The 144,179-nt window shown below is 36.8% G+C and overlaps 3 protein-coding genes across 5 annotated transcripts; 2 read left to right on the top strand and 1 right to left on the bottom strand.

Moving 5' to 3' along the window:
• The first annotated feature begins 27,280 nt into the window (after positions 1-27,280).
• Positions 27,281-66,970, top strand: LOC116472201 (SH3 domain-containing YSC84-like protein 1). Its single transcript, XM_058442781.1, has 3 exons — positions 27,281-27,489; positions 65,877-66,556; positions 66,611-66,970. The coding sequence occupies exons 1-3, from the start codon at positions 27,281-27,283 to the stop codon at positions 66,799-66,801; spliced, it is 1,080 nt and encodes a 359-aa protein (XP_058298764.1). The 3' UTR covers positions 66,802-66,970.
• Positions 66,971-85,667: 18,697 nt separating this feature from the next.
• CAPZA3 (capping actin protein of muscle Z-line subunit alpha 3) lies at positions 85,668-86,739 on the bottom strand. The gene has a single exon (XM_032159032.2). It carries the CDS (start codon positions 86,585-86,587, stop codon positions 85,688-85,690), a length of 900 nt encoding a protein of 299 aa, XP_032014923.1. The 5' UTR covers positions 86,588-86,739; the 3' UTR covers positions 85,668-85,687.
• Positions 86,740-86,828: 89 nt separating this feature from the next.
• On the top strand, positions 86,829-140,029 carry PLCZ1 (phospholipase C zeta 1). Of its 3 annotated transcripts, XM_058442744.1 has the most exons (15): positions 86,829-86,925; positions 87,346-87,472; positions 88,540-88,647; positions 93,742-94,024; positions 101,504-101,735; positions 105,714-105,915; positions 112,317-112,461; positions 119,149-119,298; positions 122,719-122,979; positions 124,528-124,684; positions 128,248-128,364; positions 129,438-129,607; positions 134,996-135,125; positions 138,928-139,077; positions 139,885-140,029. In XM_058442744.1, the coding sequence occupies exons 5-15, from the start codon at positions 101,681-101,683 to the stop codon at positions 139,968-139,970; spliced, it is 1,623 nt and encodes a 540-aa protein (XP_058298727.1). In that variant the 5' UTR covers positions 86,829-86,925; positions 87,346-87,472; positions 88,540-88,647; positions 93,742-94,024; positions 101,504-101,680; the 3' UTR covers positions 139,971-140,029. The 3 variants fall into 3 exon arrangements, with proteins under 3 accessions (XP_058298727.1, XP_058298725.1, XP_058298726.1); XM_058442742.1 differs by lacking the exon at positions 93,742-94,024 and having other exon boundaries at positions 87,346-87,496; positions 88,526-88,647; XM_058442743.1 differs by lacking the exons at positions 93,742-94,024; positions 119,149-119,298 and having other exon boundaries at positions 87,346-87,496; positions 88,526-88,647.
• The last annotated feature ends 4,150 nt before the right edge of the window (positions 140,030-144,179 follow it).

Below are 144,179 nucleotides of genomic sequence, written 5' to 3'. Positions count from 1 at the left end.
TTATTTGTTGTCCCAAGGGGAAAAGACCCTCCCAGTTCCCTTCAGCTGTAATACATCATTTCCACACACACCCAGATTCACCTACACAAGCATGCTCTTGAAGAATAATAAAATGGCTCGTGTGCAGGCCAAATGTGCCAATGGCAATTTCTTCACAATGCCCCACACAGAGTTAAGACCTATGCATATTACCCACTGTGTTCTTTTGATTATTTTCTCCTCTGTGGTGTGAAGACATTGTTGAAAATGTCAAAAAAGCCTGCAGATACCCCTATGTGTAATGGCGATAAGAAAAAGAGGAAGCATTTATGTTTATCTATAGCACAGAAAGTTGAGCTGTTGGAGAAAATGAACAGTGGTATAAGTGGGAAATGCTTTTTTTTTTTTTTCTTTTTGAGATGGAGTCTCACTCTGTCACCCAGGCTGGAGTGCAATGGTGTGATCTTGGCTCACTGAATCCTCTGCTCCTGGGATCAAACATTCTCCTGCCTCAGCTTCCTGAGTAGCTGGGATTACAGGCACATGGCACCATGCCTGGCTAAATTTTGTACTTTTTTTTTTAGTAGAGATGGGTTTCATCATGTTGGCCAGGCTAGTCTCGAACTCCTGACCACAGGTGATCCACCTGCCTCGGCCTCCCAAAGTGCTGGGATTACAGGTGTGAGCCACTGCACCCAGCCAGGAAATGTCTTATAGAAGATTATGGTGTGGGAATGACCACTCTATATGACCTGAAGAAAAAGAACGAAAACTGTTGAAATTCTATGCTGAAAGCGATAAACAGAATTTAATGAAAAATTTTAAAAAAACACTGCATAAAGTTAAAATGAAGATCTTGATTATGTATTGAAGGAGTGGATCCATCAGCATCACAGTGAGCACATGCCACTTAATGGTATGCTCATGAAACAAGCAAAGATCTATCACAATAAGCTGAAAATTGAAGGGAACTGTGACTATTCAATAGGCTGGTTGCAAAAATTTGAGAAGACATGGCATTAAATTTTTGAAGATTTCTGATGACATTGCATCTGCTGATCATGAAGCAGTGCGGAAGTTCATTGACAAATTTACCAAGGTCATCACTGATGAAAATGTTACATCAGAATGAGTTTGTAATGCAGATGAAATGTCACTGTTTTGGTGTTATTGCCCCAGAAAGACACAGATTTCAACTGATGTGACAGTGCTTACAGTAATTAAGAATGCCAAGGACAGAATAACTGTGCTGGGATGTGCCAATGTAGAAGGCATGCATAAATGTAAACTTGCAATGATAGGCAAAAACTTGCATCCTCACTGATTTTCAGGATTGAATTGCTCACCAGTCCATGATTATGCTAACAAACAGGCATGGATAACCGGGGTATCTCTTCTGATTGTTTTTACAAACATTTTGTACCAGCAGCTCATGGTCACTGCAGGGAAGCTGGACTGGATGACAACTGTGAAGATTTTGTTATTATTTGACAAGTGTTCTGCTTATTTCCAGCTGAAATTCTCATCAAAATAATGTCTATGACAAAAAAAGGCAAAGTATGGTGGATTACTCCTGTAATTCCAGCGATTTGGGAGGCTGAGGCAGGAGGATCACTTGAGGCCAAGAGTTCGAGACCTGTTTGGGCAATGTAATGAGACCCCATCAACAATAATAGTAATAATAAAATAATATTTATGCCATGTATTTTCCACCAAATGAGGCTTCATTAATTCAGCCATGTGATCAGGCTATCCTTAGATCAATGAAGAGTAAATATAAAACACTTGAACAGCGTGTTAGCAGGAATGAACAGAGATGTGGGTTTGGAAGGTTTTCAAAAGCACTTTAGCACGAAGGATGTCATATATACTACTACCAATGCTTGGAACACATGATAAAAGACCCAGCTGTGCATGCCTGGCACAACCTCTGTCCTGCAACTACATTCAGTCATGATGATGAACAAGGTGGTGACTTTGGAGGATTTTGTATGTCAAGTGAGGAAAAACAGATGTCTGACTTCTTTACGTATGCAAAAAATATATCTTCAGAGTTTTTATCAGTAAGTGGCAGAAATGTACATTGAAGAAGTTTTAACATTAGTAATAAGGCTCCAGTTGTTTATGTATTGACTGATGGTGAAATAGCTGAAATAGTTCTGAATCAAGGTGACCATGATATGAGGAGGACATTGTTAATATTGCAGAAAAAGTATCTATAGGCAGCATGATGAAAATATGTGATGGGCTTATTGAAGGACCAGCACAGTGTGCATTAGTAACAGAACAGGAAATTGTGTCAGTTTATAGAATCCAAGGGAGGCTCCTGAGATGAAAAAATTTTGTTAATAAGGCAGATGACTCTGGGGGAAAGATTTTCTAAAAGCCATTCGGCAGAATGTCTCCTTAACCCTAGAGAACCCAGTTCCTGGTTGCTCAACTGCTTTTGATGTGTCTTCTCATCTAAAAAAATAAAACGTGGTGTACAGTAACCTTTTAATCAAAACATAGCATTGGAGGTGGAGACCGAAGGCCTGCCTGTTGTTTGCTGTTGCTGTTGTTTGACAGCTGATATAGGTATTCTGGTGATGCTGCTGGGATGCTTACTTACCCTGAAGACATTGCTTTTTCATCATACAAATGGTGTATTTACCATTATGTGTGAATAAGTGTAAGAAAATGATTGCCTATTGGTAGTGTGTAAATTCAGAGTAAGGAATGATGGTGATGCTAAACAACCACAGACTGTCCCCATGGGTGGCTGAGATGATGACGCCTTTGCTTTCTGATGGTTCAATGTACACTAACTTTGTTTCGTGCTCAAAATTATTAAAAATAGTGTGTAAAATTACCTTCATGTTTATGTGTATGTGGAGTGAATAAAATATAAATGAATTTTGTGTTTGGACTTACGTCCCATCCCCAAAATAGCTCATTATGTATATGCAAATATTTCAAAATATGGAAAATTCTGAAATCTGAAGCACAAATATTTCCAAATCTGAAAAAATCTGAAATCAGAAGCACTTTTGATCCCAACCATTTCTGATAAGGGATATTTACTGTGCATCATTATCTGCATTTTACAGGAGAGCAAACTAAAATTTAGATTTTAGGACTAGTCAAGATCACATACCTAGTAAGTAGTGGAAACCAGCTCTGTATCATTTCAAATTACGTGTTTTACCCACATTTCTTGTTGCTAAACCTTCCAGGAGTGACCAAAGAGCTCGTTTTAATCTTTCTGTTTTATGATTACTTGTAAAAGAACCCAATCTTTGTTAAATTACTTGGGTTATTTAAATTTTTTCTTAGCTTAGAAAAAAGTTCTTACATTAGTTGAAGGCATTAGTACATTTATAAATATTTTTCTAATGTTTTAGTAATTATCATAAAAAATCTGCATTTCTGGGTTCCGTGGATCTACTGGATCCGTTGCAACACAGAGTCACCGATTATCCCTTTCTAGCAAGACACCAAAGCCTTGGTGCCCTTAATCATCAGTTTCTCAGCTTAGCCACTGAATAGACTTAGAAGGATATTTAGTAGCTGCTGCTTCAAGGAACATAAGTGTTGCCCCATGTTCTATTTCATAAGCTGAATTTTTTTTTGGACCCACCTAGCTTCACACTTTAGTCTCTATATTTAGAATAGAATTTAGAAATGAGTTGGCAAGTAGCTAGTGCAATAGATACTATATGGCATATATCCCTACATGTGGTTGAGCAAAAAATTCTATTGTTTAAAGCACTGTAACAAAATCTGTGAAAATGGAGATATAGTCCAACTCCTGGATCTCCTCTGTTTATAACCCAGTAAAAAAGGGAAAGCTTTTTATTTCTCATATTCAGTCTGCTGCAGACGATTCTCATCCAGATGAAGTGAGAAGGCAATTTACTTTTTTGCTAAATTTGAAATTTTAGATTCTCCAAATGCCAAAACATTAAAAAAAATTTTTTTTTTTTTTTAGTTTTCTCAATTTGCGGTCATCTGAAATAGATCTTTCAGGAGAAATAATGATACTTTATATATATATATGTACGTGTGTGTGTGTGTGTGTGTGTGTGTGTGTGTGTGTTAGACTCATTTTGGGAAGAAAGGTTTGCTTTCCTAGACAATTGAGATTCTTTATACTAAGGGGAAATTAGTTTTCTCTCCATTTCCCTTCCTATGGTAGATACATAAGAGTGGCTTGTTAGCAAAACACCCTGTTCAGGGGCGAGGGTAGGAGATGGAGAGTGAGATTTTTCAGTTTGGTAAGTGAAATTACTCCATCCTGAACAAGATAGGATGTTTTCCTTCACAGAAGGGGGTACAGTATTTTTTTTTTATGAGCAGGTAAATAATATAGAGCTGAAAATCAGGAAAATCTTGAGCGCAATCCCTGGGTGCTTGTGGAGGAGCAGTTTTGGAGGATCTAGATTTGAGTGGTGCTGGTTATTATGGAAATTGCCAGAGATTTTAGGACCCTTTTGATGAGACTTTTTGTCTTAATTTTAAAAGATAATAATTCTATTTAATAAAAAATGTAATACCCACCACCATATATATTCATACTTAAAAGCCTTCTAGAAACCATGGGCGGTAATAATGTGCATTTCACCTTATATTTATTTTACTCTTTCCGCAAATGTTTCTGCCTGTTTGGGAGAGGGTCAGGTAGGAATGAGATGGGAGGGAATTATGTGTTTACCTTGTTTGGTGTCTCATTTTATTCTTTGCTTTTCTGCAACTTATGATGTATAGGCTGGAATTTTCAACCTTCATAAAAGAAAACGTAAGTTCGTTCATAATATGACTGGAATATGAAATAGAGAAGTGTGCTGAAATTCACCTTAATTTGGTTTATGATAACAGGCCATTTGCTGGCAAGACAGCCAGTTTTATTTGCAAGCCTTTAATGAATGGACATACAAGAGGAACAAAGAGAGATTGCTCTTCCCCGAATCTTATCATCTTTAGTCCGTGACTTCATGATGACAGTCGACGTCTAGTTGTTTCAGCTCATCTGAGTACAGTGCTTATCAGTTCCAGATCATTAATTCAATTCCCATATGGGCCAGTTGGCTTTGTTTAGTTCTGTGACCACAGGTTAACTCTGAACTGTCATCTTGCAGTGGATGCCATTGATCATGGAATACAGAACCAGAGATTGTGAGTGAAAAAGCACAAATTCATCATCATTGCCAGGATAGAACTCAAAGCACAGGCCCAGAATGGCAAATTAGTTTGAACTTTTGTGTCTACAAAAGAAAATAATGTATTTATGTTGGGATTTAAGGTCTATTTAGTACTTTTAAGTTAGCTCATTTAAACCTCAAAATAACTCATTGAGGTAGATATTTTCTCCCACTTATGAGAAAAGGAGACTCAGGTTAAATATGGCAGAAGGGAAAAATGATGTGCTTTGGGCACTTTAGTGTTTGAAATCTAGTTTTGATCATATATAACAGTGTGAGGTGGGAAAAGACACTTTGTTTTTTAAAATAGAGTGAAAAATATTTTGCCTTGCATTATAAAGGTTAAAAGAAATGATATATGCACTCAGTATTTAGACTGGCACAAAATATTTTTATTAAATGATCTGTCTGAGATCACACAATTAGGTGGCAGAACTAGGGCTTGTACGTGGGTGCTCTGACACCAGGTAGAGGGCTCTCTCCTCTACATCACAGCTGATATTGTGCAAAGTGAAGGATAGAGGTGGAAAGGTCATCATCATTTATCTCTATACAGTAGTTCCCAAGCCTGCCTATGTGTTAAACGCTCTTATGGTGGGGGTGTGCGACTCTCCTCAAATCTGTTTTTCACTTCTTCCTGGGCACATTGCAGTCCAGATACAGACTATGCTTCCCAGACAAATGATTAAGTTGTTTTCATGAGAATCAGGGTGGAAGTGGTGTGGGCAACTTCTGCCCTGCTTGCTGATATATAAAACTGCTGAGCTTGAACCTTTAATCTTTCTCTTTCGAGAGTTGTAAAGTGAATGTGACAGTGGCTCCACTTGACCAAACAAAGGACATTATGTTTATAAGTGCTTTTTGATTGTAAGTTGGTCCCTTGGATGAATAAGATGGAAGGAAATTGGGATCTTTAATGATTAGGCAGAGCCCAGCTATCCTGCCAATCTGGATCCTGGTGTTAGGACAGTTAAGTGAGAAAATAAATACATTTCTTATTGTGTGTGTGTGTGTGTACTTTTTTTTTTTTTTGAGAGGGGCTCTTTGTTTCAGGAGATTAATCTTTACCCTAAGCCAATTGAGGAGCTTTCAAAATTAAAGATTTTCAAGCCCTAACAGACTTATGAAATCACAATAATCTTTGTGAGTGAGGCTCAGGAATCTATGTTAGTAAAACATACTGATGTATAATAGACTTGAAAACCCCTGGTCCCTATAACAAAGACTTCTCTCTTGGAAGCCTTCACTCTTTATAGAATAAGAAAGGTTAGGAGAAGAGAAGAAAACCTAGACAGAAGAAAAGAGTAAATGAAAAGAGAGAAGCTGAGACAAGACTGAAGAAGTTTCCTAGTATTTCCGGTGACATTCCTATTTTTGGATCCAGTTCATTTTTAAGGCTAACTTAGCAATCCTGCTCTTGAGATACTTGTATGTCCTTAAAACCATGAAAAAAAAAATATTCTTTGAGAAGTGGTCTTGCTCTATCGTCCAGGCTGGAGTGCAGTGGCACACTATTGGCTCACTGCAACCTCTGCCTCCCAGGCTCACGTGATCCTCCCGCCTCAACCTCCAGGGTAGCTGGGACTACTGGCATGTGCCCTCACACCCAGTTAATTTTTGTAGAGATGGAGTTTTGCCATGTTGCCCAGGCTGGTCTCAAACTCCTGGACTTAAGCAATCCACCCGCCTCAAGCTCCCAAAGTGCTAGGATTACAGGGGTGAGCCACTTTGTCCAGCAATAAAATACTTGATCCTTCAGTTTTCTCTGCCTTCCAAGGAGGTGGCTACCTAGTCCCATGGGTGAAGCACGCAGGCTGGGGAGCTACACATCTCAATTGCTTCGTGTAAGAAAGGAAGCTCAGGTCTGAGTCCCAGAGCTTAACTGGAGGGACTGGAAGAGCTGGACTTGGAGAGAGAAAGAGAGACTGTATTGAGAGAGAATATTTTGAAAGACAATGGAAGTTTAGCTACACTGTAAGAAATATAAATCCTCTTTGCAGTCTTCTCACAAAAACTTCAATAACACATCTTTTTGTGTGTGGATCATACATTGAAGAGCTGGATCTATGTGATCTATGTTTGGATGTCTGTGATGTTTTGAAGTACTAAGTCCAACTTGCAGGTTGCTGTGAGGTGAGATGAGTGTTTGTCCAGAAGGATCCAACCAATATTTGTGCAATGATTTGTTTTCTGTAACTGACAACTAAAATTAAAAAAGCACCAATTAGGTTGGTTTGTAGAGGCATAGGTACAAACTTAGCCTTTTGGTATAATATACATGCTAATTTATATATACCAGTTCTATTTTTGATATCCACCTCTTCATGATTTTTAATATTGACCCTTGAATTTTTTTTTGCTGTATACCCGATACTTGAGATATCAAATAGAGTTTAGGAAGAAGAAAACAACGCCAACATTTTCAACTGGTGTAATAGTCATCTTTATCTTCCTGTTTTAGACCGCTAACTCATATTATGATGAACGGTCTCATTTCTCTTCGCAACAGCTGCATTTTATGGATGTAGTTTGTTATGTTTGTAAAAAGCCCATAGGTTACAAGTTGGCTTGTGTGCAAAGTGCTATGATTAATGATCATCTTCAAAATGACAAGTGATAAAGCACTTGAGGATGCAGTGGATGAGAGACAACCTTGTAGCCTTATTGGAGGTTTCTGCATCTTCTAGTTACTATAAAAATAGCTTTTCAAAGATGGGCTAGCCCTCACATCCTCCAAGACATTAGAATGTGGAATAGTCACATCTTCTCTTGTCAAAGAGCTGTTGCTGTAGTCAGATAAAGGTCGGAGGATGTACATGATATTTGAAAACTGCAGGAGACTCTGTACCATAATACATGATTGTTTCTAACTTTTGCATTTAGGCTATAAACTCATAAAATCCAGGATGCCATTTTATAACCACAAGACAGTATATTCAGAATTTCAGGAATATCCCAGAAGTTTTAATAAAGAAGACAATGCTGAGAGATTGATTTGTTTGTGGACCATTTTGCTGCTGTTATTTTGTTTGGCTTTGTTTTTATAACTTTTCAGAGGAGGAGAATAACTGCTTGTACTGCTACAGCTTTTCCCCTGGACACCCATATGGGACATATTTTACATGAAGTACAGTCTCTTGTTGGCAGTAACTTCCTTTCATTTCACTACGTTATTAAGGATCCTTTTCTTCAAACCATCTCTTAAAATTTACATCTGGAATAGGAAAATAGAGGATTCTATATATGTCTTTGAAAATTAATTTTATAGTAAGTCTTTTTGCCATCCTGGGAATTGAAACTTAGCTGCAGAGTCTCTTTAAGTGGGCTCTCTGGATGCAGGGCAGGCTTCAGTCGGTGAATGAGAAGACTGTATTGAAAACAAGGGGATGTTAGTGATGGCAATCAGCAAGCATTAAACAGCTCATGTTTTAAAAAATGAGCTCTGAATCAGAAGTCATAATCACTCAGTCACCTGCTAGGTTCATTTGCCCTTCAGAAATAAGGACATCTCAAAGTGTAGAACATTTTAATAGAATAGTGGCAGACAAGCTTGTTACTTAGAATTTTATTTGACAGGCTGGAGCTTGTTTTCAATATTCTTTTTCGGAATTACATGAAAAACTTTATTACGGGGTACATTGTGGAGGCATAAATTGTAGATGATATAAAAAAAATTTGTTTCTCTGGTTCCTTACAGAGATTATCTTCCTGCGGCTGTGACTTACCAGATCCCATGATAATGCAATTAAGCAGTCAGTTCATTTAAAAAGGTTACTCCAATATCAGGCTGGAAAAATAAAATACCACAAATTGATGTGCCATATGAGCATGGAATTTGGTAAAATATACTTGGTAGAGGCATTATAGTGAAAATGGTAAGGGAATTGCAACTAATGATTATTTTTTCTTTGTAAAGTCTTTATAAAGACTTTCATACAAAGTGACTTTCCAATCTTGTCTTCTTAGAGAATAACAAGATTAACGTGGTTATTAATTTTTATCTTTGTTGAAAATTTTGAACACATTTACTATTTCTGATAAGAGGAAGAGTTCACCATTCTTCTGACTTTCAATCTGTGTTCATGAATATATAAAGTTCTGCCAGTTCATCCATACACAATTTGACCTACAGTTCACGAAAGCAAAGCAGACTGAATTGGATGGGAAATGATGTCCAGTCTTCCATAATGTGTTCTTTCTCTGCTTAGGAAGAGGCAATATCAAAATGGTGTCTGAATAGTCCATTGTAGGGTACCCTGGGACGTCAAAATATCATATGCTTTTATACCTAATTTATAATTGTGATTATATAACTCTGTTAATTGTAGAAAATTTAGAAAAGATAAACAAAAATCCTAAAATTCTACCTCCATACATAAATGGTATTAACATTTCAGTCTTTTTATTTCTTCCTTCCTCTTACTCTCCTCCCCAAACTTTCCCCCACCTTCCTACATTTCCTTTCTGTCAGATTAAATTAAATTGTAAATAAAGAGGACAGTCATATATAATGCATCAGAGGTCTCATCATTTGGAAGTAGGATCTCTACCTGGCCACTATGGTCCATCCGTTTCTTTGGTGTGTGTTGGAAGTACACATACGTAGACATTTGCCCAGTATTTAGGATGTAGCCAATGAGTTACTTAGATATTTCTTCTTCTTTTTTTTTTTTTTGCTACTTCCTATATGGAGTTTTCACATAGGGCCTGATACATAACTCGTAACACTGGCATTAGAGACTGGATTAAGTTGCTGCTCTTATGAGACAGTATCTTATCTTGGCTTTAGCATAGGCTCAGCTCCTGGGAGGAAATAGCAAAAATGTTTACTTTTATTTTTTCATCTCCAGGCCAGTAAAGAGCTATACAAAGGAAAATGGACTATTTATGAATAATGTAGTAGTAAACAGTACAAGTTCTTGTGTCAGGCAGACCTGGTCATGATCAGTGACTTTAGAGAAATCTCTGAAGTTCTAAGCTTCCATGTCTCCATCTGTATCATCTATAAACTATAGATAATTACAGTGTCTAGCTTACAGGATTTTTGTGAGCATCCATCTCTCTCTCTCCCTCTCATTCCCCTCTTACATTTTATAACATATTCCTCCAAAAAAAGCTGCTATATTCATTTTGACAGAGGTTAGGGTGACTTGGGTTGAGTTCCTGGAAAAACGCTCAGGACAGCACCTGAAAGGACGAAGGGAGGCAGGAACAGGCAGAAGGAAAAGATGATCTGTGATGTAGTTGCCACAAAGGCCACAGGCAATCAATTCCTCAGGGAGCTGTGGTCTGGGATGGCCATTCAGAGTTGTTCCAAAATGAGGCAAGGGTCTGGACCTTTGTACCCCTGCACTGAGCAGCCATTGGATGTGGCCCACTCCAGGGAAGGGGGAATGAACTTGCATTAGGTGTCTCCCCTTGACTGAGGATAGTTCCCAGAGAGGGATAAAGCTTTGAGGTGTCAGTAGTCAACATTCTTGGCAGCGGTGGAAATGAGTGCCTCAGTCACAAAGGGGATATCTGAACAGTTATGTCACTACATCCTGTACTCTCCACCCCTTATGCTGCTTGGATCCACTTGCCTCTTAAAGCATATTTCTCCTGTTTAGAAATAGATTCTCCAAGATTCTGTGTGTGTGTGTGTGTGTGTGTTTTAAAGTTATTTCCAGGGAAAACTTACATGATAAAGCTTAGTTGGAAGAAACCACAACCCCCACTGCTGCTGCTGCTAACTTCAGGGCTGCAATCAGTACTCACCTTATCTCTCCTCTATTATCAGTTCTAGATGTTTTAACTCTCAGCTAGCACCTCTGCTGGTCTGGTGGCTTACTTGTGGACAGCCTAGACTCTTCTTTCTTAGAGATTTGAGTTCCTGGTCATCACGCTTTTCTTAGGATGCTTTTGTTCATTTACCATCAACATTTGGCAAGGGGAGTCCCAAGTCAAAGTTCAGAACCAAATGTCTTCCTCCTGCTGACATGAGCAGTTACTTCTTTGTGATGTTCGGGATCAATTACACCTGTTACTGTGACCCTTTCCTTGGCTCTGATTGTTTGGCATGTGGGTCTTGAAGTGACTGGTAAGAGGCATAATTTACTGTATTCCCCTGTGAAAACATTCAGCCTCTTGGAAACAGAACTTCTACACTGGCACAGTCCAAATCTGTAGGGATGAGACACACAAATTCTCTAAGTGGGTCATGGGAGTGATGTAAGTAGGGCCACTCCTACTGCCACACGTTACTTCTAGAGTTCATGTGTTTTACCTAACTGGGGACTCATGACCATGAAATAGTCATTGCTTTAGGGCATATGCTGTCTCCTCAATGATGGTGCCTCATCCTCACAGGCATCTTCAAGCTGATGTCTTACCTATGCTTTCAAAGACTGTTCCATTGCTCCTTCAGCCTGAACATTTCTGGTGGTGTGCTTTGTAATGGGGGACAATTATTCCCATGGTCATATGCTCACTGCTATACCCACTCTGCTCTAAAATGAGTCTCTTCATCCAATGCAGTGTTAAAGTGGACTCCCATGTCAGTGGATCAAATACTATTTAAGTTCTTATGGACAGGTACTGGCCAAGACCTGGTGGGCAGGAAAGACAGTCCATATTTGGAATGTGTTTTTGTCTTAGTCAAGAAGGGCTGCCACCTCTTTGAAAGTTGAAGGGGTCCAATGAAGTCAAATTGCTGCCAAGTAGTTGATTGAGTCTTTTCTAGAAATGCTGACATTCAGGGGCTTCCCCCAGGGAAGGGTCAGGGCAGCTGCATTCATCCAAGGGTAACTTTTGGAGGGCATGTAGTTTTGCTCCTGGCTACTAGAGGAATGAGTATCTCAGTCCTGAAGGTATTCTGAGTGGCACACTACAGCATCCACTACCTATAGAAAACAAAACTAATTGGCTTAAGTTAAAAAAAAAACCATAAAGGGAAGCTTATTGGAAGAATTTTGGCATAAGGCATGGAATCTAAACATGTGTTGAACATCTAGAAATTCAGGAAGCAGGCTGACTCTGGAGATTTCAGATGAATAAGTGTTGCTGTTAATTTGATTCCTCTTCAATAACTACTAATCTTGTTTTGAATTTCCCACTCTCCAATTTTGAATTCTTAGGATAGAAAAGGTGATTGACCCAGTTTAGGCCAGGCATCTTCCCTCAATCAGTCAATATAGTCATTGAGGTAGAATCATGTTTCAGAGATATGGCCTCAAATAACCCATTCTACCTAGGGAGGGTTTACCCAGATGAGGGGGATTCACTGTGAATCTAGCAGCCTGCCTAAAAGGTATTTAGTTATATTTTCCCTTTTATTTCTCATGAAGATATGAAGTTTTTACATTTTTACAACCATATTTTTTCAAAACCAAAATTTATTGCACATTCTGATAATTTTGGTATATATAGCCTAAGTTACCATTATGTATCCTATATAAAGCCAAGGTGCTCGTAGCTCAGTCCTGCATGCATTGCAGTTCAAGAAATATTTTCTGTAGCTAGGGATTTATTTCTAATTGGATTAATTTGAAGCATTTCAAATCTTTACTATTGTTAATGGAAAATATATACACTGAGGGGAAAGTAAAGTGTGTTATACAGCAGAACTCACCAAAGCTCCTTTAAAAAAAAAGCTTTTCTATTACAATTCTTGAAAATTCCAAGGGAAATTTAGTGCCGATGCTCTAAAAGTCCCCTTACATTTCTCCTTCAATATCTGTCTTATGGTAGATTGATTACATTAATGATGTCATTACATTGATCCTCTCCCTGCATCCCCACCTGTAGTAGCTTGTTATATTAATAGTCTCCGATAATCATATTTCTCTGTATGCACACCCTCCTGAACTGATCCTGGGCTTGGTTCTGTGATTTTTCTTTGACCACACAACTTGCTTTGGCTGATGGGACTTTAGCAATCATGACCACAAAGCACTTGTGCAATAGAATATGCCCTCTCTTGTCACTTTTGTAAACCAGCCATCACGAGAAATCCTGGGTTACTCTGTCGATGATACATGATCCAGCTGATAGCCAGCACCAACTGTCAGACACATGTGTCAGGACATCTTACATTATCTAATCTCAGCTACATTGTTGGTTGAGCCTCCAGAAGACTAACTCTGAATAGTAAGCAAATTAAATGGCAGTTGTGTTATGTTACTAAGTTTTGGGGTAAATTTTTAATGGAGCAGTAGATATTTAACACAGTACCCTCTGCCTTTGACTTTATATTTTCTCTTGCTAACAAGAACCAGTCTATTTTTCCCTCTCTTAATTCTGGTTTGTCCCTGGGACTTGCTTTGAACAATGAGATGTTAGCAGATATGACGCTAATGAGGCTTTGAAAGGTACATTTGTGTTTTTGCTATATCTCTTGCTTCTCTTTGTTATGAGAAAGGCTAACTTGCTGGAGAAGAGACCCAGTTCTGAATTGCTCCAGCTCCCATGGAGGCTATCCAAGATCAGCTGACTTGCAGCTGATGGCCAGATACGTGAGTGCGCCTAGCTAACGCTGGAGCTGTCATGCCAACCTCAGTCTAAATTGATAACCCACAGACGTGTAAGCTCAATAAATGCCTATTGTTTTGAGCCACGAGTTTTGGGGTAAATTGTTATGCAGCATTACTATGACAATGGAGAACTAATGCATCTCTGTTGCCTAAATGTTATGCACTCACAGCAGCTGCAAAAACACTGTCTTATCTATCCAAATGTCCCCATATGGTCTTCTCACTGCTCTAATTTTCTCCGTTCATCATCTTTTCTCAAGCCCATCTTGGTGACTCAGGTCTGAACTTGATTATTTCGTCCTGTTCCCAAAAGGCCTCTAGCATCACCTCCTACCTGATGAGCTTCGTACGTCTGAGATTTATGCGGCCTCTCAGTTTGATGATGAAACTCCAAATTTTTGAATAATTGATGGATAAAAATCACATTCATTGGGACTGACCCAATCAATTCTAATGCTGCTTGATAGCTGGCCCACTGCAGCAGTCCCTCCAACAGAAATACAAAATGGAACATTTCTTCTCATTTTAATGTTAATCAAGAATTCCATATGCAAATTCTTGCTACTTCATACCCTGCTATACGAGCTTTCTAGGGGAGGGAAACAGTCTACCAGGGACATAGAGAGTCTGGTGTTTTCGATTCCTGAAATAAATTTAAATGCTGGGTCCTGTATGTTCCCACTCACTCCTCTAGTATTATCAGTTACTAATATTTGCCATCTTTCCAGCATTTTCACTGTTGTGTGCCAGTCATGACTCAAATGACTCCCCCTGAGATGGGACCATCTGGAAATTTCTCTATTTATGGAATCAGTAGTCTGTATTCATGTAAAGGCTACTTGGACCTGTTGAAAGATGTACAGCAGCCACCGAGTCTCCAGAGAGCCAGTCAGTAAAGCAGAAATACAAACTTGAACCAGTCCAAGCATGTCTGATCTTTCTCTCTTTCTTGTGCCAAAAATAATTCTAATTTCTTTTTTTCTTTTTCTTTTTGAGACAGAGTTTCACTCTCGTTTCCCAGGCTGCAGTGCAATGGCACAATCGCAGCTCACTGCAACCTCTGCCTCCAGGGTTCAAGTGACTCTCCTGCCTCAGCCACCCAAGTAGCTGGGATTACAGGCATGCACCACCACACCCGGCTAATTTTGTATTTTTAATAGAGATGGGGTTTCTCCATTTTGATCAGGCTGGTCTCGAACTCCCAGCCTCAGGTTATCTGCCCGCCTCAGCTTCCCAAAGTGCTGGGATTATAGGCGTGAGCCACCGCACCCGGCCAATAATTCTAATTTCTAAAAAGTAGTAAGTATGGACAGGCGCAGTGGCTCATGCCTGTAATCCCAGCACTTTGGGAGGCTGAGGCGGGTGGATCATGAGGTCAGGAGATCGAGACCATCCTGGCCAACACAGTGCAACCCCATCTCTACTAAAAAAAATACAAAAAATTAGCCAGACGTGGTGGCGGGCGCCTGTAGTCCCAGCTACTTGGGAGGCTGAGGCAGGAGAATGGTGTGAACCTGGGAGGCGGAGCTTGCAGTGAGCTGAGATGGTGCCACTGCACTCCAGCCTGGGTGACAGAGCAAGACTCTGTCTCAAAAAAAAAAAAAAAAAAAAGAGTAAGTATGCATTGTGTCTGGTTTCAAAACTAATATTCAATTTTGTGAGTGAGCTTTTTATATGTTCTCATTTAGTAAATTCATGAAATGTTATGTGATTCTGGTCTCTGCCTGGATCATCCATTCTTGAACCATGCTTTCTCTCATAAACTGCAATTCCAAGCTCTGCGTGATCTCCTCAATGCCCCTCTGAATCACCCATGCTAGTCTAAGCTGCTCACCCAGCTAAATGATTATTAACGTGAAAGGGCAAATTCGTGTTTACAGGGATAGTTCTTCCTCAAATTCAGAATACAACATATTCATGTCATACATGTGTTATTTAACATACTTCTTCTGATAAATATTGTCATCCTTGAGATTAAAAAATTCACTGCATATAAGAAGTCTTTGATTCTGTAAGATATGAATAATACATTATTAAAAGCAGTCATAATCATTGCTCACTTTACAGAGTAATGTCCATTTCAATTGCCTCAATAGGGCTTAAGATGGGTTGGATCATTAACAGTATGGAAAGGGACTATAAGTTTAATGTATAAGATATACTATAGGGTACAATTGGTTTTTTAAAGGCTCTTTTTCTGATTCTTGGCAACAATTAAACTATACTTCATGGATGGTATTGAATTAACCAGAAGTAGTAGGATCATTTTATACCTATAGTTAGTACTTTTCCTATTTAAGGTGAACTGGACTACAGTATCTCTAGAAATATTTTGCTTTGCCTAAACAATGAGATGCATACTAACTGCAATGCAATACCATTTTCCTGCTGATTACCCTGTATTGTCCTAGATGCCTTTTCTCTTATGATTGGCCACCATTTGGCAGTGGCTACTTAAGCCACTTTCCTCGTAAGAGAGTTCAGTAAATAAACACTTAAATGAACCAGGGGAGTAGCTTTTACAAAGTCCTTGGTAATTCAAATAATCACCCCCTAATGTTTTATAAGAATCTTTGAGCAAAGCTTGCTGTTATAGTGTCCCATGGGGTAAGAGTACTTCCCCTAAAGATAATGTGAACACATGTTTTAAAGTCTATTACATGGTTTGAAGTAAATAGTATGTAGAGGGAAAAAATAATAAAGTTCAAATAAGCAAGCACACGGTCTTCAATAACATTGAAGGATTTCTACTGAGAATTTATATCTAAAAGATTCATGGCATGTCAGTTTAACAGGAGGAAGCACAAGCCAATGGGAAAAGTAGAAAGAATGAAATTGACATAAGCAAGAAAAAAGGAGGAGGGGTTCTCCAAACAGGGTGAGTTGAATATTAAAAAAAAAAAAAATCAATATCAAGAGGGTAGGATCTTATAAAGTACTCTTAAGTCCCTTGTCTTAATAACTTCTCCTTTCCTCTCCCAGGAGGCCTGCATCTGTTATAGTAATATTAAATGTCAAGTGTTGCGACAAACAGTGATGCCCTTTCATTGCTCTCATCACCTATTTATGCTAAGCTTATAGAAGGCTTCTCTGATTAGAAGTCATTGACAGAGAAGCTCAGCATGGTTTCTTTTGAACAGTCATAAATAGTTGAAGACTTGCAGTATGCATAAAATTAGAATTCCTAATAATTTCCCAGCAGAGAAAATATCATTTTTTTATAATTTAAAAGTATATTCGGCCATGGATTTAAATATACCATACATTCAAATCTTGAGCATCAGGTTAAAATCTCTTCCATTTAATATTCAATTTAATGTTTAAAGCCATTGGATCAGATTCTTATAAGATCAGATGTCTTCTTTGGTTCTTATCTTTGGAGATTATATTACTTTGATGTTACTGGGAAAGAACCATGGCGTCAGAACACCTCACAATTGGAAGGGCCTTAGATTTTTGCTTTGCCTAAGTTCCTGGAAGAACCACTTCTAACGCTAGATCTCCAACTCCATTGCCCACACAACACCACTACTCTGTGTCCAAGGATACTTATTTTTAATACAAATATTTTTCAGTGGAGACATAGCCTGTCATTTATTTATTATTTTCTTTTAATGAGCAGAAGGATTTGAATCCTTCTGGCTCTTCTTTTTAACAGCTGTGTCAGTTTAATCAAGTTACTAGTCTTCTTTGGGCTTCAGTTTTTTATTTGTTAAATGATATTAGATAATTTCTCAGGTCTCTCTGGACACTCAGATTATCTTTATATGCTACGCCTGTCACTACTGAACATGTTACATTTAGTATCAGAGAAAAATTTATTGGACATTTTTCTATGAGTCCATCTTTCTATGAACTGAGTCTTCATAGCTCATAGAGCTGGTTAAAATATCAAAAACCAGAAAAGGTCCATAGTGTTTGGCTATCCTGGATAAAAACTCAACTTCTATGGGTGTTCACCATTTTCTTGGGCAATTATGGAAACCTCTTATTGATATTTGCTAACTGGGAACTACCTTTTCTCTTCTGCCCAGTAGCATAGGGTTCTTTCCCCTATGTAAGTTTCACAGAGCCCCTTGCCGGTTAACATGGAGACAGCAGGAGTGGGGTGGATTTAGACTGAGCTCACTGTAGAGAGAAGTTTGTAAATCTAGTGGATTTAGAAATTGGGCTGAGGTAGTCTCCAGCCTCTGGTGGATATTAACTTCCCTTCTCATTCTCTGCCATCTATTTTTTATTTAGGATAGTCGTATTTCAGATTCTGAGACTATAGTCTTTTCCCCCCAACAACATGTGCAGGTGCGAAACACCATGATTCTTGTCTTGAGAAACACAGATCTAGATTGTGGTAATACATAGATAAATACACTGTTGTGGTTTAGCTCTATTAGACATTGTAAATATCTAGACAGAAGGACATGAGCAACATTTGGAACATTGTGCATGTGGGGATCTTGCCATAAGCCACTGAGTTCTGATATTTAGTGAGGGCAGAGGGAGGGAGAGGAAAAGTGATTCCCGAGTTAGGCGAATACCATCAAAGCATTTGAGCATGATTTGATTTCTTCACTTTTTAAAGATAAGAACAAGGTTAAGGACATTAGATAATTTATCCAAAGTCATATAATTAGTACACAACAGTAGATTGCAATATTTAAATTCATTTCCATATAATTTCCTAAGACGTTATTTTCCTATTTCTTATCCAAATGCCTTGGTGCCACATATATTTTGGGTATCAGAATTTAGAAGACAATAGAGTGTAAATATCATGTATTACATAAACAGTCCCAGCAAGTCCTGGGGTTCCCTGTAATCAAACAGATTCATATTTTGGCAGCAAGACAGTAACGTTCACCTAATGTGAGATAAATAATGCCTATAAATAGCCTTACGCGAGTGCAGGTTAGTTTTTGCAGCCAAATGATTCAGGTCATTTCAGCTTTGCTGCCAAAAGAGTTTGGAGCTTTAGAACTTTTTGAATTTCAGGATTTTAGATTTAAGAATTATGCCCTTGATCATTAGCCTGCCTGAGTCTATTGAGGGAGTTTTAAGTGGGCTCTGGACCAAAGCTAAGTTTTCTGACTGGAGAAACTGTCTCCCAGGCCTCCATGCAGCCCTATCTGGACTGGTGAGTGTCAGGACCTGCAGCTCTCCTCGCTGAGGGGCATAAGGCGCAGGGGCTTTTCCCTGAGCAGCCAGAGCTGAGGGTCTTTGGAAACACGCAGTGCTCCATGACAAGGGAGCCTCTGGCGGCCATGTTCTCACTGCACCTTTAACATGCTTTGTGTCCAGAGTTTACAGAAGGAAATTTTCAATGATATCACATTTTCTATTATATTTGGGAGGTCACTGAAAAACATCGGACTTAAATCTGTATAAATTCGCATTGCAGCCAAATTCAATGAAGCATATCTAATTTGAAAAGTGATGGATATCTATAGTTAATGAGCTAAAGCTGTGTTATGCTAAGGTTATTTGAAAATAGAGTGAGATTAGAAATGGAAGTGACAGTGTTTTTTCTTTTCCATAGGCTGGGCTTCTGGGACAGGAAAGAGCTATTATGTACCTGAAATATTTTAAAAACTGATGTACGGTATAATCACTTTCAAAAAAATACACTATTTGAAATATAACTAGTTGATAGCTTTTTTTTTGTTCTATATCTCCAGTTGTTTCTATATCTTAACATGGTAGAAACATTAATACTTTCTAAATTGTGATTGAACATGAAGTTAATGTTATGAGGATATTAAGAATTCATGCCATGACAGCAGTCTGAAATATAGAGGTACATTATGTTGTACCCAAAATAAATTTGACCTTGGTGCTTCCCATGCATTAATCACTTTCTTCTGGGCACAACAGCAGAACACTAACTGGATATGAATAATGGATGCAAAATTTTTAGACCAACTTTTAACTCTTTAGTCTTTGTATGAACACAAAATGAGGTTAAATTAAGATTCTCATTCTGTTTCAAGTGCCCAAATTTAAGATATTTATAATTTATTAGGCTTAGAGGTTTTTCATTAGTATAACTAAATAGCTGCTACAATAAATGTATGGCCGTATGGATTAAAACAGTATTCTATAGGTGCGTTGCCTTCCCTTAGCTCTATAATCAAATTCAGATTGATCAATTTAGGTGATATGAACCGATTTGTGAAACCCCAACAGAGCACAAAGGACAAAGTAGCACATAGGATAAAGCTAGGTGCTAGGTGAGAGCAAATTCATGTAAATGAGAATAATTAAAGACATATCTGATGATAGAGTTAATCTAATTATGAAGTTTTAAAATCAAATTAAGTCTTTTTCATGAACTTAATGACTGAAAAGTATATATGCTAAGAGTTAATTCTATCTTTTGGCTGGATAAAGACCAGTATCTTAGGTTCTCTAACTTAAGAACTAGAACCTGAGATACTGGTCTTTATCCATTGTATTCTCAAGCATAAGAGTATAACTTGAACTTAATTTAACTTTGATGTGCTCAAAATTACTAGATTTATTTTGTTTAATAAGCATAAACATTATCAATGATAGTTCCTAAAATACCTTAGTTTTTGTAATCATATCATATATAGCAGCTTCATCATGTGCCTCAACTTCTTTGTAGAACAAAATAATGGGAGGTGAATATAAGTATATGAATAAAAATAGAAAAGCTAAGTCAGTTTCTATGATGGAGAAAGAATACTTCTATATTTATTTTGCATTTAGAGAAATAATGTTCAATAGTCAATTCAGTTGTTATTGGACATTGCTTTTCCTACCAAAGTTTGATTATATAGAAATATTCAAAAGATGCTTACCCATAAATTATATTTTCCTTCCTGCTACCAAGATATCTATTTTCAAATTCTCCTTTAAGGCTCTTTTTGGCTGCCTCTTCATTCTTTATGAGGATTATTTCTGTTAAAATAAAATCAGCAAAAGATAAATCTTCAATCACACATGAGTGACTAAAGTTTATAGTTTGCATTAAAATTAGAGCCTAGAGCTAGTTAAGAACTGTTTTATAATTAGGAGATATTTCAGTTTTCTCAGATACATTTTCTCCTGAAGGAATGTGTGGGTCTATTCTCTCAGGATGGTCTCAGTATCATGCTGGTACCTATTATTTACATACATCTAAGTAGAAAATATTTTTAAAAATTATTGTGGGATGAGGGTGGCATGTCTCAGTGTTGTTTTCAGTTGGGGCTACTCATTATGATCATTATGTTATATATTAAATTCCACATAGTCAATAAAACATGGATATTTCCTAATTTAATTAGTCAAAAAAAATAATACAGTGCATGATATGGTTTCTAGTGAACACGCTATACTTTCTTGAAACAACACAGTAGTGGTGATTTACTATGTATTTTATTGATGTCATCAGCAGATGAAACAAAATCACAGTTCTTTCTTGTGAGATGATATACCATGCAGATGGGGAAAAGTAATCCAGCTGCAGAGGCTGACAATCAAGAGCAATTAGTAAATGGTTGTTTTAAATAAAACGTTTTAAATAAAGACTATGTCAAGTACTTTCAACATGTGCATGTGCACTGATTGCTAAGTCTTGCTTTAAAAGGGGCCTTCTTCTCTGAGACTTTAGCCACTTAGTAGCCAGTACCAAAATTGTGACCATGGATTCTTAAGTAGATCACCACTTTCCAGGGAAAAGACCTTATAAATTGAACTTATTTATATGAACTACACATGACATGAAGTCACTTTTTTTTTTCTTTGAGACAGAGTCTTACTCTGGCACCCAGGCTGGAGGACAGTGGTGGAATATTGGCTCACCGCAGTCTCCACCTCCTGGGTTCAAGCGATTCTCCTGCCTCAACCTCCCAAGTAGCTGGGATTACAGGTGTGCATCACCACGCCCAGCTAATTTTTGTATATTTTGTAGAGATGGAGTCTTACTGTGTTGCCCAGGCTGGTCCTGAACTCCTGGGCTCATGTGATCCACCTGCCTCAGCCTCCCAAAGTGCTGAAATTACAGGAGTGAGCCGCTGCTCCTGACCCAAAGTCACATTTTTATCAGCTCCTAAGACCTACTATAAAGCTGGCCATATTGCAATAAAATAAGAGCTTTTCTATATCTTATATAAACCTTGTTCAGAATGTTCATTTGGGAATATAGGTTATCTTTGTCTAGACTTGACTCCCCTGATATGGCATGACAATAAAATCCTGTAAATTTGTATTAAAAATATGAAAGGAAGAGAGAAATAGGTGACAAGACCACTTTAATTCTCTGGGTAGTTTATTCTGTCTTGCACACCATTATAATCAGAAAATTTTAATAACGTGCATTCAATATTTTGTTATATCAGTCTAAGATTGTTTCATGCATTAATTTCCACAATAAATGGGTTTTACACAACTAAGGAACAAAGCCGATCCAGTCACTAAGCTGGGGATTTCTTTTGTAGGGGTGTAATGTTAACTCTTGTAACCTTCCTTTTTCTCTGCTTCCATTGCTGACAGATCCATTTTGCAGGTATTCCTTCAGGAGTAACATTAGTTCATCTATTTTTAAGATTTTGAGAGTCTTCATAACATTCCCTACAGATCAGTAACAGAACTTGGAAGTCAGCTCCAATGAACCGATGAACTAGGAGCATTATAATACTGGAAAACAGACCACCTTATAAAAAATAAGATAACAGCTACTCCAGATGGGTCTAGTTGAGACCTGAATTCAAGAATTCATAAGGGTAAACAATTGTTAAGTATTTGCCAGAGTGGGCCATACACAGTTCTGCAGAGTGAGAGTCTTTATTTAATGTAAGTTTTACAATCAACAGTGCTTTAAGAAACCATTGTTGGCCAGGCGAGATGGCTTATGCCTATAATCTCAGCACTTTGAGAGGCCAAGGCAGGAGTATACCTTGAGGCCTAGTGTTCGAGACCAGCCTGGGCAACGTAGTGAGACCCCATCTCTACAAAAAATTAAAAAAAAATAGCCAGGTGTCACGTTGTGCACCTGTAGTCCCAGCCACTCAGGAGGCAGAGGCAGAAGGATCTCTTGAGCCCAGAAATTCGAGGCTGCAGTGAGCTATGATCTCACCACTGCACTGCAGCCTGGGCAACAGAGGAAGACCCTGTGTCTAATTAAAATTAAAAAATCATTGTCAATGGACAATTAGAGATGTGGGGTTGATGAAGTTCACAGCAGTATTTCTTGAATTATTAAACTGAGAAAAATAGGTCTCCAAGGTGGCAATAGGGGCCTGGTGTGGTGGCTCACACCTGTAATTCCAGCACTTTGGAAGGCTGAGGCAGGAGGATTGCTTGAGCTCAGGAGTTCAAGACCAGCCTGGGCAACATAGTGAGACCCTGTCCCTACTGAAAGAAAATTTAAAAACAATGTTAAATGAGATGTCTTCCATGGACTCAGTTATGACAATTATGCCATTGGTAGTTATATCCCAAAATCTGGCCTCATTCCCTACTTTAATTGCCAAACTCCCATCCTCATACTATAACACTAAGAAGATTATAGTATGATTTACATTACTTAAGATTGTAGTATTTCTGGATTATGCAGATGATGACAATAATGATTTTGCTTCCCATTATCCCTATCAATATAGCAACTAGCAGGGAGAGTGTATTTACTAGCAGGGAGAGTGTCATTTATACCCAAATGTAAATTAGAGAGATATATATATTTTTTCATTCAATACTTCTAAAACACTAACTATATGCCCCATTTTCTCACAGAAAATGTCCCCACACTCAATGATCTTACATGATAGTGGGAAAGGACATGTAAATAAATATAGAAAGAAGGTATATAATATGTCAGATGTTGATAAGTTCTATGAAGAAAGATAAACAGGATAAGGGAGATAGAAATACTTAGGCAAGCTAGGGAAGGGGTTCCTATTTTATATAAAGTGGTCAAGAAAGCTAATATGGTGAAATTTCTGTATCTTAGAAACAGCAGAGAGGCTGGGCGCGGTGGCTTACGCCTATAATCCCAGCACTTTGGGAGGCCGAGGCAGGCAGATCACGAGGTCAGGAGATCGAGACTATCCTGGCTAACATGGTGAAACCCCCGTCTCTACTAAAAATACAAAAAAAAATTAGCCGGTCGAGGCAGCGGGCGCCTGTAGTCCCAGCTGCTCCGGAGGGCTGAGGCAGGAGAATGGCGGGAACCCGGGAGGCGGAGCTTGGAGTGAGCCAAGATTGCACCACTGCACTCCAGCCTGGGCGACACAGTGAGACTCCGTCTCAAAAAAAAAAAAAAAAAAAGAAAGAAAAAGAAAATAGCAGAGACAAGAAAGAGTGACCCCTGTGGCTGTCTGGGGTAAAAGCACTTCAGGGAGCAGGAACAAGAAGGTCCAAAGTACTGAGATGGGGCCTGTTTGTAGTGCCCCATGCAAAACACCCAATGTGGTGACTGACGATGGGGAGGAGGGGAGAATCTGAATTCAGAGAGATTATAGAAAACCAGATTGTGTAGGTCACTTTAAGGATTTATGAAATTATTTTAAATGATTTGGGAAACCACTGGAGAACTGGGCAAAGGAGTGACCGGATCTAATTATTTTAAAGAGATCAGTGGGCTATTTGTAGAGATCCTAGGGGCTAACACCCTATTGAATTGCAAAATACTGAATGCTGTTCCTCTAAGATGAAGAACAAGGAAAGGATCTCCCTGCTAACTACTTCTATTCAACATTGTACTGAAAGGCTTAACCAGGGTAATACAATACGAAAAGGAAATTAAGCATTCAAGTTGGAAAGAATCAAAATTATTTATTCTTAGACGACTTGATTTTTAAAATGTAGAAATCCTAAGGAATCTGCAAAACAACTAATATAACTAGCTGAATTTAACAAAGCTGTAATTTTCCAGGTCCATATAGGTAAATAAATTATATTTCTATATACCAGCAAAACAACTGGAAAATGAGATAACAAATACAATTCGTAATAACAAAGAAACATAGAATACCCAAGGATAAATTTAATTATAGATTTCCAAAACCTATACACAGAAAACTACCAAACACTGTTGAGTGAAACTGAAGAGGACTTAAATAAGTTGGAGAGCTATATCACATTCATGGATCAGAAGACATAATATTAACATGGCAGTCACCATGAAATAACAGCCAGCCTAACAGTGAAATGAGACTTGAACTAGGAGAAACAATCTCCTACTTGGGAAGCCAGAGTGCTTGGGGAAATTTCTCTGAGATTTACAGATATATGTGTGACTAGTACTTAGTGAAAGTTTTTTTTTTTTTTTTTTTCCCCTGGAAAAAACAAAAGACTTACAATTGTTTATATGAGGTGAGGAGTTTTATAAAACCCTGTTTTTTTTTAGCAAACATGTAATATTAACCTTCATTACAAAGCCCAGTGCCTTGGAAAAGCTAATTTTGAAATTAAATCAGCATAACTTGATGTAAAAAAAAAAACTCTTCCCCACTGAAGCCAGAGTTTACAGTATCTCATATTTAAAAAGTCCATTTATTACCTTCTCTAGATTATGGCTTTATTAATTTCTGGCGTATTCCATCCAAATCTGCTGCTTGCTTCGAAGTCTGAGAGTTTCAGGCCAATATTTTATGTAACAGTCAGGTTTTATATATGGCCACTCCACACCTAGTAAATCAGGAACAGTATTAGATAATTTGTGGCATATGTAGATATTCAGAATCATTATACTTCTGTGGGAATAGAGTGATTAATGAGTACTCCTGAACCAGGAAGTTAGAAATTGCCAACACGTGGTTATGTTTTGCCTGCTCCTCATTCCTTTCCTGCCCCCTTCTTGTTTTAGATTTATATTTTCATCTTCTAGTGCCACTTTCAGATGGTCTAGATGCATACACTTGCCACGAAAGACAAAAGGGTATTTTAAAAACCGTGCTGACAGCATGACCTTGCTAGTTAATTATTACTAAAAAAGGACATCTGATTCTCTTTCCTAGAGCAAAAGTGTTTTTTTTTTTTTGTACTGATTCTTTAATTTTCAACTGGGCAATGAATAACAATCCCATATAAAAATGACTGGTTACTCTGTTACATATCTGGCTAATAGTTTATCCTGGAAGGAATACAGGAAAAAAAAAAGTGGTATTCAAAGCTAAGGATCTGAGGTTACTTTATTGAGAGTTTATTCTGCCAAGGCTGAATTCTGTTTTTATCTGCCTTCAAAGTTTTACAGGCTAAAACTATTTTGACCATGCTCTTTAGAAGAGAGCTTTTAAACTTTGCTCATTCATTTATCTTAGTTCTGGAGGAGATTGAGAATAATTTTCTGAGAAGAACCCTGACTCTGCCAGAGGGTGTTCCCTCTGCTCAGAACAAAGGCAGTTTAGGTTGGATGTTTTCATTCATATCATTTTTCTTTTTCAAGGAACAGACACCCACTCAAATGAGCTCACATGGAAATGCGGTTATAGGGGTGGTATTCATTTTCCAGAGCTGCCTTAACAAAGTACCACAAACTGAGTGGCTTAAACAACAGGAATTTTGTATCTCACGGTTCTGGAGGCTTCACGTCTGAGGTCCAGGTGTCAACAGGGTTGGTTCCTTCTGAGGGCTGTGAAGAAGTAACTGTTCCATGCCTTTCCCCTAGCTTCTGATGGTTTCTGGCAATCTTTGGTGATCCTTGGTTTGTAGATGTGGCATCTTGATCTCTGCCCTCATCTTCACTGAGTGTTCTTACTGCGTGTACCTATTCCTCAATTTTTAACTGAGAAATGACTAGAAATCCCATGTGAAAACAACTGGTTACTCTGTTACATATTTGGCAAATAGTTTATCTTGGAAGGATAACTATTCTCCAAAATTCCCCTTTTCATAAGGACAACAATATATTGGATTAGGGGCCCACCCTACTCCAGTAGGAACTCAGCTTAACTACATCTGCAATGACTCTATTTCCAAGTAAGGTCCCATTCTAAGGTCCTGGAGGTTAAGGCTTCAACATATGAATTTTTGGGGAATACAATTCAACCCATAGCAGGGGTTTTCCCAGAACTCTCGTCTCTGGTGCACAGCAGGACCTCACAGAAACTGGAAATCTGTCACTTTGTCTCAAGGGTCACGTGGTGCCTCTCTTCTTTCTGCATGTGGGTTCTGCTTTTTTTCTCTCCCAATCTGCTTCTTCTGCAAGACTTTTGGTTTTTACTCCTCCATAACTTTGGTTTGGTATGGTGCTGACCCTGGTTTCTGGCGGCACACCTCCCTAAAACTGACTGGGGTCTCTGTGGCTTTAATACTCCTCAGAGAGACATCATGATTGCTTCAGCCCAGCCTGTGGATTGCCTGAATCAGGAGTCCACCTGGGGTTCAATCAGCTGGGGCTGGAGGTGGGGGTGCAGCAGTATTGCAGATGGGGGATCTTCAACTCTGGTTGAAGTCAAACACCTTGAGAAGGTTCCAGGGGTGGGGCATGGAAAAAGAAATGATGCGGTGATTTAAAATAGCCAGAAATTCTTTGACTCTCCTTCCACTGAAAGGTGAAATTTTATATTAGTATGAGTATAATATACTAATTTGTATTAGTAGAGTATAACATTCTAATTTAAGAATAAGACAGCAAAATAGCATTAATAAGCAAGGGTTTTATTAGATGCCATGCCGCTGGGAATGGAAATAGAAAAGAAGCCAGGGAAGTCTGGGGAGTCAGCAGACAGCAGGGCGAGTCCAACTCAGTGCAGGAGAGACGGAAGGAAGTGTGGGGGCACCGCAGATTGTTGTGTATCTGAGGAAGGTTCAGCAAAGCTGTTGGGGAGTTCTTGGGCCAAAGGTGACTGGCAAAGGAGGCCTGTGTCTTCCAGGAATAGGTCTGCCTTATAATCCGCACAATTCTCAGTCACTGGTAGGGAGATGTGGACTTTGAAGCATAGTAGCTGGGCCCCTTAGTTAAATACATACCCAGCAATAGGAGGTCTGCAAACCTTTTTTTCCCTCCACTTGAATCCGAGAGGGGTCTGTGACTGCTTTGACCAATAGAATATGGCAGAAGTAACCAGGTCACAGTTTCCTAGCCAAGGCCTTAGGAAAATAGGAGCTTTCACTTCCTGTCTCTGAGATCACTCTCTGAGATCTCTGAGTCATGGTAGAAGACTTAGGATGACCCTGAGACTTCCATGCTATAGAAGCTATGTGGAGGTGTTTTGGCTGCCAGTCCTCACTAAGAAGGCCTCAGAGTTGTAAGAATGACCCACTGGGCCCCGGTCAAAGTCCTCATGTAGAGGATCATGAAATATTGTAAGTTGGTTATTTTTTTGAAGTGTCTAAGATGTAAGAATAATTTGTTACTTTGCAGTAGCTAACCAGAACATTAAGTGTCTTACCTATGTTATATGGTATCAGATAAATTCTATCAAAGGTGACAGCTTCCACATAGTTGGACCCTCCTAGAGAAGCAGAGGGTGAAAACTGGAAGCAGCTTGTTGAGGCAAGGAAGGAGAGGGGTAATGGGGAAAGAGCCTGTGGCTTTTCCCGCTCGCAGTGGACTCTTTCTGTTTTTACTGTCTCAGCTATTACTTTCATCAGCCATTACAAAAACACCTCATGAGGGGAAGAAATAATTCATGTATAAGTGGAAAAGTATTTATATTAAAATAATAAAAGAAAAAGTCAAGCATTGTTAGAAACCCATAATATTGAAAATGGTTTTAAGTACACGTTACAACCAAAAGTTGTAAAAAACAAACACAAAAAAAGAAATCTTCGCAATAATAAAATAATTATAAATAACTTGAATTTTTAGAAAAGTTAAAAATAAAAAGCAAGCTAATATTAGAAATTTAAGATGTAAAAGCGCTACAACAGAGGGATGAACAATTGTGAAGAAAAATTTGGATAAGAAAAAATTAAAATATAAAAAGTATTTTATTAAGAATTATAGAACAAATATAATTTTTAAAAGTCAAGAGATTTAAAGAAAGTAGAAATGAGTCCTATAAGCATAGAAAATTTCATTATAAAATGAGGGCAAATGAGCACAAGTCAGGATAATACAGCACCTGAGAATATGCTACTTTTTATTTATTTATTTAATTTTATTATTATTTTTTGTGTTATTATTTTTTGTATTATTATTTTTTGTCTGCAGCTTTTTAGACCCATCAAATAAAATTAAGTCTAAAAAATAGAAGAAAATAAGAAAAGTATAATTTTAAGGAAACATACCTATTCAGGCAGGTGGTGAATATTTGGTAGAACACTCCAGCTTGGAAATGGATTATTGTGGCTTCCTACCAGTGCCATCCCAGCATATGATGAGGGTCCAGAGTCCTGATACAGAGAGCACCTGGGAGTGGTTGTGCCCTCTCTCCCCACTTGTGCCCTCCACTGTGGGCCCACCTGTGAGGCCAGGGGATCTGCCAGTTACAAGACTTGGGCAATATGGATCTGAATTGAGCTCAGTGCCCAGAATAGTTTAGATACTTGGCAGAAGCCCACAGTTTGATTATGTTTTAACAAATTCACTCTATATTTTCATTTTTAATCAAACATACCATTTGTAGCCAGGATCAAAAAATACAAATATATCACCTTGAGGCATTTATAAATCTGGTACAATGTGTTCACCATTGTGATCTTTTTAGGGAAAAAGATGTGCTACAACTTCTTGCCTTTTCTTTTTATTAAGCTCCACCTACCAATTTTTCGATTTTTATTAAGTAGCCAGGGGGTAGTCGTTTAAGTCCAGCCTCTGTCACTTACTACTTATTGATCATACACAAACAACTTAACCTCTTTTATCCTCAGTTTCCTTGTCTGTAGAGTGAGAATTAGAATAGCATTTATCTCATAAGATTGGTGATTAAGTAGAAAAGGCAACTAGAGCCCTTTCCATAATAACTGCCTCATACTAAGTAATAAATGCTATCTGTTTTTTACCATTAATGTGTTATTTATAACAACCATGGATACTGACATCTACTGTTTAATATACCCAATCAGAAATATAATATATTGCTACAACTATTCATGTCTTTTCTGTTACGCTATTAAAAAAATTCAAACCCTAATGACCTAAATTAAATGAGTATTCTAGCATTTAAATATGTTGACCTATATTATCAGTGAAATTAATTCTTCTTCTCAATTAATCTAGTCAGGTATCATTTTATAAAGAGATGCAATTAAGTTTGGTGGATTCATCTTACAGTTTGGACCTCAGTGGATTGTTGTCTCTAGTGATAATTTTATTATTATTATTTTTTTGCTTCTGGCTTTCCAGATACATATTCATGCCGTCTGCAAATATGACTCATTTATATTTTCATTTTTATGTTTGTGTGCCTATTTTTCTTTTTGCTTGAATAATATTTCCAATGATGTTAACATACAAATTGCCAGGATTATTAACATATTAAGTAGAAGTACTAAAAGGGAGCATTTGTTGTCTTTTTTTTTTTTTTTAGAGAATAATTTCAATGAATCTGTATTAAATATATTAACATGCAACTTGAAATAGATATACTCTTTGAAGGTGAGTTAAGGAATTCTCAATGACTCTGGTTTTAGACTTAAAACTTGGAACAGATGTTGGATTTTTGTCAAATGTGTTCTTGGTGTTTACTGAGAAGCTTAGAAGATTTTAGCTTTTTCTCCCCTTGTTAATATGATGAGTCATGTTGATTACTTTCTTTGTGCTACATCAATTTGAAATCCTAGGGTAAATCATTGGCAGTTTTTATAATACTTGAATACATTTTATAATACTTGAATATTCAAGTATTATAAAATATATATAACTTATAAATGATTATAATTATCATTTATAATTGAGGTTGGCCTAGTAAAATTGTTGGTATTTCTCTTTTAGGTTTTGCAATCAAAACAGTTTTTGCCTCACAGAGAAATTTGGGGTACTTTTTCATTTTAAATAATTTTAGATAGTTTTATATATATAAATATTTTAGATAGTTTTATATATGTATATATATGTATTATTTAAAAAATTTTTTACAAAGCTTTGCAATGAATTTATGACAATGGAATATATATAGTTATATATATATAACTACATATAACCATATATATAACTATATATGAAGTATATATAGTTTTATATATGAAATATACTATATAATAAAAGTATATATAGTTAGATATATGAAATATATTATATAATAAAAAATATAGTATATACAGTATAGTTATATATGTAGTATATATAGTTATATATATACTTTTATATGTGTGTATATATATAGTAACTAGTTATCAATGCTACTTGGTTCTTCAGTTTGAATCAATGGTATAGTGAGAATACCAATGCACAGGATTGGATTGGAAAGTCAGCCCCACATGAATCAGAGATCTTACCTTATATTATCCAATTGAAGTTAAGGAACAGGCACTCAGTAGGTTCAGATGCAGTGAGAAGTACTTTCCATGTTGGCTATGTTCCTCTGGCTCAGGATAGGCTGTTTTGCATGTGAGGTTATGGGAGTATCTCCCACAGTGGGAGATAGTCCAAGGGAATTGAATAGCCCACGAGGCATTCTCCAAGGGATCATGCCCCATAGATCCTGGATTCTATTTACTATAGGTAATCTGTAGCCAGAGACTTCCTGTTAAAGGCAATTCAGAAATAAGTTATCCTCTTCCTAATAAATTTCTGTAGTATATTTACCCAGAGGTACAGTTGACAAGGAGGAGGTCACCTGCCTTCTGCCAGGGAGTGGCTTATGAGAACGTAGTACTCCCACCCCATGAAGAGAGTGAATGAATTGAAGGCCATCTGCTTCGACCTTTTCCTACCAGTTAATTAGTGTTTCTGGTGATCAATTTTTACTTATTTTTGTCTCCCCTTTCCCAAGCAAGCTTGTTTTTGCTCTGTGTTGTATCATTTCTTTTTTCCAACTTTATTTGGCCTTATTGTTTCTTTCCCAAGTCTTAGGGTGGTGTCAGTTACTACATATATTCAGAAAAGTACATTTGTTTTTAGATATTACTTTGGCAATACCTTACGAATTTTCATATGTTTTACTTACATTTTTACTGTTCAAATATTTTGATATCTTATTTCTTCCTTAAATAAGATTTTGAAGTGCTATTTTTAATTTTTAAATTATTAGATAACTTTCATTTTGTCTAATATTGCAATGAATGCTGTGAATGTAGCATATCAAGTTCTGCTTTTTGATATCTTCTAAGCAAATGCTTGAGTTTCAAAGTGTCATGAATTTATGGTATCTGTAAACATTTATCAAGCAGCTAAAATGAAGTATCACTGGAATGGAAGAAGTATCTCTGAATCCTCTTTCCTCTCATTTCTTAAAGATTTTGTGATCATATTTTCTTGTGCTGGCATCACTATATTATCCTCTCTACCACATTATTCTAACTAGCATACCCCAGTATCTCTCATATTAAATGGGATGGGAAAATCTGGGGACACTCAGTATGTTTCCTAATCCCCCAAACCTGTGGATCTGTTACCTTACATGGCAAAAGGGTCTTCCAAGATGTGACTTAGTTGAAGATCTTAAGATGAAGAGATTATCCTGGATTATTCTGGTGAGCCCAACACAATCACAAGGGTCCTTCTAAGAGGAAGGCAGGAGGTTCAGAGTCAGAGAAGAAACTGTGATTAAGGAAGCAGAGGCTTTGGAGTGAAGAGAGGCCACAAACCAAGGGATGCAGGTGGCTTCATATGTTGATTTTGCATCCTCCAACTTTACTGAATTTGATCAGTTCCAATAGTTTTTTTATGGAATGTTTAGCTTTTTCCAAGTATAAGATCCTATCATCTGAAAACAAGGATAATTTGACTTCTTCTTTTTCAAACTGGATGCCCTTTATTTATTTCTCTTGTCTTATTGCTCTAGCTAGGAATTCCAGTACTATGTTAAATAACAATGGTGAAAGTGGGCATCCTTGTCATGTTCCCAATATTAGAGGAAAGGATTTCAGTTTTTCCCATTTAATATGATACTAGTTATGAGACTGTGTATATGCCTTTTATTATGTTGAGGTATGTTCCTTCTATACCCAGTGTTTTGAGAGTTCTCATCATAAAGGGATGTTGAATTTTATCAAATGCTTTTTCAGCATCAACTAAAATGATCACATGGATTTTGTCTTTTATTCTATTGATATGATGTATTGCATTAATTGATTTGCACATGTTGAACCATCCTTGAATCCCTGGAATAAATTCCACTTGGTCATGATGAATGGTCTTTTAAGTGTTTTCTTGAATTTGGTTTGCTAGTATTTTGTCAAGGATTTTTGCATCAATACTCATCAGTGATATTGGCCTGTGGTTTTCTTTTTTTGATATGTCATTGTCTGGTTTTGACATCACGGTAATACTGGCCTCACAGAAGGAGTTTGAAAGTACTCACTCCTACTCATTTTTTGGGACAGTGTAAGTAGGATTGGTATAAGTTCTTCTTAAAATATTTGGTAGAATTCAGCAGTGAAGCCATTGGGTTACTTGCTTTTCTTTACTGGAAGACATTTTATTACAGCTTCGATCTCATTACTTGTTACACATCTGCTCAGGTTTTGGAATTTCTTCATGGCTCAATTTGGTAGGTTGTATGTTTCTAAGGATTTATCTATTTCTTTTAGATTTTCCGGGTGATTGGCGTATAGTTGCTCATAGTAGCACCTAATTAACCTTTGAATTCCTGCAGTATCAGTTGTGATGTCCTCCTTTTCAACTCTGATTTATTTGAGTCTTCTCTCTTTTTTCTTGGTGAGTTTGGCTAAAAAGGTTTGTCAATTTTGTTTATCTTTTCAAAAAAACAACTTTTTGTTTCACTGATCTTTTGTATTGTTTTCTTCATTTCAATTTTCTTTATTTTTGCTCTGATCTTTATTATTTCTTTCCTTCTACTAATTTTGGGTTTGGTTTGCTCTTGTTTTCTAGCTCTATATGATGCATTATTTTGTTGTTTATTTGAAGTTTTTCCTCCTTTTTTGATGTGGGTGCTTATAGCTATAAACTTCCTTCATAGTACTGCTTTTGCTTTATCCCACAGGTTTTGTTTTGTTGTGTTTCCACTATTATTTGTTTCAAGACATTTTTAAATTTTCTTCTTAATTTCTTCATGGACCCACTGGTCATTTAGGAGCATATTGATTAATTTCCATGAGTTTGTACAGTTTCCAAAATTTCTCTTCTTAATGATTTCTAGTTATATTCCATTGTGGTCAGTGAAGATACTTAGTATTAGGCTGGGCATAGTGGCTCACACCTGTAATCCAAGCACTTTGGGAAGGTGAGGAGGATGGATCACTTGAGCCCAGGAGTTTGAGACCAGCCTGGGCAACATGGAGAAACCCTGTCTCTACAAAACACACACATACACACACACACATGCACACACACACACACACACATCCCTTAAAAAAGATGCTTGATATTATTTCAATTTTTAAAAAATGTTTTAAGACTTATTTTGTGTTCTAATATATGGTTTATCCTAGATAATAATCCACGTGCTGAGGAAAAAATGTGTAGTCAGCAGCCACTGAATGAAATGTTCTGTAAGGATCTATCAGGCCCACTTGGTCTATGGTGCAGATTAAGTCTGATACTTCTTTGTTGATTTTCTCTCTGGAAGATCTGCTTAGTACTGAAAGTGATGTGCTGAAGTCTCCAGCTATTATTGTATTGGGGCCTATTTTTCTCTTTAGCTCTAATAATATTTGCTTTATACAACTGAGTGCTCCAGTGTTGGGTGCATATATATTTACAATTGTTTTATCCTTTTGCTGAATTGACTCTTTTATCATTATATAGTGACCTTTATCTCTTCTTATTGTTTTTGTCTTGAAATTTATTTGGTCTGATAGGAGTATAGCTATCCCTGTTCTTTGGTTTTCCTTGGCATGGAATATTTTTTTCCATCCCTTCATTTTCAGTTTATGTGTGTCTTTACAGGTAAAGTGTGTTTCTTGTAGGCAATAGATCATTGGGTCTTTTTTAAAAAAACATTCAGCCACTGTATGTCTTTTGATTGAAGAGTTTAGTCCGTTTACATTCAACGTTATTATTGATAAGTAAGGACTGTGAACCCAAAAGTATCTGAGACAGGTCTCAATTTATAAAGTTTGGTTTGTCAAGGTTAAAGACATGACCGTGACACAGCCTCAGGAGGTCCTGATGACATATGCCCAAGGTGGTTGTGGTACAGCTTGATTTTATACATTTTGGGAGACATGATATGTGTAATATGTACATTGATTAATTAATATGTGTAATCAATATGTATAATATGTAATATTACACATATTAATTAATTAATATGTGTAATATGTACATTGGTTCAATCTGGTAGGTGGGACAACTTGAAATGGGGGCTGCCAGGTCATAGGTAGATAAAAGACAGATGGTTGCATTCTTTTGAGTCTTTGATCAGCTTTTCACTGAATCCACAATTTATATGTGAGGGGTTGGGGTAGGAGATAGTCACTTCTGCCTTAATCTGCCTCAGAGAATCTCTATTTTTACATAAACAATTGGACAGAGGAAGAAATCAGATATGCATTTGTCTCAGGTGAGCAGAAGGATGACTATCAGTACTGTCCTTTGTCCTGAACCTGTTAAGATAAGCTATCGATTTATATTGCCAAGATAAAATTCAGCAGAACCGTTTTAGAGTGAAGATCTTGAGGTCCACAAGGAATTTTCTTGTGGGCAAATCGTGAGAAGGTATGTATACCTTTTACATTTGTAGTTTCCTTATTTGGGAATAAAATGGGAGGCATGTTTGCCTGACATAGTTCCCAGCTTAAGTTTTCCCTTTGGCTTAATGATTTTGGGGTCCCAAGATTTATTTTCCTTTTACAGGACTACTCCTGCCATTTGTTATTTGTTTTCTCATTGTTTTGTTGGTCTCGTCTTCCTTCTTTTTTTTTTTTTTCTTTTTCTTCCTGTCTTCCTTTTAGTGATGGTGATTTTCTCTGGTGTCATGATTCACTTTCTTGCTTTTTATTTTTCATGTATCCAATGTATTTTTTTGTTTGAGGTTACTATGAGACTTACAAATCTTATCTCACAACCCATTATTTTAAGCTGATAACCACTTAACATTATTTGCATAAATAAACAAGCAAGCAAAAAGAAAATTAATAAAAACTCTACACCTTAACTTGGTCTCCATGCTTTTTAACTTGTTGTTGTTTCTATTTATACCTTATTGTACTGTCTTTATCTTGAAAAGTTTTTGTAGTTATTATTTTTGATGGGTTCATCATTTTGTGTTTCTACTTAATATAAGACTAGTTTACACACCACAGTTACAGTTTTATAATATTCTGTGCTTACATGTGTATATACTATTAACAGTGAGTTCTGTACCTTAAGGTAATTTATTAGTGCCCATTAACATCCTTTTCTTTCTGATTGAAGTACTCTCTTGAACATTTCTTGTAGGACAGGTCTAGTGTTGATAAACTCCCTCAACTTTTGTTTGTGAAAGTCTTTATTTTCCCTCCATATGTGAAAGATATTTCCACCAAATATACTATTCTAGGGTAAAAAATTTTTTTCCTTCAGCACTTTAAATGCCACCCTCTTTTGGCTCGTAAGGTTTCCACTGAAAAGTCTGCTGCCAGATATATTGGGCTCCATTGTGTGTTATTTATTTCTTTTCTCTTGATGCCTTTCAGATCCTTTATTTATTGTTGATTTTTGGGAGTTTGATCATTAAATGCCTTGAGATAGTCTTCTTTGGGTTAAATCTGCTTGGTGTTCTATACCCTTCTTATATTTGGATATTGATATCTTTCTCTAGTTTTGAGAAGTTCCCTGTTATTATCCCTTTGAATAAACTTTCTAACTCTTCCTCTCTCTCTACCTCCTCTTTAAAGCCAATAACTCCTAGATTTGCCCTTTTCAGGCTATTTTCTAGGTCCTGTAGGCATGCTTCCTTGTTTTTTATTCTTTTTTCTTTTGTCTCCTCTGACTGTGTATTTTTGTTTATATATATATTTTTTATTTCTTCGAAAATAAAACCAGGATACATGTACAGAACATGCAGGTTTGTTACATGGGTGTACATGTGCCATGCTGGTTTGCTGCACCTATTGACCTGTCCTCTAATTTCCCTCCCCTCACTCCCCACACCTCAAAAGGCCCTGGTGTGTGTTGCTCCCCTCTGTGTCCATGTGTTCTGAATGTTCAACTCCCACATGAGAACATGTGGTATTTGTTTTCTGTTTCTGTGTTAGTTTGCTGATGATGATGGGTTCCAGCTTCTTCCATGTCCCTGCAAAGTACATGATACCATTCCTTTTTATGGCTGTGTAGTATTCCATGGTGTATATGTACCACATTTTCTTTATCCAGTCTATCATTGATGGGCATTTGGGTTGGTTCCATGTCTTTGCTATTGTAAATAGCACTGTAATAAACATATACATGTGTGTGTCTTTATAGTAGAATGATTTATAATCCTCTGGGTATATACCCAGTAATGAGATTGCTTGGTCAAATGGTATTTCTGGTTCTAGATCCTTGAGGAATCACCATACTGTCTTCCACAATGGTTGTACTAATTTACATTCCCAACAACACTGTAAAAGAGTTCCTATTTCTCCACAGCCTTGCCAGTATCTATTGTTTCCTGACTTTTTGACAATTGCCATTCTGACTGGTGTGAGTTGGTATCTCATTGTGGTTTTGATTTGCATTTCTCTGATGACCAGTGACATTGGGCTTTTTGTTATATGTTTGTTGACTATGTTAATGTCTTCTTTTGAGAAGTGTCTGTTCATATCCTTTGGCCACTTTTTGATGGGGTTGTTTGTTTTTTTCTTGTAAATATGTTTAAGTTCCTTGTAAATTCTGGACATTAGACATTTGTAAGATGGGTAGACTTCAAAAATTTTCTCCCATTCTGTAGGTTGCCTGTTCACTTTGATGATGGTTTCTTTTGCTGTGCAGAAGCTCTTTAGTTTAATTAGATCTCATTTGTCAATTACGACTTTTGTTGCAATTGCTTTTGGCGTTTTCCTCATGAAGTCTTTGCCTGTGCCTATGTCCTGAATTATGGTATTGCCTAGGTTTTCTTCTACGGCTTTTATGGCTTTGGGTTTTACATTTAAGTCTTTAATCCATATTGAGTTAATTTTTGTATAAGGTGTAAGGAAGGGGTCCAGTTTCAATTTTCTGCATATGGCTAGCCAGTTTTCCCAGCACCATTTACTGAATAGGAGATCCTTTCCCCATTGCTTATTTTTCTCAGGTTTGTTGGAGAACAGATGGTTGTAGATGTTTGGTGTTATTTCCAAGGTCTCTGTTCTGCTCCACTGGTCTATATGTCTGTTTTGGTACCAGTACCATGCTGCTTTATTTGCTGTAGCCTTGTAATATAGTTTGAAGTCAGATAGTGTGATGTCTCCAGCTTTGTTGTTTTTGCTTAGGATTATCTTGACTATACGGGGTCTTCTTTGATTCCATATGAAATTTAAATTAGTTTTTTCTAATTCTGTGAAGAATGTCACTGGTAGTTTGATGGGAATAGCATTGAACCTATAAATTACTTTGGGCAGTGTGGCCATTTTTGCAATATTGAGTCTTCCTATCCATGAGCATAGAATGTTTTTCCATTTGTTTGTGTCCCCTCTTATTTCCTTGAGCAGTGGTTTGTAATTCTCCTTGAAAAGGTCCTTCACATCCCTTGTTAGCTGTATTCCTAGGTATTTTATTCTCTTTGTAGTGATTGTGAATGGGAGTTCATTCATGATTTGGCTCTCTGCTTACCTATTGGGGTAAAGGAATGCTTGTGATTTTTGCACATATTGATTTCGTATCCTGAGACTTTGCTGAAGTTGCTTATCAGTTCAAGAAGTTTTTGGGCTGAGATGATGGGCTTTTCTAAATATAAAATCATGTCATCTGCAAACAGAGACATCTTGACTTTCTCTCTTCTTATTGAATACACAGTCAGAGGAGACAAAAGAAAAAAGAATAAAAAACAAGGAAGCATGCCTACAGGACCTAGAAAATAGCCTCAAAAGGGCAAATCTAAGAGTTATTGGCTTTAAAGAGGAGGTAGAGAGAGAGAAAGAGTTAGAAAGTTTATTCAAAGGGATAATAACAGGGAACTTCTCAAAACTAGAGAAAGATATCAATATCCAAATATAAGAAGGGTATAGAACACCAAGCAGAATTAACCCAAAGAAGACTATCTCAAGGCATTTAATGATCAAACTCCCAAAAGTCAAAGATAAATAAAGGATCTGAAAGGCATCAAGAGATTGATTGCCCTGGCCAGAACTTCCAATACTATGCTGAATAGGAGTGGTGAGAGAGGGCATCCTTGTCTTGTACCGGTTTTCAAAGGGAATACTTCCAGCTTTTGCCCATTCCATATGATATTGGTCGTGGATTTGTCATAAATAGCTCTTACTATTATGAGATATGTTCCATCAATACCTAGTTTGTTGAGAGTTTTTAACTTGAAGGGATGTTGAATTTTATTAACGGGCTTTTCTGCATCTATTGAGATAATCATGTAGTTTTTGTCTTTGGTTCTGTTTATGTAGTGGACTATGTTTATTGATTTACATATGTTGAACCAGCTTTTCATCCCAGGGATGAAGGTGACTTGATCGTGGTGGATAATTTTTTTGATGTGCTGCTGGATTTGTTTTGCCAGTATTTTATTGAAGATTTTTGCACTGATGTTCATTAGGGATATTGGCCTGAAGTTTTCTTTCTTTTTTTTTGTTTTGTTTTGTCTCCTCCTGGTTTTGGTATCAGGTTGATGCTGGCTTCATAAAATGAGTCAGGCAGGAGTCCTTCCTTTCCAATTGTTTGGAATAGTTTCAGAAGGAATTGTACCAGCTCTTTTTTGTATTTCTGGTAGAATTCAGCTGTGAATCCATCTGGTCCTGGACTTTTTTTTTGTGAAGCTCTTAATTACTGCCTGATTTTCAAAGCTTGTTATTGGTCTATTCAGGGATTCAACTTATTCCTGGCTTAGTCTTGGTAGGGTGTATGTATCCAGAAATTTATTTCTGCTTCATTTTCAGATCTTGTTATTGCTCTATTCAGGGATTTGATTTATTCTTGCTTTAGTCTTGGGAGGGTGTATGTGTCCAGGAATTTATCAATTTCTTCTAGATTTTCTAGTTTATTTGCATAGAGGTCTTTATAGTATTCTCTGATGGTAGTTTGTATTTCTGTGGGGTCAGTGGTGATATCCCCTTTTTTATTGTGTCTATTTAATTTTTATCTCTTTTCTTCTTTATTAGTCTAGCTAGTGCTCTATTTTGTTAATTTTTTCAAGAAACCAGCTCCTGGATTCATTGATTTTTTTTGGGGGGGGGGGTTTTCGTGTCTCTATTCTCTGATCTTAGTTATTTGTTATCTTCTGCTGGATTTTGGAATACATTGCTCTTGCTTCTCTAATGCTTTTAATTGTGTTGTTAGGGTGTCGAATTGAGATCTTTCTAGCTTTCTGATATGGGCATTTAGTGCTATAAATTTCCCTCTTAATACTGCTTTAGCTGTGTCCCAGAGATTCTGGTACATTGTCTTTTTGTTCTCACTGGTTTCAAAGAACTTCCTTATTTCTGCCTTAATTTCATTATTTACCCAGGAGTCATTCAGCAGCAGGTTGTTCAGTTTCCATGTAATTGTGTGGTTTTGAGTGAATTTCTTAATCCTGAGTTCTAATTTGATTGCACTGTTGTCTGAGAGACTGTTTGTTATAATTTCAGTTCTTGTTCATTTGCTGAGGAGTGTTTTACTTGCAATTACGTGGTTGATTTTAGAATAAGTGCCATGTGGCACTGAGAAGAATGTACATTCTGTTGATCTGGGTTAGAGACTTTGGTAGATGTCTACTAGGCCCACTTGATCCAGAGCTAAGTTCAAGTCCTGAATATCCTTGTTAATTTTCTGTCTTGTTGATCTGTCTAATACTGACAATGGGGTGTTACAGTATCGTACTATTATTATGTGGGAGTCTACATCTTTTCATAGATCTCTATGAAAGGAGATCTTTTATGAAAGAGAAATTTTATGAACCTGGGTGCTCCTGTAATGGGCGCATATATATTCAGAATAGTTAGCTCTTCTTGTTGAACTGTTCCCTTTTCCATTATGTAATGCCCTTATTTGTCTTTTTGGATTTTTGTTATTTAAAGTCTGTTTTGTTAGAGACTAGGATTGCAACCCCTGCTTTTTTTTTTTTTGCTTTCCATTTGCTTGGTAAATTTTCCTCCATCCCTTTATTTTGAGACTGTGTGTGTCTTTGCACATAATATGGGTCTCCTGAATACAGGACACTTATGGGTTTGACTCCTTGTGCAATTTGCCAGTCTGTGTCTTTTAACTGGGGCATTTAGCCCATTTACCTTTCAGGTTAGTATTGTTATGTGTGAATTTGATCCTGTCTTCATGATGCTATTTGGTTATTTTGCACACTAGTTGATGTAGTTTCTTTGTAGCATTGTTAGTCTTTATATTTTGTTGTGTTTTTGCAGTGGCTGTTACTGGTTTTTCCTTTCCATATTTACTGCTTGTTTCAGGAGCCCTTGCAGGGCAGGTCTGGTGGTGACTCGGGATTTGCTTTTCTGGAAAGGATTTTATTTCTCCTTCACTTATGAAGCTTAGTTTGCCTGGACATGAAATTCTGGGTTGAAAATTCTTTTCTTTAAGAACGTTGAATATTGGCCCCCAATCTCTTCTGGCTTGTAGAGTTTCTGTTGAGAGATCCACTGTTAGTCTGATGGGCTTCCCTTTGTAGGTGACCTGATCTTTCTCTCTGGCTGCCCTTACCAATTTTTCCTTCATTTCAACCTTGGAGAATCTGATGATTATGTGTCTTGGGGTTGATCTTCTTGTGGAGTATCTTAACGGTGTTCTCTGTATTTCCTGAATTTGAATGTTGGCCTGTTTTGCTAGGTTGCGGAAGTTCTCCTGGATAATATCCTGAAGTGTGTTTTCCAGCTGGTTTCCATTCTCCCTCTCTCCTTCTGGTACTCCAATTAAGGTTTGGTCTTTTTATGAAGTCCCATATTTCTTGGAGGCTTTGTTCATTCCTTTTCATTCTTTTTTCTCTATTCTTGTTTATATGTCTTATTTCAGTAAGGTGGTTTTCCAACTCTGATATCCTTTCTTCTGCTTGGTCAATTCAGCTGTTGATGCTTGTGTATGCTTTATGAGGTTCTCGTGGTGTGTTTTTCAGCCCCATCTGGTTGTTTATGTTCCTCTCTAATCTGGTTATTCTAGTTAGCATTTCCTCTAACCTTTTTATCAAGGTTCTTAGCTTTGCATTGGATTAGAACAATCTTCCTTAGCTCATTGTAGTTTTTCATTACCCATCTTCTGAAGCCTACTTCTGTCAATTCATCTATCTATCTTCTGTCCAACTCTGCACCCTTGATGGAGAGATGTTGTGATCATTTGGAGAAGAGGCACTCTGGCCTTTTGGGTTTTCAGGATGTTTTTCATTGATTCTTTCTCATCTTTGTGAGTTTGTCTAGTTTCGGTCTTTGAGGCTGCTGACTCTCAGAAGGGGTTTTGTGGGGACCTTTTTTTGGTTGTTGTTGTTGATGCTGTTGTTGTCACTTTCTGCTTGTTTTTATTTCAGTAGTCAGGTCTCTCTTCTGTAGGGCTGTTGCCATTTGCTGGGGGTCCACTTCAAGCCGTATTCATCTGATTCACTCCTTTGCCTGGACATGTCACTCAAAGAGGCTGGAACACAGCAAAGATGTGTATCTGTTTCCTCTTCTGGGACCTCTGACCTTGAGGGACACCAACCTTATGCCAGTAGGATTGCTCCTGTATAGGGTGTTTGTCAACCCCTGTTTGAGGATCTCACCCAGTTGGGTGGCATGGGGAGCAGGACCCGTTTAATGAAGCACTTTGTCCCTTGATGGAGAGGATGTGTTTTGCTGGGGGAAAACCCTCTCATCTGGGCTGCCTGGATTCCTCAGAACTACCAGTAGGAAAGGCTAAGTCTGCTGGCCTGTAAAGACTGTGGTCACCCCTCCCCCTAGGGGCTCAGGCCCAGGGAGATCCAAATTCAGTCCCTGAGCCTCTGGCTGGACTTATTGGAGATCCTGTAGGGAAGCCCTGCCTACTGATGAAGGATGGGTCTGGGTTGGACCTAAAGAGGCATTCTGACCACAGACTGCCACAGGCAGTGTGTTGGGCTTGGGGACAAGTCTTGGGACCAAGCCTTCCTGCCTTCCTGGTTCCAGCAGGGGGAAAGCGCAGCCTGGAGCTGTAGAAATGGATGCCACTGTTCCCCCGCCCACGGAGCTTAGCGTGTTAGGCAGTTGTGAGTCCCATTGCTGGTTGTTGCCTCTCCTCCAAAGAGCTCAAATGGCTTAGACAGCAGGCTGCGGCAGCTGTTGCTGGTCGCCTATCCCCCTGAGTCTGGTAGGCTTAAGCAGATTTGAACTGAGAGGCTGTAAGAATCTGTGTATTCTGGGGCTGAAACGCTAGGCCCTGGTGGCATGGGTTCATGAGTGAGATCTTCCGCTCCATGGGTTTCAGAGTTCCGTGGAAAAAGCAGTTTCCCTGGCTGAGTAGTGTGCTCAATCACCACCTCCCTTGGTTGGTTGGGGGGGGGTTCCCCTTCCCCGTGTGGGTCTCAGGTGGGCTGCCACACCACACTGCTCTTCCTTCTCTCCATGGGTCACACCAGCCTTCTAGTCAATTTTGTTTTCTTTTTTTTTTTTTTTTGAGACAGAGTCTTACTCTGTTGCTCAGGCTGGAGTGCAGTGGTATGATCTCAGCTCACTGCAACCTCTGCCTTCCAGGTTCAAGTGATTCTCCTGCCTGGGATTACAGGCACGCACTGTGGCGCCCAGCTAATTTTTACATTTTTAGTGGAGAGGGGGTTTCACCATATTGGCCAGGCTGGTCTCGAACTCCTGACCTCAGGTGATCCACCTGCCTTGGCTTCTCAAAGTGCTGGGATTACAGGTGTGAGCCACTAGCTTTCAAGTCAATTTTGATGAGAGAACCTGGATACCTTAGTTGCCAGTGAAGGATTCACACACTTATTATGGTTTTCTCTGATGGGAGCCTCCAAACAACGCTCCTTCTAGTTGGCCATCTTGGCTCCACTCTTGATTGTGGATTTTTAAATAGCTTGTCTTAAAGCTCACTAATTCTTTCTTCTGCTTAATTAATCCTGCTATTAAAAGTCTTTGATGCATTATTCAGTATGTTAATTGCATTTTCCAACTCCAGAACTTCTGCTTGATTCTTTTTAATTATTTCAATCTCTTCACTGAATTATCTGGTAGAATTCTGAATTCCTTCTCTGTGTTATTTTTAATTTCTTTGAGTTTCTTCAAAACACCTATTTTCTTTTCATTTTAAAATTCCCTTTTTTATTTTTATTATACTTTAAGTTTTAGGATACATGTGCACAATGTGCAGGTTTGTTACGTATGTATACATGTGCCACTTTGGTGTGCTGCACCCATTAACTCATCATTTAGCATTAGGTATATCTCTTAATTCTATCCCTCCCACCTCCCCCAACCCCACAACAGTCCCTGGTGTGTGATGTTCCCCTTCCTGTGTCCATGTGTTCTCATTGTTCAATTCCCACCTATGAGTGAGAACATGCAGTGTTTGGTTTTTTGTCCTTGCGATAGTTTGCTGAGAATGCTGGTTTCCAGCTTCATCCATGTCCCTACAAAGGACATGAACTCATCCTTTTTTTATGGTTGCATAGTATTCCATGGAAAACACCTATTTTCAATTCTCTATTTAAAAGGTCACATATCTCTATTTCTCCAGGATTGTTCTGTTGCCTTATTTAGTTCATTTGGTGAGGTCATGTTTTCCTGGGTGGTCTTGATGCTTGTAGATGTTTGTCTCTGTCTGGGCATTGAGGAGTTAGGTATTTATAGTAGCCTTCACTATTTGGGCTTGTTTTTACCCATCCTTCTTGGGAAGTCTTTCCAGTTTTTTTTTTAAAAGGACTTGATTGTTGTAATCTTAGCTGTGTCTGCATTAGGGGCTACTCTAAGCTCAGTAACACCGTGTTACTTGTAGACTCATAGAAGTCTCACCTTGATGGGCTTCAATAAGATCTGGAAGAATTCTCTTGATTACAAAGCAGAGAGTCTTGTTCTCTTCTCTTACTTTCTCCCAAAGAAATGGAGCTTCTCAGTTCTGCATTGTCTGGAGCTGGAGGTGGCATGACATAAGCACCTCTGTGACCATTACCAGTGGGCCTGTGCTAGGATAGAACTGAAGCCAGCACAGTAATGCACTGGGTCTCACCCAAGGTCTGCTGTAACCACTACATGGCTACTGCCTATGTTCCCTTAAGGTCTTGGGGGCTCTACAATCAGCAGGTTGCAAAACCATCCAATCTTGTATCCTCCCCTTCAGGAAAGTAAGTTCCTCTATGTCCTGGGCAGGTCAAGAGGTGCCAGCTGGGAGCCATGGACTGGAGTAAAAAGCCTTAGAAGTCCACCTGATGTTGTATTTTACTGCAGCTGAACTGGCACTCAAACCATGAGTCATGGTCCTTTGCACTCTTTCCTCCCCTTTCCATAGGTAAAGGAGCCTCACCCCATGCCTACCACCACTACAGGCCCATGGGGGGTACTGTCTGACTGTTGTCAGTGTTCCCTCGAGGCCCAAGGGCTCTTCAGTCAGCTTGTGGTGAATGTTGCCTGGCCTGGGTCTAACCCTTCAGGGAAGTGGGCTCATCTCTGGCCCAGGGCAGGTTCTGAAATGCCCTCCATGAGCCAAATCCTGGAATTAGAGACCCCAGGATCCCACTCGTTTCTTCATCCCTCTTTGGCCGAGCTGCTACTTAAGGTGCAAGACAAAGTCCCCTTGGCCTTTCTGTCCACTTTTCTCAATAAGGAGTCTCTCCCCATAGACACCATAGCTGAGAATGTGCTGAGTCTTACCTGAAACCAGCAAGTTTCAGAGTCTCACCCAAGCTCCATGGCATGCTACCTTGGTATTACTGCTGGTTTTTCAGAACCCAAGGGCTCTTTAGTCAGCAGATGATGAATCCTACAGGACTAGCTCCTTCCCTTCAAGGAAGTACGTTCTCTTTTGTCCCAGGGAAGGTATGGTGATGTCATCTGGGAGCTAGGGCCTGGAGAGGTGGCTTCACTACTCTGACTGGTGCCCTTATCCTACTGTGGCTGGGCTAGTATTCAAGACAGAGTCCTCTTTTCTCTTCCCTTTCCTCCCCTCAAGTGAAGGAGGGTGTCTTTTGGATTCATGAGCTGTGCAGCCTGGGGTTGGGGAGAGGTGGTACAAGCACTCTCTTAGCTGCCCTGGCTGGTGTCTCACTAGGTCATGTGCTCCCCAAGTCCACTGGTACCAAACCCAGCACAGCATTAGGTCTTGCCTAGGAATTGCAGTCTTTGTGGCCTAGGCAGCCTTTGCTTTTCAAGTTTATTTAGAACCCCAGAGCACTTTAGCCTATGGTAGCAAGGCTTGCTGAAAGTCAAGTTCTGACTGCTGGGATGGGCAATTCCCCTCTGGATAGGGCTGGCTTAAATACTTCCTCCATCAATGGGCATCAGCTGAGTTCAGCCTGGTTTTTCTCCCTGCTATGACAGAGTAGCATTAAGTTCAATGCAGTGTCTCACAATTGCTACACTTTTCCTTTCCCAAAAGCACAGATTCTCTTTCTGTGTCAGGCAGCTGCTGCCAGGGATGGGGCAGGGGTGGTGTGGAAGATTCAAGACTGTCTTTTCTCTCCTCTTCAGTGCATCTTTCAGTGACATGAAGTTAAAACCAGGTATTGTGAGTGCTCACCTGATTTTTGGTTCTTATGAAGGTGCTTTTTTAAAAATGTAGATATGTTGTTAAATTGGTGTCCCTTCCAGGGGGACAACTAGCGGAAACTTCTATTCAGCCCTCTTGCTCCACCTCTCCTATACATTGTTTTAAGCAGTGAGTTTATGGTACTTTGTTATAGCAGCAATAGGAAACTAATATGCTAAGGAAACTGCACTGCCAACTGGGAGAGAGTGCTGCCTTATTCCTACTTTGGCAGCCTTCTCTGTGCAGTCAATGTTTCAATACATTTGCCACTGTAGGCACTTGATATAAAGTCAACAGTGCCTTTTGAGGTCTTTCTGTCCTTTACTGTTCCATTGTAACACCCATTGTAGGTAAAGTGATAATAAACTCTGCTCTGTGATCTCAAAGGAATGAACAGAGAGTATGCCTTAACTTTTAGGTTGCTAATATTTCTGGATATTAAGTGTAACTCTTACAAGCAACAGCTTGTTAAAATTATTTTAAAATTTAATTAGGGACTATTTCTTTTTACAGGAAAATTTTGCCTCCTTACTTACAGTTTTTTTTTCCTTGCTCCGGTTGCATTTTCATTATTGGTTCTGTTCATATGTTAAAATTTAATAATGCCATTCGTTCTTTTCCCTTTCCATTTACATCATATCTCCACAGATGCTAAACTTTCCAAATAATCCATTCAGTTTACATCATGATTAGGGATTTCAAAGGTAGATGTTTTTCTTAGAATATGCATCTCTCTTTCCAAATTTCCCATCGAAATAAATAATTAAGAGAAAAGCTCAGATTATATACAAGGATATAAAAATTAAAGTGTCCTCAGAATTGTTTCTTTTCCAGTGAATATTATAAGAATTCAGAAATGACAGAGTTCCGGGGAAATTATTTGAAAAGCATAGGACTGTAACCAGACAAATTTTCTGTGAGGACACAGAAAGTCCTTCTTAGATATAAAAGAAAACTGGAAAAAATGAGTCAAAGGTAAGAATGCAGTAATGATGAAATAGTAATTGGAGAAAACTAGCGGTGATTACTAAACTCAATTCATTTCTTCATTTACTCAAAAAATATTTATTTAATGACTTACGCCTTGATCACTGTTCTAGGTGCTAGGGATATAGTTGCAAGCAGATCTTCTCCATAAAGTTTAAATTCTAGTGGAGGAGAAGATGAAAAAGCAAAATGAATAAATGTAATATATGCTATGCTGGATGATGATTCATATGATTGAACTAACTAAATCCAAGAGGGGGATATGATGGGAGTTTATGGAGTCTTGTATTTAAAACATGATAGTCAGGGCTGAGAAGATGATACCTGAGTAACTGTATGAAGTAGGTGCTAAACTAAGGGATGTTTTAATAATTTTTTAAATACACTAAATTATGCACAGTGTTTTTCTTTTAAAGTTATATTTTAAGTTATACAGTAAAATAGAAATTATACATTGTTAAATTTCAGGGAAGACTTTAGTGTAGAAGTTAAATATATGAGCTCTGGCTCCAAAATTTCCGGGTTTAAAGTTCAGCTCTACCATATACTAAGTTTTATGACCATGGTTGAGTTAAACTCTTGCAACTCAACTTCCCTACTTGTAATTGGAAAGAAGAATAACAGTTGTTTCGTAGGGTTGTAGTGAGGGTAAAATGAGTTAATATATAAAGTGCTTAAGACTGACTGGCACATGGTAAGTACTCAATAAATGTTAGGTATTACTATGACTATTCTTGTTATTATAATATTAAATCTACAAGGATCAGAAGGAGAAACATGGATCCAATAGGAACCCCTACTTTTCAAAAAGGTAGGTAAAATAATATTGTTCAGTTATTGAATTAATTTAATATGGGTCATTGCCAAACTATCAGATTCACTAGTAGGAACAAATGTGTTTCTTTCTCTTTATAATTTTTGCAGAGAATAATAGCAGAATAATAAAGAAAATCAAGAATAGAATGCAAAGAATAAAGTTGACTGAAACCAAAGCAAACTCAACAATTAATGATGTTTAATGTAAACAGGCCAGATCTCCATATGAACAAATAAATCACCATCTGACCAGTTTTTTTAAAAACAAAGGAATATTCTTCACGCAAAAGTACACCATTGTAAAATGAAACAGGAAAAAAGAGATATATTAGGAAAGATTTCAAAAATTTGAAAAAGCAAGAATGACGTTTTTCACATCAAACAGGTATAAGTTAAGCCAAAACCTTCAGAATAGGACAGTTATTTCATAATGTTAATAACTACTATACAAAACTAAGATGAAAAAAATCTTGAAATAATAAAATATAATAATTTATATCCCAAGACCTGTTAGAATTAAAAATTGAAATACACAAATAATATAGTGGGATATTTTAACACTCCTTTATATATTCATGTTACAGCAAGAAGACAAAACATATATAATATTTGAATAATATGATTAATAATTGAACTAATAGTTTGGTATCTGACATTGTAATCCATGAGGAGAAAATGTTTTTTATTTTTAAATGTTAAAGGAACATTTATTCAAATGAAACTTTGACTAGGTCAAAAAATTTCAACATACTTCACAAGTAGAATTTCAATATACTTCACAAGTATACAGATTGTTACAATCAATGTGAAATGCATTTTGGCAATATCTTGCCAAGTTAAAGATGTGGATAACCCATCACTGGTGGTTGCAGTCCTAGGTACCCTATAGAAATTTTTCCTCATATGCATAAGAAGATCATGCAAGAATGTTTGTTGCACCACCATTCATAATTGCAAAAAACTGGAAAGGCCTTAACTGTCTATCTAAAGAAGAATAGAAGCATAAATTTTGGAGTATACAAGCAATTAAAAACTCTATAGCAGTTCAAATGAATAAACTATGAGTACATGCAACAGTGGATGATCTAAAAAATATAAAATTTAGCCAAAAAGAGCAAGTTTTAAAATTATACAGTATGATTCTATTTATACAAATCTAAAAACATACAACAATACATTTTGCTAATGGATATATATGGGAACAATACCACATTAAGTAATGAAAATAGTAACTACTAAGTGCAATATAGAACTTACCTTTTGTAAGTTAGAAACCCTATAGGTCAGATTCTTTGGTTACCTAAAACATAACAAGAATTAATTTTAAAATTTTAATAACATTTTAAAATCATTTGTATACTTAAAACATCCCCACAGATTACCATAGGATCAAAAAATGAAAAACAGTCAACAGCTTACCAAAGAAAAAATAAATATGTATATCAAAACTTATGTGATTTAGCCAAGGATAAACTTATTCACAAGTAAATATGTGTTTTTTAAGTTTTAACTTTTATTTTAGATACAGGGGATACATGTGCACAGGTGTTTTACATGGAAATGTTGTCTGATGAGGTTTGGGGTATGGATCCCATCACCCAGTGATGCATAGTATCTGATAGGTAGTTTTTTGATCCTCTTCCTCTTTCCACACTCTACCCTCAAGCAAGCCCTGGTGTTTGTTAGTCTCTTCGTGTCCACGTGTACTCAATGCTTAGCTGTACTTATAAGGGAGAAAATGGAAAATTTGGTTTTCTCTTCCTACATTAGTTTGCTTAGGATTATAGCCTCCAGCTCCATCCATGTTGCTACAAAGGACATCATTTTGCTCTTTTTTTTATGGCTGCATAAAATTCCATGTTGTTTATATGTACCACATTTTCTTTAGCCAATTTGCCATTGATGGGCACCTGAGTTGACTATATGTCTTTGCTACTGTGAATAGCACAGGGATGAACATACAAATACATGTGAGAAGATTCCAGACTGCTTTCCACAGTGGCTGGACTAATTAGCATTCCTACCAACAGTGTATAAACATTCACTTTTCTCTGCAGCTTGGCCAGCATCTGTTTTTTTTTTTTTTTTTTTTTACTTTTTGATAATGGCCATCCTGATTAGTGTGAAATGGTATCTCACTGTGGTTTCAATTTGCATTTCTTTGATGATTAGTGATGGTGAGTGTTTTTTCATGTTTGTTGGCTGCTTGTATGCTTTCTTTTGAGAAGTGTCTGTTCATGTCCTTTGCTCTTCTTTTAATGGGGTTGTTTCTCACTCATTGATTTAAGTTCCCTATAGATTCTGGATATTAGGACTTTGTCTGATACATAGCTTGTGATGTCTTTTCTCATTCTGTAGGTCGTCTGTTTACTCTGTTGATAGTTTCTTTTGCTGTGCAGAAGCTCTTTAGTTTAATTGGGTCCTACTTGTTTTGTTTTTGTTGTGATTGCTTTTGGGGACTTAGCTAAAAATTCTTTGCCAAGGTCAATATCAAGAAGAATATTTTCTAGGTTGTCTTCAGTGTTGTTACTATTCCTATCAAACTACCAACATCATTCTTCACAGAATTAGAAAAAGCTATTCTAAAATTCGTATGGAATCTGAAAAGAATGCAAATAGCTAAAGCAATCTTATGCAAAAAAAAAAAATAAAACAAAAGAAATCAAAACCAAAAAAAAAAAAAAAAAGCTAGAGGCATAACACTACCCAACTTCAAATTATACTGTAAAAATATAGTAATCAAAACAGCATGGTACTGGTAAAAATCAGACACATAGACCAATGGAACAGAAAAGAAAACTCAGAAATATTGCCCCACAGATAACAACCATCTGATCTTTGACAGGACCAACAAAAACAAGCAATGGGGAGAAGACTTCTTATTTAATAAATAGTGCTGGGATAACTGGCTAGCCATATGCAGATGATTGAAGCTGGACCCCTACCTTTCAACATATATAAAAATTAACTTAAAATGAATCAAAGATTTAAATATAAGTAAACATTTTTATATTCTTTATACATTAATAAAAGAGAAAATTAATCAAGCATTCAATGTAAAAAGATAGAAATCAAACAAAAATGTTAAATTTAAGGAATCTGAGTGAAAAGAAATAACACATACACACCAACACATGCACACACATATATAAATTAGAATTAAAATGAGATAAAATTTAAAAAGTCACAGATTGATATAGACAAGAATTAGATTTTTTTAAAAAAAGCCAAACTAATGGAAAATCTAAAAAAGAATATACACACCATTTGAAATGAGAAAGAGGATTTAACAATAAACGAAGAATAAATTAAACTCATAAGAGATTTGATGCACATTAAAGCCTACAACTTGAACATTTCAATGACATGAATAACTTGTCTGATGAAAAAAGTATTAAAATTGACTCAAGAGGTAGAAAACCTTTCTAGTGTAATCATTGGTAAAATTTAAAAACATGCCAATTATCTAAAAACACATGCTCTAGAGTCACAAAGTGCTTGAAAATTATGCATTTAAATATTCCAGGAATAGTTCATTTCAACAGTATACACTTTGCTCAGAACATTAAAAACCTGTGTGTGCTTGTGTCATTCATGTTCCCCTCTAGATCCACTCCACCTTTCCCCTCACTGCCCTCATACCCAGATGTACTACTTTAAGAACTCCCTGCACTCTGTTTTGGACTGGTTTCAGCCACATGGGAAACCCAGCAGGAGGTTTAAGGGAGGAAAGAAAGTAAACTTGCAGTATTTATATCTGTAGCTTCTTTTCTGAGGAGTTACCTTAGGCTCTTTGAGACCCCTACTAAAGATTATAGGTTTTCGCAAGTTGGCCATTTTAATATTATTCTCTCATTCCAAGTTTGGTAACTATTTCTCCCTTTACCCCTTCAGACCTAGGTGTGTTAACCACCCTAAGATTCTGTAGTGTAGCTGGTGGTTAATCTACACTCCCTGCATACCTCTTTGTACATGGTAAATTTATTAATCTTTCCTGAAATTATCTTAATTTGACTATAATATTTGTCTCTTACTGGTACACTGATTTATCCAATAAGCAAATCATTGAATGAAGTATCATATATGATACCAAAACCTGAAAAGATGGTGCACACAAGAATTACAAACAAATTTCATCTTTTATTAAAAATAAAATTCTAAATAAAATATTAACAAATAGATATACTCCACCATCGACAAGTAATTTGCATTAAAATATACAAGGATGGTTTGAAATGAATGCACTTACTTTATATCAATAGATTAAATAAAAAATACTTTTAATAGGTACTGAAACATATTTAATAAAATCTCATATATTTCTGTGTATATATTATACTATATTAACTACTATTATAGTATTCTAGAAGGTCAATGTAATTAAACATGGAACAATAAAAGCTAGAGTGTTCTGAAAACAATGAGACAAACTATTATTATTGCAGATAATGTAATTTTTCAAATGTAGATAGCTTAGAATTAAGCAACCTTGTTAAACTGGCTGAATTCAAGAAAATGATAGAAAATTGACCATTATTATCAGTATAGTGCCCAATTAGATAAAACAACAGGGGAATCTCATTCACAATTGCTACAGAAAAAATAATCATAATATATTTAGGAATCAACTCATGAAATGTAAAGAAATATAAGAAAACCTATAAAATTTTACTTATCCTTATGAAGGGGTTCTTGAATGGACGGAGAGATATATTGTAGTAATTGATGAGAAGGTAGTATATCATGATAATTAAAATCATGTGCTTGGAATCAAACTGACCCAGGCTAGGATTCTTGCCCCTCTACTTAGTAGCTGCTTAAAGTTCCTAAGACTCAATTTTACTATCCGTATGTTAGGGATACAATATTTCCCACGGGTCTTGTGAATACATTGTCACATGTTTTGGTAAAGTTCTTAGCACAATGTCTTGAAATTATAAGGGTTCAAAAATGTTGGAATGAATAATTTTCCTCAAATTAATTGATAGGTTTAACACAATTCCGATCAAATTGAAAAATATTTTCTTTTAGGGGGAACTTGACAAAAATTCTCAAGTAAATCTAGTGGAAAATAACCACACAGAAACAGTAAAGAACTTTTTGACAAAAAAAGCAGTTATTACAATGTCCTAATGCCACACCTTTGAAAATATGTGATAAGGAGATACATCTAATGCTAAATGACGAGTTAATGGGTGCAGGAAATCAACATGGCACATGGATACATATGTAACAAACCTGCACATTGTGCACATGTACCCTAAAACCCTGAAGTATAATAAAAAAAAAAAAAAAAAAGAAAATATGTGATAAGGATCTAAGGAAAGAAAATTAAAAAATGGAATGAAACACAAGTGTATGTAATGAAACAGATACGAGTATATTTATCATATATACATCATAAGGAAAATCTATATAATAATGACACAGGCAAGGATATTCACCCAAATGACATTGGCATTCTTAGTGGAGGAGAAAAAATCATTTGATTTCAGTTTTACACAAATTGGCAAAATAACATTAAGATAGTTAAAAGTTTAAGGATATATCATCACACTATCAAATTGCAGGGGAAAATGTGTGTAATTTGATTAAATTCCTTACTGAAATATATCTTGCTGTATATTGTTAAGTGTTCTTTGATCTTATTAAAAGATTATTCAGGTTCCCTAAATCTTTAAATAATCTTTTTCTATCTATTCTGAGCAAATTTGCTTGCCTGGGCCTTTCTTATTATTGCATCTCTCTCTCTCTTTTTTTTTTTTTTTGAAGATTTGGATATATTTATCTTCAAATTTGCTACAACAGCTGCATGGTTATATGTAAAGTCATTATTATTTTATGTTTTAGAATAATTTTATTCATTCTTCCTGGTAGTTAGTAACACCTTGGCCTTGACTTACATTAGAATATTGACATCAGGGCTTACAAAGCATGTTCTCACCAAGAGGTGAATTTCTGTATTCATATGATTTCTCCACCGTTTCCCTGTCACACACAGATTTTGTAATTTGACTTTATAACTGGTTGCGTTCCATTTTGATAGTTAAAGATAATATTTTTTTTCCCCACAAAGAAGTTATTTCACAAGTAGTAAACAAGAGGGGTTTTCTTCCCTTAAGAAAATAACGTGCTATTTCTATCCTGCAAGCTGTTTGGATCAATTGTGCTTTATAGTAGGATAACTGGGACTCCCTACAGAGCTTTGTTATGATGATATAGTTCACTTCTCTAACCAGAATGCTGTACTTCACTCTCATTATGGTTTTATTTTCCTGACTCTGAGGTGGCATTTCATAGCATTTGTCCTTTTAATTCCTAAAGTAGCAGAAGTTTGGAGACAGCCCTGAGAGTAGCATCTGACACTTGCCCTTTTACCATGAAATGACTGAAAAGATAACTATGTACCTAGAACAAATGAGGCGTTGTCTCGCTGTACTTAGAAAGGGTCCAAGTACAGCAGGTTGTGTTAGGTAGAATCCTGGGTACTTTTTATTAGGAGGAAACTTGTAAAATTGGAATGTAAGTAGAAGAGACGAGGATGGTGAGGTGTCTAGAGAGCATAGCACTTAAGTGTACATGAAGGAACTAGAGAAGTACAGCCTAGAAAATGGAGGGCTTGGGTCATAGAACTACAAGACAGTGATATTATCAAATGATATACTGAAGGCAACTCTGGACCTGAAATGACTTGGTTTCCACAGGGCTTTGCCAAGGAGTCACACTGTGGCTCTGGGGAAAGCATTAACCTTTCAGGGCCTCAGCATCTTCTGTAAATGAGGGAAATTAGATGAGATCACCTCTGCATTTTTATAATACCATGACTTCAGTATCTTTTTGTGATACCGGAATATAGCCATGATTTTTCAAAATCATTTTTAGAAGTGTAATTCTCTTTCTTTTTAAACAATGCTTTACTGGGAGCTCCATTGTATAAAAAAGATAAAAACAGAGTTTCTCTGGTTGAAACAATGACAAAGAACTAGAGCCCTACTCACTGGGTTTACTTTCCACATGGCATCAGCTCCTGTCTCCCCTCTTGAGTAGCAGTGTAGACGCTTCTGCAGAACTCTGTGGGAAACATAATCTGAAAACACTGAGAAAGTGGACTGGAAAGGAACATCAACTTTATAGGCTGAACTTTATGAAATGGTTGATTCTGAAGCTCAACAGTGTAATGCACTTCATCCTAATAATGGGCTGAGTGGGGTTAGAGCCTCCCTCTTCCTGTCCCTCATATCTTTCCCTTAGATGAATTTAGAATTTGAGACCTACACAGTGTTTTTTTTTTTTTTTGTGGGAATACAGAATTCCAGAAACTTCATATCCCTCATCATAATGTCTTACCCCCACTTCAAGTGGGAAAAATTCACCTTGCTATATTTATAATTGTTAGTCTGCTATAACATTCATAACTATAATAGTTTAGTTGGCTTTTAATAAATTAGCAGTAAATGTTTACACTATAAAAAGTGCCTTAAACCCTTAAGGAATGTTTTTCATGGTTTCATGAATATAGAAAATGATCTTCATAAAATTTACTACTAATAAAACATCTGTTACATACATTTTGCTTTGTACATAATGTATTCAGTTTCAAAGTAAGATATTTGCAATTAAGGCATATCTCAAGAAACTTCCAAAACACTGATTTTTATTTTATTTTATTTTTATTACACTTTAAGTTCTGGGATACATGTGCAGAATGTGCAGGTTTGTTACATAGGTACACATGTGCCATGGTGGTTTGCTGCACCTACCAACCCATGATCTACATTAGGTATTTCTCCTAATGCTATCCCTCCTGTAGCCCCCCCACCCCCGAACAGGCTGCGGTGTGTGATGTTCCCCTCCCTGTGTCCACGTGTTCTCATTGTTCAACTTCCATTTATGACTGAGAACATGCAGTGTTTGTTTTTCTGTTCCTGTATTAGTTTGCTGAGAATGATGGTTTCCAGCTTTATCTATGTCCCTACAAAGGACATGAACTTATCCTTTTTTATGGCTGCATAGTATTCCATGGTATATTTGTGCCACATTTTCTTTATCCAGTCTATCCTTGATGGGCATCTGGGTTGGTTCCAAGTCTTTGCTATTGTGAATAGTGCTGCAGTAAACATACATGTGCATGTCTGTTTATAGTAGAATGATTTATATTCCTTTGGGTATATACCCAGTAATGGGATTGCTGAGTCAAATGGTATTTCTGGTTCTAGATCCTTGAGGAATCACCACACTGTCTTCCACAATGGTTGGACTAATTTACATTCCCACTAACAGTGTAAAAGCATTCCTATTTCTCCACATCCTCTCCAGCATCTGTTGTTTTCTGACTTTTTGATGATCACCATTCTAACTGGCGTGACATGGTATCTCATTGTGGTTTTGATTTGCATTTCTCTAATAACCAGTGATGATGAGCTTTTATTCATATGTTGGTTGGTCGCATAAATGTCTTCTTTTGAGAAGTGTTCATTCATATCCTTTGCCCACTTTTTGATGGGGTTGTTCTTTTTCTTGTAAATTTGTTTAAGTTCTTTGTAGATTCTGGATATTAGCCCTTTGTCAGATGGATAGATTGTAAAAATTTTCTCTCATTCTGTATGTTGCCTGTTCACTGCGATGATAGTTTCTTTTGCTGTGTAGAAACTCTTTAGTTTAACTAGATCCCATTTGTCAATTTTGGCTTTTGTTGCCATTGCTTTTGGTGTTTCAGTCATGAAGTCTTTGACCACACCTATGTCCTGAATGGTATTGTCTAGGTTTTCTTCTAGGGTTTTTATGGTTTTAGGTCTTACATTGGAGTCTTTAATTTAACTTGAGTTAATTTTTGTGTAAGATGTAAGGAAGGCGTCCAGTTTTAGTTTTCTGCAAATGACTAGCCAGTTTTCCCAACACCATTTATTAAATAGGGAATCCTTTCCCCATTGCTTGTTTTTGTCAGATTTGTCAAAGATTAGATGGCTGTAGATGTGTGGTGTTAATTCTGAGGCCTCTGTTCTGTTCCGTTAATCTGTATATGTGTTTTGGTACCAGTACCATGCTGTTTTTGTTACTGTAGGCTTGTAGTATAGTTTGAAGTCAGGTAGCATGATGCCTCCAGCTTTGTTCTTTTTGCTTAGGATTGTCTTGGCTATACAGGCTCTTTTTTGTTCCACATGAAATTTAAAGTAATGTTTTTTTCTAATTCTGTGAAGGAAGTCAATGGTAGTTTGATGGGGGTAGCATTGAATCTGTACATTACTTTGGGCAGTATGGCCATTTTCATGATATTAATTCTTCCTATTCATGAGCATGGAATGTTTTTCCATTTGTTTTTGTCCTCTCTTATTTCCTTGAGTAGTGGTTTGTGGTTCTCCTTGAAGAGGTCCTTCACATCCTTTGTAAGTTGTATTCCTAGGTATTTTATTCTCTTTGTAGCAATCGTGAATGGGAGTTCACTCATGATTTGGCTCTCTGTTTGTTTGTTATTGGTGTATAGGAATGCTTGTGATTTTTGCCCATTGATTTTGTATCCTGAGACTTTGCTGAAGTTGCTTATCAGCTTAAGGAGATTTTGGACTAAAATGATGGGGTTTTCTAAATATAGCATCATGTTATCTGCAAACAGAGACAATTTGACTTCCTCTCTTCCTATCTGAATACCCTTTATTTCTTTCTTTTGCCTGATTGCTCTGGCCAGAACTTCCAATACTATGTTGAATAGGAGTGGTGAGAGAGGGCATCCTTGTCTTGTGCTGGTTTTCAAAGGGAATGCTTCCAGCTTTTGTCCATTCAGTATGATATAGGCTGTGGGTTTGTTGTAAATAGCTCTTATTATTTTGAGATACATTCCATTAATACCTAGTTTATTGAGAGTTTTTAGCATGAAGGGGTGTTGAATTTTATCAAAGGCCTTTTCTGCATCTATTGAAATAATCGTGGTTTTTGTCATTGGTTATGTTTATGCGATGCATTAAGTTTATTGATTTGTGTGTGTTGAACCAGCCTTGCATCCCAGGGTTGAAGCTGACTTGACCGTGCTGGATAAGCTTTTTGATGTGCTGCTAGATTTGGTTTGCCAGTATTTTATTGAGGATTTTCACATCAATGTTCATCGTGGATACTGGCCTGAAATTTTCTTTTTTTGTTGTGTCTCTGCCTGGTTTTGGTATCAGGATGATGCTGGCCTCATCAAATGAGTTAGGGAAGATTCCTTATTCTATTGTTTGGAATAGTTTCAGAGGGAATGGTACCTGCTCCTCTTTGTACCTCTGGTAGAATTCAGGTAGAATTCAGCTCTGTCTGGTCCTGGGCTGTTTTGGTTGATGGGCTATTAATTACTGCCTCAATTTCAGAAATTTTACTGGTCTATTCAGGGATTTGACTTCCTCCTGGTTTAGTCTTGGGAGGGTATATGTGTCCAGGAATTTATTGATTTCTTCTAGATTTTCTAGTTTATTTGTGTAGAGGTGTTTATAGTATTCTCTGATGGTAGTTTGTATTTCTGTGGGATCAGTGGTGATATCCCTTTTATCTTTTTTTTTATTGTGTCAATTTGATTCTTCTCTCTTTTCTCTATTAGTCTGGTAGTGATCTATCTATTTTGTTAATGTTTTCAAAAAACCAGCTCCTGGAATCATTGAAGGATTTTTCATGTCTCTATCTCTTTCAGTTCTGCTCTGATCTTAGTTATTTCTTGTCTTCTGCTAGCTTTTGAATTTGTTTGCTCTTGCTTTTCTTGCTCTTTTAATTGTGATGTTAAAGTGTTGATTTTAGATCTTTCTTGCTTTCTTCTGTGGGCATTTAGTGCTATACATTTCCCTCTACACACTGCTTTAGCTGTGTCCCAGAGATTCTGGTACATTGTGTCTTTGTTCTCATGGGTTTCAAAGAAGTTCGTTATTTCTGCCTTAATGTCATTATTTACTCAGTAGTCATTCAGGAGCAGGTTGTTCAGTTTCCATGTATTTGTGTGGTTTTGAGTGAGTTTCTTAATCCTGAGTTCTAATTTGATTGCACTGTGATCTGAGAGACTGTTATAATTTCAGTTCTTTTGCATTTGCTGAGGAGTATTTTACTTCCAATTATATGGTCAATTTTAGAATAAGTGTGATGTGGTGCTGAGAAGAATGTATATTCTGTTGATCTGGGGTGGAGAGTTCTATAGATGTCTATTAGGTCCGCTTGGTCCAGAGCTGAATTCAAGTCCTGAATATCCTTGTTATTTTTATGTCTCATTCATCTGTCTAATATTGATAGTGGGATGTTAAAGTCTCCCACTATTATTGTGCGGGAGTCTAAGTCTCTTCGTATGTCTCTAAGAACTTGCTTTATGAATCTGGGTGCTCCTGTATTGGGTGCATATATATATTTAGGATAGTTATCTCTTCTTGCTGCATTGATCCCTTTACCATTATGTAATGGCCTTCTTTGTCTTTTTTGATCTTTGCTGGTTTAAAGTCTGTTTTATCAGAGACTGAGATTACAACCCCTGCTTATTTTTGGTTTCTATTTGCTTGGCAAATATTCCTCTATCCCTTTATTTTGTGCCTATGTGTGTCTTTTCATGCGAGATGGGTCTCCTGAATACAGCACACTGTTGGGTCTTGACTCTTTATCCAATTTGCCAGTCTGTGTCTTTTAATTGAGGCTTTTAGTCCATTTACATTTAAGGTTGATATTGTTATGCATGAATTTGATCCTGTCTTTATGATGCTGGCTGGTTATTTTGCCCGTTAGTTGTTGCAGTTTCTTTATAGTGTTGATGGTCTTTACAATTTGGTATATTTTTGCAGTGGCTGCTATCAGTTTTTCCTTTCCATATCGCTTACAAAACTTAGTTTGGCCGGATATGAAATTCTGGGTTGAAAATTCTTTTCTTCAAGAATGTTGGATATTGACTCCCACTCTCTTCTGGCTTCTAGCATTTCTGCAGAGAGATATGCTGTTAGTCTGATGTGCTTCCATTTGTGGGTAACCCGACCTTTCTCTCTGGCTGCCCTTAGCATTTTTTCCTTCATTTCAAGCTTGGTGAATCTGACAATTATGTGTCTTGGGGTTGCTCTTCTTGAGGAGTATCTTTGTGGTGTTCTCTGTATTTCATGAATTTGAATGTTGGCCTGTCTTGCTAGGCTGGGGAAGATCTCCTGGATAATATCCTGAAGAGTGTTTTCCAACTTGGTTCCATTCTCCCTGTCACTTTCAGGTACACTAATCAAATGTAGGTTTGGTCTTTTCACATAGTCCTGTATTTCTTGGAGGCTTTGTTTGTTCCTTTTCATACTTTTTTTCTCAAATCTTGTCTTCATGCTTTACTTCATTAAGTTGATCTTCAATCTCTGATATCCTTTCTTCTGCTTGATCAATTCGTCTATTGATACTTGTATATGCTTCACGAAGTTCTCATGCTGTGTTTTTCAGCTCCATCAGGTCATTTATGTTCTTCTCTAAACTGGTTATTCTAGTTAGCAATTCCTCTAACCTTTTTTCAAGGTTCTTAGCTTCCTTGCATTGGGTTAGAACATGTTCCTTTAGCTTGGAGGAATTTGTTATTACCTACCTTCTGAAGCCTACTTCTGTCAATTCGTCAAGCTCATTCTCTGTCCAGTTTTGTTCCCTTGCTGGCGAGGAGTAGTGATTCTTTGGAGGAGAAGAGACATTCTGGTTTTTGGAATTTTTAGGCTGTTTGCACTGGTTTTTCCTCATCTTGGTGGATTTATCTACCTTTGGTCTTTGATGTTGGTAACCCTCGGATGGGGTTTCTGTGTGGACATCCTTTTTGTTGATGTTGATGCTATTCCTTTCTGTTTGTTAGTTTTCCTTCTAACACTCAGGCCCCTCTGCTGCAGGTCTGCTGGAGTTTGCTAGCGGTCCACTACAGACCCTGTTTACCTGGGTATCACCAGTGGAGTCTGCAGAATAGCAACGATTGCTGCCTGTTCCTTCCTCTGGAAGCTTTGTCCCAGAGGGCACCTGCCAGATACCGGCCGGAGTGCTCCTATATGAGTTGTCTACTCCTGCTGGGAGGTGTCTCCCTCAAGAGGCACAGGGTTCAGGGACCCATTTGAGGAGGTAGTCTGTCCCTTAGCAGAGCTTGAGTGCTGTGCTGGGAGATCCGCTGCTCTCTTCAGAGCTGGCATGCGAGAGTTTAAGTCTGCTGAAGCTGGGTTCACAGCCGCCCTTTCCCTCAGGTGCTCTGTCCCAGGGAGATAGGAGTTTTATCTGTAAGCCCCTAACTGGGGCTGCTGCCTTTCTTTCAGGGATGCTCTGCCCAGAGAGGAGGAATGTCAAGCTGTGGTGGGCTCTGCCCAGTTCAAACTTCCTGGCAGCTTTATTTACACTGTGCAGGGAAAACTGCCTACTCAAGCCTCAGTAAAGGCAGATGCCCCTCCCCACACCAAGCTTGAGCATCCCTGGTCGATTTCAGACTGCAGTGCTGGTAGCGATTTCAAGCCAATGGATCTTAGCTTGCTGAGACCTGTGGGGGTGGAATCCACTGAGCTAGACCACATGGCTCCCTGGCTTCAGCTCCCTTTCCAGGGGAGTGTGTGGTTCTGTCTCGCTGGCATCCCAGGAGCCACTGGGGTATGAAAAAAATCTCCTGCAGCTAGCTTGGTGTCTGCCCAAACAGCTGCCCAGTTTTGTGCTTGAAACCCAGGGCCCTGGTGGCGTAGGCACCCAAGGGAATCTCTTGGTCTATGTGTTGCGAAGACCATGGGAAAAGCGTAGTATCTGGGCTGGAATGTGCCGTTCCTCACGGCACAGTTCTTCATGGTTTCCCTTGGCTAGGGGAGGGAGTTCCCCTACCCCTTGCACTTCCCAGGTGAGGTGATGCCCCACCCTGCTTTGGCCTGCCCTCTGTGGGCTGCACCCACCATCTAACCAGTCCCAATGAGATGAACTGGGTACCTCAGTTGGAAATGCAGAAATCACCTGCCTTCTGCATTGATCTCGCTGGGAGCTGCAAACTGTAGCTATTCCTATTCAGCCATCTTGCCAGCCACTACCGATATTTTTTTTTATAAATGACTAGATTCTTTTAAATCTGTTTAAATGGATTAAGGAATATAAACAAATCCAGAGGGTGAAGTAGCATCTTCTTCCATGAAGTCTACAGATCAGAACAGTTAATGCTGTTGACATGACTTTGCATTGACCTTTTGATGATAAGAAAAATGTTGTCAAAAGTTATAATATGCTTAAATGAAAATGAACTTCAAATAGAATCTTAATTACTAAAGCAACTGGACTGGAAAAGATGATGTTAACAGAAACAGTAGTTAATTTTTCAGAAAGTACCATGGAATAAATTTACATTCACTAGTTAAGAAAAATAACAGCACCAAATATATGAAGACTCTTGGTTTTAATATATTACTTTCTGAGCATGTAGATAGATGAGCAGGAAGGTGAATTTAATACAGATGCACTTGAGGCTTTAATTCATTAGCAATTCAAGAAGGAATAATAAATACTTCAAATAAGCTGTACTTTTCATATCTGCTCAGTAATGAAATTTTAATTAACTATAGAACCAATTATAAGATTTTGTATAAAATATTGCAAGATTAATTTTTTCAATGGCAATTAAACTGTTCAAGTAGAGATTCTGCTAGGTTTTGTCTAGAAAGTTTTTCCTTCTTTCTTTTTTTCAATTTTTTATCATAATAAATGTAAAAAATATATAAGAATTCCAATTTTGAAAACCAAATCCCTTTCTTTTGTCTATGTTTCATATATGGACAGTCCCCATCTTACGATAGTTTGACTTACTATTTTTCAACTCCACAGTAGTGTGAAAGCAATGTATTCAACTGAAACTTCAAGTGCCCATACAACCTTTCTGCTTTTCACTTTCAGTAGAAAATTCAATAATTTCCATGAGATACTTAACACTTTATTATGAAATAGGCTTTGCGTTAGATAATTTTGCCCAACTTTAGGCTAACATAAGCATTCTGGGCATGTTTAAGGTAGGCTAGGCTAAACTATGATGTTCAGTAGGTTAGGTGTATTAAATGCATTTTCAACTTATGATACTTTCAACTTATGATGGGCTTATTAGGACATAACACCATTATAAGCAGAAGAGCATCTGTATATATTTTGTGTATCATATATAAAATTTTTTTAATATAAAATTATATATTGCCTAATTTACATAAAGTGTTAGCCAAAAGAGAGACTCCATTCTACTTTATAGGCCCTAACGGAGTTATGGGTCCCTTTACATGGCAGTGAGTGAAATATTTAGAAGTCTAAGATACAGACCTAAGCCTAAAGAGTTTTTCAAGTCCCTTTTATCTTCCTGCCAAAAATATTAAGTAATAAACAACTATTGGCCAGGCACCATGGCTCATGCCTGTAATCCCAGCACTTTGGGAGGCCAAGGGAGGCAGATTGCTTGAGCCCAGGAGTTCAAGACCAACCTTGGCAACATTGTGAAAACCCATCTCTACAAAAAATATAAACATTAGCCAGACATTAGCCTTAAGAAACATAATTCTTAAATAATAAGACTTGAAAGTCAAAATTACTCCTTGATTCATGGACTGCAGAACGGATGTTGTGTTAACAGGTATAAAAACTCTTTGTACATCTTTCCCAGAGCTCTTGGGTGACTAGGTGCATTGTCAATGAGTAGCAGTACTTTGAAAGGAATCTTTTTTCTGAGCACTAGGTCTCAACAGAGAGCTTTAAATATTCAGTAAACTATGTTGTAAATAAATATACTGTCATCCAGGCTTTGTTGATGCACTTATAGAGCCAGGCAGAGTTGATTTAACATAATTCTTAAAGGTCCTACGATATTTGGAATGGTCAATGAGCACTGGCTTCCACTTAAAGTCACCAGCTGCATTGAAACTCTGCATTTGAAACTCTAAAGTCAGACACTGACTTCTTTCTAGGTATGAATGTTGCAGGGTGCATCTTCTTCCAATAGAAGTCTGTTTTGTCTACATTGAAAATCTGTTGTTGAGTGTAGCTACCTGCATCAATGATCTTAGCTAGATCCTCTGGGTAACTTGCTGTAGCTTTTCCATCAGCACTTGCTGCTTCACTTTGTACTTTTATGTTATGAAGATGGTTTCTTTCCTTAAGCCTCACGAACCAACCTCTGCTAGCTTCCAACCTTTTGCCTGCAGCTTCCTCACCTCTCTCAGTCTTCATAGAATTGAGGAGACTTAGAACCTTGCTCTGGATTAGGCTTTGGCTGAAGGGAATGTTGTGGCTGGCTTGATCTTCTCTCCAGACCACTACAACTTTCCCCCTATCAGCAATAAGGCTTTTTGCTTTCTCGTTATTCATATATTGACTAGAGTAACACTTTTAATTTCCTTCAAGAACTTCTCCTTTGCATTCAGAATCTGGCTGCTTGATACAAGAGGCCTTACTTTCAGCCCATCTTGACTTTTAACATGTCTTCTCATAAGCTTAATTGTTTCTAGCTCTTGATTTAAAATAAGAGATATGTGACACTTCCTTTCACTTGAACACTTAGAGGCTATTTGTAGGTTATTAATTGGCCCAATTTCAATATTGTTTTGTCTCAAGGAGTAGGAAAGCCCAAGGAGAGGGAGAAAGATGGGACAATTGCTGGTCTGTGAAGCAGTCAGAACACGCAATATTTATCAATTAAATTTGCTGTCTTGCATGTGCGATTACAGTGTGAGTAGCAATATCAAAAATCACTGCCAGGTGTGGTGGCTCACGCCTGTAATCCCAGCACTTTGGGAGGCCGAGGTGAGTGCATCATCACCTGAGGCCAGGATTTTGAGACCAGCCTGGCCAACATGGTGAAACCCCATCTCTACTGAAAATACAACAACAACAACAAAAATTAACCGTGTGTGGTGGCGGATGGCTGTAATCCCAGCTACTCGGGAGGCAGAGGCGGAAGAGTTTCTTGAACCCAGGAGATGGAGGTTGCGGTGAGCTGAGATCGCACCACTGCACTCCAGCCTGAGAGACACAGTGAGAGTCTCTCAAAAACAACAACAAAAAAATCACATATCATCACAAAAGATGTGATAATAATGCAAAATTTGAAATATTGCATGAATTACCAAAATGTGTCACAGAGACGTAAAGTGAGCACAGGCTATTGGAAAAATGGCATTGATATGCTTGCTTGACACAGTCAGCTTCAAGCTATTGCTAGCTTGAAGTGAGGAGGCAAATGACTACAAATTAGGCTGTTGATTGTTTTACATGTAACTGAAAAGTATTCTGGGACTGTTAAATTCCTTAAGATACTAGATAAAAACTGTCACATGACTTTTTTTTTCAGATTGGAGTTTATCATATGCTAAAGTAGTTAAACTTATTTTCTCAAATCATTTCATAAAATAATTATTCTGATTTCTGTCAGCCTAATCTTGTTTCATCTCTAAAATATTTAATATTTTCTACTTCCTACTAGGAAAATATAATTGAAACTAACTGCTTGGATTAAGTAATTTTTAGTAGTACATATACTGTTTAAAATAAAATACATAGAAAATTTCGGTTAGAGATCTGTTAACTACACTTTATACACAGTTCATATATATATATATATATATATATATATCAGACTCCTTACTTTATAAATAACTCGAAACAGTTGCATCTATAAAACATTTAAACAAGACATCTAGATCTGGAAACCTTCCCAGTGGTGTGTTTGGCCTCCTCTAATGTTAGGATTCTAAGAACTCACGTAATTGCGAAGGCTAAAGGCCTTGCAATTCTGTCTGTGATCAAAGCCGGGTTCCTGGTGACTGCCAGAGGAGGCAGCGGGATTGTAGTGGCGCGCCTTCCAGATGGAAAATGGTCTGCACCCTCAGCCATTGGGATAGCTGGCCTTGGTGGGGGATTTGAAATAGGAACTGAGGTATCAGACTTGGTGATAATTCTGAATTATGACCGTGCTGTAGAAGCTTTTGCAAAAGGCGGAAATCTAACCCTCGGAGGGAACTTGACTGTGGCGTTTGGGCCCTTGGGAAGGAACTTGGAAGGAAACGTGGCCCTGAGAAGCTCCGCTGCCGTCTTCACGTACTGCAAGTCGAGGGGACTCTTTGCAGGCGTGTCTTTAGAAGGGAGCTGTTTGATTGAAAGGAAGGAAACTAATAGAAAATTTTATTGTCAAGATATCCGAGCTTATGACATTTTATTTGGAGATACACCGCAGCCTGCTGAAGCCGAAGATCTTTATGAAATTCTTGATTCCTTTACTGAAAAGTATGAAAATGAAGGACAGCGAATTAATGCAAGAAAAGCAGCAAAGGAGCAGAGGAAGTCTTCTGCTAAAGAATTACCTCCAAAGCCATTATCAAGACCACAGCAGTCATCTTCACCAGTCCAGCTGAACTCTGGCTCTCAAAGTAACAGAAATGAATATAAGCTCTATCCTGGACTTTCCAGCTATCACGAGACAGGCAATTTGAATCAACCCATAGAAGTGACAGCGCTGTATGCATTTGAAGGACAGCAGCCTGGGGATTTGAATTTCCAAGCTGGAGACAGAATCACAGTTATATCAAAAACAGATTCACATTTTGATTGGTGGGAAGGAAAGCTTCGAGGTCAAACTGTCATTTTTCCAGCCAACTATGTAACCATGAATTAAAGCGTATACTATTTTCTTCTTTGAGAATTACAAAAAAATTATTTCTACACTGACAGGATTTACTAGTTAAGCAATGTTTAATATGAATTTTAAAAAACTTCTGTTCTACAAAATTTCCATTCAGTATGTAAAAGATTTTGTTTTTCTATATAAAAAGAGTTGACTGACATATCTTTAAATACTTTGTACTAACTTTATCACACTTGCTGTGTCATAGAATATCATACAATTTATGTGCTCATAGTTCTTTTGTGAACACTTTCAAACATCGCTAAGCATTTGATCTGGCCATGTATATGGTAGCTGTATTTTAATTTGAGAATCTTGAGGGTAGAGCCACGAATTTCCATTCATACATTTCCATTTGCAAAGTGACTAGAGAAAAAGAAATCAGCTTAAATGAGGTATTAAGTAATGTTTAGAGTTGTAGGTATTAACTAGAATATAAATCCTTAGAAATCATCTTTATACCTTCAAAAATTATACTATGCATTTATCATAGAAATATGATTACAAAGAAGTCTGACTACCATGTCTTTAAACATACGGCATCTCTAAACTTTTCTTCCTTATGGGGCTACATTTGTTCATTTCAAGCAGTAGCATAAACTTACAGTGATATGGTAGACTTGTCTCTAAATAAAATTTTTAAATGTTTACTAAAAATAAATAAATAAATAAATAAATAACTCATAATTTAGTCTTGCAAATTAAGAAATAAAAATGGCATTTGATCATGTCAATTTATTAGAAAATGATAAGTTACATTATGTAGATATGAAAAATTATAGTCTTGTTTGCTTTTAGTAACTTATGTTACAAGATATGACTTCTAATTTATTTCACAGTGAATTTTATATTTCTGAAAATATGTGTATTATCCCTTTACTGGAAGTTAAAACTTGAAGTCTGATTTTTTTTTTAAGAGTGGCTGATGGCTGACATTATTAAATGTGGGTTGGCTTGCTTAATTAGGTTATATGGTGGATATTTCCGACTAATTAAATGAGTATAACACTGCATTTTGTTCCTCGATGTTGACAGGTTTCAAAGATGCATTGAGTTGAATATTTTAATTTCTCCCTCCCTGCCTAAATGTATTGAATTAAACACAACCCCTTTCAGTGAAAAGGCCACTGGTACAGGCTGGTCATTGAGTCATGGTAAAGACTTTGTGCTCTTAGCGCTCTTCCTTTCAGAAATTGAGGATGTCAGTGGCTCTAATAATAGAATAACAAGTCCATTTTCAAATATTTTGGTTTATTATTGTTTGCTTTCAATATAACAGAAGGGCTGGCTAACAAAGTGTCCATTGACATATTATTAAAAATAATGTTTGATGATAGACTACTGTGAATTTTTTGGTATAAAATTCAGAAGAATTTAAAGAACTGAGTGACATTTCATAAGAAAACTCTTTCCCATTCACTTTTTTTCTGATCAAGGTTGCTCATTGCTCATATCTATGAAGTAAAAATAAAAATAGACTGGATGCTGAACACTCTGTCTTTCTAGTAATAACTAATATTCATTGATAGATATATAAACTAATCCAAAATAAATGAGCTTGATCCATGTCAGTATGAATTGTGTTTTCAGTAAGTTCAAATTTTTATCTTTAAAATTACATTAAATTTGTTAATATCTTTATGTTATTTTGAATAGTTGTTTGTAGAAGAGAAAATTTTTAAATCTTTTAGACTCATGGGCACAGGAAAAATCATATACGTGTTTTTGTAGCAAACATGTATGACAGAATAATCAGTGAAAGACTTTTCAGCATAAAAATGTATTAAATTAGTATAAAATGTATTGGTGAAATGGCATAGAAAGTTCAAAAAGAGAAAGAAACTACATAAAATTAGGGAAGTGTTTGTCTTTTTAAAAAAAATATGAATAAATCTAGTGTATTTAGATTCTGCTGCATACTTAAAAAATCTGATAAAAAGATTTTATTTGAAAATGTTGATATTTACAATATGTCTGAAATTACGTTACTCTTCACTTTTTAAAAGATAAATCTTAAACATCGACTTAAAAATGTACAAGAAGATACCTATTTTTCTAAAATTCTTCCAAAATTTTAGGGATTTGTCAGTTGAAGTCCTCTATCTTAGGGGACCATGTTTTCTTGGTGATAACTTTTAAAGTCTGTCTTTTTCTTCATCGAAGGAGTTATTTTTGCCTGGATGGTGGCCAAGCCTCTTTATCTCCAAGAGGGGACTGCACCAAGGTCCTCAGGAACATGACCACATTAGGGGTTGAATGCAAGGCCCTTCAGCCTGTTCTAACTTACTACCCCAGCCTTGCACTCTGGCCCCCACCAGAGCTCCACACTCCCTCCACATCAAATCTCTCAGTCTGTGACAATATCAGATCCTTTTGTACTTTGGTGCTTTGAACCTTATGTTTCTTCTGCCTGCAGCCATCTTCTCACTGTCAAAGGCAAAGGCAAAAACTAAAACCCAGAACATGTAGGGAGAGTGATTTTATTTGGAATTTTGCAATAGCAAGAGCACCCCAGATCTGAGGATCAGAGCTTGTCAGCAGGGTGGTTTTGCCTTGGGTTTTATAACAAAGAGCTTGTCTAAGCTATATGTGGGATGACTTCACAGTTAGGATTTTTTTTTTTTTTTTTTGTAATCAGGGGGAGACTCAGTCTGTCAGATTGTTACTAGAAAGGGGTTCCAATCCAGACTCCAAGACAGGGTTCTTAGATCTCATGCAAGAAAGAATTCAGAGCCAGTCCATAGAGTAGAGTGAAAGCAGATTTATTAAGAAAGTATAGGAATAAAAGAATGACCATTCCATAGGCAAAGCAGCAGCACGGGCTGCTCAAATAAGGATACTTATAGTCATTTCTTGATTATATGCTAAACAAGGGGTGGATTATTCATGAGCTTTCCAGGAAAGGGGTGGGCAATACCCGAAACTGAAGGTTCCTCCCCTTTTTAGACCATATAGGATAATTTCCTGACGTTGCCATGGCATTTGTAAACTGTCATGGCACTGGTGGGAGTGTCTTTCTGCACGCTAATGCATTATAATGAGCAGTGAGGACAACCAGAGGTCACTCGTGTTACCAAATTGCTTTTGGTGGGTTTTGGCTGGCTTCTTTTCTGCAACCCGTTTTATCAGCAAGGGCTTCATGACCTGTATTTTATGCCAACCTCCTATCTCATCGTGTGACTTAGAATGTCTAATCTCCTGGGAATGCAGCCCAGTAGTGATAGGGACAGGCGGCAAAGAAATTCTGGGCAGAAGAGGGCAGGTCCCTGGCAAGGGCCCCACCCTCAAGCCAAAAAGCCGGAGACTGCAGCCCAAAGTGGGAATTTACATCACTGTTTTCCTGCTTGAATATTGCCTTTTCCAACACAACCCATAGACCCACCCTGCCCCATTCTGTGCCTATAAAAACCCCAAACCCAGCTGGCAGAGAGAGGAGAAGCAGCTAGACGTTGGCTACTGTGGCTGGATGTTGGAGAGAAGTGGCTTGACTTCGGAGGGACGGATTGACAGCTTCTCTGGTAACTTCAGAGAGGAATCCGGCAGGAGATAGCTGAACTTCAGGGGAAGATTACCTTCTCACTTTATCCCCTTTTCAGCTCTCCTTCCCATTGAGAGCCACTTTCATCCACAATAATATCCCCCACGTTTACCATCCTTCAATTTGTTCATGTGATCTCATTTCTCCTGGACACGGGACAAGAGCTTGGGAGCTGTGAGTGCGGACGCAAAAAGGCTGTCACACTGACCCTTTGCCTTTGTTGGCAGAAGGCAGCTGCCTCACATGAAAAGGCAGAGGGTACACTGAGCTGTTAAGGCTTAAGCTGTCCACGGAGGGCAGAGCGAAAAGAGCACTGTAACACTCCCCGTGGGGCTTCAAGGGTCGTGGGCACCCCCGCAGTGCTGCCGCTGAGCATGCACAGAGTTTGCTCTTGCCAGCACCCAGTAGCACTCACCCTGGCTCCTGCACCCGCTTACCTGTGTGCCCTCTCCCACGAGGGGTGGAAGGCAGCGGGTCTGAGTGAGTGAAGTAGCCAGCTGATTCTAGCACTCGTGTATTCCAGTTCCCGCCTTGTTGGCTTGCTCACTCCCTCCTATGAGGAGCTGAGAGCTGTGGGCTGAGTACACGGGGCACCCCTGTTGCGAGTTCCACAGAGGGGTCAGAGAAATGTCCTGCTTCAGTAGGTCTCAGCCTTATTTTATCCAGCCCCTGTTCAAGTTGCTCTGGTTCAAATGCCTGTGACAAGATGAACAAGAAATGTTTATCTCTGTGTCAAGCTAGTTTTGGGAGGATAAACATTTCAGCTAATTATTTATGAAACAAAGACAGTTTTTCAGGGTCTGGCTTTGTTATACAGAAACATTTCTGAGTCTTATGTGAGTTAGGAAAAAGAGTGAATTTTGAGTCTCACGTGTCACCTGGGAAGGGGGTTCTTTGCAGTAAACCCTTTCCCAGAACACAAAAAGGGTGAGGAATTCTGGAAAGCTACTTTTCAGAACCACAGGGCATAGGTAAAGTTCAATGTCACCACCCTGGTGAAACCTTTGGGTCCTAAGTACTTCCTTTGTCAAACTGTAACCCTCAGGCTCCCCGGGAAATAGAATCGAGACAGGGATTAGCTTGCTGGATGTTTACTGGGAGGTGCTTTTGGGATTAACAGCTGTGGAGAGCAGGTGAGAAAAGCTGTTTAGGGTGGAGCAAAATTCCACAAACCAAATCTGGTTCATGGCCTGATTGTATTTGGCCCTGAGATAAGTAAGAATGGTTTTTACATTTTCAATGGATTGCAAAAAATAAAATAGACTATCTGACAGAAATTGACCTTATGCAGCCTGCAAAGCCTAAAACATTTTACTCTGTAGCCCTTTCAGAAAAAATTTGCCTACTTCTAGGTTGGAAGGGGGACGGGGAACTGCTGATGCAGAGTCATAACAAAGGCCTTAGTCAGTCCTCCTGGGAGCTTGGAAGCTGGGATGATGCTGCAAAGTTGTCTTGAACTGGGGCAAAGGGGTAGGATTTCCCATGTGGTCTGCCCCTGGGAAGGAGCCTTATCTTGATGAGGCAGCTGGAGGACGAGTGCTTCAGTCCTCCAGGGAGGGTGGGGGTGGTGGAAGCATTCACTATATGAGCCTTCTCTAACTTCCTGAGGAAGAGTTTTTTGCTCTCCTTTGGTCTCCCACAGTGTGAAGTTTTTGCCTAATTAGTCCTTTACATGCCAGTATCCTCCACTCAGCTGGGACCTACCAGGAACAAGAAGAGTGTGCAATTTCCTTTTGTGCTCCTAGAGTCTGGCATAAAGATTGGGCTCAGTAGCTATTAACTGAATGAGGAAATATTCTCGCTTTTTATAAGACTGAAATATGGAAAATAATCTGTCTGGGCATTCATAGAATAAGTGGAAGCGTTTTTTAAGAGCCAGATAACTTGTAAACCAGACCTTTGTTTATTTTCATGAAATGGATATGAACGGATGCATGACATTTGAATACAAGAAAAGTAGAATGTCCAATTTCAATCACACACTTGGATTTGGGAGAAATTCTCCCCCCTGGCTTCATAAGCTGCCCTATTAATGTTCCTGACACTTCCTGGCATGTGGTAGGAACAATATGGATTTCTCTGCTGGACTTTGATTAGCTTCATTTATCGCCACCTTCCAAACACAGAACTCACTATCTCCCGCCACTCTTCAGATGAGCCAACTTAATTCGCTTCCTCTGGACCTGAATCAGAAAAAGCTGTTAATTCTAGGACAAGGGATTCTAGACCCTGCTTACCATGAAGGAGAATATTGCTTTTTTTATTCTTTGTATTGATTGAATCTGTAGGAACAAAAAGCAAAGGTACTAATTTCTTACTATTGCTCTCTGTTAAAATTATTATCTCTGAATTGCAGGAAACATAAAGATAATGCCTGAAGTTATGATAACTATCGCTCTTTAAAAGGTCCATAGCAAGACTCTGTCTCAAAAAAAAAAATAAAAAAATCAAAAAGATCTTCAGCTGCTGGAGAGCCGAGATCATTGCTCATATTGTTTTTCAGTCTATAGTTCCTTTTACAGGGGTGTTTTCAGGACAATAACTTGTAGAATGAATTGATGGGAAGTAAAATTCTTTGTGATAAGTCCAGTACTGTAACACAGTATGGGTTAAAGTTTATGCTTTGCTCCTCCAACGGTAGACGAACTGTACTTGATTCAGATATTTTCACATTCTGTAGACTTTTGGGAAGAGTTTACTGTTGGCATCATTTGAAGTTTCTACATGGTCGCTTTCCCAGGAGAAAGCTCATAGAGTGGGCATGCAGAAAAAGAAAACAGTTTAATTTGACGGACAGCACAGCTAGATTTCTAACTCTGGATGTAGATAGACAGCAATGACAGAAGGATCAGGAGGGACTGTTCTATTCTACTGACTCCATATTTTCTTTTTTTTTTTTTTTGAGACAGAGTCTTGCTCTGTCCCCCAGGCTGGAGTGCAGTGGTGTGATCTCGGCTCACTGCAAGCTCCGCCTCTCGGGTTCACGCCATTCTCCTGTCTCAGCCTCCGGAGTAGCTGGGACTACAGGCGCCCGCCAACACGCCTGGCTAATTTTTTGTATTTTTAGTAGAGACGGGGTTTCACCATGTTAGCCAGGATGGTCTCGATCTCCTGACCTCGTGATCCACCCGCCTCGGCCTCCTAAAGTGCTGGGATTACAGGCGTGAGCCACCGCGCCGGGCCTTGACTCCATATTTTCTCAACGTAGCCATTCCAAATACCTTTTGGCTTCAGTGCATACTAGCTGTATTTTAATTATATGCTTAAAATGTAATTGTATATATTTTGAGTTTGGCTATCATGATGCCTATAGTATTTTCTAGTGCCACAGTATGAACTGTGCATTTCTAATGCGCTGTATTTCACAGAATCACATATCTTGGGGTAGATGTAAATTGGCTGTCCAATATTAAGTTTTCGGCTGTCTGTCCTTTGTGCCAGAAACTCCAGGGCATCCTGTGAATACATGTGATTGTGTGTCAAGGGCACCAAACCATCTCCAGTACCTGTTTGAGAAGTGTCAACTCATTTTCTGTTATACTGTCATTTCCCAGAAAAATATCACTAATAATTTTACAGCTAAATTCCTTCTAATTTAACACTCTGTTTAAAGAGAAATGGATTTTTATCTTTGTGGTTTCGCCTTTTCTGACATATTCATTGAACTATAATAAGTAAAAATTTAAAAAATGAATAGTTCAGCAACTTCTTTTTGTTAATTTTCTTCACCACCAGGAGACTAGACCAGGCAATAAGATAGACATGAACAAAGTTGAGGATTAGAGGGGGCAACTGGCGAGGCAGGAAATTTCTGTGCTCTTTCGTGAAGCAGTTTTATAGAAGAGAAAATTATTAGAATTTTGAGTGAATCACAGTAAAGTTATACTATATCTTTATGGTCAGGTTTTCATAATCTACCAATCTGGTAAGAAGAAATACACAACTTTTTCAATTTCCCAGTTAGAATTTGACACTGCTTGCAGGTCCTGGCCTCTTTTGATCTCTCCTAAACAATCCTTTGATAACAGTGACAGCCTATGAAGCCAAACTCACTTTTTCCAATCACCTCCTACGTGAAAACAGAGATAGACTCTTTTTTCCAATCCCAGTTTGTGTTTGTCTTGAGAAATTCAACCCCAGCCAGATGAGTGGCATTTCTTACTTTGCTCAAAGCACACCCTTGCCCAGCACTCAGCCTCATCTGATTACAACAGACCACTCACAGTTACATAAGGTAGGGTTGAAGTGTGGTGCTCTCTCCCTGACACAAGCGGAGGAGAGGGAAAATGTGGGGATGTATTTCAGTTTAGCTTTGGCAGCTTTAACTTCATGCTACTTCTGAATAAATAAAACCATTTTTTACTTCTGTTTATATTCCCTTTAGTTTCCTCCTTTTGTGGTTCTGGTTGTTTATTTTTGGTTTGCTTTCTTATTTCCCTTGTTTTAGCTTTTTATTCACCTATTTTCTTTTATTCCCCATAGTTCATTTCTTTTCTCTGCACAGGCAACCATTCTAATACATTTAATGTGTATTTTTTTAAAAAAGAGCATGTGTTCTTGAAAAATGTATATTGCAATTTGTAAGCATCTCCCTTCAGTTTTTGCATTTGTTATCATGATATAAATCACACCGTGTCTTATTCTTTGTTATCCAGCAGTGTGCTTTTAAGATCCACTCATGTTGCTCTGGGTACGTCTACTCCATTATTTCCAGCTGTCCATGGTACTCCTTGGTGTGTATCTGCCACCTTTACCTTTTCATTCATTCAAATTGCAACTAACTTCCTGCCACTGCAGTGAACATCCTTGTACATGTTTTCTTCCAGAGTAATGTGAGAATTCTGGAAAAAAATAGACCCAGGAATGGAATTGCTAAGTCAAAGGGCATGCCTGAGATTAATTTGACTAAATAGTGCCACATTGCTGACAGCAGCCCTTGTCTACCTTCCCACTAGCAATGTATGAGAGTTCTAAACACACACAGACACACACACACACACACACACCCACTAACCAGAATTTACCTAAACTGGCTTCTAATTTTTGCCTTTTTTAGAAGTGTGATATAAAACTAATGGCAGTTTTAATTTGCATTTCTTTGACGATTTCATGTGCTTTTTTTTCTTAGTTCTTCTGGGTTTTCTGTTCTATAAATTTTTATATACTTCACCCATTTTTGTATTAAGATTGCTATTTGCTGGTTGAACAGTTTCTTGTGTCAAAGTGTGTGTATACTGCTAGAAGAAAGAAGGGTAAGATTTCTTCTCTTCTTTATAGCTTCCCACTCAAGGCCTCAGTAATTTTACCCTTCATCAGCCATATGAAGATATTTTTCAAAGATTCGTTACAACTTATGACAGCATTACAGTTACCTTGATTTACTAAGAAGTTGTAGATTATTTTCTTTTTAAATACCACCCACTTGTTGGCAACTTGGAAATAGAAATGAGAATGGAGCTGTTGAAACTTTCTTTCTTAGGGCGAGTTCCTCCAATTATCAGAAGGTACAGGGGAAAAAAATTGACATCCAATTCTACCTCTTTCATAATGCACAGGTGAGCTGCCCCATAGTGATGGAAATGTGAGAAGCTCTTTCCAAGCATCCTCTCTGAAATTAGGTGTTGGTTCAACCATATCTTTTGTGTCTAAACCCTCACATGTATTTCTCCTAAGATCTGCCTGATGGGCTTAGTAATAATACAGGAAATGGAACAAAATGTAAATATAATGCTGGACCAGGACTATAGTATTAATTAAAGTTGCATGATTGTTTTAAAAAAGCACTCAAATTATCTGGGGCTTGTTTCAGTTTCCCGAACTATAAATGAAGAAATAAAACTGTATGGTGGCTATCGTCTTTTAGTTAAAAAAGAAAAAAACAAAACACAAAACTATTAAAGCCTTCAAACTGTTTTCAAGCTTATACATGGCTCATCAGCAGAAGTCTGCAACATGAATTTTTCAAGGCAAGAATGGAATTAGTCATAAGGAAATTCCCAAAGAAAAGGAAAATTCTTTGTAGAAGGAGACTGTTTATCCAAAAATGAGGTATAAAATGAAATACTGAGATGAATGTGCAAAATACTTATTAGGAAGCATTGAGAAATTGTTCCAATATCCCTGCTAAAAAACATATCATGTATATGGAATTTTCCAGTATCTTCAGTAATAAGCCTTATATGATACTTCACTGTCACTGTGTTTGCAAATCACAATGTTGAGATCAGCCTGTTGGCTGCCTAGCTAAGTGGTTTTCCCAGGTTTGATAAGAAAGCAGTCTTACATACCAATAAGTTAACTCACTCTCTCGTGCCGCAACTGCCTCTCAATTGAGGCTACATTTGCATGCTATTAGGGTCACAGATCACATTCCCAGGGAATGAAAAAAATAAATCTGTCCAATTAGTAAATCCTATTCGCACCATAAATTCTTCTTTATTTGCATGAGTTTGGAGTCTGAACATTGTGTTTGCAAAGCAAGGGCATTTTACATATTCTAAAATAAGAATGAAAAGTGACTAGGGAGATAAGAACAGTATGGTAAGAATTATATTTGTGTAACAAAATTAATTCAGGAAAGCTGTTGCATTTATAACCTAGAAGAGGTTGTCCTTTTCGGGGGAATTAAAATGGACTAAAATATACAGAACAGTTACTTGAAAACCTTCCAAACACATCTTTTATGTAGTGATACAAAATATATTTATTTACTTAAACAAATGGCATTTCCAAATGAACAAGAGGATAAAGTATCTTCAGCGAATGCTAGATGCTCATCTTATCAAAATGAAGCTCTGTAAGGTGTCAGAAATAGCATTCAGATGAATGGATGTTTGATATCTCCTATTTGCTCCTCCAGTCTTACTTTCTTCCCTTCACCACCATATTGTTAACCTGCGGAGGCTGATGTGTATGGACTATATTCATGGGCTCTCTTGTCTGTCCTCTGTTTGTTGATTGAGTTAGCTAGAGAGCTCTGACAGAGACTGGGGAAAGGAGGAGAACATTTATGCTGTTACCTTTTTCCCTGAGCAATGTCTTTAGACTGTCAGTGTCCTTCCACAGAAGTTTACACCCCTTCTTATGGTGACCCAATAAATAGACTCCTCCTTCCAGGCTACAGTGACCACTCCCTAACCTGGGCCTAAACATATGAACTGCTTTCATGTTACTTTACCAATCCATGTGTTTCCACATCTTTTTTTTTTTTTTTGATAATTCTTTCATTATACCTTCTTTGAATTATTAGATTTGTATTTGTCCATCTGTTTCCTGGTGGGATCCAGATTTACTGAATTTGGAAGACAAATCTTGCCCCCAGCACCTTTTTAAAGAATCTATTTCACTTGGCATGTCCACTTGGCATGTAATAAGACATCAGGAGTGAATTGTCAGGGAAATAACAGAGTGAGGAAATTATATATTCTATTATGTGCCAGGTACCATGAAGCACTTTTTAATTGCAAATCTGTACATCCAACCCAGAGGTATCTGTAAGTTGGAATTTCTGAAATGTAGAGAGCTTGGCTGGACTGGGGAAAGATGCTCTCAGAAGCTTTCTCTTATCGTTGGGAAATATTGCCTGTCCAGCTCTGGCCAACCTGTGAGACTCATGGAAGTTCTCTTCTTTTGGACATTTATTCATTCACCAATCATTTATTGCTCATGAAATATATGTAAACACCATACGAGGTGCAGCAGATTTGCAGCTGCAAAGTGCTGTAAAATTAACTCACTATCTAATTTTAATGTTGCAAAAATCCTCCCCATTTAACAGATGGAACAATTGAGTATCAAACAAATCATATGTTTTAATTATGCCTAAAATTACAAAGATAGTAATTAGTAGAATAAAGACTTGAACTTATGTAGTCTGACACAGTGTTTCATAGATTTCCACTGTATTACCTAAGAATGAAAAAAAAATTCCTCCTTTAGTTTATTAACAGAAGCAGGACACACGCAGACACATTTAATATTCAAATTAGGGTGAACAGGCCGAGTGCGGTGGCTCACACCTGTAATCCTAGCAACTTGGGAGACCAGAGCAAGAGGATCCCTTGAGGCCAGGAGTTCAAGACCAGCCTGGGCAACATAGCAAGTTCCCATCTCTGAAAAAGAAACAAACAAAAAAAATAAGGTGAAAAAGTACCAAGGCAGAATTAGAGATAAAGTATGTTCACCTTTAGGGAATTTAGAGCACCTCTGGTGAGGTCACTAGAACAGGCTTTTTAAAAAAGATGCTGGAGGCCAGGCGCGGTGGCTCACGCCTGTAATCCCAGCACTTTGCAAGGCCGAGGCAGGTGGATCACCTGAGGTCAGGAGTTCGAGACCAGCCTGGCCAACATGGTGAAACCCCATCTCTACTAAAAATAGAAAAAATAACCAGTCCTGGTGGCACATGCTTGTAATCTCAGCTACTTGGGAGACTGAGGCATGAGAATCGCTTGAACCTGGGAGGCGGACGTTGCAGTGAGCCGAGATCCCGCCACAGCACTCCAGCCTGGGCGACAGAGCGAGACTCCGTCTCAAAAAAAAAAAAGATGCTGGAAAAGATAGGGACCCTCAGATCATGGAGGACATTAGACTCCTAAGCTATGGAATTTGAAATGTACCCACTGCTTAGTAGATATTTGTAAAAAGTGTTTGATCAGGATTGTGAGGAATATCAGTTAATAAGCAATTGAGGCTTATAAAGATTAATTTGGAAAAACATCATAGAATAGGTTGGAGATTAAGAGAAAAAGAAATGAAAACAGACCAGTTAGACAACTTGATAAGTGAAAAATAACAAGGATTATTAAGGGGATAAGAGAATAAATTTAAAAAATTGCAAAATAGAAATAGACCCAATGATGAATTGAATTTTAATAAATGGATAATTAATAAATGACAAAGGGAATAAATATGGAAAATGATTTCAAGGATAGAAACAAAGGAATCCAATGACTTATTGGATTTTATTTTATTTTGTGTTTTTTTGTTTTATTATTTTACTTTTTAAAATCTTTGACTGTAGGTTCAGGGGTACACATGCAGGTTTATTACATGTGTAATGGTTGTGATGGTATCATGGGTGATTGCATATGTCCATTGTGTGTCACAGGCGTTTGGTGTACAGATTATTTCATCACTCTGGTAATAAGCATAATACTCGATAGGTAATTTTTAAATCCTGTCCCTCCTCTGACCCTCTACCCTCAAGTAGGCCCCAGTGTCTGTTGTTCCCTTCTTTGTCTCCATGTTTAGATCCCACTTATATGGGAGAAAATGTAGTATTTGGTTTTCTATTCCTGGGTTAGTGTGTTTAGGATTATGACCTCCAGCTCCATCCATGTTGCTGCATAATCTTGTTCTTTTTTATGGCTGTATATGGTGTATATGCACCACATTTTCTTTATCCAATCTACTGCTGATGGGCATTTAGGTTGATTCTATGACTTTGCTATTGTGAATAGTGCTGCAATGAACATATGCGTGCATGTGTCTTTAAGGTACAACAATTTATATTCATTTGAGTATATACCCAATAATGGGATTGAGGGGTTGAATGGTACTTCTGTTTTAAGTTCTTTGAGAAATCACCAAACTACTTTCCAGAATGGATGGACTAATTTACATTCCCTTTGTGTGTTCCCTTTGGAAAACAAGTTAAGAATGCTTAAAGTCTTGACCTTGAGTTAATGGTAAGATAGTGCTTCCAAGAGCAGAAAATAAGAGAGAGTAATTTGTTTGAAGTGGGGGTGGGGGACAGGAAAGAAATAAGTGATTTGGATGTGGGAATGTTGATTTTTGACATAGTATGGCTTGGACTGATAGTCAGTATTGGAAATGTGTAATCATTGTCAGGAACTGGGGATAGGGGAAATGGAAAATTGTTCTTCAGTGGGCATGAAGTTTCTGTTATGCAAGAGGAATAAGTTCTAGATGTCTGCTATACAACATAGTACACATGGTTAACAATACCTTATTGTGTGCTTTAAAAATATGTTAAGATAGATCTCATGTCAAATGTTTTTACAAAAAAACCTCACAAATGAACATAAGGAAATTTTTTGAGGTGTCGGATATGCTTAGTACCTTGGTTGTGATGGTATCATGGGTGTATGCATATGCCCAAATTCATCAAGATATATGCATAAATGTGTGCAATTTTTGTATCTCAATTATACCTAAATAAAGCTAAAAAAACAAGAGGACAAAGAACTAAAGTTGGAAGAAGCCTATGTTTGGCTGAGGGGTGGATGAGGAGATATGAAAGAAATAGTGGATGAGGAGATATGAAAGAAATTAGAGAAAAGATAAACTAAGATGCAGGCACAACTGAGGAAGTAAGGTTTTCAAGACAAAACCAAGTTCCTGTAATAACTGAGACAAGGTAATTGGAATGAATAATTGTTATTGAAACTTTTGAGAATGGATGTTAGTTACGCTGATGGAATAGCAGCCAGGGGGTAGAGTTAAGGCAGCATGGCAAGGTGTAGAGGGCATGAATTTTGAAGTGTGACAGGCCTGAGTTGGAATTCCAGTTTTGCCACTTACCAGCTGTGTCAATTAGGCCATGTTACTTAAGAAATGATAAAGGGGGTATTACCACTGACCCCACAGGAGTTTGAGACCAGCGTGGACAACATGGTGAAACCCCATCTCTACAAAATATTTAAAAAGCTAGGTATGACGGTGCATGCCTGTAGTCCTAGCTGCTTGGGAGGCTGAGGTAGGAGGATCTCTTGAGCCTGGGAGATGGAGGTTGCAGTGAGCTGTGATTGTGCCACTGTACTCCAGCCTGGGTAACAGAGTGAGACACTGTCTCAAAAACAAAACAAAACAAAACAAAACAAAACAAACGCCCTGATGGATAAAGAGCCTAGATGGGAAAAGATGAAGAATTTAGGATTCAATGTACAGGAGGAAAAGTTAGTCTTAGAAAGGAACATATACTTCTTTGGTGACTATTTGGAAGGAGAAGAGCATAAACGTATTTTTAAATGCAGCTCTTTTGAAAGAATGTGTCTTCTTGGTGAAGGAACAAAGTCGTTTGCTATGTGAAGCAATGATGAAGATAAACTAGAGAAATTTGAAAGCATATCACAAAAAAGACTACAGATGTTAATAGAAAAGAATAAATAGATTGCTCATCAGGAGTGAGAGACAAGCAACTGAAGTAGAGTCAAGATAGATTTCATGAGAATTTAGGAAAATGTAGACTGGTAACCCATTTTCTAAGAATAGTAGCAAACCCTAGGGAGCTGCTTCAGTTATCCAAGTAGAGGGGCCAGAATCTAAGGTACGTCATGATGGGAAGATTGAGAAGAAGGTGAGATAAATCAATAACATGGCCAAAAATTGGCTGAGTGGCAGTGAACTGAAATCACTTTTCATATTGACTCACTAAAATTTAATCTACTATGGAGAGGGCCTTTATAAGCTTTTGAACATCTAAAGAGTTGAATAGGAGCTCTAGTTGATTATTCCCAGAAATTCATGATACGTAGAAGGGAGTAGTTAGGTCTTGTATAATGTGATAAAAGTGCAAACAAAGCGGAAACGATGAAGCATGCTTTAATCTCAAGGCACTCATGAAGCCAGGGCATGTTCCAGTGCAGCAGGGACGCACCCTAACATGCAGGCGTGTTGAAAGATGTAAGTCTCCTCATGGACCTCTGCTTGAGTAGGACATGGTATGGTCATTCCTTTAGCTCTCTGAACCAGCCTCCAAGGATAGAAAATCTTTGACAGAGAATCATGTAAAATGTAATCAATGTAAAATGAAAAGAAATGTATGACTTTTGAAGAACTTGATTTTCTTAAACTTGATAGAGGAGAAATCTCCTACTACTTGGAGTCAGAAAAAAGCAAAAGTTTTCATCACAGCAGAAGACCAATGGCAGTTTCTGAATGGAATGAACAGCCTTGGAGTCAGGGGTAACAACATCAGCACTGGGAATCTGCGGTGGGATGCATGCCTCCTAAGGGACAGTGGGTGTTGGTGGGTTACAAAACCTTAAGGCCAGTTAAACCTACTGTGCTTCCTATCTTTGTGATCGTTATTCATTTGTTCATTGATTCATTCATTTGAGTACTTACCATATGACAGACAATAATGGATTAGGTACTTGAGATTAACAAGACCATCATTCTCATGGAGCTTATATTTCTGTTGGGAGTGGGATTTGAGGGAGAGAACACAGTGACTCCTCAATCTGAAATATTTTTTATGTGTGCATGTGCGTAGGCATGTGTGTATGTATGTGTTTTGAGTGCAGGTCTAAGTGTGTGTGTGTGTATGTGTGAGAAAGAAAGAGAAGAGAAAGAGAGAGAGAGGTCAGAGAAAAAGAGAGGAAGAGAGGACAGAATGAGAGAGAGAGAGAGAGAGGTACAGGGAACAGGTAGTAACTGCATTTCCCTGGCCCTGCCAATTTCCATATAAGGAAAATAACTACCAAATTAAATATCTTTGTGGGACTACTCTTGACATAATGAAGTGTAAGTTCATGAAATAACTTTTTTTTCCTGTTTTGTATTGTCTAAGATTTCCTTGTTGCTTATCAAAAAAATTTGATATTATGTGGTCAGGATTACTGTGCTGAGCTAGATACTCTCTTAATGCTACTAACGGGATGATAAATTTGTCAAAATCTTTATGGAAAGCAATTTGGCAATATATATTAACTATTAATATGTTCATGTCTTTTTAATATGCAGTTTTAAGGAATTTATCTCAAGGAAAATAACCTATGACGTGGACAAACAAATGTTCATCATAGCATCATTAATAACAGAGATAAAATGCTAAAAATTTAAATTATATATGAATAGAGAAGTGATTTGTCTTGTTATGGACATCTACAGTATGAATATTATGTAAATAATTAAAATTATGTGCTCAAGGAGTTTTTAATGACATGGGGCAATGTTTATGATATATGTGTTATAAAAAAGAACAAGATACACATTTTTATATTTTGTCTATTCTTAATATTTAAAGCAGTTCTATAAAATTAGACAGAAGAAAATGGGCCACAATGCTTTATGCTTTAAGCATTTTCCCCGATTTGTACGTGTGACTTTTATGTTCAGAATTATCAACAAATATTACTTAAAAAAAACCCTATGTTAAAGCAGGAGTTAAATGCCTCCGTAATTATCCCACAAACCACTGGGTCCTAATCTGCAATGATCTGGAAAATCAACCCTTACACATATAACCATAATATCAATTCAAATTTTTGCTTAAGGATTCACCAGATGGCTGTATTTTAGTGCTATGAAAGCAACTTTCTTCTCTGCTTTTCTTTAGAAAGTTTGTTTTTGACTTTTTTACATGGCAAGGCCCATCCTTGGTCTGTGCATAGTAAATGCAGTAAAGTGGTAGCATTGGCCTTCATTAGGCTTTGGTTTTGTGGGAAATGATTTTAATTAAGTAAACAGAAAGCACGGGACATGCTATTTTAAGATTAGGGAACATTTCTTAAAATGTGGCCCTGAAATCTTTTGCATCAGAGTAACCTCTGATACTTGCTAAAATGCAGATTTCCCAGCCTACTAAATCAGAATCCTAGGATGGGCCCCAGTAAGGTATATTTTTAAAGATAAACCCCAGGTTATTCTCCTGAGACTCTCTAAGAACCAGCAGCTGGGGAGGTTTGAGGTTTAGAAATTCTTGCACGGGATCTGAATGCTCCAATGTTAATAAGTAGAATTAGAACTGTTTTTCAATTGCATAAACCAAAATCCAAAACACATTGCTTCTTAGATAAATCAGAATTGGAGGATGAGGCCTACCTACTACTATACTGTAATCGTGTTAAAGAGGTTTACATTTGGGAATTTATTGAAAGAGCAGATACCAGTGGTCAGTAACATTGCTAGGAATAGCGGTAGGGTGAGTGTATAGGTGATTTGCTCTGGCTAGAAAACAGCTGTCACAAGTTCCATTTCTTCTGGGATATCCTTTAAGGTGGAATGCTGGGCAAAATCAATGTACATCAGAGTCCATAACTCATAATGAAATAGGCTTCCATGGGGAACTGTTGTACCCTGAAGCATGAGCACTAAGTCAGATACACTTGTCGCTATGTGGTACGGCCTGATTGTTTGTGTCCCCCAAAATTTATATGTTGAAACTGAGTCTCTGAGGTGATGGTATTAGGAGGTGAGGACTTTGGGAGGTGATTGGCCATGAGAGTGGAGCCCTCATGAATGATATTAGTGCCATTAAAAGAAGTTCTACAGAGCAGCTTTGCCCCTTTTACCATGTAAGGTCACAGTCAGAAAGTCCTGTCTATAAGGAAACACACCTTTACTAGGCACTGAATCTGCTAGCAACTTGGTCTTGGACTTTGCAGCCACCATAACTGCAACCAATAAATTCCTGTTATTTATAAGTTACTCAATATATGGTATTTTGTTACAGCAGCACAAACGAACTGTGAAACTATGTGTCTGGAATATGAAAAGATCTTGGGAACTTAGGTTTTTCTTAGGTACAAAGGAGATAATACTAGTACCAGATTAGTGATGAAAAATGTTATGCAAAATATTTAGCACAAGCCATGTTATGTAGTAAGTAGTTCTAAGTGTTTACAGTGATGACTTCACAAGAGCTTAGCTGTAAAAGTTTGGGAAGTCAGGCTTTTCTAATTGGCTTGGAAGATCATGTTAGTTATCAGACAAGCCAGGGATTTTGAGTAACCCCAATTCTTGAGGGGAAGAAAGTAGAGTGGAAGAGGAGCCAAAATTACTAATAGTCCTTCATCTGAGCTAGATTTTTGATATCTGTTGGTTTTGTGGAAAATCCAAACCTAATGTCATTTATTGAACTTCACCATCTCGTGGATGGTCCAGGACTGAATTGAGTTATGTAAAATATCATTTGTGGAGTGATAGTCATTTGTATACCTTTTCAGTTCAAAACAAAGTCAAAAGTCTCTCTCTCTCTCTCTCTCACACACACACACACACACACACACACACACACACACACACACACACCACACACACACACACACACACACACACACACACACACACACACACACAGTCTTAACCCTGGCCACCTCTGTATTATTTCTGGAATCCCAGATTCTATAGAACTATTTTAGTTTCTAACAAATGTCTTGGTCTTTATGATGGTCACCACCATGAAACACAGTTACTTTACGCTTTCTTGCCTTGTTCATAAATATTCCCCAAGTAAAATTACTTGTTACATTTTTCCCATTTAAATTTGCATTGGCTAAGCGAGAGGCATCTCTAAAGATTGCTCAATTTTAGGAAGATAACCATTCCCCAGAAACACAAACAAGTCAAATCAAGATAGTTACCAGGAGCAATTCTTTATATTATCCAGTTGCACAACACACTTCTTGAATAAATGACATATCCTAATTTAGGATACATCACCAGATTCAAGTCAGAGAGTATCCTCTGCCAGTCAATAAGAGTACGGGTCACTGGAAGATCCCTTCGTAGAATTTTTCTCAGGGCTTCATTGGATAACTCCTGTAATTCTTCCAAGACTGCAGCTTGAAATTTGTTCTCTTGCTCTTCCACAAGCCTTGCAAAACTTAGAGCCAGTTGAGCTTGGTTAACTATTTCCAAGCTTTCTTTCAGGTCCTTGGATATTTCAATATGAAGGTTGACACACCTGAAGAAGTGAGCTTGCACAAATATTCTTCCTGTTACTTGGGTTAGAAATGGGTTAACTTGGAAAATCCATTTAGATTTCCAAAGTCCGTTCCAGCACTCTCCTGTTTCATAACTGTGATCTTCAATGCAAGCTATCAAGTACTCCTTACTTTTGACAGTTTTTCTCAGCACGTTGCAATTTCCTTTTGGATAGTGGTCATTCACATACAGTTTTAAGGTGCACAGAACAACAACTCTCAGGTATTCTGCTTCATTCTGAATGACACCATGACTTTGGATGTCTTTCAGCTGATTTTGAAGCAGGTCATATTTGAAAGAAAGTTTGCTTTGATGGTCAAAAAATCGGTAGTCACCTATTACATTGTGGTGAGACAGGAGTACCGGATTTCCATCGATGCAGAGTGGTACAGAATATTTTTGGCAGTGTTGGTGGCCTGCACACTCACCTTGATGGTGCATAAGTTTTTCATCACGAGTAAGCAGACAGAGATCATCAAAGGCATTTACAAATTCCCCTGGAGGTGCCTGTAATAACAGTCTGTGAATTACTCTTTCCTTGTCCTTCCTGCTCAGCACGCTAAGTGTCATGTTTGGTTGCAACAGAAGCAAAGCTTCTGAAATGAAGAGTGTTCAAAGGATAAGAAAACATTCCATGAGACACCTTTCCCACCAAGGTGTTAACATTCAAGCCTGAAGGTTATTATGTCTATCCATGAAAGCAGGCAGTCTGGCAAGGTCTGAGCTTCCTGATGAGGTCATAAGAAGCTTTCCTTGTGAAGTGTGGAACCTCTGATGATATCACAATGGGAATTCAGACCAAAAGGAAAAAATGACAGTCATCTGACAGTGTGGTGCCCAGCCAACCAGCTATACCTCTTTTGAAGATTTTAAGAACTTAGCCTCCTGAACAGTCTTCTTCGAAAGTGGTGTGTCTCTGTGTGCATTATATGTTGTCAGGGATCTAGAGAAGCAGCCCAAAGTTTCAAGAGTGACAGCACTTTGCAACTTCAGGAATCACAACGGTGTTGATTTATACTCAGGCTCTCAGAGTAGCTACCCAAACCCACTGGAAGCATATTATGATGAAAGGTTTGAGGGGTTTAAACAAAATAGTAAGAAATAAAAGGAGATATAATGGCAGTTTATGGAAAAATGCCAGACCTCAGGGAAAGCTGCGTTTTCAAATATTGTGGGTTTGGAGATGGTCAGAACGTAAGAAGCCAAACAGTTTCAAGGGCAGGGTAGTGCAGGTACCACATCTTGCATACTGTTTCTATGGTTAAGTGTGAGCTAGCTTCAAAGAACAAAGGCAACAAACCACTGTGTGTTCTCTGCTTTCTCCCTAGAAAAGTGGTAACAGCTGATGAGTATCAAGAAATTATTTTCTGCAAAAGGGCAGAGTTAATTGTATTTGGAACCAGTGACAGCACCTACTGGGGAAAGACTTCTAAGTGAGGAGAAACGGCTCTACAGGTCATGAAACTATGGAAATGAGATATCCATTGAGAACTTCTTTCTGCCCCTCTTCTTCTTTCTCCTAATTATCCTCTTTACTTGATGCTGTTATTCTTTTCGAGGAGTTCTGAATTTAAGTCCTCTTCGTTTAAGTTGAACTGCTTTTCCCTGTTTGTTCTGAGCTTTTCTAACTTTCCCTACATTCTGGTATCTTTTTCTTCCAAGAACATGAGCTTTGCTGTATTAAGTCATAACTATTAAATTTAAGGAGATCTCATTAATTCATTCTAACAATCTGAAACTTAGTAGTTTTGCACAATTTTTACATATACCTTTTATAATTTTAGTGATAATTGTCATTATCTCATTTCGATCTTAGTTTTTCAAATGGAAGTGTCCTAGTTTTTGTAGTTTATCTGTCTACGATAAGTAAGCTTTTTAACATTTTTTTTGTTTTCTCTTTCATACCAAATATACACTCACCATGGTATTTTTGATGCTTTTTGATGGTACGGTCTTGAGTGTGTGTGTAGCTGGGCATTTGACTAATGTAGTAATAATAGCTTTATCAGTCATGGTTACTATTTATTGAACACTAAGTAGCAGAAACTGTGTTCAGTGGCATATTAGGAATTCATCTAACGCTTCCACCTTCCTTAAGATTCAGGGTTAATTTGCTCACCTTTCTGGATGAGAGAACTAAAACAGAGAGGTCAGGTGAGAGGTGATCTTGAAGTCTAGCTGCCTCCCAACTTCATGCCTTCAGGCAATAGATTGTAATAATGTTTTAATGTATTTTCTAAGTAATGACTTTACTTCTCAAATTTTTAACTTTAATTCTTTTTTTTTGTATTTTTACTGTGCTATGTCCTTTCATACCTTTACTATGGCATAGTAACTACTTAATTTTGTTTTTTAAAAAATATTTATCATACAATTATACTATAATTTACTTTAAACATATTCTTTAAAAATAAAAATAAGTACAGTAAATCAAATGTTTCTTTAGGAATTTTAAATACTCAATGACTTTCTATGAGAATTTCCTTAACTTTTTTGTGCTTCATACATGGTTTTTGTCAAAGATTCAGGATGACTTTAGAGGTGGAAAAATTAACCTAGAAAAAACTCAGAAGTTACTTGAAAAATTAGATATTCGGTGCAGTTATATTCACGTGAAACAGATTTTTAAGGTAAGATGATGTCCACCCCCTGCCTATCCTATCCTAGGCGGAACTTAATCCAATGTCAGTAAATGTCAAATAAAGGTTAGTCTCTTAAGAAGAAAAGCAATTAATTATACTAACTATATTTACAATCAAGATGGAGAGCATTTCGGTAGAAGGTAAAATTAGTTGTTTAGAAAATCTGAAATAATACCAGGATATCAGTTTAGAATAATTTCCTGAGCATACAGAAATGCTAACATTAAACCTAGGATTGGATGTCTAACTACATCAAAATAATAATGGTAACTGTATTAGATGTTAGTGATTTATAAAAAGAGTGGAGAATAAGCCCAAAGTTAGCAGAAGGGAGGAAATAATACAGATTAGCACAGAAATAACTAAAATAGAAAAGAAAAAAATTAGAAGAAATTGAGGAAACTAAGACTTGTTTTTTTGAAAAGTTAAATAAAATTGACAAATACTTAGTAAGAGAAAAAAAGAGAGAGGAGTCAAATAAAATCAGAAACGGAAGTGGAGACATTACAACAGATCTCACAAAAATGAAAAACACATAGAGCAATCATACACCATAAAATTGGACAATCTAGAAAAAAAAGAGAAATTTCAAGAACCATACAACCCATCAAGACTGAACCAAGAAGAACTAGAAAGGCTAAACAGACCAATAACAAAAAGGAGACTGAGAGGCTGGGTGCAGTGATTCGTGCCTGTAATCCCAATGCTTTGAGAGGCCAAGGTGGGAGGATCACTTGGGACTGGAGTTTGAGACCATCCTGGGTAACATAGTGAGACCCTGTTTGGAGACTTAATCAGTAATCAAAAACTGCCCAACGAAGAAAAGGCCAGCACCAAATGACTTCACAGGTGAATTCTACCAAAGATGTAAAGAAGAATTAATACCAATCCTTCTGAAATGCTTCTAAAAAATAGAGGAGGGAACACTTCCAGTTTAATTTTATAAGGTCAACATCATCTGGATACCAAAGCTGAACAAAGACACCGCAAGAAAACAAAACTTTAGGCCAGTATTCCTGATGAACATAGATGCAAAATTCCCCAACAAAATAATAGCAAGGAGATATACCTAATGCTAAATGACGAGTTAATGGGTGCAGCACACCAACATGGCACATGGATACATATGTAACAAACCTGCACATTGTGCACATGTACCCTAAAACTTAAAGTATAATAAAAAAAATAGCAAATCAAATTTATAGCACTTTAAAAGGATCATATTCCATGACCAAATAATATGTGTCCCTGGCATGCAAGGAGGGCTCAACATACAGAAATCAATCAATGTGATACACCACATTAACAGAATGGAGATAAAAATCACATGATTACCTCAAAAATATAGAAAAAGCATTTGACAAAATTTAACTCCCTTTCATGATCACTCTCAATAAATTAAGTATAAAAGGAACTTAACACAGTAAAGTCCATATATGAAAAGCCTACAGCTAATATCATATAAAATAAACTGAAAAGATTTTTTTCTAAGATCTGGGAAAAGGCGAGGATGCCCACTCTCACCACTTCTGTTCAAGATGGTACTGGAAATCCTAGCCAAAGCAATTAGTCAAGAAATGAAAATAAAAGGCAATTAAATTAAAAAGGCAGAAGCAAAATGATCTCTATTCACTGATGGCATGATCTTACGCGTAGAAACTTCTGAAGATTTTGTCAGCAAACTACCAGAAGGCCGGGTGTGGTGGCTCATGCCTGTAATCACAGCACTTTGGGAGGCTGAGGCGGGTGGATCACCTGAGGTCAAGAGTTCGAGGCCAGCCTGGCCAATGTGTTGAAACCCTGTCTCTACTAAAAATACAAAAATTAGCCAGACGTGGTAGTGCATGCCTGTAATTCCAGCTACTCAGGAGGCTGAGGCACGAGGATTGCTTGAACCTGGGAGGCAGAGGTTGCAGTGAGCTGAGATTGTGCCACTGCACTTCAGCCTGGGCAACAGAGCGAGAGTCCTCAAAACAAAAGCAACAACAACAACAAAAACAAAAGCAACAACAACAACAAAAACAAAAACAACTACTAGAACTATTAAATTCAGTAAAGTTGCAAGATACAAAATTACTATCTAAAAATTTGTTGCATTTCTATTCATTAACTATGTACTATCCAAAAAGAAATCAAGAAAACATTTTCATTTACATTAGCATTAAAAAATATATAATGCTTAGGAATAAATTTAACCAAAGAAGTGAAAAACTGGCACACCAAAACTGTAAACCACTGATGAAATAAACTTTAAAAGTTACAAATAAGCAGAAAAACATCCCATGTTAATATATCCATACTACCCAAGGTGATCTATAGATTCAATGTAATCCCTACTAAAATCCCAATGGCATTTTTGTTTTCTTTTTACAGAAACAGAAGAAACAATCCTAAAATTCATATTGGAATCAAAAAAGACCCTGAATAACCAAAACCAATCTTAAAAAAGAAATATAAAGGTGGAGGCATCACAATTTTTGGTTTCCAAATATATTTAAAATACTGTAGTAATTGAGGCAGTATGGTAGGCATAAAAACAAATATGTAGACCAATGGAACAGAATAGAAAGCCCAGAAATAAACCCCTTCATATATAGTCAACTGATCTTCTACAAAGGTACTAAAATACATAATGGGGAAAGGATAGTCTCTCCAATAAATGGCACTGGGAAAACTGGATATTCGCATGTAAAAAATGAAATTGGACTCTAACCTTATCGCATATGCAAAAATCAACTCAAAATCCATTAAAGATTTAAACTTAAGACCTGAAACGATGAAACTCATAGAAGAAAATAGGAAAAAAGCATTTTGACATTGGGCTTGGCAAGAATTTCTTAGATATGATTCCAAAGGGATAGAAACAAAGACAGGTAACAAAAACTTGTCTAAAAATAGAAAAGTGGGATTACATAAAACAAAGTGGCTATTGCACAGCAAAGGAAATAATCAACAAAAATGTAAAGCCAATTTACAGAATAAAAGAAAATATTTGCAAGCCACATGTCTGATAAGGGATAGTATCCAAAATTGAATCCCACAACTCAATAGAATGGAAACCCCAAGTAACCTGATTAGAAAATGTGCAAAGGGATTGTATAGACATTTCCCTAAAGAAGCTATACAAATGGCCAACAGGTGTATAAATAAGTGCTCAACATCACTAATCATCAGGGAAATGCAAATCAAATCACATGAGCTATCACCTCATACCTGTTAGAATGATTATTATAAAAAAGTACAACAGAAAAATGTTGGCAGGAATGTGGAGAAAAGGGAACTCTTGTATACTATTGGTGTGAATGCAAACTGGTACAACCATGTGGAAAACAATATGGAGGTTCCACAAAAATTAAAAATAGAACTGCCATATAATCCAGCAATCCCATTTCTGGATATATACCCAAAGGAATTGAAATCAAGAGAGATTTGTACTCCCATATATATTGCAGCAATTTTACAATAGCCAAGATATGCAAGCAATCTAACTGTCCATTATGAATGAATAAAGAAAATATAGTATGTACGTACAATGAAATATTACTCATCCTGAAAAAATAAAGAATATCTTGTTATTTGTGACAACATGGGTAAAACTAGAGGACATTATATTAAGGGAAATAAGCCAGACACAGAAGGACAAATAGTGCATGACACCACTTATGTGAGGAATCTAAAACAGTCAAACTTATAGAAGGAGAGAGTTGAATGATAGTTACCAGGGCTGGGGGAGGGGAAAACAAGGAAGTGTTAGTCAAAGGGTATAGTTTGTGTTATACAGCACAAATTAGTCCCAGCGAGCTACTGAACAGCATAGTACCCGTGATAAATAACACTGTGTTGCATATTTAAAAGTGTAAGAGGGTAGATCTTAGATTGAGTATTCTTATCACACACAAAAGTAATAAAGAGGGTCCAGGTGCGGTGGCTCACGCGTGTAATTCCAGCACTTTCTGAAGCTGAGGTGGGCAGATTGCCTGAGCTCACGAGTTTGAGACCAGTCTGTACAACATGGTGAAACCTCGTCTCTACAAAAAATACAAAAAATTAGCTGGGCCTGGTGGTGTGTGCCTGTGGGCCCAGCTAATTGGGAGGCTGAGGTGGAAGGATCCTTCGAGCTCAGGAGATAGAGGCTGCAGTGAGCTGTGATGGCACCGCTGTACTCTAGCCTGGGTGACAAAGAGAGACCCTGTGGGGAAAAAATAATACAGAGGAGAGAAGGAAACTTTTGGAAGGAATGGATATGTTTATGGCATAGATTGTGTTGATAAAATCATGGCTGTATACTTATCTCCAAACTCATTAAGTTGTATACATTAAATATATATAGCTTTCTTTATGTCAACTATACCTCAATAAATTGATTTAAAAAATCAAGAAGGAATACGTAATCTGAAAACACATGTTATTTCACTTATTCCCCAAAAGAAAATCATCCAAAAATTATCTTTGTTTGAAGAACTGGTAGGAGGGAAACCTGGCTCAATTCTGTCACTAGATGACAGAAGGAAATATCATTAACAAGATTAGGAAAAGCCGTTTTAGCTGAGATTTGTACTAGGAAGATGACAAATTTCTTGGAGAATCAGGCAAGAAAGCTAGACTGGCCAATCCAGATCATTAGGAACCTTAAAATCCTGCGTATGATTTTGTTTTTTGAAAGTGAGTACTCAGATAACACAATCTGTGTTGAAGTTGTTATTGGTTACACAAACTGGGAAAGGTCTGACATTTTACCCTCCTTGCAAACTAACAAATTAGCCTGATGTAGCTCCATGGAAGCTGGTGGAAGCAGGCTTGTAGGTCAAAAAAAAAAAAAAAAAGACAGCTTATTACTCACAGAAATGACAGTTGTCAGAGTATTAGCATTTTGATGTTATTTCCCCAAGCCCCAGTTTTTAAAGTGTGGTACGAAGAGGAACAAGTGACACACACTGAGTTGCGTTACAGAATAGGTACCTTAAGCTTAAGGAACCCGGGCCTTTTATGGTGGGCAGTAAGCCTACCTGATCTTTGCCCTGTAGGCTGTCATCATTATTACAGGGAACAGTAAAAAAAACTGCTTTTTTTTTCCTCTGGAAGGAGACACTACCTTTACCAAAGCTGTTCGCTATACAAATGTCCTTGAAAATCTAGTATGGAAGAAAAGCAATCAATACCTCTCCTCAGAAAACACATAGAAACACAGGAGACCTATGGAGAATTGTCTTCCAACAACCACTTCTCTCAATGAGATTTAGTCCTCAAGTTCACAAACCACAAAGAGGAGGTTAAAAAAGAAAAGCTGTGCTTCTCAGGAGACCCCAGTGAAAACCAAAGTTGCAGAACTGTTTCTCCGAATCCAAGCAGTGCATGTGGCCATAAGGTATCAAAATTTTAATCAATTCATGGCTAATACCACATTCAAAGAACACAAGTTTTTATGAACATCTTTACATGTAGGATTTTTCCTCCGGCAGTATCTTCCAAAGGGAGAAAAGCTATTGCTTCTCGATTTAATAAAATTTACATTAAATACAAAATAAAAATAGTAATATATTGAAATCTGTATCAGATGTGAAATGTTGTAAATATTATTCAGTGATTATCAAGTTTCTTTATGTTATCTTCAGGGCAGAGATATCTGAAGTGAAATTTAATAAAATACATGCCATATTTAAAAGCATTACATAGAATGCTTAACCATTATAAAAGTACAGAAATGGCTCACTAATTGAAATATATGATTATGGACATGAGCAGGCCTGAAGATCTATTGTTTAGCAAAGCGTTTTTGGAGTGGCTATAAATATAATATTAATTATAAAAATTAGAGAGGCAGAGTTTGCTAAGAATACTTCAAAAAACCTTCCTAAAATAACTGTAAGTACTTTAGAAGCATAAATTACATATAAACAAAGCTGATAATCATGATAAACTATTCTTATCTATTAACATAATTCTAGAACCACTAATTTAAAACTTTGTCACCTTAGGCTAAATTGCCATGTATGCATTAAAATGTTGATTAAGTAGAATCCTTAGGGAAGGTGTATTGGTTAACTGTATTTTATGGATAGTTGAAGATTAAGCTTCTTACGCATTCAACTCACTTGCTTCAACTCTTGTTGCTAATTTTTTCTCACTTTATGGATGCACCTTTTCCCAGAGTAAATAAAATGAGTCCTAATAAATCTTTCGTGACCAAAATCTTCTAGTCTCTCAGAGCACTAGAGATTCTTGGCTCTAAGACATCCTAGCTGTTTACTACTTGGCAAGTTAAAAATCTCTCTGAGCAAATTTCGTAATCCGTAGAATGGGACTACTAACATAGCTATCTCACATGATTGTTGTGGATATTAAATAAGATATTATGTATGAATATACCTAGTACCAGGCATGACACAAAATAGGTGCACAATAAATATATGTAGACGCTGCATCAGTTAAGTATACACAATTGAATTACATTTATTCATTTTCTAAGTAGCTGACATAAATTCTGACGTGAGTTTATTTTCTTACAAGGTGACATTTTATTATAAATTTGAGTAAAGAAAATATAACTTTATGATCTTGGCAATATATTCTGAACTTCTTTCTACAAGATTAATTATTGATTCATGGCTTAAGCAGCAATTCTCTAAGATTTTTTTAATCCCTTTACTAAAAATAGTCTATTGCTTTTATCATGCAATAGTCTTTATAGCATTTAAAATATTTTATAGGAAATACGTGTTATTTCAATACATAGTATGAGTGTTGGATTACACTTTTGATTGTTGGTTGAGTAAGAAATAGTATCCTTTGTAATTTCAGGATTTTTTAAATTGGATTTGCCCTGAGTCTTCAAATTCTCTAAGGAATTAATAGGCACTATTAAATCTATAGTATGTGCTGACACTCTGTAGGAAACTGTGAATTGTAAAAAATGAATAAAGTGTTATCTCTCTTTTAAGGGCAGAAAAAGGAATGCAGAAATTACTGTTTTATAAGTAGCTTATAATATATCTCATGGATAATACTAACAGGGAATCTGAGAAGAGACTCTATTTAATTTGGGCTTTTATAGAAGATGCCATGATGGAAGTGGCATTCTTTCTGGACCTTAAATAAGAAGCAATATGTATGGAGTACATGGAGAATAAAAAGTAATCAAATATGACTGGAGTACAGGATGCATGAAAAGAAGTGGTAAGAAAGAGTTGCAAATGACAGTTATAGCCAGATAATGGAAACCTTGAATGGTAGACCATGGAAATTATATTTCCTTTTGTAGGCAAGGGGTACTCACTGAAATTTCTTGAGTAAAGAAATATTACATATTTTAGGATAAATAACATGGCACTAGTTAGAATGGATTGGAAGCTAGTATTCAGAGAGAGAGAAATTGTTTCTCTACTGATTCTGCCCTACAAATCTGCTACCTGGAATCAACTCAGTCACTTACATTCTGCTTGGTTCCACCTCAAGTTTATGGCTTCTTACCTTAGTTGGTCCTCCACAATGTAAACTTTTAAAAAGTCTCATCTAAAAAATAAATAGCACCATATCCTCTTCTAATGTTACATTCTCTGTTTTAACAGATAAACCAAAAGAATCCTTTACATTTCTTTCTCCACTTGTTCAATGATCCATTGCAATCCGTTTTGCTTTCATACCTATCTCAAAAATCTTTTTAGGTCATAAATGCTAAATCCACTGGTTAGCCTTTCTGTGCATTTCACTTATCCCTCTTTATAAAAAATTTCTTTGTTCTGACTTCTATGACATCATTCTCTCCCAATTTTCTCTTAAAATCTGTGACCAATCCTTCTCCTTCTGTCCTGTGACCATTCCTTCTACTCCCCTCTTAAAGTTGAGCTCTTTATATCCTTTATTTTTACATTACAAACTTTTTCTGAGCTATCTTATTGACTCTTAATGGCTACTTCTTAAATAGGAACAAGTTCCAAATTTTCTATCCTGAACGTCGAAGACATGTAAATGGCACCATTTGTTCATCATCTGCCATAATGTAGACACTGATTAGGTTTTGCACTCATTTTATTAAAAACATATAAGGAAGTTATGGTTAGCTTCTTTTTACACATAAGGATATTGAGCGTAAGAATGTTGATATAATTTCTTCGTATCTCACATAACAGTAGAAACTCATGTTTGGGTCTGTCTGACTCCAAAGTTATTGTACTTTCTTCTATAGCGTATTGTTTTCCTCTATCCCGAACCCACAACCATTTGCCTACTGGCTTTCTCTGCTTAGATGTCATCTCAGATGTACTTCAAATTTAATATGTTTAAAGTGAAACTCATCTTTCCCTCTTAAACTGTCTTTCCTCCTTTATTTCTTTGCTTGGTGATCTCAGCACTGTTCTCTCAGTTATCTAAGCAGAAATTGAAGAGGTTGTCAGACTCTTCTTCTGACCCTATCTTTTTAGGCCCATAAACTTGCTACACCATGTCAATTGCTCTTGAACTACTTACTACTTATTGTGGTCCTCAGACCGGAAATGAAGCTGATTGCCTTTCAACAAGTCCCAAGGTGACTCATATGTACATCAAAGTTGTAAAAACCCTACAGATTGGTTTGTTTTAAATCCCAACATCTACCTTCTACACTGCTGCCAGAGTAATCTTTCTAGAACAAAAATCTATGTGATTTCTCTCTTAAAACTAATCAATAACTCTTTATTCTTTCCAAAGAAGTCTAAGTTTCTCATTGTGGCTTCCGAGGACCCCTGGGATTCAGCTGTGCCTCCTGCCTTATCTGCTCCCGCAGCTTCACCTGCATTCTCTCTAATTACACTCTTCTGTTTTGTACTTTGTACCTTCATTTGCTCTGATCTTAACAGCTGGAATTAGCCCCTTTCCTCCCTAATTTCAGGCAAATATCTTCCTTCTCATCTCTGAAGATTCAGCTCCAGGAACACTTTTTCTATAAAGATTATCCTTTGACCCTCCAAGAAGAATTGTCCAACTTTCCTTATTGTGTCTATTATCTATAAAATTTATTTTATTTTTAAAATTAAAAAAAATTAGCGACAAGGTCTTGCTCTGTCACCCAGGCCAGAGTACAGTGGTGTGATTATAGCTCACTCTAGCCCTGGACTCCTGGGCTCAAGGGATCCTCCTGCCTCAGCCTCCAGAGTAGCTGGGGCTATAGGCATGCACCAATGCACCTGGATAATTGTTTTTTTTTTTTTTTTTTTTTTTACGTTTAGAGACAGGGTCTCACTATGTTGCCCAGGGTGGTCTTGAACTCTTGGCCTCAAGTGCTCCTCCCACCTTGACTTCCCAAAGTCAGGGAAGGATTGCAGGTGTGAGCCATTGTGCTCAGCTATAAAGATTACATTTTGGCACCTGTACACTTCCATGCCTACTTTCTTTTTCTAGACTATCTGCTTCCAGAGGGCACTGACAATATGTTACTTTTGCATCCTTCTTACCCAGTATAGTATCTGACTCATATATTTGGTAAGGAGAAAAGGGAAGAAGAAAAGGAAAAAGACAAAATTGTCAAACAATTTAAACTAGTGTCAGAGTTTGGGGAAAAAGAAAGTGGCAAGTCATATCATTTCCTGTAATATAATTTGAATTTATTTAGGCTTTATTTTTAGTGTAATTTTAGATACAACTAACTTTAAAATGCTGTATCTTACATTAAAAGTAAATTCTGTTTTGATAAATCAGCTTTCTCATCACATTTATTTTAAATAACATTTCATATTTTTACTAGCAAACTGAGCATTGGAAATGGAAAATGGTGACAACATGGAAAGACTTCATTCTGTTTTCTGAAAGTGTACACTCAGAATGACAACCAATAGAATTATTTTGTATTCTTTTTTCCTTGTTTATTCAATCATTCATTTAAACATATAGTAATTAAGCTCCTACTCTAGGTAGGTCCAGTAGTAGGCATTGGGAATAAAAGGAATAAAATATCTACCTTCATGATGTTCACAGTCTTGACGTATATGGTGTATTTCTAAATATACAAGACATTGAATGAATTGTTTGGGAAAGTGCTTTTTGTAATGCTTTGCAAAGAATAACCACTTAAGGAACATTTTTTAAACAGGAGAAAAATGATTTTATTACTCTTATTTTATGTTGTACATTTAATGATTAATATGAAACTTTTTAAAGGTGGTAGTGAACCCTGAGGTGGGGCCTGAGATTTTGCATATCTTCTGGAATATGCATTTTTAAATCTCTTTTCCTATCCTCCTTAAGTCTAGGGAGATACTTAACTTCTTTATCTAATTATTGTCTAAATGCACTTATTTCATCAGATTCATAAAACTGTTTGGGTGGTAGGCCACATTCTGAATATCTTCAGTCAGGCACTTTTTTAAGTCTGAGGATACAAGAAACAAATGACAAACTCGCTGTCTGAGGCAATTCTAGAATGAATATAGAAAAAGGCTGTCATTCCAATCTAATAAGGCCTGTAAGAGAAGAAAGTGGAGTCTTCTAAGAACCCAGAGAAGGGATATTTAATGCAACCTGGGGAGGAGACACAGAGGACCTAGGAAGATTTCTGGAGTGGGTGACACTTTTTCAAGGATTGGTAGAAATTGGTAATTTAAACAGAAAGGATATTCCAGAAAGAAAAACAAACAAACAAAAAAAACAACAAAAAAACACATCTGTACCATAGCGAGAGATGGTTTGGTACCTGTGCTGCAACTAATTCAGAGCACCTGAAGTGTGAGGTGCAAGGAGGAAAAAGAAATCATCCATGACATTTTTAGATGGCTTTGGATACTATGCAATACAGCTGGGGTTTTGTCTTGAAGACAAAGGAGGTGCAGTGAGAACTTTAAGAGGGAGTTGAGATGGTCAGATTTGCATTTTACAGAATTTATTTCTGCATATATACTGTTAATCTGTGTAATGGTATACTGACTTTTTTTCTTCCAACTGCTCCTCTGGGTGGTCTTAGAGTTAGTTGAAAATCCTGGTCTACCTGTGTGGCTGGGGACAATTTACCTAAGATTTTTGCGCTTCAATTTTCTCTTATAGGGGAGTCTAGTACGTTGGCAGTCTGAGCTGCTATCACGTGCCTCAGCACTCAAATTGCGCCTTCTTATTGCTTTTCTTCTCCCTGCTTCCCTTGATCGTGATTCTACCATGTCCTGTTTTTCTTCCCCATTGTTACTTGCTCCTTGTTGCTTTCCTTTTCCATTCTCTTTCTACTAAAATTAGATCTTCCCCTCTTCAGTGATATGACTCTCACTATTTTGTGTGGTTTTCATTTTTCTATAATTTGATTAACATTTGACTTTCAATTCTTCTTTGATTTTGATCAATTATAGTGATTCCTGGGATTTGTGAAATTTTGTTTGGACTTATATCTCCAATTCTTTTTAGTATAGGATGGCGACTTTGACCTTTTAGAAGAACATGAGACAAAACAAATTATCAGAGAACATTTCAGATGACCAAGCTTATACTCTGTTTGAAAGTAATAAAACTTTCATTATTCAGTGAATAATGTGTATTTTACTTTATGCTGCTGTTCAGTAGAACCATAATTTTTATTTATATAATTTTCTATAACCAAAATTTTCAGGAATTACAGGCACATTTTAAATTTTTATTGACTTGCTTAAGATTTTATGACAAATAAGGAGTGGGATAAGGCTAAAATGAAATTAATTCTATAACATCCACTTCCATGGACCTCAAAATCAAGAATTTAAAAACAGTAACTTGAAGCATGTTATTTAAGTAAGGTAATGAACAATATGCATGAATTACTTTAAGATTATATAATTTTAAGGTGCTATCATTGTTTAATAAGCTCTGGAGACCCAGCATCTGATTTGACAACCACAGATCCCACCATGACACAACACCCCTTCAACACATGCTTCTTGCATTCAAGCTGTTTACAATGTACCAAGAGAGTTAAGATGTTATAAAAAAGCATTTTTTAAAAAATTAAATCTCCCTCTTAGCTGAAATTCCTATTTCCCAGTTTTTTTGTTTGTTAGTGATACTATAGTTCTACTAGTTTTTCTAATTCTCCCTGAGCCCAGTCATTCCTGAATTATTTCTTTCATTTGTCTAAAATTTCATTGTGTCAAATCCTTCTGAATTCTCCCTTCATCATTTCACTGAGGTCTGTTCTTTAGTGTCTATTCACCACCTCCCACTTGAATTTCATCCTATCTGCTCTCTTACCTGCAGTTCTCTATCTCTTCCAATTGGAAATGCACAACTAATCAAACCAGTCTTCTATTTCTGGTATTCGTTTTCCTATTCAGAAATTCCCAGTCATCCTGGTACTTTTAATAACTTGCCTTTTCTCATAAAGTTCAAATATGACCTTTTGAATCCACTCTTTCTTATTGGAACTCATCTTGTTTGTACCTGCCCCAAATCCTTCAATGATTACTCAGACTCCACTTCCTCAAGGTATTGCATAACTACTACAGCTTCTGCAGTTTACATTGATCTTGAATGCTGTCTGAATATGTCTGACTCACTCTGACATATATGGTCCAGGCTGCACACCAGTGGCATGAGATTACACACTGCCTGGTATGGTTTTAAGAAGGTATTGAAGTAAAGTGGAATACAAAAATGAAATGTGAAATTGAAAGACGACCTGGAATCCTCATTTTCTCCCACACTCCTTTCTTTATCCCTATAACCACTGGGTTTCAAGAGTTAACTAACCCTTTTCCAATTTTGACATCACTCCATGCAGCTTTATATATTTTATCTTCAATAAGAATCCAATGTAAGTTTCATCTTCAAGTATAAATTACTACATATTACATAAATACTCTAATATTCATTTTATGTATTTTTTATACTCACAATGTGAGCCCACCAGTCATTTTTTTAGTAGGACAACGACAGGCTGAAACAAGGAAGAATCACCATAGAAGAATTTAGAGCAATTTATCGAACTATCACGCACAGAGAAGAAATTATTGAGATTTTCAACACATATTCTGAAAACCGGAAAATTCTTTTAGAAAATAATCTGATTCAATTTCTGACACAAGAACAATATGTAGCTGAGATGAGTAAAGTTATTGCTTTTGAGATCATTCAGAAATATGAGCCTATTGAAGAAGGTATGTTTGCATTTCAAACTTTTATCAGAATATTTATATGTGAAGAATTTTTTTTCAAAAATTATTTTAAAGCAAAGTATTTTTATGAATTATGGTTATCAAATTACAGTTTTTAGATGGGTCAAATATCTTTGGGAAAATATATTTTATAGAATTGATACCTTTTAGAATGCTATAGTATGCAACCATGACATCCTTTGCTATACATTGTTCAGCTCCTTTCTTTTAACTGCTTCCATGTCTCAAGTGTTCAGAAATGAGCTTGGAGGTGAAAGTAAGACAACAATTCTATTACATGTACCCTATTAGAAGAAAGTATCTTGAGCTCATGAATAAGATAAAACCCCAGTTATAGGTGGTCTTCCATTTTAATGCATTGTATTATTGAAAATATGTATGAAAATTAAATGTGCTAAATGAAAAAAAATTCTAAGAAGAAAATATTATAAACTGATGAATTTTACTTTGTTTATAAATATAATTATCTACAACATTTCATAAATATATATACTTTTCGCTTGTTCTTCAATTTTGAACACATAGTGATTTGGTTTAAATTAAATGACCATTTAGGCTAACGATCTGTCATAGAATTTGTGATCTTTGTTCCATCTTTCAATGGGTAAAAACACTTCACAGTTTTTCATTTATGTTCATTTTGAAATAAAATCACAAACACATAATACAATAAAATAATCATATATGGTACCAAACCATTGTTAAAGCACAATGTTTGACCTTACAGAAACTGATAGAATAGCTCAAAATATTCACCTAGGAGGGGCGTATGAAAGTTCTAGTTTTGCCTCTTTAAGTTGGTTTAGGCTACCAATGTTTAACACATGATAATGTAGGTTCTAACAAAACCAAACTTATTTCTGCATTGGATCATACATTGATAATTTATTCAAATATTTATCTGTAGTAACCAAGTATGGTTTTGGGGGCTGAAGATATAGTGAAGAACAAGGCAATTAGGTCTTGAATTCCTGATGGGTTGGAGGAAAGCTGACAGTAAATAATGAAGCATGTAAAAGGATAACTTAAGAGAGTGCTATGTGATATGGAAATGTAGAGCAGGAGAGTAAATGACCTGGGAGGCCTAGTTCAGGTTGGGTGTTCAGAAGAACCCTCTCTGAGAGTGTGAGATTTGAGCTGAGACTTAAATGGCAAGAACGGACAAGTTATATGGCAAAATGGGAGAAGTATCTAAGGTCCAAGAAAGGGAAGCATTAAATCTGAGTTGAAAAACTGAAGGAACAGGAGGACTGTGTGGTTAGAACTTTGAGAATGAGGGGGAGATGAGTTTGGAGAGACTGGCAGAGATCAAACCATATAGGTTCTTATAGGCCACAATAAAGGTTTTGGCTTCATGACTCAGTGCCATGCAAAGATTTTGGAGGGTTCTCAACATTGTCATGGTGTCATTGAGTTCAGTGTTAGTGACAATTTGGTCTCAGCACCATTAAGTTTTTGCCGGTTTGCAGCAAGGTAAAGAGCTTGTGCCAGAATACTAAGCGACTATATCACTAAGCAGAACTGATGAGTTCAGTTGACTTTTTTTTTTTTTTTTTTTTTTTTTATAGCAAGACTTTCTCTAAGGAAGTAGTGAATTGATTTAATTTCTGGCTCAAGCTCTTTATGTCATTGCCAACTGGAAACAACCAGTTTACAGATGAGCACTTTAAGTAGCACTGATCTAGAGAATATTAGCAAAAAAATTACTTTGGCACTGTAAACTTCAGGTGGTAAATTAAAAGATACAAAGGAGATATTGGGATGGTGGCAGTGACACTTTGGAATTGTGTTTGCATTTTAACTACAATATTATACTGTTCATCCATTTCCTCTTTTGAGCCTTCACCTGCCTCAAATACTCTCCAACACAGCCAAGACTTTGCATTTCATTTACATGATTATTGATCACTTTGGTGTCTTATTAAGGCCAATTTGAATTATGATCTTATAGTTCCAAATGCTGCCAAGTTCCTCAGCCTCATCCCTCATTGGTATGTGACATGTACCACATGAGGTTTTTAAAAATCCATGTGATCAATCCTCATTTCAAACTGGTAGTTTTTAAGTGAACAAAATGAGTTTATTTTCTATTCCATTACCGAAGATATTTATTTAATTATTCAATAGTTCAAAAGGGTAAGCCAATTACTGCTAATTAAACAGGGAAAAATAATAAATGTATGCAAGTCATTACTGTTACAATGAATGATTAATTTGCTCCATACACTTCTATCTTCCTAAATTTATATGGCTTTGAAATAGAGGGTTTGTATACCTATAAAAATTTTATTTATTTTCTTCTAGCTTTTATTTTTTAAACCAAAATAGTAATAGCAGTTTGAATGCTGTCTTCTTCATTTTTACGATGTCATAAACATTTACTGACATCACTATGTTTTTATGATACATTATTCTTAATGGCTGCTTAGTATTGTATCATATTTTGAGCTTTAATTTGTTTATTCCCCCGCACTTATCTTGTTTTTATAAATAAGGCTAATGTGAGCATTCTTGTACATCACTGTCTGAGTCTCTACTTCTGTAGGATAAATTCCTGGTCATAAAATTCTCTGCCAAAGATCACACTCTAATCAAGTAAATGCTCATGTCACCTTTTCTTTTTGGCTAAAATGAACTATCAATAGCAATAATAGCAACTAAAAATTATAGAGTAAATATATAAGGGTAGATCCTATTATTACCCCCATTCCACAGATAAGGAGAGGTTAGCTAATATGCTCAAGGTCATATAACAAGTTAAATGGATATGAGTCCAGGCTGTCTGTTTCCAGAGCCACTCTTCTGCTTGACTGATATTTTGGTACATATTACAGGGAGTAAAAAAGTTCAGAGAGTAACTACTAAAAATGATCACATGCAAATGACCCAGCAATTCCATTCCTAGGCATGCACCACACAGAAATGTGTATATATTTGCACCAAAAGACATTTACTGGTTATTTTTGGCAGCACAATTTGTAACAGCCCCAAACAGGAAATTATCTAAATGCCTATCAGTGATAGAATGAATAAATAAATTCTGGCATAGTCATACAATGGAATACTATAAAGTAATGGGAATGAGCAATGTATAACTACATGCAACTACAAGAATAAATCTTTGAAATATAATGTTGAGTGAAAGAAACCAGGTACAAAAATACATACTGTCTGAGTCAATTCATGTAAAGCACAACAACCAAAGAAAACTAAATCTATGCTTTTCGAAGTCAGATCAGTGGATATACTTGGGTGTGGTGAGTGACGGGGAAGTTAGTCGGAGGCAGGCTTCTGGAACACTGCAATGCTTTGTTCCTCAACCTGTGTGCCAGTTATCCAGATGTGTAGCTTGTGGAAGTTCATTGATCTATAATATATGTACTTTTCTTTTGGGTATTTTCAAAACATAAAAAAGAGATAATTAAATAATATATTCTTTTTTTTTTTTTTTTTTTTTTTGAGACAGAGTCTCCCTCTTTTACCCAGGCCAGAGTGCGGTGGTGCTATCTTGGCTCACTGCAAACTCCACCTCCCAGGTTCACGCCATTCTCCTGCCTCAGCCTCCCGAGTAGCTGGGACTACAGGCGCTGGCCACCATGCCCGGCTAATTTTTTGTGTTTTTAGTAGAGACGGCGTTTCACCGTGTTAGCCAGGATGGTCTTGATCTCCTGACCTTGTGATCCACCCGCCTCGGCCTCCCAAAGTGCTGGGATTACAGGCGTGAGCCACCACACCCAGCCAAATAATATATTCTTTACTTGAATGTTAATATGGAAGAACTGAAGGTTTTACTACAAAAATTTGTTTCCAAACAACATAAATATAGTATTAATATTAATTCTAAAGGAATATTTTAGAAATATGCTCTACTACTGAGTAAATTTACAAGTGAGATGTAATTTTTTATCTTGCTAATGGTATTTTTGCATCCTTTTAACTTATTTTATTTTATTTTTTTAGTTAGGAAAGCACACCAAATGTCATTTGAAGGTTTTACAAGATACATGGATTCACGTGAATGTCTGCTGTTTAAAAATGAATGTACAAAAGTTTATCAAGATATGACTCATCCATTAAATGATTATTTTATTTCATCTTCACATAACACGTATTTGGTATCTGATCAATTAGTGGGACCAAGTGACCTTTGGGGATATGTAAGGTATTTATTTTATTTTTAAATCTATTACATTTAAAAATACTTGAAAGTTCCTGGCAGTGTCTACCTCAGTAGGCAAGAGTGCACAATAAAAAGAAGACTCTCTGTGTTATCCAAACTCATAGGGAATAGGAATTTTTATTTGTACATATCTTGAAGAACCAACATTTGGATGAAGTGGCAACGTAATTTATTGTATGCATTAGTATCATATGCTTTCCTTCTAATCCCACCTGTTAACCTCTTCTCCGTGATTATGGCCCTTCCGAAGTTTGCTGAATAACCTAGACACTTCTCAAAGGAAAGCATATGAAGAAAACTCTTATTTAGCTAGTCAGAAGATCCTAGATTTTAATAAGTATGGTTAAAATTAATTCTAAGACATCAGGACACATACTATAACTAAAGCCAACACATAAATACAGTATATTGTATAAATTTGCATTTATGGATAGTGATTTTTATAGACTTGCATGTTAAATAGTTTACATAGATTAAAAATAATCCACGTTGCATTGCTGATTTTATACCTAACAGTGTACCTGTCATACTGTTAATACCAGACTTCAGTTTAGTCAGTCAGCTCAGATACAGCGCTGAACAAGATTTTCAAAGCTGCTATATTTATCTGTGTACAAGCAGATAGAAAGATAATAACCAGGTAAAAAAATGTTTTCAAGGGTTAATGAATCATACAGGGAAGATGAACTAAGGTAATGTGATAGAAAGTGACTGTGGGGTGGAGGGTGTTACTTAGGGTAAAGTTGTCAGAAAAGTCTTCTCAAGAGGTGAAATGAAATAGTTGTGGCATGAGTGATGATACAGGAAGCCTTAGAAAGATCTAGTAGGAAGGTCATGTTAAACAGAGTAAGTGCTTGGCATGTTTAAATGAGAGAAAAATGGCAAATGTGGCTGGAAACAAGTCAATGGTGAATGAAGGGAGGTGAGTTTGAGGAGGTAGGCAGAATCAGTTAATGAGGATCTTGTAGAGCATGGAGAGGAGAATAGATTTTATTCCAGCTGCACTGAGAAGGATTTTCCTTAAGATAGTGTCATAATTTGATTTATTCAGTAATGTGGAGGAATGACTGATGGGGCCACAGTGGAGGTAGAAGATGATTTGGGAAGATGATGTAGCAGTGCAGGTGATATAGCTGGTGGTGAACTCATGAGGCAGCAGCTGAGATGACAAGTGGTTGAATTTGAGATGTAGATGCTTCTCAACTTACAATGTGGTTACATCCACAATTGTATCAATACTTGAAAATATCTTAAGTTGAAAATGCATTTAGTTCATCTAACCTACCAAACATTATAGCTTAACCTAGCTTACTTTAACACACTTACACTAGCTTACAGTGGGGCTAAATCATATCCTCGCTCCCAAAGCACCCCCCAAAACTGGCAACACAGGACACTGTAGAGTTTTGGTTGTTTACCCTTGTGATCATGTGGCTGAGTGGGATCTGTAGCTCACTGCTGCTGCTCAACATCTTGCGACAGAGTATCTCATACAGCATATTGCTAGCTTGGGAAATGACCAATATTCAAAATTCGAAATGTGATTTCCACTGAATGCATATTTTCTTTGCACTGTCATAATGTTGAAAAATTGTAAGTTGAACCATCCTATGTTGGGGACCATGTAATTTTAGGAGACATAGCGAACATGACTTACCAGGTGATTTGAAGAGAGATATGAGGGAAAGAGAGGAATCAAGATTTTCATTCCAATAACCAAATTACAGTGATACTGTTGGCTGAGACGTTGAAGCCCAAGAGAGAAGCCCATTGAAGGGTTTGAGGCAACATGCAAGGGTTCTGTGGTTTCCATGTTAAGTTTGAGATACCAATTAGTTACCAAATGGCTAGATCAGATAGTCAGTTGGGTATATTTATGTGGAATTGAGAAGTTATCAGACTGGAAAAAGAGAACTGGAAGTCATCGGTATATATGGGATATTTAAAACCAAATGATTAGATAGTATTACTTAAGGTAAAACCATCAATAGAAAAGATATCTTCTAATTCCAAGATAATATCAAACATACAAGTAAATATTGCTGCTTCTCTAATTTCAAATCTAAGTAATGACATAAATTCACAAATTTTGAAATGTATTCATTTAGAATTCTGTAAAGATAGCCCAATTTATAGCTATAATTTCATTATAGGAATTTCCGTTCATTTTTTGTTATTTTAATTTTTTAAGAGAGAAAATATAAATATTAAAGCAGTTATATTTAGATATATATATAATTACTTTTACGTTACAAGAAAAAGTTTCACCCAACCGCAAATTTACATTTAAATTTAATTGTACTTTTCTGTTTCTTTATCCACCTTTGGAAGATACATGCTTAGTATGAAAGTCTTTCAAAATATTTTTCCTTATGACTAGTGGCATAATATCATGTTTAAATATCAATGTTTAAGTTTCTAGCATTCATATTTCTTCCCTTTCCCTCATCTGTTAATTTTGTGACAGATATAACCATTGTGTATCTCAATTTCCTCATATTTACAAAAGGAAAAAGAATATTACTGTTGTATAGCATTCAGTATCTTAATGTACCAAAAGATTCTTAAATTTATTTTTATTACCAGTTAAAATTCAACTTCAAATAGAAAAAATAACATTACACAGTCTAAAGAAGTTACAACAAAAATTATAATATTTTATACCTTGATAGTTTATAGGAAGTATTTGAAGGAAATTTAAAGATAAATAGATGAAATAAAGTTAAGAGTGGAAATTTCATACCACAAAGTTCTGTACAAATTCTAGAATGCGTGGAGAATATGTCACCTATAAGTTTTCTAAGCAGCCAAAGTCAAGAGAGAAACAGGATTAATTACAAAGTTTACAATGATCATAAAAAACAGTAGTGAATGAGAGAGAAATTTTCTCTATTTGTTTCCAAAAAGGAGGCTCAAAGTGAAATAGTGGAGTGTCCTCAACATCACTGTTAGAGAAGATAAAACTTTCTTTTATGTGCCTCCACATGTAAGTGGTTGACATGACATTGCACAATCACTGAAAACATTTTGCTGGAGACCAAACCATGTAGTCTGAATATGCAGTTTTGTAAAGGTTGATTTGATCCATCGATAAAATTAAAACTATCTAGAGAAGTAGCAAGAGCCAATATTATTTATGAAAAGTTTTCTTTCACAATATGGTTCTTGGTGGTTTCTTCCCTCCACCACCCAAGTAAAAAGCTCAAGACTGTTCTCTGGCAGCACTCCAGAGATCTCATACTCTATGTTGATAAAATAGGCAAGACAATTTACTGTCATAATCAAATACGAGTCAGGAAAGCAAACATTCTTCCACAGAAATTAAGAAACTTTACAAATAAACATTGTTTCTTCTCCAACTTTAAATACATAAATAAATCCATAAGCCAAGAAATATATTCATTTGCAATTCTGCAAATGTAGCCGAATTTAGAACTTCTGCCTTATTTGCCCAGAGAGTATGCATGGGCCACACAAGATTTCTCTATGAATATTCTCGGCCCATTTCTCCAATACAAAGACAATTAGTTAAGAAGACTCTGAAGTTTTACATTATAATGCATTGCCACATGCCTAAAGAAAGCACTGTGCACTTAAACAAACAAACAAAAGCCAAAGCAAATTACCCAAATGTGGTAGCATGTGTCTGTAGTCCCAGCTAGTTGTGAGGCTGAAGTGGGATGATGACTTGTGCCTAGGACCAGGCTGCACTTTAGTATGGGTGACAGAAAGAGACCCCATCTTAAAAACAACAACAAAAAAACAAAAACAGACACAAAAACAAAAAACAAAGCAAAATTAAAAAACCCCATCCTGGCTAATACAGTGAAACCCTGTTTCTACTAAAATTACACAAATTAGCCGGGCGTGGTGGCGAGCGCCTGTAGTTCCAGCTACTTAGGAGGCTGAGGCAGGAGAATGGCATGAGCTGAGATTGTGCCACTGCACCCCAGTCTGGGCGACAGAGCGAGACTCTGTCTCTAAAAAAAAAAAAAACCCAAACACCCCAAAAGAATTTATTAAGAATTTAATTTTTCTTAATAAAAATTTGGCTTGGTTAGTGAAGCCTCCAAGATAGATGAGATTCACCAATTCTCTTTCTCTCAAATGCCTTACTTCCTCATCAGAGTTCTTCCTTCTTGTATCTCTATTATTCCCAAGGGTATACAAGGTTTTTTTCTGTCTCTCTCTCTCTCCCTCCTTCCCTCCCTCCCTCTCATACTTTAGGCAGTCCTGAATTCATTACATTGACTTAGTGTCATAATTGTTTTATCTGTTCTCAGCTATCTCTTACCTAAGTACTTCTTGGGTCATCTCCCCAGAAAGGGACTAAATAAGATCTCCAAAGAAGAACTAAATCTAAAAGGTTCATTTTCTCATATGGCCCATTTGGTGCTCTGTGCTTCTGTTTGGAAAAACTACTAATTTTATATAAGTACTTGGTGCTGGGATGACAGGAGGTTCTCCAGGTTGTCATGACTTATGGCAGGGTTTCGCAAACTTTGCATTTTTTGAGTCAGATAATTCTTTGTTGTTGGGGTCTGTCCTGTGCATTGCAGAATGTTTAGCAGCATTGTCACCGTTACCTGCTAGATGCCAGTTACAAACCTCTCCCTATCTCCAGTTGTGGCACCGAAAATGTCTCCAGACATTGCCAGATCCCTCCTGTGAGGCAAAATCATCCCAGTGGAAAACCAGTAGCCTGTAGACATGGGGTAATTTAATGTACTTATTGGTTTTCTATGGAAAAATATCTCTATGTATGACAAGGGAGCTTTTTTAACCTCTTTCCTAGTATGTATCGATTCTAATCCTGGTGTTTCAAGTCAGCTCTCAGATTCAGTTTTGTCTCTTCCAAGATCGCACTTTAGAAGATCACATTTTTCTGCCTTCCACTTTTCTTCTTACATCTCTAGTTCCCATTTTTTCTAATATAAACATAATAAATATTTACTAACAGTCAGTTTATGTCAAACATGTTTTATGGCCTGAAATTTCAATCCCTGCTGTTGTAGAACCAGCACTAACTATTGCCTCATGTTAGTGTTGCTGACCCTGTCTGTGGTTGGCACATATTAGCTCCATGTCAGGCCCGGTTCATAGATAATAGGAACAACTATACAATTCTTTGTATGTGTCTGTGAAATAATTTAAAGAATTATCTTAATGCTACCACTATATTTGCATGAATCAATAAAACTATCTACACATAAATCAATAAATTTGAGTGAACACTTGGTAGTTTGGGGCAAATGACCTATTTCATGATGGCATACAATGGCCTACTCTGGGCTGGGTATGAAGATTTTGAGACATCCCTATTTGCTTATGTTCATTATTATAAAGTCAGTGAAAAATCTGAATGCAATCGGCTTCCACTGACACAGAGTAAATAAAAGCATATGTGCTAATAAAGCATCCTGTCACTGCTCTCTTGTAGTATGAACACTGAAAATTAATTTAAACCCAGTGGGTACAACTCATTTAATGAATCTAAGATAGAATTTATGTTTAAATCAAGAAACTGATTTTTATTTTTTAGGTAGAAAAATCAGACCCAGTTTTAGATATCAGCAGAAGTAGAAATATATTTTCCTCAGTTTTGATAAAGCTGTGAACTTGTATTCTGAGGCAAGCAGGTCATACTTTTCTCCTAGTGAAATTACGAGTCGAATAGACATAGATGAGCAGGTATCTAGGCTTCCTTTGCATACACCTTGATTTTCTCTAGTGCTTACTTGGATTAAAATTAGAGATGGCCTTATGTTAAATGGTTAGAGGAAGAAGGATTATTTGCTGATTCACCAGGCCCTCTAGCTTCCATACTGTCTAGCCAACACTGTTTCCAGAGAGCAAGTATTGTCATGCTTTGCCTTTTCTTTATCCTTCCCTTTCTACCATATACCCCATTCCCCAAAGCGTGACATGAGGAAATAATTAGATAAGATTTTATTAATATGATTTACTGTTCTGAGAGGGCTTTGAACATTGTCACTTTTCAATGGTATGACACTGAACAGTAAATGCCACCATAAGTAAAATTATATGGGTTGGGAGTAGGGATGTTTCAGAGCTACAACTATGGAGCAGGTATCTTCATTGCTTACTGAAAACCCAGGCTTGTATGGAGAGCACACAAGAGTAAAACATTTGACTAGAGAGAAAGACACAGTATTGTACTACACAGATGGTGTGTGTCTTCCTTTTTAATGCAAATTTCTAGAGACTCAAAACTTGTCCCAAAGACAAGTTTTTATAGAGTTTTATGGACTCATTTATGCATTTATTATAAAATCACAAATGGTCTTTGGCATATTTTAATACTTTGGTATATATTTTTAATGGTCCAGGAGTAACATTTTATTTTGCTGAAATTTTGCTAGTGCCCTTGTGAAAGGATGCCGTTGTTTGGAGATTGACTGCTGGGATGGAGCACAAAATGAACCTGTTGTATATCATGGCTACACACTCACAAGCAAACTTCTGTTTAAAACTGTTATCCAAGCTATACACAAGTATGCATTCATGGTATGTACATATCTTTGTTCAACTGTAGCTATTTAAACAGAAGCAATTCTAATTTACTTGCTTCAAAATCCTATAATGCTTAGCCTTACTTTAGATGATATTTCAAATTGTGGGTTATGATCCATTAGTAGGCAGTGAAATCCATGTTGTATATAGCTAAAGGTAGATTTATCAAAGTTAGTTTCAGGTGGTAAGGTACATAGTGTTTCATGGAACTTTTTGTCTACTTGTGTGTGTGTGTATTGTTTCACAATGTAAAATATATTTATTATTGTGGACGATGGCCAGGAGAGTTTGAGAAATACTAGTCTAGGTAATAGTAGATATTTTACCAATATTCAACTCTTTTACTTTCAAGACAAAATAAAATGTGTCAACAATGCATCATTTAAAGTGTTGACATTTTAATGACTATAATGACAGCTATTGATATAGTAAGAAATGTTCAGAAGTTTACTTTGGATTCAAAAATGTTTAATTTAGTACAGATTCAAAGATATAGTTATTCCTAGAATTTGAGCTCAGTTTATGAATCCTACTCTATAAATTGAGCAGGTTTTTGCAATCCCTCAATGTTAGAGTTCTAAATAACACTGGTTTCATTTATAAACGTGAGTAATTTTGCACCTTCAGACATTTTAAGTCGTTTTTGTAAACTTAACACCTTGATTTCTTAAGTACTTCAATTATAGTACAATTTTAGTACAATCAAAATGACTACAATCAAAAAGAATTCTTACTACGTACTAAAACTGTGTAATGTGTACCTAATACATTAAATTTACAAATGTAATAAACTTGAAGTTCTCCTATGTCAATACATTACATAATCTGTCAACATAAACTTAAAATCACAAATTTATATAAATTTATCTACTATATATTAAAATGGAGTACAAAATAAATATTTCAAAGATACAAATATCATGTATGAACAATTTCTATCTTAATATAAAAACATTGAGAGTATGGCACTGATTCTCCTAAACATGTAGTTTCTATTATTTCTCAATTTATTTATTTCTACTCCAGTCTCTTTCTTGAACTCACACCAATGTACACAACTGCCTGTTTGACATTACCACTTGGATATGAATAGGCATATTTAACTTAACATGTTTAAAATTGAGCTACCTGATATTTCTCTACTCCTGCTCTCGCCATGCTCTTCCCCATCTCATCAATGACAACTTTCATATGCTCTAGCCAAGACCTTTTTGCCAACTGTAACCTTCTTCTCCTTCTCTCAATCCCCTCAATCAATTCTTCAGTAAATCATATTGGCTTTACTTTTAAAATGTATCCTGAATTTAACTATCTCTGCCCATTCTTACTGTCACTGTCATAGTCAACCAACATCACCTCTCATTTAAATGATCCCACTGCCCTCTTCTCTGATATTCTTGCTTCTTTTCTTATTCCCCTGCCATCTCATCTCAACATATCAGCCACAGTGATTTTTGGGCACTCAGACTATGTCATTCCCCTTCTCAAAGCCTTCGGCCTCGCTCAAAATAAAAGCTAAAATTTGTACAATGACTCACAAGGCCATAAGTGGTCAGTTTTTCATTACCTCTTTTAACTCTCCTGCTACTCCATCCCTGTTCACTTGGCCATTCTGGCCTCCTTAGTCTTTTTCAGACACGTCTCAAGGCCTTTGTACTTGCTATTCCCCCTTTATATGAAATACTCTTCCCAAATATTTGTATGGCTAACTCCCTCACCTAATTCAGAGTGGAAAAATGAGTTAAAAAAAAATAGCGACAGTCTTAAAATGCAAAGGCCTTGCAAGGATGAAAAGCCTACAACAGCTTCTAAGATTCCAAAAAGCAAGAAATGGGCAACTAGATAAGAAAAAGAGACAAAATGCAATACTTTCTATTATTTCCAATAGGAAGAAAAGAAGCAACATTATGTTTATTTGCAGATGACATAATCTTGTCTGTGAAAAAGCCCAACGATTCCGTACAAAAAACCCTGTTAGAACTCATAAATGAATTCAGTAAAGTTGCAGAACACAAAATCAACATATTTAAATCAGTAGTATTTTTATATGCAAATAGTGACCTAACTGAAAGAAATTAAGAAAATAATCTCATTTACAATAGTATAAAAATGACATATCTAGTAATAAATTTAACCAAGGAGGTGAAAGATCTGTGCACTGAAAACTATAAAACATGGATGAAAGAAATTGGAGACACAAATAAATGAAAAGATATCCTATGCTCCTGAATCAGAAGATATAAAATAATATTGTTAAAATGTTCACAATATCTAAAGCAATACACAGGGTTTTTTTCCCTTGGGGTGTGGTATTGTTATGTTGTCGAGACTGGTGTCAAAATCCCGGCCTGAGAAGATCCTCTCACCTTGGCCTCCCAAAGTGCTGGGATTACAGGTGTGAGCAACTATACTAGGCTACAATATACAGATTTAATGCAATTATTATCAAAATTCCAATGGCATTATTCATAGAAATAGAAAAAAAAAGTCCTAAAATTTGTAAATAAGTATAAAAGACTTCAAATAGCCAAAATAATTCTGAGAAATGAAAACAAAGTTGGAGGCATTACACTTTCTGATTTAAAATTATATTACAAAGCTATAGTAATCAATACAGCATGGTCCTGTGCAGAAAAACAGACATATAGACCAGTGGAACAGAGTAGAGAGCCTAGAGATCAACCTAAGCATATATGGTCAACCTAATTTTTGTCAAGGAGACCAAGAAGACAAAATGGTAAAGGATAGTATCTTCAATAAATGTTACTGAAAAAACTGAATTTCAACATGCTAAAGAATGAAATTAGATCTTTATCTTACACCATACGCAACAAATTGAGTTAAAATGGATAAAAAACTTACATATAGTACTAGAAGCTATGAAAACCCTAGAAGGGAACATAGGGGAAAAGCTCCTAGACACTGACTTTGGCAATTTTTTTTTGCTATTATATCAAAAGCTCAGACCACAAAAGCAAAAATAAATAACTGGAACTACATCAAACTAATAAGCTTTTGCACAGCAAAGGAAACAATCAACCAATAAAATAAAAGGGCAGCCTATGAATTGGGAAAAAATATTTGCAAACCGTGTATCTGATAAGGGAGTAATATCCAAAATTTATAAAGACCTCATACAACTTATTAGTGGAAAAAAAACTTGATTAAAAACCTGAATAGGCATTTCTCCGAAGAAGACATAAAAATTGCCAACAACTATATGAAAAGGTACTCAACATTATTAGTCACCAGGGAAATGCAAATCAAAACCACTATGAGATACCACCTCACAGTCTTCCCATGTTAGAAGGTCTCATCAAAAAGTCAAAGGATAAGAAATGTTGGCAAGGGCGTGGCAAAAAGGGAACTCTGTACACTGATGATGGAAATGTAGTTTGGTACCACCAATGGGAATACAGCATGGAGGTTTCTAAAGAAATAAAAAATACAGCCACCATATGACCCAGTAATCCCTCCTCTGGGTACACACCCAAAGAGAATTAAATAACCATCTCATAAAGTTTTTGTGCTGCAATGTTCACTGTAGAATTGTTCACAATAGCCATGATATGGAAACAACCTAAGTGTCATTGACAGACAAATGGATAAAGAAAATGTATATATACAATGGAATATGATTCAGTCTTTAAAAAGAATGAGATCTTTCCATTTACCACAACATGAGTGAGGACATTATGTTAAGTGAAATAAGCCAGACACAGAAAGAAATAATGCCTGATCTCACTTACATGTGGAATTAAAAAAAAACTCAAATGTACAGAGATATAGAACAAAACAGTGGTTGACAGGAACGAGGTGTGGGGAGGGAGAAGAAAATGGAGAAAGGTAGGTCAGAGGCTACAAAGTAGCATATATGTAGGATGAAAAAGTCTAGACATCTAACGTATCATATGAGGATTATAGCTAATAAAATTGTACTGTGTATGGTATTCATGCTGAATGAATAGATTTTAGCTGCTCTTGCCATAGAAATTATAAAAAGGGTAACTGTGAAATGATGGATAGATGGATATGTTAATTTGATTCACTATAATAACCTTCTCACTATCTACGTGTGTCCCATAACATCATGTTGTATACCTTAAGTATACACAATAAACTGTATTTAAAAACACCCAAAAGAGCAAGAAGTGAGATTTTAAACAAGGCTTTGAGCAGTGGAGACTCAGTGAGACTTCCCAGTTAAACAAGGTGACTCAGTTTTGCAGCATAGATAAGATTAAAGTTTAGACTTCCTACTCAAGGTAGTCACTATTAATTTGGAAAAAGAGGACATGAAATTAAATAGACGATAATTATGACCAGGGAAGTCATAATTGGGTCTAGTTGCATGAGTTTACTAGAATAAATACATAAGAAATCTAAGTTTTGAGGGACTTATATTGCCCAAAATCCCCATAAGTATGACTCTTAGGTGAGCTTTAAAACAGCCTTTGGTAAGGAAATGGGCTGCAAACATTGCTTGGCTTTCAAGAGAACAAACTCCTCAACATCCACTTTCAATGTGGCCGAGGAAGATAAAAGAGGATCTTCCCAGAAGATGGAGCCAAGAAGAAAGAGAAATGATGTCAATGACATCAGGGCCTCATGGAAGAATCCACCTTTTAGGCCATCACTTTGCCCGGTCTCAGAATTACTTATTATATTTGGAAAAAAACTTTACCTATTCTTTTGGGATCAGAGTGAGTCAGTAGACTCACTCTAGTTGAGAAGGTCATTGTGTAGGTCAAATAAGGGCTGCCAAAAATATTAAGTTTTAATTCCTGGAACTTGTAAATGTTGTTTTATTTGGAAAAAGTGTCTTTGTAGATGTAATTAAGTTAAAGACCTCTAGATGGGGAGATTATTCTGGATTAGCTGAGTGGGCGCTAAACACTATCATAAGGGCTTTTATAAGAAGGAAGTAGAGAGAGATTTGATACACAAGAGGAGGAGGCAATGGGAAGACAGGGACAGAGATTAGAGAGATGTGGCCACAAGCCAAGGAATGTGGGCAGCCACCCAAACCTGGAAAAGGCAAGGAGGGTTCTTCTCCAGTGCCTTCCAAGGGAGTGCAGCCTTACCAACACCTTGATTTGAGACCAGTGAAACTGATTTCAAACTTCTGGTGACTAGACAGTGAAAGAATAAATGTTGTTGTTTTAAGCCACCAAGGTTTGTAGTAATTTTTGTCACAGCAGCCACAGAGCAATACACTCATACATTAAAAAGACATAGTAATAATCTACTCTGTTCTGAGTGCTGTGAAAATGCAATAAGACTTGTGATCCCCTGGCTTGTTTACAAATTGGTAAATTTATGCCCTGATAAGTAGATATGAAATCAAAACAAAGAAAAAAATCATAAATAAGATCCAATGATGTTTTGTTCCCTATTTTATGGCAAGTTTTGAAGTTACAACAATGAGAAAGGGCAGAAAATACCTTTGTAGAGCCACCTTCACTTAATAAAACTCCTTTGCTATTAGAAACTGGAAATATCTTTATCTTTGTTTCTAATTCTAAAACAATAAGTTTTGATTACAGAACTTAAAACTGAAAAAGCAGAATATTAACATTTCTCCCAACTCATCAGTGTTAATAATGTTTTTGTTTCACGTTTTAAAATCTCTAAACATTTGTATATTAACAATAAAAATATAGCATGCTACTTTTTGGTAACTTGCTTTTCTTCATAAGCCCATAGGTAACGTTCTATAGCAGTATAGATAGCTCTGTCTTCTTCTTTTTTTAATTTTTATTTTTGAGACAGTCTCGTTCCGTCACCCAGGCTGGAGTGCAATGGTGCAATCTCGGCTCACTGCAACCTCCGCCTCCTGGTTCAAGCAATTCTCCTGCCTCAGCCTCCCAGGTAACTGGGATTACAGGCAACTGCCACCACGCCCAGCTAATTTTCTTTTTTTGCATTTTTAGTAGAGACGGGGATTTGCCATGTTGGCCAGCCTCGTCTCGAACTCCTGACCCCAGGTGATCCACCCACCTTGGCCTCCCAAAGCGCTGGGATTACAGCTGTGAGCCACCATGCTCTTCCTGCCTTCTTCTTAATTGGTCTATATCATTCCTTTATATGGATATGGTATAATTTATTTATTATTATTATTGTTATTTTTAAGATGGAGTCTTGCTCTGTCACCCAGGCTGGAATGCAATGGTGCAACTCGGCTCATTGTAATCTCTGCCTCCTGTGTTCAAGTGATTCTCCTGCCTTAGCCACCTGAGTAGCTGGGATTACAGGCACATGCTACCACACCTGGCTAATTTTTGTAATTTTAGTAGAGATGGGGTTTCGCTATGTTGGACAAGCTGGCATCGAACTCCTGACCTCAGGTGATCCGCCCACCTCAGCCTCCCAAAGTGCTGGGATTACAGGTGTGAGTCACCGAGCCCAGCCATTATAATTTATTTAAATAAGTACTCACTGATGGATGCTTTAGTTGTTCCTATTCTTTTGGTGCAAATAGTAATACATTTTTCTTTTTATGCAGATTTAATGGTCTCTGTTTTGCGAAACTCAAAAGTACTTTCAGTTTAAAGAATATTTATTTTGCAAAGGTGCTAAACGTTAGAAGTAGGTTTTAAAATACATTAAGCACTTATATTAATTGCATTACAATTATCTAGAAGTTTTGATGAATAACCATAGTAATGGTTACTTTTTTAGACATCTGACTACCCAGTGGTGCTCTCTTTAGAAAATCACTGCTCCACTGCCCAACAAGAAGTAATGGCAGACAATTTGCAGGCTACTTTTGGAGAGTCCTTGCTTTCTGATATGCTTGATGATTTTCCTGATACTCTACCATCACCAGAGGTAACATTTTTTTCTGAGAAACTCAGGTTAAGAAAAAAGTCCATGAAAACATGTCACTGTTATATTGGCCTGTGAAACTGGGCTAGAGACCAATGAAAATGCTTAGTTTTGATTACGTATAGAGGTTTATCTTTGCAATGTTGCCTAGGGAATGTTCTCATGAACATTTAGGTGAATATATTTCGATAAAAATTAAATATATATATATATATATGTGTATATATATATATATATATATATATACAACCCACATTTTGATTGTGTCTCCTACCCCATGGGTCCACAATATCAAAGCAATTAGTATTAGGGACCAGAAATTTAGTATGTTTTACAGGCAAAAGTCCTAGGAAGTGGCAAAAGTTCTAGACTATAAATAGAGTCAGTACCCAATATCTCAACAGCTGGGTAGCAAGTTCCCCTTTAAAAAATCTACTCTTTTCAATTTCCGTCTCTATGACCCTTTCCATCTTAATTTGAGCATACTCAAGTATTTGCTTTGAAAAATCACATCCACGTCTACCATCAGGACTTCACTTCTCTCTCTGGCTGTCTCTTTATTACTCCGTTTCTATGGCCGGGTGCGGTGACTCATGCTTATAATCCCAGCACCTTGGGAGGCCGAGGCAGGCAGATCACCTGAGGTTAGGAGTTCGAAACCAGCCTTGAGCAACATGGTGAAATCCTGTCTCTACTAAAAATACAAAAATTAGCTGGGTGTTGTGGCATCCACCTGTAATCTCAGCTACTAGGAAGACTGAGGCAGGAGAATCACTTGAACTGGGGAGGCAGAGGTTACAGTGAGCCAAGATTGAGCTACTGTACTCCAGCCTGGGCAAAAAGAGCGAAACTCCTTCTTAATGAAAAAAAAGAAAGAAAGAAATTACTCCCTCTCACAGCCCAAATTTTCATCTTATTGTCTCCTTGCAACCTATTCAGTCCCTCTTTCTCTTCTAATTGCTTCACAGGAAAGTTCCCATCACATTCATCAAAGATTTTCTTACTGATAAATTCTAATGAACCTCTTTTAGTCCTCATCTGGTTGTCCTCTCATTAACATTCAATACTGTGGCCCTCCACTTCCTTTCCCTGAATTACTTTCTGTTGTAACACCACATTCTTTAGCCTTCCCTCACTCCTCTTTGACCACTCCTGCTTAGTTTTCTTTGCTGGGCCTTTCTCCCTATCCCAAATTTTATCAGAATATAAATAAACTTTCTTTTTGATGAATAGTATTGTCTAACAATAAATAGTTTGGTTTTGACATGTCTTCATTTTTGCTAGACATAACAATATTTTTATAATATTTGGGTATTTCCCTCTATATTTTCCTTATTTTTTTTTTTGCCAACTTAAAATAATCAAAAGGCTTGGGATTCAGTTAGAAGAATTTATTCAAGTGCAAAGTGTAAGGGTAGCTTTCTGGGACACACAAGACAGCAAAGAATAGTAGTCATTGCTCCTGGTGTGGGAAAAAGTGAAAATTGTTTTATACAGGCAAAAACAGAGGTACAGAACAGAATTACAGTATTTTCCATACAAGGGTTAACATACAGATTTAAGATTTGATTGACTACGGTTGATTACACTCTAAGGGGTTTGCTTAACATTCTATTGTAAAGAGGTAATCACAAGGTTCTCTATCTCTAAGGTCATTTAGTCTGGGTTTGAATAAAGAATGAGGAGTCTGGCCAATGTATAACATCTCAACACAAAGGTCAGAAAACAATGGTCATGCACCATCGAAGAAAAACAGCTGTATTACATGACTAAGTTTCCAGGGCTGAACTTTTCTCCTTGACATAATAAATTTGGAAGATCCTCAAATTTTACTTCTTTTAACATTTTATTTAAATCAGTGAAAAATTTTCAAGTGAAAGTGTTGTGACACTAGTGACAAGAAATATAGGGCTGATGACAGAACTGAGGCAGAAAAAAATGAACTGTGTGATAAATGGAAAGACCACGGTTCTTTTGAGGCATAAGAATGCCCACAGACTCAATGTGTTCAACTGTGGCAGAAAAGAAATAGTGAAGAATTTCGAAACATATCATCAAAGATTAAACCCGAATCATAGTCCAGTTCTGGAACTTATAATTTTTAGCTTTCTTGGAAGAGAATCCCGCTTCCTATTATATATGAATCTATTTTTCTAGCATTCTCGTACATAGCTTTCATTCAAATTTTAGCTCCATACTAAAGCAGGGAGGTGCTTTTCAATGAGTAAATGAAGAATTAAAGTTACCCTGTAATCCCAGCTACTTGGGAGTCTGAGGCAGGAGAATCTCTTGAACCCGGGATGTGGAGGTTGCAGTGAGCTGAGACCATGCACTGCACTCCATCCTGGGTGACAGAACGAGACTCTATCTAAAAAAAAAAAAACAAAAAAAATTACCTTATCCTACAATATTCAGTCCTTGTGTGTAACAGAATTGCCTAGAGACTTAAGGAGGCCCAATTCCAGCCCCACAATTCAAGATTCTGATTCCCTTATTTTGAAGCAGATCCTAGGAATTTGTCCCTTTTCCAAGCACTTCTGATAATATTCTTGATGCATGGGATTGCAGAGTGCATTTGGTAAACTCTGCAGTAGAGAGTATCATAAGGGTCATTGTGAAAGAGGGAAGACCCAAGATGATGGAATAATTTGAATGGATACCTGAGGATGACAAAAGGCAAAGGACAATCAAAGCTCCTTGGAGAAAAGAACTTTATAATCCAGGTTTCAGCATTGTATATAAGAGAGCTGGTACTTAAATGTACTTGTTAAATTAAAGAAATTATCCTAAGGGCAGGAATAACCAAGTGAAAGAATGGAACCAGAAGCCTTCAAATTTAGAACAAGTGACACTGATGGTAAATTTTGCTATGCTTCTAAGTTTGAAGGACAGAAAATATTAAGTTAATGATGTTTATGTGTAATACAGAAGAGATTTGAAGAGCCTTTATTACAAATCTTTAATGTAGTCTATGCTAGATGCCAGACACTTATGATAGACATTTTAATATACCTGATTTCAATTAATACTTTTTAATGTTGGATAAGAAAATGATGAGCTGAAGCGTTTACTACCAGAAGTTATAACATTTTAATTGCAATATCATGGTAAGTATTTATATATATACTTTTCACATATTTCAAATTTTTAGAATAGTACTAACTTGTGAAATATTAAAAAAATGGCATATGGTAAGTCTCAATAACAACAGGCTTATTTTTTGGTGAATTACAGTCAATAGCATTATATCACTGTATTCATTCCTCTACTGAGATGTGAATAGGGGTATGGGAAAAAAATGGAGTTCTTACATATCTTATTACTGTAGGCTAATTGGAAATATAGTGAAACACTTTTCAATGACTGTTACAACGCAAATTTACTTGTAAATGTGTAATTGTATGTCTCAAATTTTTTCCTTAGGCACTAAAATTCAAAATATTAGTTAAAAATAAGAAAATAGGAACCTTAAAGGAAACCCGTGAAAGAAAAGGTTCTGATAAGCGTGGTAAGGTGGAGGAATGGGAAGAAGTGGCAGATCTAGAGGAGGAGGAGGAGGAGGAGGAGGAGGAGGAGGATAAATTCAAAGAATCAGAAGTATTCGAATCTGTTTTAGAAGACAATCAAGACAAGGAAACAGGGGTGAAAAAGTTACCTGGAGTAATACTTTTCAAGAAAAAGAAGGTGAGGTGGTACTTTGTGAAAATCTTACAAGTGATTGGAAAGTTTTCTAATTTTATTCTTGGAGATTTTTTTAAAATTCTGGAGAAAAATCATTTTCCTTCTTATAAAAACTCTAGTCAATCATTTACAATTTACTTTGAAAACATCAATGGTGGAAGATGAATTTTTTAAATTGCCTCTTTTCTTAAGTTAGCTGCTTAAAAATTTTTTTTCTCTAGGCTGAGCACGGTGGCTCATGCTTGTAATCCCAGCACTTTGGGAGGCTGAGGTGGGCGGATCACATGAGGCCAGGAGTTTGAGATCAGCCTGGCCAACATGGTGAAACCCCGTCTCTACTAAAAATACAAAAATTAGCCGGGCATGGTGAGGCATGCCTGTAGTTCCAACTACTTGGGACGCTGAAGCAGGAGAATTGCTTGAACCTGGGACACGGAGGTTGCAGTGAGCCAAGATCGTGCCATTGCACTCCAGCCTGGGCAACAGAACGAGATCCTGTTTCAAAAAAAAAAAAAAAATTCTCTATAATTGATAAATATTATGCATTCTTATGAAGCAGGCTTTGTGCAAAGTGCAAAAGATGCAGAGATACACAACGTAATTTCCCTGGTCTCAAGTAAAGACAAAGACAAGATTCAATGTTTATAATACATAGCGTTATATGTATATGCGTTAGCATGATGACAGAAAGTATACTAGGTTGCATGTGACACAAAACCAATCCAGCTGGTTTAAATAAAATGATAATTAATTAATTGGCCTACATAGATGAAAAGTTCAGTGAAAGGGATTTTAATTTAAAAAATGACTTGATACAGTGTCTCACATAAAGTCAGCAGAACTTCAATTCTTTCTCCAGCTTTGCTCCCACTTTCTCTGTGTTGGTGCATGGCTATTGCAAGGATTCAGCTTTATATCATTTCAGCTTCAAATCCAGTGGAATGCCTATCTCTTGGCAGAGCAAGCAACTTTTTTTTTTTTTTTTTTTTTTGTATGTTGGCTCTGATCTGGTTATGTGCACATCCCTGAACCAATTACTGTTGCTAGGGGAGTACAAAGCTCTGTTTAGCTGGCCCAATCTGCCTGACTCATACTTAGATTGAGCATGAGCAAGAAATGTTTTCCCAAAACAAAACTTGGGCAATGGCTAAAAAGAAGTGTAAAAGAAATAGATGCCAGGTTGCGAAATGGCAAATGTTCACTATGTAATAGAAGTCATTTCAATATAAATGTATTCATGACAAAAATTCCTAAATGTATAAAATTCATGGGAATACACTGAGATCTTTAGGAAAAAATAAATAGTAATAATTGTGGTCCTCAATACTTATTACATTAATCATGATTTTTAAATTTAAGCTAGCGTATATTAACATTAAATATTTTTGTTCCCAAAAATAATCACATTGAGTTAATCAAATGGCATTTGAGGAGATAATCTTATGAAAAGATGAAAATCATTTATTTGAAAGTGTATTTTCTTTACTAGAAAAAGACTTTTTTTCCCAATGATTAGCATAAAAATGTAAAATTACTGCATTTTATTTTTAGACCAGGAAGCTAAAAATTGCTCTGGCCTTATCTGATCTTGTCATTTATACTAAAGCTGAGAAGTTCAAAAGCTTTCAACATTCAAGGTTATATCAGCAATTTAATGAAAATAATTCTATTGGGGAGACACAAGCCCGAAAACTTTCAAAATTGAGAGGTAAATTTTTATGACTCAAATAGATGGAAGTGTTTAAATGAGTTAGATTCACTGCTAGGGTGTTAAGATTGCTCAATGATATTTATAAAATGTATATTCTCATAAAATTTCAACACATTTAACATAATTTAGAATGGGATTACATAACTCAGGTCTCACTAAGTTTTATTTCACGGAATTTAGCCATTAATTAACTTTCCTAAGCCATGACATTTTGATTGAGAATGTCCAATGTGGCCACATTTATTGAGGGCTGGGGGGCTGTGGTGAGCAGTTTGTATAGGAGAGCAATGACAGGGCTGCAGAGGGAGGCAGAGCCAAATTAGAAGGCTTGAACTTTGTCCTGGAAGCGAAGGTGAGCAGGAGAAGATTGAACTCTCAGGAGTGGCATGATCCGCTGTATTTCTAAACGATACCTCTGATAGCAGCCAAAGGGCGAGATTGCAGGCAGGAAGGTGGTAATAAAGATTTATGGCAGTGAGAGCGGAGACAGGATGAACTTTGTGGATTTAATAGGCATTGAAGAGGGTAGGGTTAATCAGACTTGGAGGCTCTATGTCTGTGGTGAAGGAAGGGGAAGAAATGGCGCCCGGGCTGGACTACCAGATGGCTGTGCAGATTGTGCATGCCCCACTGCACACCTCTAGAGGTGCCATCTGTCTCTGCATCTTCTTTTCACTGCCTCTAATTCTAAAACTGAGGTGGTTATTCTGTTTGGCAGTGCCCAAAGTAAAACAGGGCCTGAGAAAGAGAATGGGAAGAAGACTCATTATGTGGGGAATGTCCCAAACTTAAAAGGGAATGAGCAACTAACTTAACAGCCAGGTGACTCTGTTAATTCTCAAAAAATGGCAGTTATTTTTTGTAGTAGGGGTATGGGGGAAGTAGGGACAATAATGGATACAAAACTATAGTTGGATAGAATGGATAAGACATAGTATTTGATAGTGCAACAGGTGACTACAGTCAACAATAGTTTATTGTACATTTAAAAATAACTAAAAGAGTATAATTGGATTGTTTGTTACACAAAGGATAAATGCTTGGGGTGATGGACACACCACTTACCCTGATGTGCTACTAGATATACACCACTTACCCTGATGTATATCTTTATCAAAATATCTCATGTACTCCATAAATATATTTATCTATGTACCCACAAAAATTAAAAGTTAAAAAAATGCAATCTACTGTCCTGTGTAGAAATACCACAGAAGGAAAATCAGCACCCGCAATTGACTTGAGAAAAGTTGCCGGCAGTTTGGGAGTGCAGATTCTGATAGGTTTAATGATTAACCTTATTGGGCTGGCCATAGATACCCAAAGATTTTGAAGTAGACTTTAGTTCATATTCTCTAACTATCTATTAGAGAGATTCTGGATTTTTTAAAGGCTCTTTTCCTTTTTTAACCTGTGTGTTGTAACCAAAAATCAATTCAGTAGGTCTGGACTACAGTTAAATAATAGAATAGGATAGATTAGTGTAGAGTAGAATGGAATGAGATGGAATGGAATGGAATGGAGTAGAATGGAATGGAATGGAGTAGAATAGAATAGAATAGAATAGAATAGAATAGAATAGAATAGAATAGAATAGAATAGAATAGAATAGAATAGAATTGCAAGCAGTAATAATAAATATGGTTTTATGAAGCAATTGTGCATGGTGCATGTGTGTTGGATTGTAAAATGTATTTCTTACTGTAAGGTATGGTTAAGAGAGTTTGAATGACATGCTTTACTGGTCTCTGTTCCTTCAAATTATTGGATTTTTGTTGTTCATGAGGACAGGACCTGTGGGCACAGAATAAATTAATTTTAATTATATTACTCCCATCATATTAAATACTTGCAAAAATTTTGGAAAGGAATTGGATAGAGCAGAGTCAAAATATAGCGTTACCATTTCTTTGAAGGGGTGTAGAGCATTTTTCTTGCACCAAACGTTAATAGTAAATAATCAATGATGTCTGCAAAGGTTTAACTTCAAGGATGCCAATTATTATTATAAACATAATAAAAATCATTAAAAATAATGTAGATGAATATTATTGAAATGAAATGATGTTCACATTATTTTAGTAAATAAAGAGCAGTTTGTGAAAGGGAACAAACATTATCATTCAACTAAAAATTACACACATACAAAAGAATGGGAAGATATACATGAAGGAGTTATCAGTGGTTATCAATTGAATGATGACATATGGTTTGATTTGTTCTCTGATGTCCTCCTACCTTACAGTAACCATGAACTGCATTTGTAATAACAAACATGTTTATTTTCTAAAGGTTAATCTCAGAAATAACGAAATCATATTATGTTATGAGACCTTAGTCATCATTCACATTTATTACTTTGTAAATGAGAAACATTAAGACTCAGAAGAGTATGTGCTTTGCCTAAGGACAGACATCTGTTAGGACTAGATAAGGGAGCATGATACTTGGACACCTATGCTGTATTTAGACACACATGGTTTCAAAATAAACTTTCTCTCAAGGAATGTGTAACTTTCGAAAATAAAAATTGATAAAATTAACTGTAATTTCTAATTTGACAATGCTTCCTCAATAATAGTATTTAGGGTGAGGGGAGAGGTGATTCTATTCTAGTTGGATTAGCAAATGAAGTGAGCCATAAGCAATAGCCATTCTCCCATGATGAGTCACTATATCAGCAGGAATGGTTGCAGAAACAGGATCTGTTTAATGAAAAAAGGCAATCCTTGGAGAAGCATGAAATGTGTGTTCAAAAATTTGAAGAAGGTGCCAAATGGTAAAGGGTTTAAGTTAATTTGAATCTCAAGTGACTTAAATATTATATAGACAAGAAGAAACACAAGGAATATGTACAAAAACTAAAATAGACGATATGTGTATGTTTGTTCCTGTTTGTGTGTATACTACAAATACGTAGAGACTATCCCAGTAAGAATGACATTTGAAATAATTAAAAGCATCAAGAGTTTTTCAATGGAGAGATGTAAACACAGATTGAATAAACTTTGGGGGAAGATGCTGGAGGGAAGGGATTGGAAGTCAAACTGGACAACTTTGGGGTGCCTTTCAACCCTGAGAACCTGTGAAATGTTCGGTAGGATTAATTTAGCTGGAATCATATAGCTTTGTGTGACTTCTATATGATTCTGCCCTACTGTGAAAATCAAAGTGGAAAAATAATAAGGGAAAATGCTGCTTTTGTTTTGAAAAATGAATGGATTATATTTTGGAGTTTTATGTATTCTTACAACAAAGTGAAATAATTTGGATGTAAAAAATATATAAATTATCTAATAAATTTTTTCCTTGAATGATCAGTGTACATAAATTTTATGATAAAATTGTCACTAACATCTAAATAATAGTGAATTATACTGTAAACATAAAGGCATGGATTTATTTTGATATTCATGAATTGCAAATTTTTGCCAAGACAATACATACCAAAATTGTTGAAACTATTATAGAATTATATGATATATATATATATATAGATATAGAAATAGTGGTTTAATGTATTTGAATTCTTTCACAATGTTTTAATAATTCTTTTTCAGTCCATGAGTTTATTTTTCACACCAGGAAGTTCATTACCAGAATATATCCCAAAGCAACAAGAGCAGACTCTTCTAATTTTAATCCCCAAGAATTTTGGAATATAGGTTGTCAAATGGGTATGTTATATAGGATATTGAGTTGTTTGCAGAAGTAACATAAAATGAATTCATTTTATGAATGTATGAAAAATTCATGAAAAGGGCTTTCTGTAAAAGATTTTTTGGCCCGGGGGCTTTGGGGTCAGGCACTAATGGTGGGTCATGTGTTTTAAGAGTTGAAGTCATTCCTATCTGGGTTGAAGCTGGGTAAATCCCGGTGATGGTTCCGGAAATGGTGGTTAAATTCATGAGGAGTTAATTTGAGACATACGTAGTGGAGGAAGGGAACAAGGAAACCCAAATGGACATTGAAGATCAAATTCCTTTGCTTGAGATATGCTCAAGGCCTCTTCAAATCAAGTGACCTCTATCATTTATACTTTACATGAGCTTCTACGTTCATAGTTTTGAAAAGTGAATAAGATTGCATAACTTGGTTATTTGCCCTCATCTGACTCTTATTCCAAATTGCACAGCTAGTACAGCACTGCACTAACCCGTCAGAAAGTACCAAGTGTTACCCTTCTTCTACTGGATTGTGGCAAGGCCTGTAGATGTGAGGAGGGGGGATATTGGTGCTGGGTGGAGGGTGGAGTGTGGTACTCTCTACAGTGGCTATTTACCAGCCTATATCGAGGTACTTCCATATTTTAACGACAATTATTGCTTTGCCTGTTTCTCACTTTCTCCTCAAGTGACAACAGCATCTCATGGACTTGAAAATTTATGACATAGTTGATGTCTTTACCTCTTGCATTTAATGCACTGATACTCTTTATTCTGATATTTCTTAAGTGTTACCTGACATGAACATTGTTATTCTATAATCTGTACTGCATACCATTTTGATTTCTTTACTCAAAGCTGCGTAGTAATTTACTTACAGATTAAACTTTGTGACTCATCAGTATACATTAATGTAGACATGGCAGGAGAAAGAGTTTTAAAAATCATGAATTATTAGGCTAATGATGCTTTCTCATAGAACATTTGGGGATATAGAATCCATGATTAGGTTTCAGTAAATGGTTTGTGTTCCTTTATTTGTATTCTCTATTACCTGACAATGTCAAAATACTTCTTTCTTACAGTGGCTTTAAATTTCCAGACCCCTGGTCTGCCTATGGATCTGCAAAATGGGAAATTTTTGGATAATGGTGGTTCTGGGTATATTTTGAAACCACATTTCTTAAGAGAGAGTAAATATTACTTTAACCCAAGTAACATAAAAGAGGGTATGCCAATTACACTTACAATACGGGTAAGATTAATAACTTTTCTTTTACATTTTTTGGTTATTATATAAACTAGATAGTGTACATTAGTATTTTGAATTCCACTGACTGGCTTTAATTTCTTTTAAATTTCTGTTGATCTTTTCAGGTACTAAATGTGGGTAGTATTTCAGCATCTTTCTATATCTGAAAAATGTCTTCCTGTTGTAATTTTACATGAATGATTACCTGCCTGTGAATAGACATATTGAGGCTAAAACCTTCTCCTCTCAAAGTTCTACTTATATGATTTCATTGTATTTAGGCATTTAATATTGTGAGATACGGGTCTCAGTTCAGCCCACTGATAACCTTGTGGGCATGTTACTTTTTCTTGCCTTTGATGAATTTTACCTGAAAATTTTAGGAGCCCTTGTCTTTTCCTCAGTCTCCACAATTAGGCTTTTGTAGGTCAGGATTTTTTTCCCCCGATATGTCTGTGAATATCATCTGATTACTTAAAAAGAAAAATTGTCCGTATGTCTTTCTCCAGTATCTGTCTTCTGTTCTGTTAATTTGTGTCAACTTTAACATATTCCCTATTCCTCTGCATGTTGGGAGAGCTTTTAACATTTTTTCTTTATGTTGATGATTCAAAGTCTGCATTTGATTTTGTTCTTTACTGATTTTAATGTAGAAATGATTTTTTTATCCTGCATTATTAGTCCTCCTGCCCCATTGCAGTTGACCTCATATTGCTTCCTTTTTATTTTTGTCTGTATCCCACCTAGCACCCTTCCTCCAGACTCTTGTCTTATTATTTTAGCTTTTATTTTATCACATCCTGTAAAACCTTATGGAGCATAAAGCAGTTGTCTAAGATTTGTTTCCATTAGTAAAGACTTTTCAAAATGTCTTTCTTTTTCCTCTGTAACCTAAGTGCTATGTTTATTTTCTTTTTAAAATGTCACCAAATCTTTTGGAAAAACCTCTAGTTGCTTTTTCTCTCCACTTACTTATGAGCAATTCTATTTTAGGCTATAACTGTACCTGTTGTTTGCAAATCAATAGAGTGGGTATGGTTTCATTGGTCCCTCTTTTTTTTTTTTTTTTGAGACGGAGTCTCGCTCTGTTGCCCAGGCTGGAGTGCAGTGGCATGATCTTGGCTCACTGCAAGCTCCGCCTCCCTGGTTCCCGCCATTCTCCTGCCTCAGCCTCCCAAGTAGCTGGGACTACAGGCGCCCACCACCGCACCTGGCTAATTTTTTTTTTTGTATTTTTAGTAGAGACGGGGTTTCACTGTGTTAGCCAGGATGGTCTCGATCTCCTGACCTCATGATCCGCCCACCTTGGCCTCCCAAAGTGCTGGGCTTACAGACGTGAGCCACTGCGCCCGGCCTGGTCCCTCTTTCTGTTTAACTAGTTACTCTAGAACTCTATAAACCATCTCAGATCCTACCTAGAATTTTGTAGTATTTATGTTTCTGTCCCTGGCCAGCATGTCATTACTTAGGGAAGCTCTGCCAGCTGCTGAGCATTCTGCTGCTCCCCATTACCTGGCTGTTAGAGTGCAGGAAACGCTGGGGCCTCCAGGATGTGCTTCTCCTGCGACTCTTCCTAGCTCAGCTCCTTTTTCCACCATTGTAATACCACAGGATTTGGGAAACTACACTCCACGTCTACTTCAGGCCCTAGCCACTTTATCTCAGCTGAGAATGGGAGGATTGAGAGCTGTTTTCCAGAAATTAATGTGGAAAGTATAGCAAAGATGAACAGGACTAGAAAGATCCTGACTGTTGCAGGAAACAGTGCCTGTGAAGTATGTAGCTGGCTTTTGTATTGTCTGTTAAGGAGTTCGTGACTCTGATGTAGAAGCATTTAGTGGATAGGCAGCAATTGCCTACAACACTGGATTGTTAATACTCCTTCAAGGCCTGGCAAAGAATTAACCACTGACTTCACTTTACAATGCAACTTTAAAGTTGGCATCCTTTTTGTAGTTGATCTGGTAAAAAGAAATGGCAAATCAGCCACTTTGAAGATCCCTTCCATTTCTACACACATTGTTTTTCTGTGCTCTGGGACTGGACTCTCCTTTTACCCCCTACCTTCCAAGTGATTGTCACTTTTATTCGTGGCTTCCTCTTTCTCTGCCTTCCCTTAAGATATTTATGTTAACTAAAGTCTTTCCTTAAACCTTGTCTCAAACTATTCTCCTTGGGTTCTGTTACATAAACATTCGTAGTTTCACCACCAACAATGCTCAAGTCTTTAATTGGACATCATTTTGGGAATCTAAAGGCATATTTTAGCTCACTGAGCATCCTTACCTTCTTAATCACCATTCTGTCAAACTTAAAATAGTAAAACTTGAACATCCCTTCCTAATCAAATCTACTTCTACTCTTATTTAAATGTCAACAAATGGCCCCATTCTTCCACTGTGCTCAGACTAGAAAATTGGGAACCATTCTAACCTTCCACATCTCCTTCACGTCCCACATCCAGACCAACTTTAAATTCTGCTGATTCTATTCCTAAATGTTTTCCTTCTCCATTCTCTTGATCTGACCTATTTTGCTGCTGTCCTGTGTCAAGAATTTACTACCTGTCATCAGGTCTATTTCTTTGGCTTCCTGATGGTTTCAGGTAGCCTGTCTCAGTCCTCCATATCTATTCTCCACAAGTTGACCAGAGAGATTTTGCTACAGTGCTAATGTTAGCATGCATACATAATATTTATTTGTGTCTCTTGACTACTATCTTAGTCAGGTCTTGCCCTACTTGCCTAGCCCTATCTCTCACCACTTCTAGCTTTTCACTCTATTCTACAACCATATGGAACTAGGATCCTTCTATAACCATGACTCACCTCCACGAATTGCATATGCTCTTCCTGTGACTAGAGCATTCTTTCAGCCTTACCTGCCTATTTCATTTTGACTCAGTTTTCAAGACTTAGGAATCGTGTCTTTTTGAAAGCGTTTTCCTAGGCTAGGTTAGCTGTGCTTCTTTTCATAGCTTTGCTGTTTTCCGTAACACCCTCTGCATGCATATATTATGGCATTTATCACAAGGTTTTATAATTGTTTATCTGCTTGTAACTTGTCTTCTCCATTTGTCTGAGGATTCCTTAAGGATAAGAGATGTGGGCCAGGCACAGTGGCTCACGTCTGTAATCCCATCACTTTGGGAGGCTGAGGTGGGCAGATCACCTGAGGTCAAGAGTTCAAGACCAGCCTGGCTAACATGGTGAAACCCTGTTTCTACTAAACATAAAAAAACTTAGCTGGGCGTGGTGGCATGCAACTGTAATCCCAGCTACTTGGGAGGCTGAGGCAGAGGAATCGCTTGAATCCAGGAGGCTGAGGTTGCAGTGAGCCGAGGTTGCGCCATTGCACTCCAGCTTGGGTAGCAAGAGCCAAAGTTCATCTCAAAGAAAAAAACAAACAAAAAACAGATGTGTTTTGTTCCATCCTTATTTGTGCCTGACACAAAGTATATGCCCAATATATCTAGGTTTATTGGACAAATACATTATTTTTCCTGTTAAGAATAGTAAAGAGAACATATGTGTTCTTTTATTGAGAAAGTGAAGGTGGAAGGCAGCTAGTGTGCACAAATGCTCACAAATGCCACGTTTGTATTCTGAGCAGTCTCTTGTTGAAGTGTAAGTGGCATGGAGAGTTAATGATTCTCCAGGAAACTGCTGCCATGGCCATGTGGGTCTTTCTCTGTTGCCTCTATCACTCTAGGGAGCTTTGTGATTACTTTATGACTTGCTCAGATAGTAGAGGGCATGATTTGGGAATCAGAGGGCCAAGTTTCACTATAAGCTTTCTTAAGTTCTTGATGAAGGCATTTGACATTGCTGCTTTACTCTTTGTCATCTGCAATCTGAGCATTTTGGTCTAGGCCGGTTATTTTCAAATTTATAAAAACTACAGGACTGCTTTCTAAATTCAAAATCTTATGGGTAAGGCCAATGGATAACAACAGAGTTGACCATTGAGGGCTTATTGTTTGACATCCCTTCCTCTTCACTGGCTCCTGTGCAAACACATTTGTTAATTTATTTACAAATTATTTGATCAATACTCCCCAAACCAGGGATGTCCCATCTTTTGGCTTCCCTGGGCCACGTTGGAAGAAGAGGAATTATCTTGAGCCACACATAAAATACACTAACACTAATGATAGCTGATGAGCTTTAAAAAATGCAAAAAAAATCTCATAATGTTTTAAGGAAGTTTACGAATTTGCGTTGGGCCTCATTCAAAGCCACCATGGGCCATATGTGGCCCGCAGGTTGGAGAAGCTTGCCCTAAATTCTCATTCAGTTTTCATATTCAATTCTGTTTTTCAAAACTAGATAATTTTTTTTTCTTTCTGGAGTGAGGTACACCAAGCTGAACCTACTCCATTTTGCAAAGGGTCTATTACCTGCAAAGTGATATTCAGCGAGTCTGTAGTGGTATTGGGACCAGTGTACTATATGTTTATGGCCATTGTTCTTTCTAATTACTTTGATGTCTAATTATGCTGATGCCCATTCCATACTGATTGCTAAAGAGTTGCACAGTCATACTGGCTTCTAGCTAATGCCATAATCTGTGGAATTAGGAAAAATTACACATTAGTGTTTTTTCTTTCCCTTTCTTTTCTCCTTCTCTCCCCCCTTCCTTCCCTCTTTTCCTTCCTTTATTTCTTTATAGTCAAACTTAATTATATATTTGTTTCTCCTTATGTAACCTTCAGAAATTAAAATTATGCCTCAATTTTTATAACTGCATTTTTAGGCTTATATCTTCTATCTCTTAGCCTAAGTTAGTACATTTCAAATATAGTTTTGTTGTGTGCTCATTTTGTTCCTTAAATTATAGTACATTTTTGCTTCAACAATTAGGTTGGCAAATCAAAGTTTAAATACAATTATTACTAATTACTTTGCTAAGATTTTTTTGATACCCAGTCCCTAATATACATATGAAATAACTGATTTTGTCAAACTCAGAAAATGCTATCATGGGAAGTTAAATGGTACATTTTTTAAAAAGTAATATTTATATTGCTTTTAATTTTTTCCAGCATATATATATGCATATGAATTCAAAAATAGTACATGTTATTAGAGTAACTCGACCTGAGTTCCCTAAAATGTGATAACAAATGATTTTAAAACAAAAATATCTTAATAAATCAAAAATTGTGGACATTGTGGATTTCACTATAATTTTGTACATATTCTTGGTGTTTACTGATAACTAAAGATAAAAGACTTAAATTTTAAAATTTGTATTATATTCCACTTTCAATCTTTGTGGGAACTGACTTAGAGTCCATCAACTTTTTATAATACGTAATTTAATTTTGAAATAAATGGTGATATAACTTAATATCTTGCTAAATTCTTATATTCGTATATATTTGTGCAGCTCATCAGTGGTATCCAGTTGCCTCTTACTCACTCATCATCTAACAAAGGTGATTCATTAGTAATTATAGAAGTTTTTGGTGTTCCAAATGATCAAATGAAGCAGCAGACTCGTGTAATTAAAAAAAATGGTGAGCTCCTAATATACCTTATTGAACTTCCATTAGACTTCTTGTTGGAAAGCTTACAAATTATATGTTGATAAAGTTTTTATACGTATTTATTATTCATAAGACAAGGGTTTTCCATTATGTCCAAAATTAACAAAATGTTATATGCAGCAAAAACATTTTTATAATGATTAGGTTGTTTAGCTGTATTTTCAGATTATGAATACAGAAATGTATCTGACCTGCAAAATTATTGCTTAAAAAAAATTTACCTCCTTTTTATGTTTTCCCTCATATCACTGAATTAAGAAGGCATTTTAACAGCCTCCAATCTACTTAGCTTCTAGCCTTTGTGTTAAATCAAAAATTTGTGATTTTTGACACAGCATATTATATATTTTTATAATGAATTATTTGCATTATTTTAGATTAAAAGTCTATGGCTTCTGAATCAGGCTAAGGATGCCATAGAAGCCTACTGATAGAATTTTTGGATAATTCAGTCATTTTTGCCATAAGGGAAGTGAAGAATTAAAGGAAATAACTTTGGTAAGATTTTCATCATTCTGGCATGCTATGACATCTTACACAGTATAGTATTGGCATTGCCATTTCTTCTCTGAGGTTGAAATGACTAAGGAAATTAGAAAAGGATGGGTTCCTGGGATTGACCCCTGGTCAGGGTCACCTTGAAGGAGACATTGGAACTGATTCTTGAGTCTGGAATCTTCTTCAGGGGATATTCTCAAAGCAAAGTGGACTTCATTCCAGAGTCTAGAAATATGCTCCAGGCCAAATGGCACTGAGAGAGGAGCAGGCAGTTTTCTTTTTCTTCTTGGATAATAATTTCTAACAATGTCCATAGTCTGCCTCCTTTGCACTCCCCTGAATACTTCCAGTGTGGCTTCTAGCACGAAAGTCATGGAAAAAGATTTGGGAAGATTTTATTGCCTTATCCTATGTTATCAATGGGAAGGGATATTGATGATGACTTCCTGCCTCATTTGACACCCTTTAGAGTTGAAGGCACATTGCTATGGCTGTGTCCAGAGATAGTAACTGCTGATGTCACGAAGCTTATAATAATCTATCTCTTGTTCCCTCCATCCTCTACTTGAATCTTCATCACAAAATGCTTAGAAAGTTAATTTATTTAATGCACCTCTTATAATACTATGATTCCAGAATTTGTATTACATCCTTGGATTTTATGGGAATATCCTTGCAGAAATTCAATTTCGTTCATCAAACATTACCGAGCCTCTGCTATGCTAAAATCCTTGTGCTAAGTAGTAAAAGACTTAAAATCTGTTTATTAAATGAATTCTTATATATGGACCAACTAACTCTTCTATAGATAGTTTATAGTTCAGTGTGAAAGATGAGCTATAAGTAAAATAATTATGATTTAGAGTAGTTAGTGCTTCAAGGAGAGTACAAAGATTTGTACTGGAAGGGGGCACTTTTGGAGATGGTTCTTGGAGAATGAGTAGAATTTTTTAGAGATTGGGGACAAGAACATTTAAGGCAGAAGCCATAATATAAGTCCTAAAATATGAAGAAAATAAAATTTAAATGTACCAGAGACAGAACACAAGTCCTAAAATGTGAAGAAAACACAATTTAAACATGCTAGAGAAAAGCCAGGAAACTCAAGATGGGTGGAATATAGGGTGCTTAAGAAAGATTAGTGAGAGATAAAATGAGAAAGTTATTTAGGGAGGGTCATGGAAAATCTCAGAAGCCGTGCTAAGGTATCAAGAACTTTCTTTTTTCTAGAAAATGGATAAAATTCAGACTTTTAAATAGGGCTATAACTTTAACAGAGTTGAGTGTTAGGTTTTTTTCTGCAGATTTGAGAAGAAGTATATGAGAGGGAAATGAGAAATACAAAGTAGAGTCAGGATAAAATTTCAGTGGTTAGAGGATATAAAAGTCATGGTATAAAGGAGGCTATGGCAGTAGGAAAGCAATGGGGGATGTAAGTGAGAAACACTGCACAGAAGTCAATGTCCAGATGGCTGGACAAGAAGAATTTTAAGATGATTTAGCTAGACATGAGAGTCTGGGAGGAATGATAACATTTGGATAAAATGTGGAAGTAATTCTTCAGTTTTGGTCATGTCTGGGAGAACTATTTTCATCACTATCAAATTTGGTATCCTGGTTTACTTTTTTTTATGTTGACAACTAAAAGTGAGGGCTTTCTCTTATAATTAATCCATATTATTGTGTGTGTGTGTGTGTGTGTGTGTGTGTGTCTGCGTGTGTGTGTGTGACGGAGAGAGATACAGGAGGAGGATGGAAGGGAGGCAGAGGCACATGTGTAATGAAGTAGGATTGGAGGAAGAAGAAATCAGTATAAACATTTCTGTAGATATTTTGCAGTATCTATAAAGAATTGACTCTAAACCTGCCTCTGTACCCCATGAAATTATTTCTCTTCTTAGGTCAAGGTAATATGGTCATTATTCCAGCATGAGCCAATTAGCTTACTATTTCTGTGGGCATAGACTGCACCCTGGATTGCTATGTGGTAAATGTGCTCTTGTGACCACAGATGCACCATAGAAAACATAGATATAGTATAATTAGAAATTCATCAATGCTTCTGGAAATGTAAGTCAAAGGACAAAAACTATTGACATAGCAAGTGTAGCATTGCCTTTATAAATGAAAAATAATACATATAATTCTTCTCCAAACCTTTGAGTCTTTATTAAGTAGAATTTATATTTAATCTGGATGTGAATTTCTTGATTCTGTTAAATTACGCTTTACTTTTTGGATGATTTGGGTCATACTGTGACACAATGTGGATTTCTTGCTTGGCAGAAATTGGTTGCTTGGGATGATTTGTTTTCCTAGAGATTGAAATTCATCAACTTTGGACTTTGAAAGGAGCACTTAGTCTAAAGAAGGATCAAGAACTGACTTTAGTTTGTTATCTAGCTTTCAGTCTAACAACTATGTATGGAACTCTTCCCATAATAAGACTGACTGTATTAGTCCATTTTCACATTGCCCTAAAGATACTACCTGAGATTGGATAACTTACAAAGGAAAGAAGTTTAATTGATTCACAGTTCCCCATGGCTGGGGAGGCCTCAGGAAACTTACAATCGTGGTGGAAGGTGAAGGGGACACAAATTTGGACCTTTTCATGTGGCAGCAGGAGATTGCTAGTAAGAGTGGGGAAAACTGCCTTATAAAACCATCAGATCTCTTGAGTACTCACTCACTATCATGAGAACAGCCCCCTATAATCCAGTCACTTTCCACCAGGTGTCTTCCTAAACACCTGGGGATTACAATTCAAGATGAGATTTGGGTAGGGGCACAAAGCTTAACCATATCAAGGACTTAGTATAGAAAAATGATGTTACTTAATTTTCTTCATTTGTCAATTTATTTGCCAAAGAATTGCCTAAGTACATCAGTCATATTGCATAACGATTAAAAGCTTTTGCTCTGAAGTCAGACTCCCCATTTTTGTAATTCCTGATCTGCCACTTAATGACCACATATATGAAACGTTAGGAAATTATGTAACATCTTTGTAGCTCAGTTTTCCCATCCCACCCTGATGGGGTGGTTATCAGGATTAATTGAGTTGACCCATTCTTAGAACATTGCCCAGCAATAGTAAACACTCAATATTGTCTGGTTATTATTCCTCTCACGCTGAGTATGTTAAAAATCTATGTACTCTAAACACAAGATATTATTATTGTTAAAGGGTTGAAAAGAAAAAGTTTGGAGAACAAGTGTAATCTATTTTTTCCTAGGTATGGTATCTATTTGTATCTTTTTTATATTTTAGCTTTTAGTCCAAGATGGAATGAAACATTCACATTTATTATTCATGTCCCAGAATTGGCATTGATACGTTTTGTTGTTGAAAGTCAAGGTTCAATAGCAGGAAATGAATTTCTTGGGCAATATACCTTGCCACTTCTCTGCATGAACAAAGGTAATGTCCCTAAAAGTTAGATGATTGTACCAGCATTTAAATATAACTTGTGTATATCAAAGACACATTTTGACACACCAAATAGCTCTATCATAAAGTAGGATGTAAAGGAAATTTTATGTATTGACACATATTTTTTCTCTGTGGAATTACAAAAATGTGTTCTCATGTGGAAGGTGGGGTGGGGGTGTGGGACTGACAGGAAGGCTAATTAGACAAACTTGGCATGTATAAGCCTTTCTTTACGTGCATCATAGTTCTTCTGTTTTAGTGAAGAGTAGTCATGACTACCATAAAGAAATGATGATGGGTGGCAACCAGAAGGGAGAAGCAGTGACTCATTCTTCCTGCCTGAGGAGAAGAGATTGGGAGCCTGAGACTATCCTTTCCTGACCCCTTTTCAGGGCTGACTGCCTTTATGTTGCAGAGTCACCTTTCCAGGGTGATTGACACTGTGCACCCAATTACCTTGTCTCAATATGCTTACTTTTTCTAACAGCATCTGAGATGTGCCTAGGAGACAGGGTCTTCCTGAAGCAGAAGGGTGGTGGCTAATTTTGGATCATGCAGCGCTTTGCGGAAGGAGAAGTATGAGCTGTGTGTTCAGTTTTGGGCAGTTAGGAAGTCAGAATAGAAAATGCAAATATTTAATTTTTGTGGAAGATTAATATACCAGATGGGAATATAACTCTATAGTCATGGTTTTTAATGTATACTTAGTAAAGAGCTCTTGTTTCTCAGCAAGGCTATTGGAGACACCACTGATTAATTGGTTATTGGTCTAATTAGATATAATTCCTTTTGCAGGTTATCGTCGTGTTCCTCTGTTTTCCAGAATGGGTGAGAGCCTTGAGCCTGCTTCACTGTTTGTTTATGTTTGGTACGTCAGATAACAGCTAATGATAAATGACACATCATTAGCTATGCATCGCAATAAAACAGCCAAAATGAATGTCTATATGTTTCCTTTTTTAAACATAAAGAAAAATAATTACTCATAAAACTAGAAATATTGAGCCCATTCACTTAAAAATATACAAAAATAAATCAGTGGAAGAAAAGAAAATAGAAACTTCAGAGGGTCCTAACCCAGCATGGCGTTCTTGTTAGCTGATTTCTCCTGCCCTTCTGCTGCTGAGTTGTTTTCAACTGGCTTGTATCATTTTTAATTACTAGAATTTATAAGCTTTTGAAATACATCTAATTATAAAAGATACATTGGCAAATATTTAGCAGTATAAAAGAAATGTGAAACCTAAGAGTGTTTTAACTTCTAGACACCCACTACTGCGTATTTTTGTGGGAAGGAATTAGATTGCCAGGCCCTCCGAGCCTTTTCATATCCTGGAGAGTAATTAGCCCCTGCATTCTTATGCTAGTTCTTAGATGCTGTGCACTGGAGTTGGTACCCTGTAATTAGACAGCAATTTTTATGAGTGTGTATAAAATTGATTTGCATGCAAACTGTATTCAGACTCCCTATCTATAAAAGAGATCTACTGTGTGGACTTACATGCTTGGATCTGAAATTAATTTGCAATGTTTCTGAATCTATACTAAATATACTTTCAAGATGATTTCTTGGTCAAAGATGAGATTCCTGTGCTATCTCATCTGCTGGACTTCTTACCAACAGCAGAACTTTGCTTTATTAAATGTCATGTAGAAGAATATGGAACCGCTGATATTAATACTAATTCTACCACATCGTTGCATGGTAGTGATGTGAAAGCACCCACTACAAAGTTTGACAAAGTCGGGGACCTTTAATAGGTACTTTTGCAATTGAATCCTAACTAATAACTAAAATAACAAAATGTTTGGGATGTATACTAACACATGATATCTTTATGACCAGAAAATATAACCCATCTAGTATGTTTTACTATTATCATGGTTTACTCTCAGTACTAAATGTTTAAAATAAATATATCACTGAGAATTCAAATTCCCAAGCCATGGGTAGTAAGAAATGGATGTGGTTATTAGGTGCGCAATCTTCCAGTTTCCACCTCAAGGGCTGTTGGATTTAAGATCAGTGCACACCCTTCCCAGTAGGGATGCACAGCCACTTCTTAGAAAGATGCTTCTGTTTTTGCCAGATAATGGATGGATCTTATTTAAATCATTTACTGTTCAGCATGACAGCAGGAGGGAGTTTCAGCCCATTGACCCAAGGCTTTAACCTTCCCTAATCTCCTAAGGCCTTTTGAAGATCTGGAATTCCATGAAATTTAAAGGCTTTAATCAAGTGAGTTTTACAAGAGAGTTCATTAATTCTGCAGTGCAATAAACTTCTATTTCTCATTTATACCATCAAGCTTTGAAATGAGAGAGAAAAAGAATATATTTTATTTTCTCTCCTTTTCTGTACCAAACTTATCTCACTAATTTTGAAGACCAAATTGTTCATTTTGAAATATTCCACTCTATATTAGGAATGTGGACTTTTAGAGAAATATTAAATTATTTTATTTCTTGTTCAAGAATCTTGTGATGTCTTGAAACATTTTTGGTTCCATTTTAAAATTTGCATTATTTATCATTTAATGTCCCTATGTATTCAACTACAATTTCGATTAGAATTTTCTCACAAGAACTATTAACAGATTTTATTCATGTAAAACTCCAGAGTCAGGGAATGTTCTCACATTTAGAATAGGTTGGGAATGTTTTGAGAAGCCAGATTTGACTCATGATTTTTAGGTACAATTCATTTACAAGAAAAAATTGTGTTGGTAAATGGAAGAAAACATCAGAAAAGGCTAAACGAACACTTGAGACTGTGGCAACAGAAGATTTTTTAAACTTTAAAGTCTTAGTTTAAAAGTCAGTTCCTCAGGGAAGCCATCCGTGTTCTGCTAGATTAGGTTATATTCCCTGAATTATGCTTCTTTACAACTGATAATGACAGTTAGGAACCAACTTTGTACTATCGGCCAGACTTTAGTGTTGCTAGGAGCTGCCGTGGAGCTCACAGCTAGACTGTGGTGTTTCCTTGTTGAACATAAACAGTTTCACAGAGCTTCAACCCAGACACAGCCACTCTGTACCATGACGGAACAAGACAAAGACAAGAACATTCCAGAATCATGACTGAACGCACGGCAAAAACATGAATATCGTCCAAACACAACGATGCTACACACTCCCCTATCCTGGCTGACCTAAATGACTGTTAATTTATTACCAAGTATCGCTTTAGCCTTGATTTACTCCTCTCATCTTATAGATAAGATTTACTCCAATCATGGAATTGACCCCTGTTCTTGACAACATCCAAATACAGAGGAGAACTCTACTTTTTTGAAATCTCCCCCAAATCATTTAATCCAAGCCCAAATCCAATAGTGAGCCCTTTCTAATACCCTCTTACTGAGATGCCCTATGGCTTCCCATGTTGTGTCTCCTTTTGTAGTGAGCAATAGATGCAACTGTGTGTTCCTGGTGGTCTTTGGTTGGACAAATTCTGACTTCTTCCATTATCTTGTACTTATATGTGTTACAGAAAAGTTTAATTATGTTGTTAATTTTGAGGGTTTATTTTTTTTCTGGTTGTGGTTGGTTTAGGGTCTCAAATAGAAGATGAGTATAGTCTCTCTACCCAGACTCATCTGGACTTTTGTCTGGGAAATGATGGTCACTGGGGGTAAATGACAAGCTGGTTGCTAAAGAGTAAAGTTGCCCTGTCTCTGAAAAAGGTATGAGGAAGCTTCCCTGTAGCTGTAAAAAGAAGGTCTCCATTTTAAATGTTGGAGATAAGGGAGTGTCTTGAGGGATGTAAAACATGTCCCTTATACAGAGCCTCTAGGAGTACTAGTCAAAATCTTTGTACAAATCTCAGGAGATTTGGGAGCCACACTAGCAAGAAGCTTGTGCCATTGGTTAGTGCAGAGAGAATGGAATCCCTTCTGAGTGAAATGCTTATGGAATTGAACAATGGACATTTTACTGGGGGACTATATGGACTGGATTTCATTTTTCAAGAGTTCTTAATATCCCTTTATTCTCAGTACCACAAAAACATCTGTTTAATTACATTACTTTCAAAGTAATAACACACCAGAAATATGTGTACCAACAAAGGGCTCTTACGATGCATTCTAAATTCTTAGGCCATAAAATTTGAGCATTCTATAGGATTCACAGTTAAGCTACTTCTACCACCCACTGGAAACTCTCATTCCAAACACTGAAGGGTTGAATTGAAGTGGATTTGAACCGGTGAAGAGATAGATTTTCTTTTATGTATCTTCTACGCTTACACAGCAGCTCAGCACACCTGGGAGTTGGTGTTAAATGCCTTAATAATGTACCTGTTTTCAGGGATAAGTGCCCTTTTTCTACTTTCCACATGTACATAATTTAACTTTCACACTTTCAGTCATCTTTTCCATTCTTCTTGCAGGGCAGTCTTTTTTCTAATGTATTAATCACAGTATCTGCAACGCTAGCCAGTGCCTAATGTGTGCCTAATACTAATAAAAATTAAGCTTAATCCTTTCAGCAGCCTTACATTGTATTGTTAATGACACAGGCTCAGAAACATTAAGGCAATGTTTACAGGCATTATAAACATTGCCTATGGTTTACAGTAAATGACAGAACCAGGGTTATTAATCTAGGGCCATCTGGAAAAAAATGAATGTTGTCACTTAATGCACAATACATGAAAATTAACTCAAAATGGGTCATAAACCTAAATGAAAAAGCTAAAGTTATGAAACTTCTAGAAGAAAGCAGATAGAATATCTTTGTAGTCTTGGGATAAGCAAAGGTTTCTTGAAACATTAAATGCATGAGGCATAAAATAAATGATAGAGTTGGTTTCATCAAAATTTTTTTAAAAAGAACTTCTGCCTTTTGAATACACCATAATGAAAATGATAAGGTAAGCTATATATATATATATATCTCAAAGGACTTATATCCAGACTATATGAAAAACACTTACAACTTAATAATGACAACCCAATAAGAAAAATGGGCAAAATATTTGAACAGGCACTTGCCAAAAGGAAATATGTGAATGATCAATAAGCATATGAAAAGAGGCTCAATGCCATTCATCATCAGAGAAAGGCAACTTAGCAGTATAATGA

Source organism: Hylobates moloch, unplaced genomic scaffold, assembly GCF_009828535.3.
Source record: "Hylobates moloch isolate HMO894 unplaced genomic scaffold, HMol_V3 SCAFFOLD_8, whole genome shotgun sequence".
Lineage (NCBI taxonomy): Eukaryota > Metazoa > Chordata > Mammalia > Primates > Hylobatidae > Hylobates > Hylobates moloch.
Note: the sequence above shows the minus strand (reverse complement) of the source record. Positions and strands in the feature narration are given on the sequence as shown.

Bases quoted from the DNA above. Each gene is read 5' to 3' on its own strand.
- CAPZA3 (XM_032159032.2), bottom strand. From the start codon at position 86,587: ATGACACTTAGCGTGCTGAGCAGGAAGGACAAGGAAAGAGTAATTCAC.
- LOC116472201 (XM_058442781.1), top strand. From the start codon at position 27,281: ATGCCGCTGGGAATGGAAATAGAAAAGAAGCCAGGGAAGTCTGGGGAG. The intron at 27,490-65,876 runs GTCTGCCTTATA...CTCTAATGTTAG, and splicing joins CCTGTGTCTTCCAGGAATAG to GATTCTAAGAACTCACGTAA. The intron at 66,557-66,610 runs GTAACAGAAATG...ATCACGAGACAG, and splicing joins GCTGAACTCTGGCTCTCAAA to GCAATTTGAATCAACCCATA.
- PLCZ1 (XM_058442742.1), top strand. The intron at 112,462-119,148 runs GTATGTACATAT...TTACTTTTTTAG, and splicing joins TACACAAGTATGCATTCATG to ACATCTGACTACCCAGTGGT. The intron at 122,980-124,527 runs GTGAGGTGGTAC...TTTTATTTTTAG, and splicing joins TACTTTTCAAGAAAAAGAAG to ACCAGGAAGCTAAAAATTGC.